The sequence below is a fragment of the Platalea leucorodia genome (genome assembly GCF_965183815.1).
Source record: "Platalea leucorodia genome assembly, chromosome: Z".
Lineage (NCBI taxonomy): Eukaryota > Metazoa > Chordata > Aves > Pelecaniformes > Threskiornithidae > Platalea > Platalea leucorodia.
The window spans coordinates 93378949-93514885 of NC_138858.1; the positions used below are offsets into that span (position 1 = coordinate 93378949).

Below are 135937 nucleotides of genomic sequence, written 5' to 3' on the forward strand. Positions count from 1 at the left end.
CTCATCCAAACCTCACTCGTGCAAAGGAGCGCACAGAGCCAAGGTCAGATAACGCCAAGGAGGACCGACGCGGAGGCTGAGCAGGGGTGCAAGCAGTTTGGGTAGGACTCTGCTCCTCCCAGCAACGATGCCCTTCTTGTCATCAGCAGAGGGAGTCTGCAGTGCTGCCCAGGTGAAATGCAGCCTGGCTCAAGGACTACCAAGTTTCAGCTGCCTTGCTGTGGACTAAGCAGCCACACGAGCCAAAAAAAAACCCAAAAAAAGGCATTATAATCACTGCTCAGTTCTTACCCCTCTGCCAGTGACCTGGCTCCCCAGTCCCCCCTTGCTCCCTGCTTGGGCCACGTTCCTTACGCTCAGACCCGCTTTCCAGGCCAGACTCCCGGGCACGAAAGGCACGTTTCACGCAGCGCTGGCATTTTCCACGCACATCAGAAAAGCGGTGCCTGAGGGCACGTTCCTTCCCGGCTGCACACCCCGCTCTGAGCGCACACCACCACGCAGCAGGAGGTAGCCCCTGGGCTTGTGGCTTTCCCAAAACATAAAGGATTTGGCAGGGGGGACCATCGTGCGACTCGCCGCTGCTGCAGCTCACCTGGCATCCCCCCGGCCCCGGGAACACCTCCGCCCCAGCAGCGGGGGAAAGGCTCGAGCAGGACGGATTGAGTCTTGGCTCCAGGATCCGACCGAGCTGCCAAAGCAAACAGCTTCCTCCCTGGGAGCCCTGGCCTTTCCACTCCCCCTGTGCCGCACCAAATCTGTCTCAGCGCCGAGCAGGAGAAAAGCCGAAATTGCCTCCGAGACCCCAGGATGCGCTTGCTCGCACAGACTAAATCTTCAGCCGTCGCTGCCAGGAGGGAGCTGACCCCAGGCAGGGGACCTGGAGGGTTTCTCATAGCGCGCGAGCGTGCGCAGCCCTCCCAGGCCAGCAGCTGCAGCCTGCCGGCACCATGGCCACAGGACTGCTCCTGCATCGGCTGCAGCATCACCCACACCAGCCCGCACGCTGCAGCAGCTCTGCGTCGCTGCAGAGGAAGCACGCCAGCCACAAGCCCGTCTTCCCCTTTGCTCTCGTGTGATACACGCACGTTGCAGCACAACCTCTTATCAAACCTGTGCTCCCTCACTAAACTGCAATCACATCTCCTCACCTAACACTCAACACCTTCCACTTTTACCCCAGCTCCTGTTAATCGAAGGGTCCAGCATGTTCCTGGAGATGCTGGCTGAGGCACTCACAGTGAAAGGCCCTCGCGCCCTCCACTGCGAGCACCCGTAGACAGATGGCAGCCTCGGAGGCTGCAGAGAGACCATGAACTTCCCTGGGAACGGGAGCACCGATGGGACCAGGAGCCGACTCTCGGCCACGCCGCGAGAGAGGTGATGGCAGAGGAGCCCCGCTCTCTGCCCTCCCGGCAGCGCTGGTGGCCGGCTGCAGCCAGGACCACCCATAAAACCAGGAAAGCCCTTTCCAGCCAGGCATTGTCTCAGCTCTGCTTGCGACATTGCCAGCGCTGCCAAGACGCAGTGCCAGATCCGGCACAGCACGGTGCCAGGACCGCAGCCCCTGGACGCCAGGGCGGGAGGTGAGCAGCATCCCCAGGGATGCTGCACACCCCTCTGGGACATCCATGCCCGCAGGGATGGGGACAGGGACGACCCTCTCCGCCATGCGGGACTGGTCAAGCGGGAGGTGCTCCCCTCCGGCAGCAAGCGCGCCCCGGGGCCGTGCAGCTGACGGCGTTCAGGGCAGAGGGGGACTCCTGCGCGGCACAGGGAGAGGTTTTACTTTCGTGCCATACGTGGTCCCAAAACATCCTCCCTGTGAGCGCTGCCGGTACGTCTGCTTGCGGGCGAGTCGTGGCAGGAGACCTCTAGCGCAAGCCAGCGTCCGGCCGCCCACTTCAAAGGCTCTTCCCAGAAAACAGAGAAGTGAAAGTATTACTCAGGCTGGGAGGGAAAAAACCAAAACACAACAAAGGCAGATTTCAGGATTTAATTTGGGACTCAACAGCTCTCAGCCACGTTGTGTTTACAACAGCAGAAATCCTCCCGGGGCGCTAAACCCACACTTGCCCTTGCTCAGCCCCAGTGTCAATAAGCTGATGTCAGCCCGGGCACGAGCCACTCACCAGCGCTGTGCCACGGCCAGGAGAGCCGGTGCCGAAAGCCCAGCACAGGCACGGAGCTCTCACCAGATCCTGCCCGCTGCCACAGCGAGCTGCCAGCACGAGCATTGGACGTAGCTGCACTGCCCTTGCAAAAGGCTCCTGCAAAGAGCCTGCACGCCAGCAGCTAGGACCAGCTTTCCCCCAGCATCCTTGCTCCCGATGCCACACCACGGCATCAGCCAGCCCTTCCTTCTCCCAAAGTGTCAGCCAGCAGGACCACGCCACCAGCGACCATCGGAGTCGGGAAGAGAAGGCCAGCACGGGCAGCCTCATCCCCTCCCAGTCCTCCTCTCCTGCAGCCCCAAGCCGCCTCATGCTTCCCTCTGGATTGCTCCGACTCCAGGATGCCCAGGGAGGGCACGCGAGAGGGACAGCAGTGGCTCTGGATGTGCAGCTGCCCCGTCACCAGCCACAGCTCCCAGTAGCAGAGGGTCAGACCCCGGCCCGGGACGATGCAGCCCCGTTAGACCAAGCCACGAATTTGGCCCCAACTATAAATGGCTCATATCAGATGGTAGCAGAGCTCTGCTGTCTGTAATGCAGAAAGAGTGCTGGAGATATTAAAATGTCATTTTTTATTTCTACTAATATGAAACGGGGTATATGAAAGTGTTTGCTCACTTGGAGTGAAATTACTCTTGGCAGCAGCAGCTCCAAGAGCAGCAAAGGCCCCGCAGAGCTGGTTGGGGTCCAGCCTGACAAAGCACAACTCGCGTTTCATCACCTGAAACAATTCTTATCGATGTCCCTACAGCTCCAGCTTCCCAGTCCCACCCCCAGCGCGGGGAAAGAGGAAACCCAGTCTCCCAGGCAAACTGGGAGCACCACATTAGTGCCGCCTGAGAGCAAAGCACCCTCCTGCCCTGACACCAGCACCAGGGCTCGGGCACCCTCTCCGAGGACTGCGCTTGTACCAGGGCAGCCACAGGCTGAGCCCCTGCACCCTGCTCACCGTCCACCACCACGCACCCACCGTGCCCGTGCCCCACAGGCACCTCCAACCCCTCTCTTTCAGCACGCAGGAGCCCGGGACCGGGACGCCGTCTCTGCTGTTCTCCCGCCTGCACGGGCAGGGGCCCCACTCCAGCACCTCAGAGGCAGGGAAGGGAACGTGAGAGAAAGGAAAGCTCTGCTGTTCCTTCAGCCTCATTGCTCCTTCTTTTAGAAATCACTCAGAAGGAGGAAACCTGCCAGAAGACACATTAGGACTGTAACAGGAGAAGGCTGCAGGCAAGGAGCTGTCAGTCACGGGAAAAAATAAACAGCATGTATTGATTGTACTGCAGTCTCCAGCGCAGTGAGAGCCCGTTCAGCAGGTCCCCCCAGACCCCAGAGAAAGGGCAGAAACAATAAATAAAATCACCAAGAGAAACAGAGAGAGGAATGAACTCCAGGGCCAGCCCAGCCTGCACGAGGAGGGAGAAACGAACCCTGGCTGAGCCCAGGGAGGCTGGGGGGTGGCTGCGGGGGCACAGGAGGGCAATCTCACACTTCTTCATGCAGCCATCGCTGCCCCCAGCCCACCGGAGCTGCACCAAAACCTAAACTGCCATTAGCCCCCCAACATACCTGGCCCGGCCCCTGGAGCTGCCTTGTGCCCCAGGGGAGGGTCCCTGCACCACTCGCTGACACCTCTGCGCTCCCGCAGCCCTGCTCCGAGCCACGGGCGATGTTTCTGCTGCCTGCTCCCAGCCTTGGCACCCAGGCAGGCAGATGTGGAACAGCACTCACACACAGCCAGAGATGCAACGGGACCTTGCTGATACCGCAGGGAGCGCGGACTGCTGCTACGGCAAGTGACTGGGCAGCAAACCAGGTGCAAGGCTGGGAGCTGCATGCAGAGACGCTGGGTCAAAAATGCTCCCCCTTTCCTGGAGGCACTTGGCTGGTGCTTCCAAGGAGAGAACTAGGGTGGAAAAGAGGAGGCAGCTCCTGCATGCTGCTGAAATAAAGAAAGGAGAAGCTAATCTCCAAGTGTCTCGGGCAGTGCTGGCCCAGGTCCCCTCCGCCTACAGGCAGGGCGGCCGCAGCAGCAGGCAGACAGCGCCGAGCGCTTTGCCGGGGGTACAGGAGCATGCACATCACTCCCACTGCGTGGCTATCGCCCCAGCCAGAGCTGCATGGACAGCGAGACACGCTGCCGCCCCAGAGCCACCCTGCTCTGGGAGGAGAGAGCTCAATTCACTGCTGCTCAAACGACTGCAAACCTGGAGTCCTGCTGGCCCACGAGGCTGGCGGTCTCCTGGCACCCCTCCAAGCCACAGCGGCTTGTCCAAGGCCCTCTCCTGGCCCAGGGGAGAAAGGTCCCTTTTCTTTACAGTCTTCCCGTGTTCACAGCTGGATGCAGCTCTCTTCCTTCTCCATCCTCCAGACCGACATCGCTCCCAGGGCTGTTACACAGCCACCCTGGCACGGCCGCACGTCAGTGGTGGGCAAAGTGCTCCTCGCGTCTCGTCCGTAATGAGCCGCTGGGGCGTAAGCGAAACCCGCAGTAACGTTACTGCGGGAATCCGTGCAGGACCCACCAACAGCTGCCCCATGCAGCGCACGTTAGTTTAAACATTTATTGTACGTGTCTGGCTTTGATGAGGATCTGTAACCTGTCAGCTGCCAGTGTTTACCTTGGCGGATGTGCATGAGAAATCTCACTCCGAAGGGCTGGGAGTTTATTTTAGTGCCAGACAAACAGCTCTCCTTGAGAAGTCGCCCCATGACAGTAACCCCCCAAGACTAAACAAAGATCCGAGGGCCACGCGCTGTGCTTTGAGAAAACTTCCTGAAGGCGATGCCTCCTCCGCGGCTCCTCTCCACGGCTGGCCACCCCCAGCAGCACCCTGCGCTGCCCTCCCTTGCAGGGCACGGCTAAGGCCTGCGTCCCAGCCCTTCCCTTGCTCCGGCTCCCCAGCTGGCTACCGGCCGGGCACACCTGGAGGCAGCGCTACGTGCACCCAGGGCCCTCCTGGATGGGGAGGAAAAACACAATCACAGAAGAAAACACCAAATGCAGCTGCATGAAACCTACACCACCGACAAGCCGTGCAAGGGAGCTTCCCACCACGACTGAGGCTGGTGACAGGGAGGAGCAGGGGAACAAAAGCATATCCGAGACACGAGCAGCTTTCCAGTGGGCAGACAGAGCGATGGTCCACACGCAGCAGACACCAGCTGCGTCACGCTCAGCTGCCTTTGGACTTCTCTACAGTAGGGAGGTCACCTCGTTTTCAAATGAACAACCTCCTTCTGAGACAAAAAGAGAAAGCAGGAGTGGGAGGGAGGAGGACTGGGAGCAACCTCGGCATCAGCAAGAGCTCTGACATATTTAAAAAATAAAGTTACACGTTGGAGCTGCGGTGATTCACAGAACAAAGAATGATCCCAAATTCCTTGCAATGGTCAGAAAAGCATCAGACTCTGTTTTGGCAGAGAAAACAAATGACTTTACACAAAGCTAGAGAAACACGGTGATCTGGGCGAGCCAGGTGGGTGCGCCGGCGCCGCTGTGATACCCGACGTTACGACTAACGCGACCCCGAGGGCTCACACCAGCCGGTTCAAATCTAGCCACGTTCGCCTGCCTGAGCTGCTGTCACCTGGACGTGGGCACAGGGCGCTCGGTGACACCAGCGAGCTCCCTGACACGGCAGAGCGCGGAGCTCCTCCCGGCGAGCCGAGCCTGCAGAGCTGGCTCCCGTTTCTCTCCCGCCGTGCTGGGACCCAGCTGGCCTGGGAACAGGGACCCATCCCCACCACCCCAAACCGCAGCAGGAGGAAGGCTTCTGTGGAAACCTTCACAGCCGTTTTGGACTGATTGCGGGTAGGCACGGGGGCTGAGGTCTCCTCTACTTGCTGCTCCTCCGCTGCTCGCAGCGCACGGTAACACTATATCTGGCCACTTGCCGCAGCCCTACCCGGGGAGCCGCCTGCCAAGAAATATTTCCATCCTCTGGACGCTGTCACCACAAAATTTCCCAATAACCAACTTACTCTGTGGGCAAGTCAATGTCTCAAGCCACTCCACCGAGGCCGTGAATACTTCTGGTTTGGCCTCTGCTCCCCGTTGTGTAACTGTCCCAGAGCACGGGGAGGATATTTAGCAGCAGAGGCTGCTGACAAGCATGCGGTTAAACTCGTATTTCCCTTCCCAGCACTTGCCCACCAGCGGGACGCCACCTCGGTTTGCTCCTCACGTGCCTCCGGGGAGGCGACAGCTATCGCAGCGACCCACCGACAACGGAGCCGCCGCTGCCACCCTGCCAGCACCCCTCCTCCGGGACAGAGGTCCCCAAGCCCAGAGCCCCCGGACCGGGGCGCTGCCTCTGCGTCACCGCAAACCCAGGCACGCAGCCCCGGCCCAAACCAGGTGCGCCGGTCCCAGAGGCCGCTTGCTCCCTCGCCGCCACTGGGAAGCTCCCTCCCGTCTCTCCCCACGGGTGCAGTGGGGCAGGGGCAGCTCCTATTCATCTCTCACTCGTGCCTGCCCAGGGCAGAGCTCAGCGTGCCGCGGCTCACCCACCTCCGAGCGCTCAGCCCAGCAGTCGGGCGAGCAGCACATCCCGCTCCCCAGCCAGGCTGCCGCGCCGAATTCGTGCGTCCGTTACCCGACCCAGCTCAAAGTACGCACATTCCCAGGAAACTCTTACATGGGTGTTCCCCTTGATGCTTTTCCCTGTTAGAAAAAGTCTGCGCTGAACTTAGGACTTTTGGCATACCAAATCTGCAGGAGTTGAGAATTCATTTCCAGCAGAAAGGGTAATACGCCAACACGCAGAGCAGGTTTGCGTTTGCATAGCGCGCTCTGGCACAGGGCACATTCAAGTGCTAATCCCCAAGGAATGCACACCTTGTTCAATATGCCTTTAATAACCTTCCGGGAAAGTTACATACACCAGCAAGGATGTCAAAACCAGTTAATTCTGGGTTTGATCTGAGAAAGCTAATATTTTTCCCTGCGATACTTTTTTTTAAAATGAAGTTCTGTTTACCTGTGATTGTCTGACTCACTTACTCAGTCATAATATATTTAGGACACAGCTTTCAAGTAGCTCTGCATTTTTTAAGCTCACTGCTTGGCCCTAGCTAGACAAGGGCTGGCTTTGGGTTTTTACACCTAGACTTGACACGAGCAGCATAACTCTGCTAAAAAGAAACGCAGTGGTACAAGCAGTCTGGGGGACGGAGGAAGCTGGTTTGCCCCTTCACGACTGCAAGCAGAATAAGGGTCCATCCTAGCCATCATTCCTGCAAGCACACAGGAGCACGGGAACACCAGGGTTAAGTTACGAACCCCACCGAGTTCACCAAAGAACAGGCACTGCCACTTCTGCCCCATCCCCAGGCTCCAGACCAACGCCACCTGGTTCTCTGCTCGCAGCTGGGGCTGACGGCAGCAGCGGGGCCTCGCAGCCTGCGGCATCGCTGCTTCAGCGGGTGATCCCGCGCTTGGGGGCCTCGTCCCGCAGGGCGTTTCGCCAGGCAGGGCAGGAGAGACGCTCAGCACCGCAGCTGGGGCGATGAAGGAGCACAGGCACTGTCGCCAGGACCCTGCTGTCCCAGACTCCGCTGTCCCGGACCCCGGGTGCACTCAGCTGCAGGATCTGGACATGTCCAGTCCCATCCAGTCCCCACGCCGGCCTCTGCACGCCGACACTGACATCTAGAGGCACGCTCGCCTTGCCTCAGGGAAGGACCGCGGCTGCCCGCAGGCGACACAGCCACACTGGCCACACCGCTCTCAGGGTGGGCAGGGAAACGCAGTGGTCCAGGATCTGGCCCACACAGGAGCCGCGCTGCCCTGTGCCTCCCAGGGAAGCCTCCCCGTGCCCCCAGCGCTCCTCCTTACCAAACTCGCTGGCACACAGGTGCTCCACGATGGCCTCTGACTTCATCTCGTTGTCGCAAGGGGGACACACAGTCGTTCCTGGCAAGAGGAGAGAAGAGGTGGTGAGGAGCCAGCTCAAGAAGCACCGCAGAGCCGGGCTGCCCGTGCCTCGAGGGGGGCACGCACCCTGCCATGGGGTCCCAGGTCCCAGCCCCACGGGATGACACCCTGCTGGGGGCCAGGAGCCATCCACCAGCTGACAGGGCAGCGCCGGCCGTGGGCAGCCTCCTGCCAGCCCTGCTCCAGCTCCACCAGCAGCCCCAAGGCCCGGCACGGGCAGGGGCAGGCAGCTGCCAAGAGCGGGAGGACAGTGCTGGCAAGGAGAGAGGTTTTCAGGGCCAGGCACTCAGCTGAGGGGAGCCACTCGCCGCAGGGCATGGCCCACAGCCCGCTGACGTTCCCGCCCCACGGCGTGCCAAGGCGGGCACGCAGTGCCCAAACCCAGCACGGCAGGAGGATGGTGCCTGGGGATGGCTCACGCACCGAGGGGCTGCCCTGGCCAGGAGCCACCCCGGAGCCAGGCAGGGGGGCTTCAGGACTGGCACGGCCCAGCTCAGCGCAGTTTCCCCCTCGGTGCCAGGGACCACCCCACAGGCTGCCCAGGCATCGCACAGCAAGCTCCTCGCCTCCCTCGCTGCCCCAGAGCGGCACTTGTTGGTGACGGACCCGCACACCTCTCACGTGCACCACCCTCCTCCCAAAGCCCCTCCAGCATGACCCCGAGAGCGGACGTCTCCTCTTTTTTGTTTTCGGCCCAGCTACCCCCTGCAGGCCTGCGGGGCAGCCTCGCGGCTCCAGCAAAGAGAGCCGGCTCTGCTCGCCAGCCGCTGGCGGCGGCCGACAGCCTCCCCTTGGGAAACGCCAGCTCAGGACATTTCATCAGGATCCATCCCGAGAGGAAAGCTCGCTTCACCCAGAGAATAAAAATCTGTTTCCAGGTTCCCGTCTCCAGCCGGAGCAGAGACCACCCAGCGGCACAGACGCAGATTTGTGCTACTGGCGGATGAATTTATGGAGCTGGGAGATGCTGCTTCTGTTCCTGGTCCAGCAGAACAGAGGGCTCTTTCCCACACAAGGGAGTTATTCTCAGGGACAGCGCTGCAGCGAAACATCTGCCGGTCCCTGCGTGCAGATGGAGCGCTCGCCCCCTTCCAGCTCTCACCCAGGCTGGCAAAACCTGCAGCATTGCTGGGCAGAAAAAACAGAGAGGTCTCCCAGCAAGAGGGGAGCAGAGCCAGAACGGCTGGCGAGGGAGGCAGGGCCACGACCCGTGCCGACCACAGTCGAGTCTCCTCAGTCACAGATGCCCCATGGGGTTTCAGGCGAGACATTTGTTTTCTGTGGCTTGTTCTTCCCCTCTCGCCCCCCCAAACGCGTTCTGTGCCAAATGCTAATTCCTGAGGTCATGCACCATGTCTTTATTAATCACACATGGAGAGCAACTGGCCTTCCAATTGCCCCAATGTGCAAGTCACAAGGCAACCCTCGCAGCACCCAACAGCGGACCTAGCAGTCCCACTCCTGGGACCTCGGACCTGGAGAGCCGCCCATTGCCTGGGGAAGTTACTCTTCCAAAATCCTCACATGCAATTGCCGCTTTTACCATCTTAACTTAGAGCGACGCAGGCAGAAGCCAGCCTTTGGGGACATGATGACGTCCCCAACACTTTATTTTTAAAATCAGCAGTCAGAATATTTCCATCCAGGCTGCACATCTAATGAGCTCAGGATGAGGGAAAGGGGATGCTGGCAGGAGGGTGACAGCCCCGGCGGTCCGTCTCTGCTGCAGGGCCAAGAGTTCGTTACTGCACCGGGGACCACCCCAGGAACAGGAGGGGGTACCCGCCGTGCGTTAGCCCATCTCCGCACAGTCCGGGGTGCAAAGCACTTGGATGCCTCAGCAGCCAAAGCGCATGCTAGGAGACCGGCCCAACCTACACGGACCAGACAAACAACGTGAAAGCCACCTCTGCATCCACCCTATGAGCTTTCCAGGCAACTGAAGGAAAAAAAAAAAAACAAAAAACACCAAACCCAAAATGGAAAATCAGACTCATTGTTCCCTGGTGAAAACACAGGCTTTGTTTTAGCTGTGCTACAGCAGCCCCTGGGAAGGCTCTGGCACACCCAGGATGGCAGGGACCCCTGCGCGGCAGGGACCCCCACCTCGCTACGGCAAGGGCCCGGAGCCAGCGGCCATCGCGCGCGGGCTGGAGCCGCTGCAGCCGCGCTGGGCAGTCCCTTCTGCGGGGCCGCGCATCCGCCCCGCTTCCCACCGGCGACACAGCGCACGTCTGCCAGCCGCGCCGCAGGCGCGTCCTGCCAACGCTCCTCTCGCCACAGAAGACGCTTCCCTGCGGCTCTGCTGACGCCCCGGGCAGGGCGAGCGCTGCCGGCCGTCCAACGCAGCGCGAGCAGCAGCCTCGCCCGCGCACGCATCCCGCTGCCATGCTGCCGCATCCCTGCGCCAGGGCCAAGCCTGTGGCATGTCACCCCGTGCCGGGAGGGTCCCCGTGGCCTGGCAAGTGGCAGCGGGCACCCGGTGCTCACCCCGGCTGTGCGCTGGGTGGCTCCACGTGCGGGGACCATCCTCCAGCCCTGCCTCCAACAGCCCCATCGCAGCATGGATGTGCCTGCAGGGCTGCCAGGGGACACCATCCCGTGCCGAGGGGAAGGGAAACACTCCTCTCCCCGCAGGACGTCCCATCACACCAAGGTCAGGAACACAAATGCCAAGGGCCTGACCAGCTCCCACACAGCTCTGCACCCCAGGAAAATTGCTGTTTCATGGAGCCACAGCTATCCTGAAACTGCCTGCCCTCACACCCCTCCCGGGGCACCATGCCCAACGTCTTCCAGCCCACAGCGCTGCCCAGGACCTCACCTTCCCCTTCCCACACAATCCCAGGCTGAAGGAGCCAACAAGAAGCTCAGCCACAGTTTGGGTCCTCCCGCCTCAGGCAGTCCCGGCCACAGCGGCCCAGAGGCAGCCGTGCCGGCATGCGTCCGGCCGGACTGCACCCCGCGGCACCGGGCACAGCCGCCTGCCTCCCAGCCTACTGCCGTTCGGCTAGGACCCGTCTTCTGCAGTTGACAGCTCTGCTCCAAACACAACCTTAACCTGCTTCCAGCTCGCTTTTTCCCTGCTGACCATTTTCTAATGCCTGGCTTTAGAGGCAGCTTACTCCAGGGGCAGGAGAAGGAATGTGTAATGCTATATTAATCTGCAACTCCCCTGATGCATTCTGTGGGCCTGCAGGCTTTACCGCCTCGTGCTTAAGGAGAAAGGAATTCAGCAGGTCAGCTCTTTGAGAGGCAGAAACAAATTCCAATTTCGAGGTGTTAATGGGGAAAAATACTGAAAGGGCTCGTTCTTATTAGTGCCCAGAGAAAAGGGGGGACGCTGCTGGGTTCTGACCCCCTTTGAATCAACAGGAAACACACCCCAGTGCCCGAGACCGACGGGCCTCCGGGAGCCGGCGCTCACGGGGGACGCACGCAAACCGCGGGCGGAGGGGAGGACCCGGCACACGCAGGGACGAGGGCTGAGCCGCAGCGGCACAAGCGCGCTCACCCGGAGGCAGCCCCCGTCTGCACGAGGTGGCAGCGGCAGCGGACACAGCGCTGGGCGCCTCGCCGGGCCCGGCCCCTGCCATCCCTGCAGGCCACGCGCGGGTCTTCTGCAGGGCGCGGGAGCACCAGTGCAGGAGACCCGGCTGCGTTGCGTTACATTACAGCAGCGGTCGCAATTACCTTTAAGTTCGCTCTGCTCGCTCTAAGCTTTTTGGAGCAAGAGCGTCCCAGCACACAGCGTATGCGGCACACGGAGCCTCACCAACCGAAGGTTACTCCTAGGAGGACACACGCCAGATCCCTCTGCTGCAAACCAGCATGAACGCCATGAAAGCTGGCACACCTAGGGGCAGCAGGTCCAACCCAGCAGATTACTGGGGGGCCTGGCTTTCTCACCTTGAAGAAGCGTTTTCTAGCAAAATTGCTCGTCCCCTCACAGAGCAGCGCCCCAGGCAGTGCAATGGGCACAGGGAGCTTGGCCTGACACCTCCGGAGATGCTGGGGCTCAGCAACAGCACGTGCAAGGGTTTCTCTTGAAACACTTTCAAGCAGCTAGCAGATGTGAAGATGCCTGCTTACACTTTTCCACTGCATGCTGACGAGAGTTCACGTTTGCACAACGTTAGACTCACTTTCTGTAAACATCCTTGTGAACAAATCACTCATTTAAAAGTGCTTGGGACACAAGTTTGGCGAAGCCATTTAGCAGGCAGTGGTTTATCTGAGCGGCTGCAATACCTCCTTGCAATACTCACCCAGCTCCGATTTACAGTTTGCTCAAAGAACAAGTTAATACAAGGTAAAGCTTGTGCAGAATGAGGCCTCTCTGGCAGGCCAAACAGGACCAGCAATAGATCCACAAAGGACTCAAACCTGAGCTGATGTAATTCCTTCTAATAAAGTCACTTTAGCGATGCCTGTGAATGACAGCATGGTGCCCAAACACTGTGCTGATGGGCACGTGAGCAGCACCAAAAGCAAGCAGTAGTGTCCCACGCCAATGCTGCTGTCAAGACAGGTCTGAAAGGGGATCAGAAAGTTAGTTGTTAAACCACACAAGGGAAAACTCAGCAGACGCTGCTCTCCTCGAAGACTGTTCCCAGGTCTTGGGTCACTAACGTCTCTTAAAATGAATGACCTGCAAACAGCTCAAACTCCATTTCAGACCTGGAAAGGGGCAGCTCTACAGCAAGCAGCTCAGACCCAGCTGCCCCAGGAGCACGCTTGGCTGCAAGTCCCTGGGGAATAAATGCAACCTTTGTACCCACGATACAGGACATGACTGCGGTCTTGACCAAGGGTCTAGGTTCACACAGGACAGATGATTTTAGAGCCCTCCTGGAAAACAAAGAGCTTCCTCCAGCAATCACATCAGTAAACGCAAGCCACAGCAAGGAAGCCAGCGCGGCTGTGCTGCCGTCGGCGCCGCACAGGGAGAGGCTGGGTCCCCGGGAGCGAGAGCAGCCAGACCTCACCCCCCGGCACGGGTACACGCTTCACACCGAGACGTGACAGGGTCTGCCCCTGCCAAGACACGACAGAGTTGCCCTGTGCAGCTCTGGCGGGTGTCGAGCTCGGGCGTCCCTCCCTGCCTGCCCCCGGGCAGGCTGCCTGCCTGCAGCGACTGCCCCGTCCCGCTCAAGCCATGGCGCCCCGCTCCCTTCTGTGTGCCCCCGCGCCGGCTCCTGGGGACACCCCCAGGGCATCACCCCTCTGCTGCAGGATGCAATCCCTTCCCGCCCCGTAACTGAAGGGGTCCCTGAAGTATGAGTCCCGCTGGGCTGAGCAGGATAACGCTGCAGAGTCCCCGGCAGGCTGGGAGAGGCACCCAGCCGAGCAGGACGTAAAAGCCTTTGTCTGTAAAGGTAACTGCATGCGAGCAGCCGCTGCAAAGGGCGACCTTCCCTCCAGATGAGCTCCAGACACAGCGCGGAAGCCACGGGAATCGCTCAGCCCCAGGCGCGGCTCCCCCGTCGCTGAGCTCCTCCCGAGCGCTGCACTATCCCCTCGTGAAGTCGGGAGCACCCATCCCTTCCAATGAAGCTCCGGACGCAGGAAAGCATTGCACTCTTTTATAGCCCTCTGCCTTCTCCCTCTACAAATATCCCTCCTGCCAGCCTCCCAAAGCGCTCCGATGCAGAATGCCGAAGCGACCCCAGGATATTTCTTTATTTCAAAAGTTTTCAGCACAAGCCAGACTCATTGCAACTCGCACAAACACGCCAGTCCGGCACCAAGCAGACCTGCCGCACGTAACGGAACCGAACAAGAACGACGTCCACTTTCCCCAGGCATTTCTTGATCCGTCTCTTGCCCCCTCGCCAGCACACAGCCCCGCCTGAGACGGCAGGGCTGGATTTCCACCGCACGCGTAGCCACCGGCTGCCCGGCCTCTCGCCCCAGGACTGCTCGGGCAGCGAGGTACCCCACCAGGACGGCTGTCACCATTTACTCCGGTCAGGCAGCGCTTTCTGCCGTGGGGGACCACTGCTGCCAAGAACGGCCCGCGGGGAGCTGGGCTGGGGAGAGAAACTGCTGCCAGGGCAGCGCAGCACCTGGAGGACGGAGGGTCGGAGTCCGGCCCCGGTGCCCGCGCGGGGATCAGAGCGGCCACGCGCCCGCCGTGCCCCGGCACCGTCTGCTCCTGGGCTCAGCTCCAGGACAGAGGCGAGGAACTGGCAGGGTGTCCTGCCTTCCCCAGGACAGGAGCGCTCGCAGAGCGCTCAGCGGCTGGAGGAGGACTGCTGCCGAGAAGCAGAGTTCAGGCGAACCTCCTCCTGCCGCAAGACCCCCTTGAGTCCCACACAGCCCCTCCTGGGCTAACGCCTGCCCCATCGGCTCAGAGAAAAGCGCCCGGAGCAGGGCCACGGCGCTGGTCACGCCTTACCTTTGGGCCTGGAGACCTCGGTGGCGTTGGGAGCCGTCATGGCAATGCAGACGTCGTCCTGGGGAAACTGGTCACACTTGAGCATCTCGGGCCAGAAGAAGCCAAAGAACTGCATGACGGGCTCGCAGGAGTCGCGCACGGCCTCGCAGAGCCAGCGGCAGGGGTAGACCGGCCGGTCCAGGCAGACGGGGGCAAAGAGGGAGCAGAGGAAGACCTGGGTGCCCATGTGGCAGTTCTTGTTGAGCAGCGGCACCCAGCTGCTCGCCTGGTGCTTCACCTCGGCCATGGTCTCGTGGTCCAGCAGGTTGGGCAGCACCATCTTGTCGTAGCCCACGCTGTGGCAGAGCCGCAGGTCGGCGGGGATGGCCACGCACTGGTGGGGCTTGGCGTAGAAGCGCCCGCCCGGGTAGGGGCCCAGGTCGGACTGGTAGCTCACGTAGTCGTACTCGCTGGCCCCGCCGCACGCCAGCAGCCCGGCGGCCACCGACACCAGCGCCCGCAGGGCGGCCCCGCGGGGCCCCCGCACGCTGCCCATCGCCCCGACGGCGCCGCCCGCTGCCGGCGGCCGCCCCCGGGGACCCTCCCCGCGCCCCCACCGACGGCGCCCGCTGCCGGTCCCCCCCCCCCCCCCTCCGGACGCCCGGTGCCGCCCCGAGCCGCCCGCTGCCGCCGCCGCTCCCGCCGCCGCCCCGGCCCCGGCCCCGGTCTGGCCCCGCCGCGCCGCGCCGCGGGTTTGTGAGCCCCCGGCAGCCAATCAGGGCGCCGCCGCCCGCCGCGCGCTCGCCCGCCGGTGTCAATCAGCTGCTCCGGGAGCCAATCCCGCTCCGCCCCGGCCCTCCCGCCCCGCCCCGCCCCGCCCGGGCGGGCCCCGACGGCGCCGCGCCCCCGCGGCCGGCTGCCGGCTCCGCGCCCCGGGGCGGCCCGCGGCGGCTCCGCGGGCTCCGGGACAGCGCCCGGCGCGGCCCCCGGGCCGCCGCATCGCCTGCAGCGCGGGCTGCGGGCGGGAGCGGGGCCGCGGAGCCCCGGCCCGACGGGGCGCCCCAAGCGGGGGCTCGGGGAGACCCCCGGGCTTGGGCGGGTGAGGGCGCCCCGAGGCCGGCGGGGCCGTGCCGGGGAGCCCGCCGCTGCCGGGCACGCCGGTCGCCGGAGCCAGGGCAGCTCTGGGAGGCCTTGGCGCTCCTGAGCGGCTGTTCCAAGGTTGCAGATGTTTCTGAGAACCTGGACTGGACCGTGCAGAGCTCATTTCCCTGTGGACAAATTCCAACAAAAACTATGGTATTTGCAAAAAAAAAAAAAACCACCACCACTAAACCAGGAGAGAGAAAGAGTCGGTCTGTTTCTTAAAGAGGTATCACGCCTGGGAAACCTGGCTGCGGTCCTGCCAGGGAAGCAGAAGCCGCGCAACAGCAGCAGCCCCTGTTCCCCAGCAGCAGTGCCAGTTCCTCGCCACCCCTTGCAAGAAAAGGGCACGGGTAAAGCAGACCAGCAGCGCTGCCTGCCGCGGGGCCGGAGCTCCCTGCAGGGCCTGCTCCCGGCAGCCTCTCGGAGCAGGAGCTAGGCCACCGCAAGCCCGACAGCTTGCAGCCGCAGCCACTCATCCCGCTCGGAGACAAGCGGGAGATGCTTGGCATGGCACGGCTCTGCTGGAGACCGGCACAGGCTGCTGCGCTCCCAAGGGCCTGCAAAGACTTGCTGCCCTCCAAAGCCAGGAGCTGGCCCTGTCGAGGACGGTGGCTGTGAACCTCCCCAGGCGCCGGGGCAGGCGTCCTACGGCCGCTCTGTGGGCAGAAGGAGCTGCCTCGGTCCCCATGTGCACAAGATCTGGCCATCGAGCAGCTCTGCCCCCCACGTGCCCACGCGGCCACATCCGAGGGACCTCTCCGGAGCTCCCTTCTCTGGACTTACACAAAGCTCCTGTTACTGGTGCTGCCTTTTGCTTAAACAGCTCGTGCTGTTTAATACAGGAACCACACCTCATTGAGAGGTAAATGGAAGAGGCTCTGCAGCCTGGAAGCGTGAAAGAGCCACTTTCACCTGAGGGCCGACAGAAGAGAGAAGCCAGTTAGCACCACTAATGAAGTGGAGAATTCAGCAGTAAACAAGAGAAATCTTTGCCGTACGGTGCCAGGAGCTGAATGAAAGAGGCAATTGGATGGAGCGGGCCCTCTCCTGCTGCCTGGGCTCAGGAAATGGGAGCAAAGCACCGAGCACCGTTTGCACCAAGAAACAGCTGCGAAATGGATTTCTCCTCCCTTGGGAAATTCTGACACCCTAGAATCTGCTTTTACCAAAATCAGTGTAGAAACACCGAAACACCTCGTTCTGAGAATGTAGGAAATGCCCCAGCGTGGTTCTGCGTGGCAGGCAGAACAGGGCACCGATCTGCTCGAGGGCTGTTGGGCTGAATTCCTCCCAGGAATCTTTATTTGCACCCAAGCGTTAGATCCTCAGGGACGAGTCTCTGGTCCGGAACATGACCCCTGCTCAGCTGGGGCACGCAGAACCAAATTGTGCAAGTGACCCTCTATTTTCGATGGCAAGATCATAAGAAAGTCTCAGAGCCTCTCCGTTTTCAGAGTGGCAACGGGCGTGATTTTTCTGTGCCAGGCTGCGCAGTGCGGTAGGAACATCACAGCTAGGCAGGCAAGACGGGGGCTTAGGAAACCCTTGTTCCAAAGTTGGGGAGCTCTCCAAAGGCAACAGCAGTAACACTGCGATAAAACGACAGTCAGGGTTCTGGTTATCCCCAGCTCGGCAAATAGCAGGTGGAGCGAGGCAAACGCCCTGTCGTGGTCACTCCAGTGTGCCACCAGGTACCTGGAGCATCCCACACTGGTTACTGGGCTGGCTGCAACCCTGACGCACCGTACAGTCGTCGCCGAGCTCGAAGGGCTGCCCGCTGCAGTTCAGCGCCCTTGATCCACGTGGGAAGGCTACAAGACGGCGTGCCTTGGCTGCTAAACCCATCCACGCTCAAAGCCCGGGCAGTTCTTGAACTCAGCCCAGGGAAGGTCTTTGCTGGCTCCCTTCTCTCCTCTGTATCTGATACCCACGTTCACAGCAGCAGCGCCTGTATGGCAATCTGAGAGTGAATTGTAAACTGAAATACAATTGCCCGGCAAACCATTTGGTCTTTAAAAAAAAAAAAAAAGGAGAAGGGAAAAAGAAAAAGGCCAACAGCTCTGGTCTAGACCACTAAATTGCTTAATACACAGTATAAGGCCTCTTAAATAGCAGCTGCCCAAGAAGAGCTGCTCTTCCAACAAACCCCTTCCAAATTGGGCATTAACTTCTCTGAGTGAAGCCTGTGCAGCCACTTCCATTCATAATTACGTAGCCCACTGCTTCTTAAATCTCTGCATAGTCTCTAATGTCATCATTTAACTTTGCTTTATAGCCATTTATTGCTGCCTCTCCCACAGGGGCTAACATATTCTTATTGAATAATGAGATGCTTTGCAACATGCACAATTTCGGCTGTCCCCAGTCCTCTCCTACCCTTTGAAAAGCCCAGCCCAATTAACCGTGCTTATTTCTGGCTCCATTGTTCGTCCCCGCAGCCTGCGGGACCACGCGCTCTGCCCCCCGCCGCAGCTTCCTCTGCTCGCCGCGGCTGCTCTCCTCCACGTCCACCCGCGGCGGGCACCCGGCGTCGACGGGATGGCTCCGGGCTGACACGCCGGTGACACCCGCCTCGCCTGGGCGCAGCAGTGCCCTCCCGCCCGCTCCTGGCCTCCCCGGCCGCCTCGCCCACCGGGCAGCGTCGTGGGGCCGGCAGGGCACGCTCTGCCCCGGCCGCCCGGCACTGGAATGCGCGTTTCCCTCCACGCCGCCCCGGGGAAACAGGCAGGCGTGGGATAATAGAATATATTAGCCCTGAGCCCATTCAGCCCTGGGCTCTTTACGAACAATGCCTGCTAACTGAGCTGATTTTTGCCAAATGACTGGCTTTCGTGCATGAGCAGCAAAGTGGAGCCCCCAAATAGTCCCGTGCAACAATCCGGCAAGCGCTGTTGCCCAGGGCCCATTGTTTTACTGCTGCGTTTGAGGGCATGGAGGAGTCATGGCCTTGCCTGCCCTGGCATTTCTTCCCCGGTTTCCCACCGCCTGCGCTCGCCCCGTCTCAGCCCCAACAGAGGCAGCAGTGATGGGGGAGCTGAGACCGGCCGGCCACAGGCATCCGCCGTCCCTGCCCCAAGCGGGGTGACACAAAAGCCACCGACAGCGGCTCCGCGCCAGGGCTTGCGCTGCCCCTCGGTGCCGCCGAGGAGGGGACGGACAGCGCTGGTGGCGGCAGCCCACCCCCACGTCCCCGCACGGGGAGCCCGCTCTGCCCCCCCTGCGGCAGGGCAGCTCCTGGACACCCCCCAGGGAATATTTGCTTTAAATTAGACACCCCCTCGGCCAGCTGCGAGCCGATAGCCCCTGCCGGGGCCGGCCTGCCAAGGAGGATGTTAGTTTTGCCGTGTTTGTTTCCTGGCTTTCCCAGTGGATAGCTCCGAGGTTCCAATAACACTGATGGAGCCGGGAACGCCTCCTCGCCCCATGACACGGGAATCTGCGTGGGGAGATTTTGCGGGACCCACTGCGCCGCCCCAGCCCGGTGCTCGGCACCGCCTGGGCTGTGGACGATGCTCACACCAAGAGCCAGCCCGCAGCAGGGCCGGGATCAAGGCACGCAAGCATTCCAGCCGATGTCTCCCGTTAGTGTGAAATTAGCACCATTAAACGCTATAACTAAACACAATCAACAAAGGGTTTACTAGCTGAGATAACATATAAAGAACTACAACAGCTAATGCCTTCAGCACTGCTGAAACTCTGACCGTCTGCCCCTAGTCCCAGGAGGGAACGGATGGCAAATATTTACAGGGGCTTATAAATATTTATCCTGTAATAACTTGCTGCATTACAGCACATTCTTCTCTATGAGGCTCAGCTTTGCCCTGGACCAGGTGCAGGCTGCTGAGAGGGTCTGTAGCATATATAAAGTTTGTCTGAATAACATACAGCGAGCGCTGGCGTTCAATAAAATAGCCAGCAGCTGAGCCGCTCGCGTGAAATGCGCTGCAAGTCATTGCTTACCCAACAAAAGAAAAATGTGGCTGGGGAGCACAGGTGTGCAGGCACCTCGGTGTGGGTGCAAACCCCTTCTGTGTTGCCAGAGTAACCTGGGGAAGTGCTGCAAGTCAGCGGGGAGCTATAAATCACGCTGCTGGGCCGACGAGATGGGGGCCTCAGCCCAGGAGCAGCCCCGTAGCGACTGAGCACACAGGGACCCTTGGCTGCTTTGGTGACCCCAAAGGAAAGGAGCCGGAGGCCTGCCCACCGCGAGGAAGCGTCTCCTCACGCTCCTCGCTCCGTGGCAATCCTCTCTCCAAGGAACCAACCTGCCGCACCCCGAAATCACCAGAGATCGCCGAGATTGGCTCTGCACGCGGCAGCTGGGCAGCAGCTCCCCGCAGTGCTGCGCATGGAGGGGTCTTCTCCAGCAGCTGAAACCTGCGACATCAGCAGGAATCGCAGAGCGACCAGCCCGTCACGGCTCTCCCTTTGGCCTGGCAGACCTGGCAGACCAAACCCCAAGGCTTGGGTGCTCCTGAACAGGCACCCGCATCCGTCACCGGGCGAGTACGTGAATTATCGGGGGGGTCTGAGAGCTCACCGGGTCTCTCGGCCTCGAAGGAAAGCTGGGCTATTGGCTGGGGTTTCTGGGAGCACTTCTTTGGACCCTCCATAACAAAAAAAAAAACAGAAAATAAATGGGTTTTTAATTCTTCCCTGACTTTCCCCAAATGAAAGCCCCTCTCTGCTTCTTCCCAGCCCTCCGCTGTGCTGCGTAACGAAGTGCAGATGACGCTGGTGCAGGTGTTCAGGGCGCAAGCGGGGAGCCGGCAGCAGCGGGGAGCTTGCAGCAGCACCCCAGGAGCGCCGGCCGCCCGTGCCAGGCGCTGCCTGACCGGCACCGCGCCGCCGGCACCGCGGGCCCTTCCCCAGCCTGCGGGGACCGTTTCTAGCCCTGCCCCGAGCAGTGCCCTCCCTTCCTCTGCTGCCCCGCGCAAGCTTGACTCGCTCAGCAGTGAAGAGAGCCTGGGACCAGCGTTTTGTTGTGGTGGTGTTTCATCTGTTTGGAGGCCAGATATTTATCTTCCCTCCAATAATTTTTTCAGCCACCCGTCCACTTATTTATTTATCTTTCTCGTGCTTAATGATTTGCAAGAGCATAAGCAGCCTGTGGTCTGGAAACCATGGGACAATCTCCGAGCAGCACCAGAGATGGAGTTCTGAGCTACTTTCTAACATGAATAAATAAACAGCGTGGAAAGGCTCCATTGTGTATATTCTAGGTTGCTATTTTCTTAACCCTGTCTCATTAAGATGGATGGAGTTTCTGCTTATTAGTAATTTGGCAAGTTCCTCTTTGTGTACACTCCGTACTTCTCGCTAATGACGCTTTGCTTCAGTGATTAACAAAAGAGACTTCCAACATCGTCAGTGAAAACACAGCCACGCACTTGGGGCACCGGGACGGAAACCCAATGTTCTGGAGATGCCGTTTGGGGAAGACAAGAAACTGCAGGGAACCCACAAAAGGAAAAGCTGCTGGTCATAAAACCTTTCCTGACATTCAAATAATTTTGACCTAAGGACATTCGTTCTTTGATTTACACGCAGAATTGCAGAGCTGACAGAGCCTATAACAAAGTGATTCAGGGCCCTTACACTGCTGGGCCTAAAACACGTCTGATGGAGATGAAGCTGGCACTGCTACCGCCTGGATTTACAGCTGGCCATTAAAGTATGTTTACAAGCCTTTAGTACAGTGTACACATCTGGTAAATCATTGATTGAGCAAACAGCTCCTGGTGTCATGCTCCCTCTGTCAACTTTTTCCACTACTATGTTACCCAGCGCAGAATCATCTGCTCCGGACCCGGTTTTCTGCGGCGGCTGCCAGCCCGCCGGCGGGCGCACGTGCCTGAGCGAGCAGCCGCGCGCGTACCCAGGTCGGCACGCGTGGCCTGGGTCGTCACTGCGCTCTAGATGCCGTCGGACATGCCCCCACACAAACCCCACACGGGTCTTTGGCACACCCAGCTGATCTATACCTTGCCTACGAGCAGGGGAAGCGGTACCAGCTGCACAGGACGGTGCCAGCTAGCTGTGCGAGGGGCAAGAAATGGGAGAGGAGGCTGTTGCTTCCTAGGGATGCGCATGAGAGAGGAGAAGGCAATGAGGAGGGCCTTCGCCAGCCTGTCGGCTGCCTTCCAGCAAGCTGGGCAGGCGTTTACCGGTGCCCGCACACAGGACGCACGCAGCTCCCCGGCACTGGCCAGCGCCCCGGCCGGCTTCAGGCTGGGCTGGCGGGCATAGCTCAGCGCGGCAAGGGGGACGTGGAAAGCATCAAGAGAGCAATCCTGCAACTGGAGACACTGCAGGCAGACCAAGACCCCGGAGCCTCACCAGCAGGCAAGACAAAGGTCCTAGATGAAGCCAGACCTAAGAGGGCAGCTCTTCTCTGCCTGCAGCCACACGTCAGCTGAGCGAGACAGACAAACGCCCCGTCAGAGCCAGGCTGCACCAGCAGCATAGGCACCGTCCCCCCCATGCCAGCTGAGAGCTGCCAGCTCCACCCCGGCACCGAGGGCTCACGCCAGCGAGCGACAGGCAGGGCTGGCAGGGCCTCGGGTTTGCCGCATCGGCACAGGCACAATGGAAGAAAAGCAGGATGGAGACGGGGCGCAGAGCCAAGAATGTGGGGGGAAGCAGCATCCACCTCCCCGGCACCGGGGAGGCATCGCACACAGCCCACGCACAGGACCCGCTTGGTGTTTCACCAAGCATGCCAGTGCCCGGGGCCGGGGAGCGGGAGGAGCTGCGAGCCCCCCCCATGGCTCATTGTGCTTCTGTGAGAGCATCTGGCCAGCTGTGCAGTGATCTGTGGCCAAACTCTCACTCCCCTGGCCACGGAGCTGGGCAAAGGCCAAAGGGTAAAGGGCAAACCACGGGAGCAGAAACAAAGCTAGATCAGCTCATTCATGCAAACCTTTTCACGAGCTTTTGGGTGGCTGGACAGACAGACATGGGAGAGCAGGACTTACCGCCCACGTGTGAATCGCCATAGGGACGCACAGGCTGCCGGGTCCTGCGCAGTCACTTTGCAGCAGGTGGAAAGGAGGTGCGGGATCCTGCACTCGCGGCGGGCTTTTAAGCAAAACGAGGGTGCAGGGACGGCTCCCAGCTAGAGACAGAGCTCAGAAAAGCAGGGCGACAGTAAAAAACGGGTTTTGCAGGGAAAGGCACTGCATCCTGTCCCGTTCCGCACACCTGCGGGGCAGCTCCCACCATCTGCTGCGAGGACGGCCCAGCCCTCCCCGCCGCAGCGCAGGTCGGTGTCTGCGGGGCCGGCGGGGCATCTGCCGGGGCTCGGGCAGCTACCGACGGTGGCAACCGCGTCAGGGAAGGGGGAATCGCCACAGAGCGAAGGCAGGAGGGGAGGGGAGTCCGTGAAGGCAGCCTGGAAAAGGCGACCCAGAAGGCAAGCAGGGGAGAGCTCCCCGCTGTTATCCCACCGCAGCGGTGACCCAGGGGAACGCAGCCTGGAGAAGCATTTAGCCAGCTTCCACCCTGCCCAGGTCGCTCCTGCAGGCCAAGGACTCATTCCCCATCCTGGTCCGTGCCCTCGGACACTGGGCGACGTGGGGACCGGGAAAAGCCAGCACAGAGAACTCAGGCAGATTCTCACCTGGGCTTGTTGAAATTATACACGGGACAAGCACAGCTGCTACAAACAATTTTAAAACAACAACAAAAAAATGCAGTCAGATTTAATTGTTAGCAATAACCTCTTAAAATAGCAGCTCATTAGCCCAAGTGCAAACAGCTTAAAAGTGTCAGCATGATTTGTGGGATCCTGTAGGGTCTTCTGGGATTTTCTGGGGTTCCTGTAAGACTAATGCAAAGAAGAAACACAGCCCCTACGTCCTGAAGAGTAAAAAAAGTACTTCACTTCCCATTAGCACATGAAAAAGCAGCTCTGATACAGGGTAGGCTGCCATTTTGTTGCAAACCCAGAATCTCAAGGGCTGCAGGGGTGGGAGTGCGGAAACAGCGGACGCCACACAACAGGGCAGATCCTTTGCGCCCTCCGAAGCTCGTAAGGAGGATGCTGCAGCAGGACGCACGACGCTTTCAGCGGCTCCCTGCAGCCGGGCGGGAGCGCGAGGACGAGGGACCACGCGGCTCAGCCCCCTGCACCCACGCTCGCCTCCCACCCTGCTGGCCCCAGAGCCACGGGACTTGCCCCGCTTCCCGCCGTGACCCCGCTCGCCCACCCGGGTGCACCTAAATCCCACCGCACCGGGGCACTTCGGGCCATCCTTGAAGTTAAGGTCTTGCTTAAGTGCTTTCCCGAATAAAAACTTTTAAATTCACCAGGAAAGTGCCTGCAGGGCACGAACAGCCCTGCTCCCGCGTCCTGGGAAAATGTGGTGCCTTTGCCCCGAGGCAGCTGTGCCTTGGGGTGGGAAGGGAAGAGGCTGGGCCCTCTCCCTCCATCCCTACTGCGTCCCTACTGGTGCTGGTGCCAGCTTCTGAGAGAGACTGGGAGATGTGGGCTTGAGGTTGATTTCCTGGGGCACAACAGCCCCTGAATTTCAGGTTTTTAATGGGCTGGCAGGGCATCCGGGAGGCAGGAGAGGGAAACAGACTTTTCCTTCCCCCATAAATAATTTTATGGAAGATTTTAAGAGAGATTTAAAGAAGAACCTCTTCCCGCCCTCCCCCCTTCTTGACCGTACTCTGCGTTTTAAACCGTTTGCGGAAGGGAATTAATTAACGCAGGCAGCAGAGCCCGAAGCTCTGCAGCAGCCCGTCCTCCGCACAATGGAGATCCGACTTTTTCTCCCCTGCCTGAGAAACACATGCCCAAAACCCAAGTACATAAATTTTTTCGAACCTAATTCATTTTGTAGATTGATGGAGAAAATCCATAACAAATATTTATGACTTTGCAATAAATAACCCTCACAGAAGTTACAAAGAGCTCTGGCGAGTCTCAAGGTAACTTTCAGCGAGTTCCAGGGGTCAGGGCAGACCGGGATACTAAGTCTACAGTGTTCGAGCCTTTGGCTCATCTGTTTTGAATTATTGGTATTAGTCAGTTGAGCAGCGCTCTCAATGGAGTAGCTGTGCTGTGATTCCATGCCATATTTTATTTCTATGGTGGGAGAGAGGCTTCAATAATTATTAGTTGTACTCTGTTGCAGCCAGCAAAAAAACAGGCCCCAGTGAGCAGGGGTTAGTCCTGCTGGTGCTTGCGGGCTGAGCTGTACGGGCTGGAGGAGGAAGGTGTCCGCGCCCGAGCGAGACCTGCTGGGACGGGATTCAGGGCTGGACATTGTGCATTTTGCTGCCAGTTCAAAACCTGGACCTGCTGAGATGCTCGCGGATTGTCCGGTGCTGCCTAAAAGGCGCTTGTGCGGCCACTGTGTTTGCACAGGCAGCGGCCAGTGCTACTGGCCAGGCCGGCACCAGGCAGAGCTGGGCAGCAGCGCGGGCAGACCTGCCCCGCACAGGCTGAGAGCCCTTAGCCCCTCTTTAAAGGGATGTTAACGGTGTTTCAGCCCCTGTTTAAAAGGATGTTAACGGCGTTTCAGCTGCAGCCTTTGCTGACTGCAGCGATGCCTGCCTATGGAGATGCTGCACTGCAAAATGCTAGAACCACTGGTCCAATGCAAAGGGGCCGAGGTGCAGCGGTGAGACCGCATAGCCAAGGACCACATTCCTCAGCCTGTTTTGGCCATTTACACTTTGCTTTCCCTTTTCCCATGGGATCCTCAGCTTTTCACCTGTGCTGACCCCAAAGCGTGCCCAGCGCTGTGCCGGGGACCACCGCCCACCTTCACCGTGGTCGGACGGAGCCGTCGCCGGGACCGCACCGCCGCAGCCGTGCACGCTCGGGCAGCGGCGGCCGTCTGCCCTGCCGAAGGCAGCTGGGCGATGCCTCGGGCGCCGCTGGAGCCGGCGAGGGGCAGCGGGCGCCGTGGGAGAGCTCGCCCTCGCGGCACCGCGTGCCAGCACACGGCACCGAGCCGCTGCCGAACCCCGGCACCCGATTCCCAGGAGCCAGGAGCGGGGCGAGCAGGGAGCAAGCCCGTCCCCGCTCCATCTTCGTTAGCTCTTAATCATCACAACGGAAAGAGAAACCGCCGGCAGCGTCACGCTGCTCTCCTGGGCGCGGGCTCCTTTCAGGGCTTTCAGAAAACAGGGTCAGACGTGTCTTCTGACCTGTGACCTGTCGCTTCCCTCCTCGCCATAATTATCTAATACAGCGCTCTCCCTGCCAAGTACAATGAAACAATTTGTCACTTCAATTGTCTGTCAGTCAACACTGGGGCCTTTTCAACAGGCCAACACATGTTTTTTGAGAGCTTGTCAGCAAGGGCTGTCTGGCCAGGCACATAACCATGGAAAATGGAACCTTTGTTAATTCTGGTTCTTAGAAAAGTAAATCCATTCACTTGCTTTTTTCAGGCCTTCAGTTTGGAATTTGCACAAGAAGCTGAATTGCCCCTGATCCCTAAATGATTGGTCAGAGGATTTGCATGAGGAAGCAGAAATTAATTATTCTTTTCTTTTCTTTTTATTTTCTGTAATTGTGTGTTTAGAAATGAGATTACATTCTACAGCAGCACGAGGGGCTGGGGGGGGAATTGCTTTGCATTTGTTTAGCTCCTTAGAGTTAAGATCACCTAATCGTTTCAAGCATTTCCTAAGATTCCCTCTCTCTTTTTCTGCTTTAATGACCAAACAAAGATTGTGCTACTTCCCGGGGAACTTTTCTAGCAGCTGAGCTCAGCGGTGGGAGCCAGGAGCTAATCCCTCGGCTGAAATGGTCTCCTTGCTGCTTTCGGCTTGCAGGGCACAAAACGCGTCCCAGAGCTCACAGGCTTGGGAGCCACGGTGGCTCCTCGCGTTGGAGAAAGGCTGAAACGGCTTCCCACCAGCCCAGGAGGAAGATGCTGGGCTGCCCAGGGCAGGGGTTGAGTCTCCATCCCTGGAGGTATTTAAAAGTCGGGTAGATGTGGTGCTCGAGGACATGGGTTAGTGGTGGGCTTGGCAGTGCTGGGTTAACGGTTGGACTTGATGATCTTAAGGGTCTTTTCCAACCTTAACGATTCTATGATTCTGTAATTCTATGATTCTGTGATTCTATGATTCGAGTCCCGCAGCCGAGCGGCATGAGATGGAGCGTGCAGGCGGTCCTGGCTCGGGGAAGGGCGCGGGCAGCATCTCAGTGGGTTCGCCTGAGCCAGGCCTGACGCTCTCAGGACACGGACCCGCCGGCTCCAAGCCCTGCGGCCAAGCCCATGTTCAGACCACCACCAAAACGCTGTGGCTGCTCACGAATGCTCCGGGGCTGTCCTTCCTCACAGGCGACAGGAGGAGGGAATGCTGCCGCGGCTCAGAGGGACTCGGGGGAGATGGTGGGAACCAAACGACCATGAGCCACCACCAGGTCTGCGTGCGGCTCGTGGGGACGGCTCGTGGGACGGAGCACGCTGGGGATCCACAGGCTGCACGGCCAGAGCAGCGGCCCCGTTCCCCGGGAGCAGTAAAGCGCCAGAACCACGATGGCAGCGGAGCTGGGAGAGTCACCCCAACATGTAAGGGAGGAGGGCCGAAAGTAAAAAGCCTGTGATACGTTGCGCTGCCGTGCCGTATTTTTGTGGTATGAACTGGTAGAGGGTCTGGTTCTCGGACAGTGGCTGCATTGCACAGAGACAGGAGCAGCCGAAACGTAGTTCCTGGGAAACTTCAGAGGGAAGCGGCTGCGCCCTCCCTCCGGCCGGGGGAGCCTCTCCCCGCCGGACCCTGCAGTCTGCCCCAGCCTGCCACAGCAGCTCCCCACAGCTTTTATGTTTTGCACAGTCACAGACAATAAAACTGATGATAACCTCGTTAATAGCACAGACACAAACTGGTAGAGAAAAAAAAAATTCATTTTTTGGTGCTACTTAGAACTTCCTTTTTTTCCTTTTTAAAGCAGCACCCTTTGAAATTCCCACTTTCTCTGTTGATACACGTGTGGAATCTTATTCCTAAATATTCAATACAACAAAGAGATCTCCATTTTCAGGTATTCATCATTTTCTTAACCATGCGGAAGCTTCATTTTCGGGCAGACCTGGAATGTTTTATTTGAAAGCATGGCAGAAATGCTAGATGGCCCCTACTCGATTACAAACACCCTGAGTGAAAACTTCTCCAGATCTAGCTTTCCAGAATACCGCTATCCAAACCTAATTCAAACCATACAGGGAGCCCTGACTTAGAATCTTTCAAGCCTATAAAATGAAACAAATTGGCTTTGCGAGCATATCTCCCAATCTAAGCTATGCCTGTAAATTCGATTTGTCCTCTTGGATCTATACTGCATTAGGTGGCCTGAAAGACTCTTTGTTTCCAAGTCCTTCTGTCTCCTCCACGAGCCCCGAGTTTCTGTATTTGGTCGCGTCAGGCTGGAAAACTCTGCTCATTAACAGCGAGGACTTGGTGACCCTCCGGCACTCAGCTTCGCCCACGGGTCTCGGCGGGAGAGGAGCGGGACCGCGCAGCCCCGCGGCACCCAGGACCTTCGCTGCCAGCACCCCACGGTGAGAGCGGCTGCAGAGGGTGCCCGGGAGCGCCCATGCACCCTTGGCCGGGGAGCCAGCACGTATCGCTGGCTTTTCCCGGAGAGATCCCTGCCGGAGCAGGGTTAGGGTCAGCGCCCGAGTCAGGCGGGCTTTTCTGAGCCCGGGGCTCTCGGGGTCCCAGCTCGTCGGCAAACAGGCCCTGGCAGCCTCTCCTTTCTCGGAGCCGCTCCCGGAGCAGGTACCTCCGGCTCCCCGCGCAGCGCTCCCGCCGGGGTCCGGTGAAACCCAGCAAACGGGCAGCCGGGGGTTAGAGCGAGGGAAGCCCAGCCTGCGGTGACGCAAGGAGAAAAGCGTCTGCAGGCAGCGGTGACGTTCGGTGTTTCTCAGAGGCAGGATCTGCAGCCTTCAGATCACAGCTGGTTTGACTTACAAATAACAAATACAATCCTGTTCTTTGTGCTTGCTTTTTCTTTGTAAACACTGAGCGAGATACCCACCAGCACAGGTTCAAATTACCTTCCCCAGGCAGCGCCGGGGCAGGAGCCTTGCTGCCCGTGCTGCCCGTCCCACGGGAACCTCCCGGAGCGGGGCCAGGGGCTCCTGCCAGCGGGGCTGGGGGGCTGCGTGGGCTTGCTTCGCTGACCCTGCACGCTCCCCCGAGGCGCTTTGCCTCCGCCAGCTCCCTGACCTCTCCCCAGCGCAGGGAATAAGCTGCCACCCTGTTTCGGTGGCCTGGAAGCCATCACCGCGGCACTGGGGGGCTGAGGGCGGGCAGTCCCTGAAAAACACCACCACAAGACAGAGGTACGGGCAGGTAGGCTCTCCCGACCCCCGGCTTTACGCATCGCCGTTTTCCTCGGAGGTGTGTGAGCTAACACGGCTGTTTAAGTTTCCCGTCTTGCAAATACACTGCTGCGTGACCCTCACGGGGCGGCCAGGCTGAAAGGCCTGGGTTCGGTAGGGTTGGGTACAAGCGCAAGACCGGGTTTCCCTTCCCTCTGCTTGCAGCAGCGGTGCAGGCGAGGATGGGTTCCCTAGGTGCAGCCCTCGAAAGCGCCACGGCCTTGTTGGAAGGGGCTGAGCCGCTTCGGGTCGGCTGACGGTGTGCAGCTTGGAGACAGAGCCCGGCTCTCTCTCTTTAACCGAGTAATTTACTACCTTTCTTTATGATTTCATGTACGCTTGCTATATAATTTTAACAGGCTTATTCTAATTCACCATCTTTGAATAGGAATAAGCCTGTTAAAATTATGAACTACTTAGCTTGGAATCATAAAACGCTGTAACGCAATACATGGCTCTTTCAGAAACCGGCAGATTACATGATCCGCATTTCCATGCTTCGCCTCCACGTTCACACGGCAAACCTAGAAGATTCCCAGGGATTACAGCGTTTGCCATCTTTTCTGTTCCAAAAGCACAACAGTAGATGTCTTTAAATGAACATCCACTAAATTCCATTTATCTCCTTTCTTGATTCAGGGTTTCAGTTAAGCCAGGGAAGAAGTATCTTCTCGCTTCCCATCTTCAGAAGCCTGCCCACGAGAGGCTGAAGTCACCAGGCAGGATAAGAGAGATCTGTTCTTACACTTGCTGGGAGATAAGCTGAGCAACTTAGTCCATGGAAGGGCTGCCCTGAGCTCTTGTGTTTTTCGTATCCGATTCAAATCCATCCCTGTCTGCAGAAGCCAAGCCTTCAGCCCCCGACAGAAAGCAAAAGGAGGTTTTGATGCAGAGACGGAATGTATTTATTATTAACTGTCCCTACGCTAACTGTTTTCAGAGGCGACCAGATACAGGACTGAAGAATTAGCACATTTACCCAGCCATAAAAACTCCAGAGACATCTCCCATGTAGGAGCAGTTATATTCCACTGCAAGGGCTTCAGAGTTTCCTACCAAGGCCAGCAGCATCTCAGACACCCTGAAAAAAACGTATTTTTATGTTTTTATAAACTCTCAGATACGCTGAAAAACCCCATATTTTTATGTTTGTATAAACTCTAGTAAAATTGTAATTGGATAAAACCTCGCATTCAAAAGCACATTCTTTGAGAATATTTTATATGCACATAAAACATCTGAGAAAATGTTAACATTATGATCTTAACTGTTTGCACATTGGAACCAGCTAAAGGTTAGGAAAACGCAGTCCATCTGGTACAGTATTTTAAGCGGAATATTTGTGAGTGCATTTCCTTCGGAGCTTGGGTTCACAACACCGGACAAAGCCAGCCACGACAGACGGCGGGTGCATTGCCGCGCAGAGGCCAAGGTGCTGACCACAGCGCCCACAGGAAGAAGGAGCCCAATTTGTTTTCACCACGCTTGCGACCCGGGTCCCCAACGAAGGGCCAACACCAGACGGCATCACGGGGTTTCTGCAGCTTGCGCTACGCTGTGCTCGCTGGAATACGCGGCCCTGCAGCCCGCCCAGAGCTTGTGCCCAGCGTCTCCTCGGCAGGGCAGAGCGGGGAAGGTCTGCACAGCGCGGCACCCCGCTCGTGCTAGGAGCAAAAGTCCTGCGGCAAGCACAGCGCCCTGCCAACAAAGCTGCGCGGCTGTCGGAGCAGAGCTGGCAGCGCCCTGCGGGGCGGAGGTCCCCGCGTCGCGAGGGGACCGAGCCCTGCGGCTGGCGGCGGTGAGCGCGGCGAGGAAGGACAAGGTCTGGAGACAGCCACAGGCACTAGGGAGGCAAGCAAGGGAAAGCCTGGCCAGGCAAGGCTGGCAAGAGGGGCGACCGCGGGTCCGGTAGCCCTCGACTGCCGGTTTGCGCAGCAGAAGCCCGGCCGGCGCCGGGAGCCAGGCTGCCGGCAGCCCGGGCGCAGCGGGACCGGGCTGGGGATCTCGGGCTCAGGCGTGCAGGAGGGGAGAGCCGGGGGCAGCCCCAGCCCCGCGCTCCCTGGTCTTCCCCCACGCCACCCCATGGGACTGGGGGTTTCCTATGGCCTGTGCGGAGGTTGTTTGTTCAAGCAAACCCATTAGGTGTTTATTAGCCTTCATTATGGAGTGCTAGCGGGTTAATTAGTTCAGGCTGTTCCTGTGGGAGGGGTGGGGGGCAGAAGGGTGAGGCAAGATCAGCAGCAGCCCATATCGAGGTTCCTACAGCAGCTCACCGCTTAGCCTGGTTTCTTTCTTTCCTTTTTTCCCCTCTTTCTCTCTTCCCTAAGCAAATCAGGACTGTCATTATCACGTCTGCAAACTGCTTAGCACAAGCAAGAGTGGCTGGGCAAGAGGAGGCTGGGGCGCCCGGCTCCTCTGCGAAGCCGGGGAGCAGGGGCCGGGGCGGCCGCCTGGCTCCATCTCCCACCGCGGTGCTCCGGGGGCCGGCAGGGCAGCCAGGCTCCACATCCAGGCTGGGGCTTGAGCCTGGCTCTGGCTGCCGAAAGCCTGGCGGGGCCCAGCTGGCCACGGCCGTGGCCAACCGGCTTCTGGCAACCTTTGAGGATGGCAAGTACCTCTCCTAGAGCAACCAGGGCATCCTTCCAAGGTGTCCCTTCCCCGGCTTGTGGCAAAGCCTGCTCTCCGCCAGCCTGGGCACAGGCCTGGGAGACCTTCCAGGGAGCCAGCCGCCGCAGATGTGTCCCTGGAGCGTGTGTTTGGGGACAGTGACAGCACTGTTTATCGTATTGTATTATATTATTGCAAAATTGCTGCTTTTGTCCAGAGCATGACATGGAGGCTGCTTATTATATTCTGTAAAAACTAAACAAAATAAATCATTCTCGTGTTTATTTCTTCCTTGTTGAATTGCAGTGTGGGGGACAACGAATGATTCATCGGTCTCAGCACCGGACGGGACGTAAGGATGTTGAACCCTTGCAGATCAGAGCCCACGCAGGGCTCCCGCGCCAACCCACCACTTACGGCCTCTCAGCCTGGAAACGCGTAGACAAGGGGTGATGGAGAATGCTCGCCAGCCACCCGCAAACTGTTTCGACAGTTAATCGCCCTTCCATTAAACTGTGAGTTCATCTGTACAGCTGAGCTCAGTATAGCAGATACATTTTTGTCTGGCTTTATCAGAAACCTGCTCCCTCTGTAAATACTTACAGACCACAGGAGAGGGGTGACTTGCAGCCTCACAAATCCAAATCAGCCATGCTATCCTGACACCTGCAAGCCCTTGTGCCAGCTCTTAGCCAAGCATAACAGAATCCAACCCTTCTCCCCGGGGAAGGCTGAAATCGATTTGCAACAGTGGCGAGAAATCCAAACCCAGAATTGCTTTGCTGGAAGGACAAGCCTGGGCTCTTCTTCCTTGCTTACAGTAGGGGGTAGTCCCTCACCAGCTGCGCCTTGCATCTCTCGGAGGCAGCTGGATCTGGCAAAAGCATCCCTGGGCCCGAGACCCCGCAGCCCGGGCTGCCCCAGCCCTCACCCAGCGACAGCCCAGGGGGACGCTGCGGAGCCCTCCCTGGCACCAGGGAGCCCTGCCACCCCGACCAGGCTCCTCGCACTGCTCGGTGGCTGCCCTAGCCGAGGATTAAGGGTTAATGTTTCTTGCTGCTCCACTGGCATGGAATTCATCTTGGCCATGAAAAGTCTTCTTGCAGAGGAAGGACAATGCTGCAGCAGGCTCCGGTGTGATGTGAATGAAGCAGCCCGGCTCGGCCAATGTGCAAAGGGAATTGCAAATGCTAAAAACGTAGGGTTCATGGAAGTCTTAGAAACTCCCAGGCTGAGCCCCCCAGCTCTCTCAAGCCGTGCTCAGCATATGACCGGAGAGGGATGGCGATACCCACCTTTGCTGGATACATCCCCTCCCGGTAGCTTTCCCAGCCTCCCAGATGAGTTAGAGCAGTTTCCACTTCAAGAGCAAAAAGACGAAGGTTAAATGCAAACAGAAAAAGGTGTCTTTCAAATGGTGTCGTGCTGCTTCCTTTCCACGGGCGCCCAGCCACCCACAGGCCCAGCCTGCCACCCCGCTGTATATTCTCCGTTGAGCCTTGCAGCCACTCCTGGGATTTATTGGCCCACAAACTCCACAGACCGCCTTGGGGTGCAAGAGCAGCTCTTCTGAAAACGGATTTCTAGATCCCTTGTGATGGGAGGAGCAAGCATTATCAGCTTTTTAGCAAAAGAAAATGAAAAACTAGCAGAAGAGCACAATGAAGTAATCCCTGCCAGACTCAACTCTGGCAATCAAGTACAAGATAACCATGGTTGTGGCCCTGCTTAATTATTTCTGCTCCACCTAATTGTGAAAAAAACAGTCATTTCCACTTAAAAGACACTCTGTGTGATCTTTAGGAGGGCGATTCCCCCGCAGAGCTGCAGCTTCCCCAGGGGAGTCAGTGCCGCAGCCCCACCAGGGCTTTGAAGAGGGATTCCCTGGAGGGTGGGCATTAGGTATTCGCATTTTCCAATTACTGTGCGGAGAAGTCCCTCTCGGTAGGAACTCTGCTCTGAAATCAAACCACGGCTGCCCAGTAGGGAGAGCTGCGGACACGCTGCCATCGGATCCGCACACCACCGGGTCTGGGCTCAACATGTCTCCCTTGGAGTGCCCCGGTGCAGGGTCTCGGGGTCCCAGGAAAACTCCCACGGGCCTCAGGAGTGCCGGTCTGGACCTTCCTAATTGTACAGCTATCGTGCAGCCAACGTGCAAGCACTCAGGCATCCAGCTCCCCTGATACCTCCAGCACAAAGTTAAGAAACAGCAGCTGCACGTTGGGGAGTTTAAAGGAACTGAAGCTCCCAAGGGGATGCCCACAGGCAGCCCGAATTGTCTGCCCCTCTCTCCAGTCCCCGGCACCGCAAACCCAGCTCCCAGCACACGGCCGAAGCACAGCCCCCTCCTGCTCCCTCCTCTCCTGGTGTTCGGAGGTTTATCCTCCTAGAAGGGATGCGGACGATGGCTCAAGGCCATTTACAGCCCTGCCTCCCCATGAATGTAAGAAAGCCCGGCACATATTCACCTTGGGTTGCAGCACACTTTCTCCCGCTGCTGTGCTGTGTTTTTAAACAATGAATACAAGCTGAGGTGCCGGGGTCCTGCGGGCAAAAGCTGAACTCGTGTAACCTGAGATTTACCGTTACTACGCGTCCAAATTTGTAACCAGTTTACATAAATCCTGCGGGAAGGCAAAGCGATTCTTGGCAGGCATGAAAAACCAGAAGACGGCCAGGGAAGCTGTCAGTTCCCTGCGCATCGTGGCACGGCTGCGGCCTCCGTTCAGGGGTGGCACTAGGGGACACACAGCAAGGACAAAATCCATCTGTGTTGACAGGACATGAAGTTAGTCCTGGTTAGCCCAGGTCTGATGTCTGGGGTCTCCGTAGCCTCCACACCCAGAGAGACCCATTATCTGTTGTTCCCCACATCATCAAAATGCTCTGAGCTGGCACTGCCGATGCTCCACGCTGGTCTTTTCTCGTCAGGCAGTCGCCTACAACAGCCACGGGCTGCACCCACCTGCACCACCGCACCTGCCTTCCCCTGTCCTTAGCAAACCCGCGCTCTCTGGGCTGCTCGCCCCTTACCCTGGGGATGATTTACAGCAGCTACAGCTAGAGATAAAGCCACAAACAAAAGTCGGGGCTGGGTGAACCTTTTCCAACCAGTTGCAGAGCTGAGAGGCCACCGTCACTGAAGGTAAATATGATCAAATGATTTTCTTGTCGCAGCCGTGTTGAGGTCTGCGACCCTGAACCAGGAAAGGCCATCTCACACCGTGGGGGGAGAGACGTTTCGGCTGGTCCGGGACTGAAAAGGCGTCAGCATCCCTCTGGGCTGCCAGAGCACCAGTGGTCGTACCAAACATGAAATGGCACCTCCAGAAAAAGGCTCGCTTGAGGCACACAAAGGAAACAGGCGGCGAATAGCGGGGGACAGAAGCGCCCTGAACATGCTGCCGTTATTCTTCTTCCGACACTGGCCACTGGCATCTGTGCAAGTGCCTGCACCCAAGGGCTCCCGAGCCCTTTGCTCCGCGGCGCACCCGGCTGCCCCGCTCCGCAAGCCGTTGGTTTATTACCTTCATAAAACAAGTACAACATTGATCTGATGTGCTTCCAATCTCGCTCTTAGCCATAAAAATGCACAAAAGTATGTTCAGCAAAGGGAGAAAGTTGAACCCTACAGTTAGATACTGCGGCTGCTCCTAAACACAGGCTGGCCTGTGGAAAAACACACGGCCGCACTAAGCAGGGCCAGGTTACCCAGCCAGGAGCATTTTCTGTCTCTAAGAGCATGAATTAGAGACCACATTTTACTACCAACATCTGGAATTTCAAATGCCCTTGCAACAGATAGCATCTGGATTGAATTCTCCTTCTATTTTTTACAGGGCCTTCTTATTTAATAAATAATAATAGTTTATTACTGCATTGTAAAATTTCATAATCCTTTTCTCAGCAAGAATGAAAAGGATTCAGAAAAAAAACAGAAAGTGCTTTAAACAGGATGATGCCAAGAACTCCCGAAGACAGCGCATTTCCTCAAGAGAGGTGGGTCAGCTCATTTTTGCATTTGTGGCACTTGGCTCCCTGCACATTTGCAGATGTGCCAACAAGTGCACCAGCAATTCCTGATAAAATCCGGACTCACCTCAGTCCAGGCTGGCAGAACGCGCTCCATGCCTGCCCCGCTGCGGGACCCGTGCAGGCTGGGTTGCCTCCGAATGCACCTCTCACGTACGCGTGCTCAGAGGGGCTCACAAGCAAGTTTTGAAACATAGGACGTGGTTTATTTATTTCCCGATTTGTAACAATTTCAGACCCACACTCTGTTAATATAACAGAGCTCCCATCAGCTGAGACAACAAGAGTTTTGGAGGTAAAACAGAAGACTGATTTAACCAGTAAAATGATGTCTTTTCTCCCAGGCCTTGCTCCCTGGCTTTGCCCAAAAGCTTCGCTCTGGAGGTGTGCCCCGTCCCTTACCAGGCACAGGCACGTCTCTCTCTTGCTCGGCAGCCGGTAGCACTGCTGTGAGAAGGAGCAGGCAGAGCAGTGCTGTGGCTTACGAGAGCCCTGGACATCAGAGAGACCTTGGCTCCCCTCTTCCTTACGTGCCAGCCCCAAGGCAGCCGGACACTGGGAGCACTGGGGCGAAGCTGTGTGAGGACTGAGACAGCCTGCGAGCCGAGAGATCCCCGGGGTTCGCAGCTTTCTCGCTTCGCTCAGGGTTACTGCTCCAGGGCTGGGAATTTTGTCGTCCTCCTGAAAGAGAAAAGACATTTAGGGAGAAGAAGTAACTTGTACAAACCGCCGGAAGGGCGTGAAGGGCGTGAAGGGCACAGACGGTGAGCCTGTGACCCACAGACTTCACCACAGAGTGACGGGCGAAAGCCGTGCTGCTCAGCGAGGGAGAACGTGGGCATCGGTTTCTTTTTGGCGCTTGGACAAAGGAAGACACCCACGCACATCCCTTTCTTCCCCTACAGCTTTGGCTCCAGAAAGGCAGGACTCCCACGCCCGCTAGCACTCTGCAAGTCCCACTGTGATCCGAAGCAAGACAATTTTCAGGTAACGCCTGCCGAGGCAGCAAGGGAGTTTGCCTCCATGGAGAGGTGGACAAACGCCGGCAGAGCAGTGTCTGAGCAGCCCGCTGGGGATGCTCCGCAGCCTGGCTCGGTCCTGCAGCCAGCGAGCCCCGCACCCCCCACCTCACCGCACAGCCTCCCGGCAGGTCCCGCACAGCGTCCCGGCAGGTCCCGCACAGCCGTGGCACACGGCCTGGCAGCGCGTCCTCGCTCCGTGAGCCTCGCTGAGGTCTGGGGACACCTCCCCATCCGGCACAGCAGCCTGGCTTCATGGGAAGCAGGTCAGGCCCTCCGGTCTGCTCCGAGACTGACCCGGTAGAGACGGAGCATGGCCCATGTCTGCACTTGCGGTCATTCCTCCTTGGGATGCCTGGGAACTCTTCCCCTGTGTATCATCTTCCAAGTGGAAGCTTCAGCGGACTGAGAAGGAGCAGCTGCAGTAAGCAAATAATGAGACTGAGTGTCCCAAATGCTTTGCTTCCCTTTGCTTTTTGTTCACCAAGTGATGGTTTCCAATAATTGTTTAAATAAACATGTCACTGATTAGCTAACTTCTGAACCTTGGAACAGTGTCTTCCAATCATCTATGATTTCCCAACTTCCAGAGAAGAAACAGACTCTCAGGAATGCTGAAAGCAAGAGATCAGCCTCATTTGCGCAAGTCACAGAATTAGGAACAAGGATGACACAGGGAGGATCCGACCAAGACATGTTTCCTCACTCTGGCTGATGGTGTGTTTGTAAGACTTTGCTGCCCCTGGACTTCAAGCTCCTGCAGTGCTTCTGTGAAGTACTTCATTAATTAACGCAGACATACACTAAACAACTCCTGACGGCTTTTGCAGAACGGCCTGCTCCTAGTACCTCTGTGTGACCTCAGAAAATACTCGCTGAGGGCTGTGCTGCAGCCCAGGCTCAGTAATTGTGCCCATAATTAGTGTCTGCTTTTTTCTTTTAATCCCGTCGGCACAGCTTGCCATAGAGACCTCAGAAATCTTCAATTAGTTGTATCATTCTCCAGTTCCCCTGGTTTCTGAATTAGCTGAAAGGGTGCTGTCATTTTTCAGGGGTTTTGCGGAGGCCATGGCACTTGTTATACGGGACAGAAGTAGTCCACCTCCTGAGGAGGTTCACCTTTGCCTTATGTTGTTGTGCATTTAAAATGTTTTTAAATAATGTCATTAGATCCAGAGGCTGTTTAGCTGCAACACGTGAATTTTCTCACTGTCTATAGAATTCCCAAACTAAACCATCTCTGCAAATTTAACGTCCTGCTGCCCACAACACACCCCGCTGGGCTCCCAAAGGCTCTGGAAAGCGTACGCTGCCCTTTCAAGCCCATCGCTGCGGCTCTGAAGCTGCTCAGCAATGCAATGCTCTACACGCAGAGGGAAAAGACCTCAGCAGAGGGGTGCTGCTCACGGAGTCCCCGTCTTGCTGCTCAGCACCTCGGATCCATGAGTCCAGCCCTGTCCCATGTAGTCCCCAGGCAGGACAAAGCAGCTTGCAGGGCTGGGTATGACACAGGCTTGGGGTGGCAGGCTGCTTCTGCGGGGTGCAAGGATCACCTCAATTACCTGGACTTTAGTAAGGCCTTTGACACCGTTTCCTACAGTTTGTCCTGGAGAAACTGGCTACTCATGGCTTGGACGGGCATATGCTTTGCTGGGTAAAAGCCTGGCTGGACGGCCGGGCCCAGAGAGTGGTGGTGACTGGAGTTAAATCCAGCTGGTGGCCAGTCACCAGTGGTGTTCCCCAGGGCTCAGTGTTGGGGCCAGTCCTGTTTAATGTCTTTATCAATGATCTGGGCTTGGGGATCGAGTGCACCCCCAGTCAGTTCGCAGAGGACACCAAGTCGGGGGGAGCGTTGATCTGCTGGAGGGCAGGAGGCTCTGCACTGGGTGAGGGTCAGCAAGGCTCAGGGCCGGGTCCTGCCCTTGGGGCACAACAACCCCAGGCACCGCTGCAGGCGTGGGGAGGAGCGGCTGGGAGCTGCCCGGCGGGAAAGGGCCTGGGGGTGCTGGTCGACAGCCGCTGAACACGAGCCAGCAGGGTGCCCAGGTGGCCAAGAGGGCCAGTGGCATCCTGGCTTGTATCAGGACTGGTGTGGCCAGCAGGAGCAGGGAGGTGATGGTGCCCCTGTGCTGGGCACTGGTGAGGCCGCCCCTCGAATGCTGTGCTCAGCGCTGGGCCCCGCACCCCAAGGCGGCCATGGAGGGGCTGGAGCGTGGCCAGAGCAGGGCAGCGAGGCTGGGGCAGGGGCTGGAGCACAAGGCTGGGGAGGAGCGGCTGGGGGAGCTGGGGGGGCTCAGCCTGGAGAAGAGGAGGCTGAGGGGAGCCCTCATCGCTCTCTGCAACGGCCTGAAAGGAGGCTGGAGCCGGGGGGGTCGGTCTCTGCTCCCCAGGAACAAGCGCTGGGACGAGAGGGAACGGCCTCAAGCTGCGCCAGGGCAGGGTTGGGTTGGGTATTGGGAAAAACTTCTTCACGGAAAGGGCTGTCAGGGCCTGGCCCAGGCTGCCCAGGGCAGGGGCTGAGTCCCCATCCCTGGGGGGATTTAAAAGCCGGGGAGATGTGGTGCTGAGGGACATGGTTTAGTGGTGGGCTTGGCAGTGCTGGGTTAACGGCTGGACTCGATGATCTTAAGGGTCTTTTCCAACCTTAACGATTCCATGATTCTGTGATCAGGAAGGGGGCCACCCAGCCCAGCCGCACACCGGGCTGTTTCCCCACCACCCCCATACCACGGGGCGCGCGGCCAAGGCTCAGAATTCTGGTTTGAAAGGTGTCAGGAACTTCCCTTGCCGCTCGCCTGGTTTGGGTAGAGAAAGGCTTTCAGTTTTTCCTTAAACTAAATGATCTTTGACCTTGCTTATGCCTTGCCGAAGCAGGACTCCCAAGGCCAAAGGTGAAGGCCTGGAAAGGTTTATCAGCAAAATCAGCTGGGAAGAAAGCTGCCGTGGGTGCCGCGCGGCTCCCCCCGGCTCCGATTCCTAAGGAAACACCGTGAAATCAACCCCCGGGGCGGCACAGGCGGAGGGAGCGGGCATTTTCGCCGTATTTTCACAGTATTTCACAGTATTTCGCACTATTTCGTAGCGTTCGGCCGCCGTGGGCGTGACGGGGAGGCCGCGGCCGGCGCCCCGCCCACTCCCGGAGGGGCGTCCAATGGGAGGCAGGCGGCTGCGCGCCTGCGCACTCGCACAGACGGCACTTCTGCCCTTTCCCTGCCCGGAGTTGTCCCGACGTTTTTGCGACAGCCGTAAGTGAGCGGTCGGCGGCCGGTGGAGCGGAGCGGAGCGGGCGGCGGCGGCGGCCGCGAGTGGCGGCGGCGGCGCGATGAGGCCGCAGCAGGCGCCCGTGTCGGGCAAGGTGTTCATCCAGCGCGACTACAGCGGCGGGACGCGGTGCCAGTTCCAGAGCAAGTTCCCGGCCGAGCTGGAGAACAGGGTAAGGCGGGGCGGGCCTGCTCCCAGCCCCGCCGGGCAGCCCGGGGCCGAGCCCCGCCGCCCGCCTCGCCGCTTTCGAGCCCGCTGCGCGGCGGGGAAGGGCCGGGCCCTGCCTGGGTGGCGGCCGGGTGGCGTTCACGGGTGGCCTGACAGACCGGCGCGGCCGTGAGCCTGCTCTGCGTCGTTCTGGAGCCTCTCTTGCCCAAACCTCCGCTCCGTCCACCAGAGGCGGCCTCCCGGGTGCGGGAGGGAGGCGGGGGTTCTCCCCGCGGCCCTCCCCTGGCACCCGTTCCCCCCCGCCGCACCCCGGGGGTGCTGTGCTAAGGTCTCATATCTGTCCTTAAGTTTAAGAACGCTAGCGCTGTCTAACCCTCTCTGTATTACGACCCTATGCATAGTGTGAGAGAGGCATGATTTCATAGTTTAAAGGCATATCCTCCTTTCGATATTGTTTATTTTTCACGTAAAAGCATTGTTTGTTGTCCAGATATCATTTCTGATCGATTGTGGTTAGAAAATACTTTCAATTTGCGGTGAAAAGCCACCTGAAAAACAGTTAAAAATGCTTCTCTTTGGTGTTTATGAAATGCTGGCGTTTTGTGCTTGCTTTAATCCTGAGGAAGGCAGCTGTCTTTTGCAGCAGTAAAACAGAATGTGTTCATTATGTCGGTGAGGATAAAGCGTGCGTTGTTGTGCTGTGCTGCGTCGAGGCTGTCCTCTCTTGTGGAGACCAGCCAGTTCTGCCGAGCCTGTCCAGTGGCCTCACAAGTGCTGTCTCAAGTACTTGCGTTTTGTTTGATGCTGTCAGATGTAATAGCTTCAACCGATAGCAAAACAAACACTCTTTGCTAACGCCTTTTCTTTTTCTCACTGCGCTTTTCTTCTCTTCCCCGTTTCTTTGTTTTGTTTTGTTTTATTGAGAGCTTGTTTGGCCAGCGCTGCAGCAGGAGCAAGGCATTCCTGATATTAAGAGTTAGCTCTGTCAGTACACTCCCTAACTGCTCTTTTTAATTTAGCAGATCTCTTTGTGTGTGAATTAACCTTCCCCCCCCCCCCCCCCCCCCCCAATTGAATTGCACACTGGTTTAGTTGGGTTACTTGTTTTGTGTTGACGCTGTGTTGGAATTCAGACTTGGTCTAATCTCTTGGCAGACGTTTAACAGAGAACTACAGGTCTGTAACTCAAAGTGTCCTTCAGACTTTGGCTCTAAACACAGTGGCTGCAAAGCGTGGAAGTGCAAATAAGCAATAAATGAAGGTAGATATCCGAAGATATCGTTGAGTTCTGAGATGTGCGGGGCGTGACGGCTAAACTTGACTTCTCTTGCAGATCGACAGGCAGCAGTTTGAAGAGACTGTCCGAACGCTGAATAACCTCTATGCAGAAGCTGAAAAGCTTGGGGGCCAGTCTTACCTTGAAGGGTGTCTCGCCTGTCTGACTGCCTATACCATCTTCTTGTGCATGGAAACGCATTATGAAAAGGTGCGCTTCTTTTGTTTACCTTGCCCCTTGGAAGGCAGTGTGTGCCACAGACTGCAGTCAAAGACATTTCTTGGTAGGGTTTCTGTGACTTGCACCGTTGTCCTACAACTTCCACATAGACTCTGGGTCTTCCTGCAGAGTGATTTCACGTATCCGTCAGACAGACTTGTCTCTGTTAGTCAATTTGAGTAACGTAATAACAGCTTGTATTTCACAGGGATCGTGCAAGTTCTGTCTCTAGTTTTGTGCTAGGCTCTCCTAACGTTGCTACATCTGTGATATTGCCGAGGCTCTGACTCTGATGTAGGGAAACCTGATTATGGGACTGTGACTTCTGTGCTGTTCTCTTACCAGGTTCTAAAGAAAATTGCCAAGTTCATTCAGGAACAGAATGAGAAGATCTATGCTCCTCAGGGCCTCCTTCTGACAGACCCCATTGAAAGAGGACTAAGAGTTGTATCCTTCTGTGGCTTCTTAGGTTGTCTCCCGGTTTGTCCATCGTGATGTGCTACCTCTTTATCTCAGTGCGGCACCCTCTGGTCGTGCTTGATCTGTGATATGGCAGAATACGTGATTAGTCTTGTTACCCTCCGTTGTGTACTGTTCCCTGGTCAGATTTTAGTACGTTAAGGTCTGTCACATCAAAAGACGAGGAAAACACAGTATTGGAATCCGTCCTTCGAGACTTCCTTGAAAACACAGTATGTATAAACAGAGTACTTCCAACACTTCAGATGCTTCCTCTATTTCAGTGGCCTCTCAAAACGCAATTTGTTGATTGGAAAAAAGTGACCAACTTGGTAGGATAGAAATTGATTACATGAAAGCAAGAGATGGCTGTGGTTTAATTTGCAACCCTCAGCTCAGACTCTGGTGAAGATCTCGCCATACGACATCCCTGTAAGTTGATTCCAGCCTAGCACTTGCTCTTGGTTCCAGCATGGCTTATTTTAACCTTTTTTCTTCAACTCTTGAACCACACTGTAGGCATTTTATCTGGTTATCACCTTGGTAGTTGTAAAGGCGCCACATAGCAAATCCAGGGGTAGAATGAGTAACACGTTTTATTTTTTGAGAATATTGAAACCGAAGCAACTTGAAACACAGAATGCCAATTAAATGCATGCTAAGGCTAATTCCTTGCAGTTGGGTTATCTGTGTATTTGTCTAAATAGCTTATAGCTGTCACCTACATGACGTTTTCCACATTTTTCTATGCATGCACCTCCTGGAAAAAAAAACGAAAAAAATAAAAATAAAAACAACCCAAAAAAACGCCAACATTCCACTTGAGTAAAAGCATTTTCAGTTTGGCTAGTGACTTAGTAGCTGAACTGTAGAAGTGTTAACTTTTGTCTAGTGCGTAGCCTTTCCTGAAATTTAACAGAAGGTGGGAGGGCTCCCAAACCTTCCACGCACAGCACCTTGCGTTCTCGTCAGGACAGTCCTGGGCTGGGTCGACCACTGATCTCCCCTGACAGGGCGTCTCTTATGTGGGCTGTTCCGTTTGCTTTGCAGCTGTGAAACTAGCCTGAAACAGCAGGAATGAAGCAGAAAGATCAAAGGTTCTGATATCTTCATGGTGTTCCGCTTTTTCTTTTGTCACTTTCAGAATCTTTTTATAGTATGTTTCCCTAACGGCTTTTCTGTGCAGATTGAAATTACCATTTATGAAGACAGAGGTATGACCAGCGGAAGATAAAACTGCGGAGTCTCAGGTACATGGTAACCTTATACTAGATCAATCTCAACCTGTTTTCTATGCTCAGAGGGGTAGATTCTGTTACACTGAGACAGAGTATTTATCCCACCACTGTGTGTAATCAAAGGCTGTTCACATATATCTTGTGTGGACTAGGCTTTCTGAATAAGTAGAAATATCAATACTTGGCATTATGCCGCTGAATGTTAAGACAGATCAGATGGTACCGGATTTACCTTTAGAGAATTTCAGGTCTTGATTGTGTAAACATGCGTTAAACCTGTATTAATTGTTCCCTGTTCTGTGGATAAAAATCTTTTTTCGTTCTCTTGAAGTTTTTCTGTCATAAGGTTCTGAGCAGACAAATTTAAGACTAATCCTTAAAGCTAGACTTTAAAATAGGTCCCTATGTAAATGCTTATTTTGCATCTCCAAATGTTTTTCAGACTAATAGTGTAAGAGAGAAGTGTTCAAGAGAAGTCGCTGATGGCGCTGTACTAGCGCCTGCCCCTCCCGTACTGCTGTGAACGATGTGGCTTTTCCTTTTGGGTGTTTTCCGTGGTACCTCAGAGCAGGGGCTGTTTGAAAAGCTTTCATGTTTCGAGCACTTGTGATATCGAGGTTATAAGCACAGCATGTTAAGGATCCCCTTGTATTTTGCCTAGAAGTCAATATTATTCGCCCCAGAATGTGAGCAATTGCATTTTACCTTCTTGGTTCTAAGTATGTAGAAGATTCACTTCTATACATGGCTGAAGGGCAGCTTTTCTGTTCCAGAAGGGACTGAACAGAGAACTGCTGTTGCCTGGGGTCCCACTCCGGTTTCATGTGCCGAGTGGTGGGATTCTTCCAAGCCTCTTCTGCTCAGAAACATTTGATAAGATGCTGTATAAATACAGTTATCTGCTGCTCGAGTCTTGGAATATGGCGTATTCTAAGAGTCAAATCTTACACAGCCTAAAGGGAAAATGCAAGTAACTTACTCGGTAGCATTACTAAATTATTTCAGTGCTTTTTCTAACCTGCTTCTGCTACGCACCTGTAGGATTTCTCTTTTGGTGGTCTGCTTATAATTGACCCATATTTCCAGTGCATATAAACCAGATTAATCTGCTGCAAGCTGGAGCAAACCATGACAAGAAGTTCTGGTAAAGCAAAACGGTGAAGGTGCTTGCTGACGCATACCTGTTTCTAAACAACTCTGGCTTGTCAACTTGGCATCGCTTGTAGATGCCGGTTCTGTCTCAAAATATCCGTCTTTATCTGGTTATTAGCACTTGGGGATCTGTTGTATTGCATAGCACTTGTGTTCTGCTGTTGGAATAAGTTTGTGTTTTATCAATCAGCTGCATCTGCATATATTTGGCACAAGCCATTTGTCGTGACTCATTTCACAGCAATTATTGCAGAATGTTTTCGGAGGTGATGTGGGTTTTGAGCAATTACATAAAAGCTAGTTCTGTCAGTGTTCAAACAACTGAAATTTCTAAAATGAAGAAGGACTTATATCGTGAAGTTCTGGATAGTCTGATGAATTGCAAATAACTGTGGTCGGTAAACATCTGTTTTGAAAGCAGAATGAGTACCCAAGTAAGCCTGGTCTGGAACCGGAGCTTTCTTAGGTATTCACCTCCTCAGCTGTAACCTGGTCGTTTGGAGCCCGCGCGCTGTCCTGGATGATGCGTTCATGAATTCGGCCTACGTGGGCTCTACAAAACGCGGACTGTCTTTCTATCCTGTAGAGTGGTAGAGGATATGACTCTGGCTAGGAATAGGTGGCGTATATTAGGACTTCTAATGGTCGCTGCAACATCTGTGTAAATTCAGAGGAACTCTGAGATCTGCTGCTGTATTTGAGGTCTTACCCTACCCAGTAGTTTTAAGTGGAAAAATCTTTGCACGACTCTGTCCCTGAGTGTATTCTAGCATACAGAAACTCTTTGTTGCAGTTTTTCAGCTGGACGCTGTCCCAGTTCTCACTTTGGTATCTTTACTCATGATGCTTTCAGTTAAGAGCGTCCAGCAACCTGTAGCTTTGGTAGCTTTAACTGGAAAAAGTTGCTGAAAGGCACTTAGCTTTCATGATATTGCGTGGCAGAGTCGCAAAGTGAAAAGAGTGCGCAGGGTACTTGAAAGAGAGAGGCTGAAATAAAGGATCATGCTAATTGCATGCAGTACAGAACTGCAAAATTACTGTCCCTGGGTTTTCAAAATACCTGTTGAACTTTCATTAAGCTTTGCTTTTGAAAAGCTCCGATTTGAACTGGCTCCCTTGTCTTAGGTACTCTGCAGATCCTGGGATGGTAGTCTAAGTCTAGGTTGATGGTAGTCTAAGTCTAGGTTGATGGTAGTCTAAGTCTAGGTTGATGGTAGTCTAAGTCTAGGTTGTTGGCAGTGTGTGCAGAAGAGAGATTGGAAATATTTGTGCCTGTCGTGCAGAAAGAAACAAAGTCGTCAAGCCTTTATTTCTTGTTAGATGAGTGGAATCCAGAGCGTTGGCTACTCACCACAGCACGTGGTAACCCTACCTTTCCTGCTACATCCCTCCTAAGAGAACAAAATATAGCTATGTAAATGTTTGTGTAAGGTTTTGTTGGTTTTATTTATAATAGTTTCTAATAATATGAAACTTTTTTCCTAGCAGATAGCTCAACAGTGGACTTGCTGTATCAAAGTTCCCCTACCTCCTACTTTAGAGCATCATTCCTTTCTCTGCTGCCAGATCCACAGTGCCATCTACTACAAGGACTAACTTCCTAAAACTGCTCCACGTGGGGTGACCTAGCTGGTCAGCATCCATTTTGTGGCAAACTTTTAAGCAATGAGATCACTTTTTAGTTGTGGTTTGTTTTTTTTTCCCAAGAAAAAGCAGAAGTGGTAAAGCTACGTACTCTTCTGAAAGAAATGGAGCACTTAGCCCAGCGGAAGTCTAGTTTTAGTCACGTAAGTGCAGTGCTGTTCCTCCCTAGTTCTTAAACCCTTCTGTACACCAGTCGGGCTTTGGAAAGCTACAAGTCGAGTTGGGAATTTTCCAGAAACGAGGCCTTCCCTCCAGTTCAGTATTGGAGCGAGGGGATACACAGTGCCTCTGCCTGGCGAGAAGGGACTCGAGGCAACGAGCATTTTGCGTTTCCTGTGCTGATTCTTGTGGAAAACCAGAAGGCAAAGTGTTGTTTGTTTTCATGTTTTGGTTGTTCCTAGAAGGGGGAGGAATAGCTGGACTTTAATACTGCTGTTTTTTCTACTACTGTATCTGTGCTGTTATTGCATCTGTCAATGTTCACCAGAAGAGGGGGGTCTATTCATTCATGAAACAGTAAGTACAATAAAATGGATGCTGAACCAATAAACTTAACAATTCCCACCCTACTCTGATTAATGTGAAGTGTAAAACTGTTTCTTTATGGATTTATTATATATAATTTATAGGAAAACATTGATTTGACAAACTGTTAGATGTTGTATAAGATGGTTTCTTAATTCTGTCTGCTGGCACACTATTGAAAAGTAGAACTGTGCATTATTTAGTATCCCCCACGCATCGACATTCCTCAGCAATACCTGCAAAAGTAAAGTTCCTACAAACCAAGCTGGCTTAATATTTTTCTCTTATATCCTTTTCCCTTATCGAAGCAAGGATGTCCTGGTTTATGTTCCGAGCGTCATTGTCCGATCGTAGAAGGAATTCAAGAATTTAGAAAAGAAGACTTTTATGCAGAACAGATCGAGCGTTTTGGCTTTGGTGGTACTGTAGGTGCTAATACTGGATCTGAAATTCCAGGCTTATTACTCAGCCACTTTTTTTTTTTTTGATGTTTGTTTAATACTTTTAATTGTATAAAACTTGTTTTTTCTAAACTGTAACGGTGTTTGCCTTTCACATCTGTTGCGATATTGGCAGAAGTACTAATGGATTAGTAAATTTTTTCTTAAACTGTGTCTGTGTCATATTTGATAGCGCTGCTTTTAAAGGAGCACTCTCGGCGAGATTTTTTGCTCCTGCAGTAGCAAGGTCTTGGTTGTGAACAAACAGAGCTAGCATCATTTCAAGATCAGTTCCTCAGCCGCAGCTGCTTTGTCCGCCGTTAGTGCAGGTTTGTTTTCAGCGGCCTTTCCCCGGCGGAGCTGTGCTGCTTCCCGACCGCCATTTTCTGAGGGCTGGGGCGCGTGCGCGCTGCGGGGGACGCGCGCGGCGGCGCCGGGCGCATGCGCGGTGCGGGGGGGGGGTGCGCGCATGCGCGGAGTGGCCGCGGCGGGAGGCGGCGGCGGGATGGCGGCGGCGAGCGGTGAGGGGACGGCGGCGGAGTCGGACGGGGACAGCGAGGAGCTGGTGCTCACCCCGGCGCAGCTCATCCGCAGCCTGGAGCAGGTAGCGTGGGCTGGGGAAGAGCGGCTGAGAGCCGGGACCCTGGGCTCTCTGGGGAGATCTGGCGGGGGGACTGAAAGCTGGGCCCAGGGCTCGCTCGGGGGAGATGTGGGGCGGCTGAGGGCCGGGACCCTGGGGTCTCTGGGGAGATCCGGCCGTGGGGGACTGAAAGCTGGGCCCTGGGCTCTGGGGGGGGGGGAAATGTGGGGCGGCTGAGGGCCGGGACCCTGGGGTCTCTGGGGAGATCTGGCGGGGGGACTGAAAGCTGAGCTCAGGGCTCGCTCGGGGGAGATGTGGGGCGGCTGAGGGCCGGGACCCTGGGCTCTGTGGGGGGAAATGTGGGGCGGCTGAGGGCCGGGACCCTGGGGTCTCTGGGGAGATCCGGCCGTGGGGGACTGAAAGCTGGGCCCTGGGCTCTGGGGGGGGGGGAAATGTGGGGCGGCTGAGGGCCGGGACCCTGGGGTCTCTGGGGAGATCTGGCCGCGGGGGACTGAAAGCAGGGCCCTGGGCTCTCTGGGGGGAGATGTGGGGCAGGAGGAGGTGGGAAGGGCTGAGTTTCTGGCCTCTCTGAGGGCTGGGGCATATAGCAGGTGTGTTCCTCGCTTCTACTTGTAGCGTACCTTCTTTCAGGCCTGGCTGAATGAGAAGTTTGCCCCGGAGCTGCTGGAGAGCAAACCTGAGATCATTGAGTGTGTTGTGGAGCAGCTGGACCATATGGTAGGTTCTGCTAGGCTAAGGTGGGGCTACAGGCAGGGCCTGTTTGCCTGGCCTGGCCTGCCTTGGGTCCCTCTGGGATTGCCGGGATTGTCTGCTCCTCTGTCACTGAGATACGGCTGTTCCGAGTACCTTCTTTGAGCTTGTCTTGGAGAGGGGACTGAGAGATACAAGGAAAGGGTGTGCTTTGTGTCACCAAAAGCAGCTGCAGTCTGGTTTTGTGGGCCCTATGCACAAAACCCGTCTCCCTCTCTGTTTCTTGTTGTTTGACGTTTCAACCATTTAATTTCTCTTTGCCTTTCCTTGCAGGAGGCAAACCTGAAACGGGCAAAGAGAGGAGACTTGAAGGTCAGCGTTCACCGCATGGAGATTGAAAGGATCCGTTACGTGCTCAGCAGCTACTTGCGATGTAGGCTTGTGAAGGTAATACTTGCTCGTGCTGCCCAGGGGATGAAAAAGGGTGACTTCAGGAGTGATTATTACCCACACGAGGCCTCCTGCTTCAGCAAGGCGCTTAGTTAAAGTGCACTTGCTCTCTCCATGTCCTCCGAAGTGCAACCCGAAGGAATTCCTTCCTTGGGCACGCTTTTCTGTTGTGATAAAGGAGGAGCACAGCATTGCTACGAGCGTTTTCTTACCTCATCAAAGCTCAGGGTGGCACAATTGAACGCTTGCATGTTTTGCCTGGGTCCTGCCGTGTACATCTGTGGTTGTGCAGCTTGGAGACCCCAGCTGACCATATCGCTGTTATTTCAGGGGCAGGTGTCTGGGCAGGCCTGCGGCTGCCGCCTACGCCTGTACAGCAGTGGCCTGCTGCTTGTAGGAGAAGCCTCTGGGGAGTGGGTGTTGTAGGCACTGCGCTACTGGGAGAGGTCTGTTACAGTCTTTGGGATTTTGTTCCCATATCAGATAGAGAAGTTTTTCCCCCATGTTCTGGAGAAGGAGAAGTCTCGAGCCGAAGGGGAGCCTTCCATTCTATCACCAGAGGAGTTTGCCTTTGCTAAAGAGTGAGTTGGTTTTGGATGCATCACCCTCCCTTTTTATAGGTTATAGAACTTGCCTGTGTGTTACGCTGAACAGTTCTGTTCAGCCTTAGACAGGTTTGCAGTAAGAATCACAGGCTTTACCAGGAGGTTTCCTTACAGACAAGGAAAGAGGTGAAATAAAATAACTCTGGTAACTGTGAGCCAGTTACTGGGGTGAGCCATTAGGTTTGTCTCTGGCCATGCCTCTGGGCCCAGGAGATGTCGCTTGCTGGCGTTTTGAGTCAGTGCTCTCCCTGCAAATTTGTATTTGATTAAATCAGTAAATGCTCCAATGATTTGTTTCAGGTACATGGCAAACACAGAGACTTATCTGAAGAACGTGGCCCTAAAACACATGCCGCCCAACCTGCAGAAAGTGTCTCTCCTAAAATCAGGTGAGTACATCCAGACTGCAGGGTAATCTGAAAATTATAGCAGCAGGGGTGTGGGGAAAGCTCTGGGGAGCATGAAACGTTAAGGGCTAGTCCTCCAGCTGGTGCTCAGTAGAAGCAAAGATGATGTGATGACAGTGTCGTAGCACACTGCTCTGCTGTGGTACGTGGCCTGATGTCCTTTGGCGCTGCTGTCAGAGGGTCATGCTGGCCCCTGCCATCGAGCCTTATCTTATGTTGAGGCAGTGCACGCTACATCTAACCAGAAGTGTCTAGCATTCCCTTTACTGGCCATGAGTTTGCTGTCCTTCCTACCCCTCTGTTAGCTCAGTGTCCTGCAGAGGAACGTAAGCAAGTGCTGAACTTACTCTCTGAATCCGTTTTCTGCAGTTCCGAAGCCCAACCTGGACTCCTTTGTGTTCCTGAGGGTGTTGGAGCGTCAGGAGAACATCCTGGTCGAGCCAGAGACGGATGAGCAGAGGTAGGTGGGCGCTTCCCCATGCGGTGCATGTAAATAAGTTGGTTTCACAAAAGTGGTGTGGGTTAAAGTGAAATAGGAGAGGCAGCTTCACGTCCCGCCTGTCTCTGACAGAGAGTACACCATCGACCTGGAGGAGGGCTCGCAGCATCTGATCCGGTACAAGACCATTGCCCCGCTGGTGGCCTCGGGAGCGGTGCAGCTCATCTGACGGGTGAGCGGTAAGTGCAGGGCCGAGCCCGCGGTGGTGGCGGGAAGGGGGGACAGTCGCTGCAGCCGCCGCAGCCCCCGGCGTGGGGCAGTGTGGTGGAGCTTGCCGTGGGGCCACCTGGGCCGTGTCCCCTTTGGACGTGGCGTGGCTGGGCAGGACAGCAGCGGTGTTGGAAGGGGTACCCTTGAAAGCATGCAAATAAACCCGCAGAACATCTTTCCCTCTGCTGGTGCAGAAGGGCTCGTTGCCCCCACAGCTCATCAAACTCCTAATTGCTTATGACATGCATGGAATACAGCCAGACTCCTTTCTCTGGTGCTCCTGAGTGAGGGCAGCCTGTGTCACAGCACTCCGTTCCACAAGGCTTTGCAGCAGCCTTGCCACAGTCCCCTTGGAGTCCCGAGGGAGGGACAAGTGTCGCTAGCACCTCTCCAGATCCCAGGCTGGTTTGACAGCAGACGTGGACAGAGCGCATCTATCCTCAAAGGTGGATACAGCCTTTGTAAATAGCAGGGTGCTCTCTTTCTAAACCTGCAGCTGGGTGTTTGTTCCTGTTCCAGTTAAGCACTCTTCTTTAAATTAGGCCATTGGTTGGAAGCTGCCTGACCAAATGGTGTGGCAACCAGCTCTGTAAACTCCACCTTCCCCATCGGCTTTGATCTCATCACAGGGTCTGTGCAACCCTGGATGTTGTGCAAGTGGCCAGTTGCTCTGAGGTGAACGGGGGGATGCTTCTGCACCAGCTTTGCCACATGATCCACTGAGCAAAAAACCACCACACGTAAAGGTATTTGCTGGCAGAGCAAATCTTGTTCTTGCAGAAGGAGCAGGAGGGATTGGGAATGCGTTAAGGATGGAAACCACGGCTCAGAGCAAAGGGAAGGTCGTGGGCGAGCAGGCGAGAGCCGTAGGGTCCTGTGTGGGGTGCTTAGCGCCAGCTCCTTACCTGCAGTGGGAAGGGAGGGTGAAGAGTTTACCGAGTTTGTTCCCTTTGTCTTTCTGACGATATCAGCTGGGAGATGGCCACAAGCTTGGGAATTCAGGGTTTCTACTTGCCTCGAGTTTCTCCCTTGAAGCATTGTTACGTGGGCCAAACAGCAAGCCTGTCCTTCCTTGGACAGGCCCTGCCTTTGGGGAAGGCAGGCTGCACAAGCTGTGTTCTGTCTGCGCCGCCTGTGTCCCCGTGCGGCTGCGGTTGTGTCAGTACGGCCCATTCTAATATGGCCAGAGAGGAGTTGTGCTGCTTTTTCCTGGAATTTTGGCAATAATAGCACTATCCTTGTAAAATATCCACCCTCACCATTACAGGTATCTGAGATTTGCCTGCAGAGCAGGCCTGGCTTTGGAATTGCTACCTGGACCTTGTGCCGATAATGGCATTTCTTGCCCTGGGCCAAGGAGTGAGTGCCTCCAGGAGCCACGGGCAGCTGTGTTTTCTCTGATCAGATTGTGAATGATGCAATCACGATCAAAGCTTTGGAAATGTCAGACAGCATTTGCAGGTTTGTGACAAACCTTTTCTTAACCAGAGCAACTGGTTTACGCTCAGGCTGTTTGTGCCAGAGCCACGGGGGCTTCATGCTGTTTTGATCTGTGGTTCTGCTGCGTGCACACGCTTTGTGTAAAGCCACCACCAGAGCAGATCCTGCAGAGAGGATTTAAGTGCTGCTATTTCACCTCTTGAAATTCTGCATGTCGATCAAGTCCGGCGAGGGGGGTGAGAGGTCTTGCTGCTTTTCCAGCCTTTTCCGACCTGCTGCCTTGGCCCTGCTGACTTCAGGGAGGTTGCACCACTCTTACAGCTAATCCTTGAGCTGAAGGCTGCCTTGGTCAGCGTACTCCGGAGCAAGCAGGGCCCTTGTACAGGGTGGTCTGTGTGATCAGCTCAGCACTGTGGAAGAGCTCTGAGGAATTTTGTAAGCTTGTAGGGGCTTGTGGTGCCTTCATGTTGTTTAGAAAGATAGTGGAGCGTGAGGCTGGCACAGCTTTCCCAGAATGGTCTCTGGCTGCAGGATGAGAATAGGAGTCTTGTTTTTGGCCTCACCTTCTATGCTTTGTGTGTTATTCGTGCTGCTTCCTATCAGGCCAGCGCTCTGTATTTGATTTCTGCAGCAGAGCATCCAGCTCCCTGTGGAGGGAGACTTGGGTCCATAGAACAAATCCAAAGTGACGAGTCAGAGGGCATTTTCTGGGAAGCTTCAGTGTGTAGCTGCTGGGACGCCTTATTGAAGGCCAGTGGCAGCCAGTTTCGCTAAAACGGAACAACTGTAATCATGGGCTCAGGAGAAAGCGGCTTTCTGCTACGCGTGATCTGAAGACCCTCCCTCCACAGAGTGAGGGGTTCTGGTACAGCTTCTGATTGCGGTTTTGAGAGAAGAAACCGTCAAACTCCCTTCTGCTGAAAGAGCTGCTGGGGCAAGGGGGACAAGCAATTCCTTTGTGCTGGTCGCGGAGAGGAAAAGCTCCTCTGGCCCTGTTGACCCGTGCGTGCCTCTTGTAGTCGGAGGAGAAGCCAGGGCGTCCCGCGCTACCTCAGCTCGGTGCCTGTCAGGTGTGTGGGCGGGCAGGGGCTTGTGTTCCTCCAGGGCAGGGGCTTCCCGGCGTGGTGGGCTGCAAGGAACAGCCCGCTGCTCCGCTGACACCCCCTGCCTCTGCCGGCCGGGGGTGACACCGTGCGCCTTGTAGTGTGAGTGGCTTTGCATGTGTGGTTTATAGTGTTCCTAATGAATCCATTTAGGTAAAGAAGATTCTTTTAAGTATAGATGTTAAGAGGAGGCTGGTGTTAATCCTTCGGAATCAGTAGCACACACCTCTGCACAGCCCCCCAGGACAGGCTGCGGATTGTGCCCTGCCCGTACCTCCAGCCCAGGCAGCCTCACAGAGGTGACTGAAGCTCCCAGCCAAAGTCCTTAATCCGCTGCTGCAGAAGCGTGCTGTAGAAGAGCTGCTTGGAGAGTGTCTAGGTGTCACGTCTGGCAGACTTTCTCCTTGGCCCTATTAAGTTTGACTGGACAACTGTCCAGACAGCTGGTACTTGCCTCACCGCTGCATCTCACGTGGCTGCAGCAATGTGAGCGTGAGGGGTGCCTGTCCTCTCCTAGCAGCTGAACCTCAACTCGAGCTGATTCTTTCCAGAGCGCCTTCAGTACAGCTCCCCTCTGGAGCCTGACGGCTGGCACAGGGCAACATCATCCCAGGCTGGGCAGGGCTTTTGAAGATGGCTGGTCGGCGGAAATCACTCAGGCTAACCGTGAGATTCAGTTCTGGCACACCTGAAAATGCTGCGGTCTGCTTTTTGTGTCCTTTGGATACTGCCTCGCTGCCAACACTGTGCCTCTGCTCTGTCTGTGCTGGGGGAAGGGGAAGCGTCCGCAGCTTCCTTGAGGAAGTGGTGGTTTTGGCTCGTACTTTTAGATGGAGGAGAAGACCCAGCAGCCCGTCCACCTTAATCCATGCCTCTGGAAGGGAACGTGCAGAGGGGGAGCAGCTTTTCCAGGTTGCAAGGGGTCTACTGTAAGGCTTGAGCTCAAATGCATCCCTCGTTCTCTGCTCCCTCCAAGGTGGAGGTAGCTTGGGTTTACTGAGTGATTAGCTCTGAACGCAAAGTAGGTGGATGGTGGAAGAGGTCGTGAGGAGGGCACTGATGGTGAGCGTGATTTCCCAGCCTGAGCCGGATCTGCTCTCCTCGGTGCCGGAGAAAGGTGGGGCAAGCGGTTTCATTGCCAAGAAGCCTCTTTCACACCCGTGTTGACTCCCCCGGGTCACCGAAGCGGGGGGGGGAAACGCACTGTCAGGCTGAGAGGGTGTGGGGAAAGGATGGTTCTTGGAAAGCAGCTGCTGAAAATTGGCTCATCGCCTGCGTTGCACGTGCTGGAGGGCGTCTGTGCGCGTAAGCGCATGGGGTCGCCTAGCGTGCCAGACATCCCCCCAGCGCGCAGGGGGACGGTCTTCCCTTGGGCTCCAGTCGCGTGTGACATGGAGTGTGGAAAACCTGTCCCCTGGGTATTTTTCCCTGGGCTTTCTCTTCCGCTGCCCTGGTTAACCCTGGCTGTAGGCTGCTCTGCTTCTGGGTGACAGCAGCTTTCCCAGAATTGAGAAATATCTGCCTTAGAGCTGGTAGCAAGGGAGTTGTTCTTCTGAAAGTTGCGTCTAGGAAACGTAATCCAAAGGTGGGTCTGTTTCTTTTTTCCTGGCTATCTATAGGAAAATGATCTCAAATAAATAACGTGATTCAGTGAGGATGATTATTCCTTAGTAGCAATAACTACCTACGCAAACTTTCTTACACGGTGGGGAAACAACGGGGAATTCTGCAGGAAAAAGTTTCGAGGATTCAAAGGTTGAAAAGCAGACGGCTCGTGAGACTGTGAGCAGGAGCCCTTGGTGCAGAGAAAGGGGGGCGATTTGCTGTCAGCACCTCGGCAGGCGTCGCTTGGGATGGTAACCTGGGCAGCTGCGGCCGCCGTTAAACCTCGCAGGGGAGCACGCCGCAGCTGACCTCTGCGGAAGGATGTGCGCCGCCGGCCTCCGAGGCCGGCGTCGGAAACGGGGAGCGCCGCTTCCAGCTCGGGCCTGAGCGCGGCCACCGGCTTCAGCTCGGGGCTTCTGAGGTCTGGCCCGGGCCTGGTGGACGGCTCTGCTCTGGTGCTGGCCAGGCTGCGGGGCTGGCACCCGGGCGCTGGGCGACAGCGGTCACCTCCAGCTCCTGCCGGCCCGGCCGGGCGAGCGCCTCCGGCTCCTGCTTGCCCACAGGGATGGCTGTCCTGCTCCTCCCCAGGCGGGAGCGTCTGGCCAGCCGCGCCGCGCGTATTTCTAGGGGATGGTGCTGCTTGGACTTTCGCTTCTTTTTCTGTGTTTTTGCTGACTGAAGCCAGCCGACCTGCAGATTTTTGCTGTTCAAGCGCTCGCTCCTCCTGGCCGTCCTGCGAGAGGTGTCTTGCGTTGCGCCGGAGACGCTCAGACGCGGCGGCGATGGAGAGCCGGGTGTAAATGCTGATAGGGAGGTTGTGTCATGAGCTGATGAAAATCTGTGCTGTCAGCAGGAACAATCAGGGCTGCTTAATATAAACGGCTAGGCGGCTCTGGAGAGATTAGCAGGTAGTACAGGGCAGGGGCGAGGGGATTTCGGCGATGGTCTTCTCTGTCAAGGAGTCACATGTGAGCTGAACAGTGAAGGTGATTTTAAATATACATGTCAGGGACGCGGCAGTGTCTCTCGCCTGCTCAGGTGTGAGCGAATTCCTTTCTCAGGGTGAGGAACCGGGGTAGGAAACTTTTTTGAGTTAGGTTCACTTTCGATAGAGGATGAGGCTAGAGCCTGGGCTTTTCTTTGTGCTTAGGCACCCTGGAAACAGCTGTTTTCGAACAAGCGCCTGAAAAGGGCCCTGTAAAACCAGTTCAAACCTCTAAAGGCAACGTGAGAGGAACACGCTCTTCTTCTCCCCGTAGCTTCCTGCGGGCGCTGACAGCTCAGCCAACGCTTACCTTCTAACAGATAAAAAACCTAAAAAACGCCTGGTTGCTGGCAGCGGCAGCTTTCCCGGCGCTGCTCCCCGTCAGCCCGCAGCTCGGCAGCAGGGAGCGGCGCTCCCGAGGAGGAGGCGGGCCGCAGCCGGCAGCGTTACCCGGCAGAGGGGGGCCGGGGCTCCGGGGGCCGGGGCTCCGGGGGCCGGGGGCGGGGCGGGGCCGGCGGGCAGAGCCCGGCTGCGGTGGGAGCCGACGGGGCGTGGCCGGGGCGAGGCGGCGGCGCGTGCTCAGCCCGTCGGGGCGGGGCCGCCCCCCGAGCCCCTCTATTGGTCGCTCGGGGGCGCGTCTCCGGCGCTGATTGGCCGCCGCCGCTGCCGCGGGGTGTCCCGGCTGCCGGCGCTTCCCACGGTCCCATTGAGGGCGCGGAGCCGGCGGGAGCGGAGCGGGCGGGAGGCGATGAGCTGCGGCGAGTGAGCGCGGGGCGGGGGCGGGCGGCGGGGAGGGGGGCGCCGGCGGGGACCCGGCGGCGGGGGGCACGCCGCCTGACCCCCCCTCTTCGCCTCTAGGCTTTTCCAGGTGTACAGCGCCGGGGCCATCGCCCCCCCAGCCATGCCCGTGGACCTGGCCGTGCGGCTCTGCCTCAGCCACTCGCCCCCCATCCGCAAGCTGCTGAACTCCTACGAGGAGCTGCGGGGCAACCGGGGGTGCAAACCCCTCCGGTCCTGTCTCAACCAGAAGCTAAGCGCAGAACCCGAGCCCGAGCGGCGAGACAGCACCAAGAGCTCCAAGGGCCAGAAGAAGAAGAGGGTCGTGTTTGCTGACATGAAGGGGCTCTCGCTGACGGCTGTCCGCTTCTTCTCAAAGATCGAGGAAGACCTCTGTGACTTGCAGCACGCCCTGTCTGACCTTGCCCGCTTCCGACCTCGGCTGCGGAACTCACGCCCAGAAGCGTGCAGGTATGTGCTGGACTTCCCACAGCCCTCTGCGGACTACATGACTTTCCGCAGCCGCCTACACAGCAACCACGTCTGCCTGGAGAACTGCCTGATCCAGGACCGTGCCCTGTCAGGGACGGTGAAGGTCAGAAACATCGAGTACGAGAAGAAAGTGATGGTCCGCATCACCTTCGATGGCTGGAAGAGCTTCCGGGACGTCTCCTGCCAGTACATGCACAGCACGTACGGCTCAGCCGACACAGACACCTTCTCCTTCGAGCTTGCCCTGCCCAAGCTGTCCGTCTCCTGCAGGGCCACAGAATTCTGCATCTCCTTCCAGTGCGGCCAGAAGACCCACTGGGACAACAACCAGGGGAGGAACTACAGGATCTGCCATGTGGGCGTCATCCGCCCTCCCTCCCATGCCGTGAAGAGTGCCAGCGGGGCCTGGGAGCACCTGGGCACCTCGAGGGCTGCCACCCTGGTCCTTTCCCACCTGCAGACCTGGCGGCGCTCAGAGGCCCAGGCTCCTTATTGGTAGGAAGGCGGGGTGGGGGGAGGCCTAGGTCCCGGCCACGTCCCGAGGGTGGTACAAGGGTCTCTGGGGAGGGGTCGGCCGCAGACGGTGCCGCTCGGTGGCGTTGGCTCCTCCCTGCGTCTGGCCCGGCCGCCGGTCTCCGTGGAAGCTTCTTCACTGCTGGCTGCCGCCGCAGGGGCTGGAAGCCGCTGCTCGGTGCAGCTCCTGCCCCCAGGTTCTCCGGGCGACGGGGGGGCGAGGACGGAAGGGCTGTGGCTGCGCGGTGCTGCTGCCGCCCAGGGGCCGTGTGCGGGGCGGGGGGGCGCCCCGCTCGCTGGTGCTGTAACGGGGAGTGAATAAAGTGGCGGCGCCTCGCGACTCCTGCCTGCGCCTCTGCCTGTACCTCTGCCTGCGCCGGGGGCGGGGCCGGGGCGGGGGGCGGGGCCGGGCGGGCGCGGGGCGGCGGCGGGCGCCCCCTGCCGGCGGTGCGCTCCTGCCGGCGGTGCGCTCCTGCGGGCGCGGCCCCGCGGGCGGCGCGGTGACGTCAGCGCCGGGCGGCGGCGCGCACGGCACGTGGCGGGGGGCGGAGCCGGGGCCCGGCGGCGGTGGCGGCAGGTGAGTGCGTGCGCGGCCCCGCTGGGCCCGGCCCGGCCCGGCGCCCTCCCCCTCCCGCCTTCCCCGCACCGGGGCTGCCCCCGCCGCTCCCCCCGCCCCGGTCCCGCTGCGCCCGGCGGGGTCGGGGCCGCCCGGGCAGAGCCCGGGCCCGGCCGCGGACCGTTACCCGGCGCCCGCCTCGGGGAGCGCGGCCTCCCCGCGCCGCAGCGCCCTCCCGCGCCCGGTCTGATGTGGCCCGGCCCGGTCCCCGCCGCTCGGCCCGGGGCGGAGCCAGCCGTCCCCGCCCGGCCCTCCGGGGCGCCCCTGCCGCCTCCCGGCACGGCGGGCGGCCGCTCCGCCCGCGGCCTGGCGCGCACACGCCGAGGCCGAAGGTCGCCGGGCCGAGCCGCGGCCCTGCCCTGGTTCGCCGGGCGGGCGGGCCGCGTCCCGCTGCATAAAGCCGAGAGCGACGCTGGCCGCTGCCGCCGGCCTGGGGGTGCCCGCCGTTCGGGGGGAGGGCTTCCCCCTCTGCCCGCCGGGCCGCGGTGCCGCAGCCGGGTTCTGCCCCTGCCCCGGGGCCTGCTAGCGGTGGGGCCGGACCGGCCTCCTGCCGGCCCGGCCGTCCCCAGCCTGGCGGCGTGGGCCCGGCGGGAGCCCCGGGGGCCGTAGCCTGCAGGCAGGGCTGCCTGCGCCTGCCCGGGCTTCCCACGCGTGGCTGCTGCCCGGTGCGTGGCCTGGCCTGCCCTGGCGGGCCGCCGCTGGGTGGCACGGCGGAGGAATGCCGTAACCGGGCCCCTCTCAGGGCAGCGGCTGCCAGCTCGGATGGCCGGTCTGACCAGTTCGCCAGCACCAGTCCTGCTTCCGATGGGTGACAGCTCTGGCATGACGGGCGGTTACGCGCGTGGCTGCAGAGCTGCCTATCCCGGGACGTGGCTTATGCAGGCACGCGTGTGCCTTTGAAGCACTAAGGATATTCGTAGCGTTACTGGTGCAGCAGCGCTGAGCCAGCAGCCGGAACATGCTGGGAGCAAGAGGATCTTCCCAGGCTCTCCTCTGCTCCCGTGTGCTTGGCGGCTGCCTGTTACATCCCACCCTCAGGCTGACGCTCCGTAGCCAGGTGAAGGGAAGTCTCCCCCGAGCAGACTCCTCTCTTTTGAGTAGCCCCAGTTGGCCTTGCGCGTTGGCCTCGCGCGTACCCGTGCTGCGGAGGGCGTCCTCCCCCGGCAGGGCTGTAGTGCCGGCTGTTTGACCTTTGACTGGCCCCCGTGGCCCGGCAAGTGCCACTTTGGCTAATCATCAGCAGTAATTGTCCCCTTGGGCTAACTGCCTGTCCTGTAAAGCTGCCCCGTGTGACGGAGGGGTGAGATGTGTGTACCGGAGTAGAGGAAGTGATTCCTTCCCAGGAATCCGGGTGCCTGGCTGGCTCAGTGCTCGCGGATGCCTCTGAAATGAGAGCGGCGATAAGATCTGTGTTGTGAGGAAGGGTTTTCTGTCGCTCCATTGGCTCCTTTCCTGTTCTTGGGACCTGATTGCGGCGTCCTGTGCTCTAGGCGTGGTTCTGGACCAGGCTGTTCAATCTGAGGTGTGAATGGTATGAAAATACAGGATGAGTGGCAGCAGGGGGTGATTCCCAAGTGTGTGACGGTGCCAGGCAGTAGCTGGAGTGCCAGTCCGAGTCTGCTGTGTCTCAGGAGCTGCTCTGGGTGATGTGACCTCAGCCCAAGCGCTGCCTTCCAGGTTTCAGAGCCCACTGTCCCTGGCCTCCTGCCACCCTCTCTGAGCTGACGTCTCTCCGAGCTGCGTGACTTGCTTGACTTCGGTTTCCTTTTCCTCCACTAGTGCTGGTGGCATGCGAGTGCCTCGTCTGCCAAGAAGCCAACTCGCTGTTTGAAGAGCTTTCCAGGGACACAGGCTTCGTTTGTGTCTGTAACGACCCTTCAGCGTGAGTGGGTGCCAGGGGCCTCCAGAATTAAACTTGTTCCAGGCGTCATGCAAGGATCTGCGCTAGTGCCTGTGTCCTCACGGAAAGAACAATAATAGCTCCACATACGGTAGGCTCCCGCAAGTGCCACCTCCCTCGATCTCCTCCAATGCAGGCTCAGGCATGGACTCCACCTTGTCCCCGTGAAGAGACCCTGCATGCTGTCAGCAGCCAGAAGGGGATTCTGCTGCCAGCTTCTCCGCAAGCTGCCCCACAGCAGGACTTGCTCAGCGGCGCCTTGGGAGGATATCCATTCATGCAGTTGTGTCGCTGCAGCGCCCGCTGCACGCCCATGGAGGAACCTATGCGCGTGTTCCGTCGTCTTTGAGCTCCTCAGCCCACGCGGTCTGAACTCACCTGGGCTCCTGGCAGACTGTTTGCTTGTTTTCCCAACTGCTCTCCCTGATCCTGTTGCATTCCCTCTCTCGCAGAGCCCAAAAAGGATGTGAACTTTGGAATGGGGTCTGTGAGCAGGCTGTGGACTCAGTGCATGTGTGAGACTGTTGCCGAATAACAGGAGGACTGGGCAATCGCTGCGGGCAGCCTTTCTGTCTGGCTGCAGGGCACCAGCCTTGCCTGGGCCCTTCACCATGTTCCTCCTGCTCCCCTTTGACAGCCTGGTGGTTAATCTCTTGGGGATTTCCATAACCGTCCTCTTCACTCTGCTTCTGGTTTTCATCATTGTGCCAGCAATTTTTGGAGTCTCCTTTGGCATCCGCAAGGTTTACATGAAAACATTATTAAAGATTTTTCAGGTAAGTCACATTTTCAGAATTTTCTGTGTGTTCCCAGGGGTCTTGTCAAGCGTGGTCGTGCTAGGGAGAGAGGCTTTTGCCCCTCAGCAGAGCCTTGCAGATGACTGGGGTGGGAGGTTGGTTTGTTGGTGACATGTGCTGGTGCCAGATGTCCCGTTTGGGTCCTCTCAGCCAAATGCAGTTTACTGGACCTCTGTTCATGGGCTGTCTTCTCCCTGTAATTAATCCAGTAAGTCTTCAAGTAAAGTAGTAGGACAGCGTGGCCCGTAAGTATGCAGTGGTACAGGCGGATCTGTAGATGTGCTGAGAGAAGCTGTGTGCTTGGATGGGTTAATGTCCCAGGCGAGACAGAGGACTGTTACAGTTTGACATGGAAAGAAGCCAAAAGGGGTGTAGGGTGTGACGGGGAGGGACAAGGCCGCGATCAGTGGGCTGCTCCTCTCCAGCACACGTTTGGATGAAGCAAAAGCAGGAGTTAAGGCAGGACTTTCTGTACTGCAAGCCCCGAGTGGTCTGTGGCCAGAACCCAGAGCTCTCAACACCCTTCTGTCCCCGAGTGCCGCCTGCTTATCTGCTGAGCCATGTCTGGACCTGCAGCCTCTGAGGACGACCGGCAGCCCTTACTGACTCTTTTGGCACAGAGATGCCAAGTGGAATTTTCCAACTTGGGGTCACGCTGTTCCCTTGCCTGCCTTTGGCAGACTCGTTTTATGGGCTGTCTCACAGCCAACACCTCTCCTTGAAGCAAGTCCCTGGTGAGACCAGAATTTTTGCCAAACTCCTAGTAGATAAAGCCTACGCCACCCTACCCTGGCAGCCCGAGCAAAAGGAGAAGGGGTGCCCTGTGCTTGATAGCGAGGTTTTAGGCTCTTAAATGTGGAGTTCAAGCTGCTAAAGGATGCATGGTACAGCAGCTGCTGTTTGAACAGGACTGGTCTTCCCCAGGAGTAGCTCTGTACTGGCTGGCTTGGGAGGGCAGCCCTGGAGCTTGCAACGTTCAGCTCAGCTAAACTCCTCCCAAAAGCCTGAGGTGTGAGTGGGAAGACCCTGGGCTTTGTGAGGTGGTGCTTCGTTAACACGGATGTCTGAAGACCTGACTTCAAATGTAGGGACTGGGAGAAAAAATTGATAAGAAGTTTGGTTTATCTGAAATAGAACTTTTCACCTTGTTTGTTTTTTTTTTTTCTTTCTTCAATTCAGGAGCGTTTAATCTCTACACCTATTTTGGTGTTTAAGTTTGAAAGTATTTTTCTGAAAAGACTTTGAAGTCTGTTTCAAAGGGGTGAGAGAAAGGAGCACTCTGGCAGAACTGCTCACAGATTTGGCGGAAAGTTCACTCGCTAGCTTTGGTCATTCAGAATTGTATTTTCGGGGAGCGTTCTTCACCCGCCAGGTTTTCCCAGCTCTAGAGGCCAGTGTTGCAAACCTAGCCCAGGGGCCTGGGGTGGCAGCTGCACACCTCTGCTGGTGCTGAGGGAGACCTGCCTGGTGCTTCCCAGGGGGGCCTGCGTTTTCTGCGACCGCAGTCGGGATAGAGACGTGCTGGGCTTGCAAGGAACGCCAGCTCCATAGGCTGCCCAGCTCCTGCTGGGTCAGAGCTCCTCTTCTGACTTCTCCTGGGATGGCAGTGTCTAGACAATCATCTGCAATCCTGCAGTTCCTTTTGCTGGCAGAGGAGGCTGCTGGATGACCCGGACACTCCACAAGCAATTAGCATTCCCACATTGCTGCCTCCTCATCTGATGCTGGCATGGGCTGAGACCGGGATGCCAGGAGTTCCCAGCAGCTTCCCCTTCTTCACAGATCTCTGCTGGAGCAGCTGGCCTGGAGCAATAAGTGTGCTGTAGACAAGTCCTCCTTTAGACGCTTGTTCTCCTAACAAGGATGTGAGGGGGAGAGGGTTACTTGGAGGGCCAGAAATCCAGCCTACAGTTTTTGCTGGTGCCCTTGAGAATTAGCTGAGAGAGATTTCTGTGGATAACAGGTAGTCTGGGCATGGGATTTGGCAGCCAGCTGCCAGATTGCTGTCTGAGGGTGCTTGCTGCTGCTGTTTTGGACTGACTGGTGAGCTGAGAAGCAGCAGCAGCTGTTAGCTGAGGTGGGGAGGGAAGGATCCCATCCCGGCATCAGCCTGATGTTTTTAGCAGCAGCCTGAAAACACAGTCTCTGCTTTGAGCTTGGAAGAAATGAGGGTTGAAAAATAGCACCAGTCCCGTGATCGGCTTTTTGTGCTGTGATGCGGACCACCCCAGCAGGATGCACGGTCCACCCAGAGGCTGTGCGGTGGCAACCACGTGCCAGTGCGACAGAGCCTACAGGGCACGGAGGCTGCAGAAAATCTTGCTGTGCCGTCTCACCACTGAGCACTCTTCTTCCCTCTGGCATTCCCTGCTTCCCGCTGGGGCTCTGCTGTGCAGAATGGCACACAAACGTGTGCACATCATGGCTGTCCTATGCCTGTGCTAGTCACCTCCCCGTCAGTCTTCTTGTCCTATGGCAAGCGGATCTCTGCTGTAAAAACGTTCCTCCCAGGCCAGTCTCTGCTTCCATCTCAGTTCAGTTGTGTTCATCGCTCTTTCAGTTCTGTGCAGAAGCCTCCTGCTTCAGCCCCGTCTTCTCCCCTTAGCCATGGTCTTCCCTGGAAGTCGACTGTAAAACAAGGGTGGTACGAAGTGGAGCTACAGGCCTTGCGAATCTTGCTTATCGTGTGTGTCTTTTGCAGTGGGCGACACTGAGAATAGAGCGTGGTGCCAAGGAGAAGAACCATCCCTTATACAAGCCCTATGTCAACGGTAAGATCCTGCCCTGCATGGGTACGTATGAAGTTCAAAATTCTTTATGGGAGATGGGGTAAACGTGGTGTCTCTGAGCAGCTGAGGTATGCTGGGAAGCCTTTTCCATGTGGGTGCGTTGGAGGGAGATACGGGGAGGTCCATTTTGTGAGGAACACACCCAGGGAGTGCTTCATTTCCAGCCTGTCTGGACTGGAGAAAGGAGGGGGGCCCTGTGGAGGGCAGGCGAGTAAGGGCCCTGGTTCTCAGCTCTCTTTGAGCCGGCAAGTCGTCCTTTGCTCAGAGCTGCCTGCTGCGTGTTGCAGGTATCATTGCAAAGGAGCCAACATCACTGGAAGAGGAGATCAAGGAGATCCGCCGGAGTGGCAGTGGCAAAGCCCTGGACACCCCTGAGTTTGAGCTCTCAGATATCTTCTATTTCTGCCGCAAAGGCATCGAGACCATCATGGATGATGAAGTGACCAAGAGGTTCTCAGCTGAAGAGCTGGAGTCCTGGAACCTGCTCAGCAGGACCAACTACAACTTCCAGTATATCAGCCTGCGCCTCACCGTACTCTGGGGACTGGGTGTGCTCATCCGCTACTGCTTCCTTCTGCCCCTCAGGTGAGTGCTGCTGCGGGAACCTGCCTGCCGAGATGGTGCTGGTGGCCTCTTCCCTCTGCAGCAGGTGCCACTGGTCTCCAAGCCCCCCGGACCCTGTCCAACATGACCCAACAAGACAGGCTACTTGATGAGTAGGGCCTGTGGCCTGGTTTTGCTAGCATGTAGCTTCCCTCTCTCTGCAGGATAGCCCTGGCGTTTACTGGCATCAGCTTGTTGGTGACTGGTACTACAGTGGTGGGATATTTGCCAAATGGAAGGTGAGTTCATCTTGGGGGGAAGAGGGGATGGGGAGCCCCCTGTGCAGTTTGAGACCTGATAATCCTGAAGTTTTCCTGCAAGGCCTATCTGTTCTGCCTGCTGCGGACAAGGCAGGTGGTCCTGGCATCGGTAGCCTCTCAGGAGCAGACACCCTGTAATTTTAAACAAAGGGCTTAGATGTGAGCACTAAGCCCGTGGCAGAGCGCTCAGCCCTGGGCTCTGAAAGGAATAAGGACAGAAAAGAGTAAAGGCCAAAGTTTGATTCTCCTGAGTTAAGAATCACTGGTCATAAGCTGACGGCAAAACCCAGAACAAGACGTGTTTCTGTGGGAGAGATGTGAAGTCTCAGTTGGGTCTCGTGGCCGGGGGCAGCTGGGCTGAGTGGCACCGTTACAGGGGAGATTGTGGAACTGGGGGGTGATGGTTTCTGTCCTGGGCTGCAGGTGTAAGGAGTTCCTGAGCAAGCACGTCCACCTGATGTGTTACCGGATCTGTGTGCGTGCCCTCACAGCCATCATCACCTACCACGACCGGTAAGGAGGCACTGTCTGCTGCAGGGTGTCCCTTCCCACCAGCTGCTCCGTGCCTGCCTCTTGCAGGCCTCACGCTTCGTTCCTCTGTCCTCATCTGTACCTTTGTTTTGCATTTAGAGAAAACAGACCCCGAAATGGAGGCATCTGTGTGGCCAATCACACGTCTCCCATTGACGTGATCATCCTGGCCAGTGACGGCTACTACGCGATGGTAAGGTCTGCACCTCGGCCCCAGCTCTGCCTGCCGGGGCCTGGCCGCGCGTGTGGTGGGAGCGGCAAGCACATTGCATGGGGCAAGGAGTAGGCAGCAAGAGGCTTTTGAGCGTGCAGAACTACTTTTCCCTGCATGACATCGCAGGGCACTCCCAGGCAGTGCCCAGATGCCCTCTTGTGCGTGGCTTTCCAGCGAGCTTGGCCTGGGACTCAGAGCACCAGGGGTCTCTGGGCACTGTTTTGCAAGCGGAGCTCTGGGCTTTGCTGTCCACGGCAGAGCAAAGCACTTCCCCAGCTGGACCTCCTGCAGTGTGGAAGGCACTTGGGGCTTGCTACCTCTGTCCTTCCAGTCAGAGCCTGGGACTTTTCCTCTCGGCCTTTCCAGGGCAGGGGTAGAAAGATGAACCTCAACTTGGCTGTGAAGCGAGGAGCTGCCTCGGCCTTCCGTCTGTCCCCAGGTCTTGTAACTTGTGTCTTCTTGTCCTCTTCAGGTGGGTCAGATCCACGGAGGGCTCATGGGTGTGATACAGAGAGCCATGGTGAAAGCTTGCCCCCACGTCTGGTTTGAACGCTCTGAGGTCAAAGATCGTCACCTCGTCGCCAAAAGGTGTGACAGTTACTAGCTGCAGGGGGAGGTCTGGAGGCTGGGAAGGGGTGGGGGTTGCCCACTTCCCTTGGGTGAGGACGCTGCCTTGCCTCCTGGGTGCTGGGAGACTGTGCCACCGTTGCCGGCGCCCAGCTAGTCCCCCGTGACTGCAGGATAGGGACTATGCTGTGTGGATTGCTAGTGATAGCTTCTGTGCCCTGTGCTAATTAGTGACGTTCTTCTGTTTAGGCTCACAGAGCATGTCCAGGACAAGAGCAAACTGCCTATTCTTATCTTTCCGGAAGGTGAGTTGTGGAGCAAGGCCAGACAAGCGCGTGGTGGAGAGGGCACGTTGGGACAGCGCCGCATCTCTGTTCCTTCCCTTCATACGCAGCCAAGGGCCTTGAAACCCTTCGCTGAGACAAAGGGGACATTGCATCTTTAGAGCTGACTGAACCCAGCATGTGGCAGTCAGATATACGATGTCCCGGTGACACGTCCTGTGCACACAGAGGACAGGGTTTGGAGCGAGTGCTAGGGGGCAGTTGCTGGGCGCCTACGGCCTAGCCATTAGAATCATAGAATCATTTAGGTTGGGAAAGACCCTTAAGATCATCAAGTCCAACCGCTAACCCAGCACTGCCAAGCCCACCACTAAACCATGTCCCTCAGCACCACGTCTCCCCGGCTTTTAAATCCCCCCAGGGATGGGGACTCAGCCCCTGCCCTGGGCAGCCTGGGCCAGGGCCTGACAGCCCTTTCGGGGAAGAAGTTTTTCCCCATACACAACCCAACCCTGCCCTGGCGCAGCTTGAGGCCGTTCCCTCTCGTCCCATCGCTTGTTCCTGGGGAGCAGAGACCGACCCCCCCGGCTCCAGCCTCCTTTCAGGCCGTTGCAGAGAGCGATGAGGGCTCCCCTCAGCCTCCTCTTCTCCAGGCTGAGCCCCCCCAGCTCCCCCAGCCGCCCCTCCCCAGCCTTGTGCTCCAGCCCCTGCCCCAGCCTCGCTGCCCTGCTCTGGCCACGCTCCAGCCCCTCCATGGCCGCCTTGGGGTGCGGGGCCCAGCGCTGAGCACAAGGTGTATAGCGTGAGGTGAATAGCTTAGAACGTGAGGTGTATAGCTTAGACTTCTGACCTGACTTGCAAAGGGAAGTTGAGAAGATTGTGCTTGCCTCTTGCAGGAACCTGCATCAACAACACGTCTGTGATGATGTTCAAAAAGGGGAGCTTTGAAATTGGAGCCACAGTTTACCCTGTAGCCATCAAGGTATGAGAAGGCAAACATTCTTACAGCACGAGTAGCTCTCGGTGTGAGAGCTCAGCCCTGGCAGCCCAGTCTCGGCACGGCTGGGTCGACAGCCTGGTCTGAGGGCGTGGGGAAGCTGAGGCCGCTCCGTGTTGCGCTCTGGGAGGGCTGGCCCGTAGCTGGGCTTGGGGTGGAACGTGGAGCCCAGGGAGGGTGCAACCGCTGCCTGACTTTAATAAGCTCTTCTGCCTCGGTAGTATGACCCGCAGTTTGGAGATGCCTTTTGGAACAGCAGCAAGTATGGCATGGTAACCTACCTCCTCAGGATGATGACTAGCTGGGCCATTGTCTGCAGCGTATGGTACTTGCCCCCAATGACCAGGAAGGTAAGTAAGCTGAACCTGGCCTAGCTGAGCTGCTGCCTCTTTGGCCCCTCGCTCCTGCTGAACAGTCTTATTTTGCCGCAGCCCGAAGAGGACGCTGTCCAGTTTGCCAATCGAGTGAAGTCAGCCATTGCCAGGCAGGGGGGCCTTGTGGATCTGCTCTGGTGAGTCCAGGCAGGCTTTTCTCTTCCTGGTGCCAGGTTTCCGTGTTCCTGGGTCCTGGTACATGCTTGTGGGCTGTAGAGCTAAGCTTGTGTCTTGCGTTGGGCAGCATAGGCCTATGGAGAAATGGAGATACATCTTGCTTGTGACCTCCAAAACTGCTCTTCTGTAGCAGGGACCAAAGTCTTTGCTTCTGTCTGTGTGTTGGGCACCAGGGCTTTATTCTGTGATTCCAGCTTGCACTGGGATGCCCTGGTTCTGACTTGATGCTACTCAGCAGAGTGGGTTGAGCCTGGGAACTTCCTTTTTCAGGCACTGAGATCTTCAGAGCCTGGGAGGCAGAGGGACTCTGCAGGCAGTCTACTGTAGTGGTATCGGAGCAGCTCACGCTCCTGACAGAGCTGCCATGTTGAGCACAGTGCGGGGCTGTGGGTGCAGCTTCTGGCAGAGCAGGGTGTGAAAGTAACTGCCCTTGGGGACAGTTGGTCTGCAGCGTGCCCGGGCAGCCTAAGGTACCAGTGTGGCTGTCCGGCTGCTGCGGGAGCTCTGGCCTGCTCTGAGCAGCCCCAGCTGAAGCTGCGGACAGTGCACGCCTGCAGCTCCTCTGATGATATGACTCTCTTCCCCAGGGATGGAGGACTGAAGAGGGAGAAGGTGAAGGACACATTCAAGGAGGAGCAACAGAAACTCTACAGCAAAATGATTGTAGGCAACCACGAAGACCGGAGCCGCTCCTGAGCCCTCTGCCTCCAGCACTGTTACTGGGCCCGGCCAGAGCCCTCGGCCTCCGGCACAAGCCAGGGCTTGTCTGAAGCAGCTCCAAATCTTTGGACTTTGGCTACTCCAGAGCTGCTTGGACTTGCTCCTTCATCCTCTGGCTGTTCTTTCCCGGAGGCACTATTACTGCCTAGAGCCTTTAGGCCCTGGGCAGCTCTTGGCAAAGATGCCTTCTTGTTACTGTTACAGTGAAGCCCCTTGCAGGGGCAGTATTAAATGAAACACTTATGGTGTCGTATGCTTCCATATGGTGTTTACAGACCCAGGGGGAGGACTGGTGTGTTGATGTGCATGTGTGTCAGTCACAAGTCTCCCACGGCACAGAAGCTGGTGAGCTGCACTGAAATTAGCTGCCTTGGCAACCAAGGGAGTCTTCATGAGCCGGTGCCTCTCACATCTGCGGCATAAGCCCCGTAGGAGCAGTATGTGGTCTCTCAGGCCATTTCCAGCTTGACTTCCAGAAGGACAAACCTTTCCTTTTGCCACCCTCCTGTCATAGCCTGACCCAGACCATTGCTTCTCCAGCACCTGAGTAACAGCCTCTTTGCTGGGCTTCCGCAAGCGGTGAGGATCATCCTCCGTGGAAGCCTCCCTCCGTCCCCTGGCACTGCAAGTTGCCAGGCAGGTGGCACTGGTGGAATCCGGTGACAACCCACTGGTCACTCGAGGAATCCCTGTGTGCTGTGGTGGGAGCCCGGGGTGGGTAGGAGAGTCTGAAACTCCGTGGCTGGGGCGAGAGATTCCCTTTCAAATGGCTCCTGAGGGAAACGGTGGGATCTGGTCTTTATGTGCACCAACATGCACATACATAATCTCAGCTTGTTGCGAGGAAGCTGAAATCTTGTGCCGGAGGTGGTACACCTTTCCCTTTCAGCTCTGCAAGTAAAACAGTAAAATTCAGTAAAACAGTAAAAAAGAGTAAAACCGTTTTAAAAAAACCTGTAAAACAGTGAAAAAAACCAGTAAAACAGTAAAATTCAGTAAAACAACTTGCATTTGAGCATTCATCCCATGTACTTTCCAATTTTCCGTATGTTCCCACAAACTTTAGCACTTTCCTTGGGTCCTCTGCCTGCTCTTACATGCCAGTGCTGTTTCACTGCTGCCCGCAGAAGCCTGCTTGCGGTTTCTGGAAGGCTAGGGAAGGCGATACGTAAGTGCCCCGAGCAGTGGGGGGGGGCATCTGCTGCCCCCAGGGCAGGACAGCTCCTCTGTGTAAGCATCCTTACCTTTGAGTTTCCCTGCAGTAGCTACCAACACGGGTTAAGGCTGTTTACTGCCTGCTTGGTTTTATTTGGGTAAAACACCTTTATATCAAGAGACAGAGAAAAGAAAGCAACAGAAAGAGTCCAGAAACTCCCCTAGCCTTTCCCAAGAGACGTAACGCGCGTACCCTCACTTAGATTACCCAGTGCAAGCAGGGCGAGCACAACTTGTCCTCGTAGTTGAGGAACCCCGTCTTCCACCGTGTGCCACTTTCCACCTACCCCAGGACCGGCGACTTCTGCACGAACAAACTGAACTGTTCCCAGTACAAAACCTGGGAGGGTTACAGGGATGTAAAGCTACACTTAACAGCAAATGCTCTGTTAATGTACAGTTATGGGAAATGTTTCTATACTGAATTGATTTACCTTTGCTTCTTGTAGTGCTCAGAATGTGATCCTTTATAAATATGCACGCACGGACGCATTACCTACACAAACATTGCATTCAATTCATAGCATCATAGAACGGCTTGGGCTGGGAGGGACCTTAAAGATCACCTAACTCCAACCCCGTGCCACGGGCAGGGCCGCCACCCACCAGCCCAGGGTGCTCAGGGCCCCGTCCAACCTGGCCTTGAACCCTGCCAGGGCCGGGGCGTCCACAGCCTCTTTGGGCAACCTGGGCCAGTGCCTCGCCACCCTCACAGTAAAGAATCGCTTCCTAACATCTCATCTAAATCTCCCCTCTTTCAGTTTGAAACCATTCCCCCTTCTCCTATCGCTATCTGCCCTTATAAAGAGTCTCCCCCTCTTTTATACAAGCCCCCTTTAAGTATTGGAAGGCCACTATGAGGTCTCCCCGCAGCCTTCTCCTCTCCAGGCTGAACACCCCCAGCTCTCAGCCTGTCCTCACAGCAGAGGTGCTCCAGCTTCTGAGCATCTTTGTGGCCTCCTCTGGATCCGTTCTAAAAGGTCCACATCTTCCTCGTGCTGAGGACCCCCGAGCTGGAGGCAGGGCTCCAGGGGGGTCTCCTCAGAGCAGAGGGGCAGAATCCCCCCCTCGCCCCGCTGCCCACGCTGCGGGGGATGCAGCCCAGGATGCGCTTGGCTTTCTGGGCTGCCAGCGCCCATTGCCGGCTCGTGGCCAGCTTTTCGTCCACCAGGACCCCCAAGTCCTTCTCCACGTGGCTGCTCTCAATGAGTTCTCCCAGTCTGTACTCATATCTGGGATTGCCTCAACCCAGGTGCAGGACCTTGCACTGGGACTTGTTGAACCTTCGGTTCATACGGGCCCACTTCTCCAGCGTGTCCAGGTCCCCCCAGATGGCACCCCGTCCTTCAGGTGTGTCACCTGCACCCCTCAGCTTGGTGTCATCCGCAAACCTGCTGAGGGTGCACTCGATCCCACTGGCTATGGCATTGATGAAGATATTGAACAGCACCGGTGCCAAGACAGAGCCCTGCGGGACACCACTCGTCACCGGTCTCCACCTGGACACAGAGCCACTGACCACAACTCTCTGCATGCGCCCATCCAGCCAATTTCTTATCCATCGAATAGTCCGCCCTTCAAATCCATATCACTCTAATTTAGAGATAAGGGTGTCGTGTGGGACCGTGTCCAAGGCTTTACAGAAGTCTAGGTAGATGACACCAATCGGTCTTCCCTTAGCGACTGTTGCAGTCACTCTATCATGGAAGGCCACCAGGTTGGTCAGGCAGGATTTGCCCTCGGTGAATCCGTGCTGGCTTACTCGGATCACCTCCTTGTCTTGCATGTGCCTTAACATTGCTTCCAGGAGGATCCGCTCCATGATCTGCCCAGGCACAGAGGTGACACTCACCGGTCTGTAACTCCCCAGGTCCTCTTTCCTACCCTTTTCAAAAGCAGGGGTGCTGTTACCCTTTCTCCAGTCACTGGGGACCTCACCTGACTGCCGTGACTTTTCAAATACGATGGAGAGTGGTCTTGCACCTCCATCAGCCGGTTCCCTGAGGACCCTGGGATGTACATCACCAGGTCCCATAGGCTTCTGTTTGTTTAGCTTTATCCGGTGGTCTCGGACTTGCTCTTCGCTGACAGGGGGCCCTCGCTCCCCCAGCCCTCTCCTAGAGGTTCTGGTACTTGGGGGGTGCAGGGAGCCTGGCTGCCAGGGAAGACTGGGAGGAAGAACTCACTGAGCAATTATCAGTGATCTGTTACACCTGATCACCGTTAACACCAGCCTCACCAAGAGAAACCAGGCTGTTCTTGTTTGGTGATGGAGACGCCCTTTCGGCCCCATGCTTTTCACTGTTACCCCAGTTTCTTGTTCTTCTGCCCAACTTCAGCTATGGCAATTGATCGGGGGGGAAGAAAAAGCAGCAAAGCCCGGTGTCTTGTCCTTTCCACCTAAGGTAACAAAGCAAAAGCAGATGAAGGCAAGCAGGGCAGGTTGCAGTGCATTGCTTACGCTCCTGTGCTACCAATAGAGGCCAAACCAACTGCTGGTCGCTACCAGATAGAGCTCAGGTACCCGGGCTGGGCCCCCGCCTTCGTGAGGAGTTCGTTATGGCATTAAGGGTCTATTCACCAGCATTTTGGTTTACTTGTTTTACTATCCAGCTTATTAGGTACAGCTCCTAACACCAGTTCACCAGTCCCCCATCTGTGCCTGTTACTGATGGGGCTGTTGCTTTGCTACTTAAAAAAAAAAAAAAAAGAAAAGAAAAGCACAGCCCTTGTCTCCTTGGTGGTTGTTACATTTATGCAGAGTTTTTGAGCATCATCTTTTAGTTGTATAAGAAATGCTGGGTATAGCACAGGCCTTATGGGAGTTAACCTGTAGTGTGGTTAAGCTTCAGTAACCAAGCAGGTGTGTGCTGCCCTGTGGTACCTGCCTAGATCATTTAATCACAACGTTTTACGAGCTGTATTTGCCCTGTTTCCTGCTTGAGTCACCTGCTTGCCCAAGAAGCTATTGCTGGCCGCCCTGGCCGCCCTGGCAGCCCCTGGCTGGGGGTGACGGCCTGATCCGGCCCCAGTTTTGCCTGCCTGAGCTTTGCTGCTCTGGCCCCAAGGCTTGCAAAGCTTTTCCCTTGCTTGGGGGGGGTCGTTTGGCTTAAGCCCCCCGCCGTGCCGTGGTCTGGCCGGCTCTGGAGGGTGCCCTGGCCCCAGAGAGCCGTGGGGTACCCAGGCAGAGCCGCGCTCGCTGGGTCCCGCGGGTGCCCCTTCCCCACGTGCTGAGCTGCAGCCGGAGCCATAGCACCGGGCTGGGGACGTGGGCATCGCTGCCAGCCTGTCCCCCCCGCCTGGGCAGGGTCCCCAGGCTCTCCTTCGCCTTTCCCCAGCCAGCAGCGCGCTCCTGAGCACGCACCCGCAGCCTGCCCGAACGCCAGGGCCCTGCACCCAGAGCTCCCATCTCGGGGCGGGTGCAGGCGTTGCCTTCAGGCTCCGCAGCCTCAGACCTGGCTGCCGGTGCCCACGAGTCTTCTGCCCACGCCTGGCTCCCCTGGCCCCTGTCACAGGTGCTGTGGTGATGTGCGGGAGCCCTCCCTGCCTCCCGCCCGCCTCCCCAGCCTTGCGGGACCTCCAGCCGCCCCGCCGAGCTCGGGGGGCAGCCCCGCTGCTGCCGGGATGCTCCGCAGCAGGCAGGGAGCTGGCCGGACAGGTTAGGAGGCACACATCCATCTTTCCTCAGCTCCCCCTCCTCATGCCCCCAGTCAATACGTCTCTCTCCGATGGGAAAGTTAATAAATTTAGCTCTAGATTAAAAGTATCGATCATTTCATTTGTAAGCGATAAATAACCGGGGGGAGCGCTGGGCGGCCCGCGGGGCAGGGGCTGCTGGCTCTGGCTGCAGCAGCCATGCAGCCCGCTGGGGCTGGGGGCCCTCATATGCATTCTGCCCGGATGCTGGCATTGATTTGCTATTAGTCTCCCCGCACCACCCAGTAGCACATCATTCCCGGAGCCGCTATTAATGGCCTTTTGATAAATAATCACTTGTAAGTCAATAAATTTTTATTAAACAGTGTGGCGCTTTGATTTATGAAAATCCGACGGGGTTTGTCTGGGAGAAAAGGGATGCAGAATTGAAGCGGAGCTGCTATCCATCTGCCTGCCAGGCCGCCCTGCCTGCGCTCGCACCCACACGCCCCCGGAGCAGCCGGCCCCAAGCTCTGCCGTGGGCTCGGCGGGAGCCCTGCCCGCACGCCCCGGCGCTGCCCAGCCCCAGGCCGGCCCCGGCCGCAGGGCGCGAGGTGGCTTTGGGGAGGGCAGAGCTGGTGCTCGCCCTTGGCCAGGCTCCGCGTGCCCTGTTGAGACCCCGGCGCTGGCCGGGGACCGCTCGGCTGCAGCAAGCCGCGGCAGCAAGCGGCCGTGCCGTCTGCGTGGCAAGCGGGACCGCAGGAGCAGCGGTCCTGAGGAGGGTGGTCCCGGCCACCGCCCCGGGGCCCTGCGCAGAGCAGCACCGCTCGGGGGACCCGTCCGGCCGCGGGGATGCACGGGGCAGCCAGGCTGCGGCTGCGATTTGTCACTCTCCCCGGCTGCAGCAGGCCCTTTGCCACCTGCTTTATTTGTCTCCCAGCCCTGACGTGGCATCAGACAGGTGTTAAACTACTTAATCACTTTAAAATTGTTTTAATTTTCTGTTTTGTATTGATCTCCACAGCACCAATTAATCAGCTCACTGGACCAGGCAGTTAGTACATTAAAAATTGTCAGCCACGCTGGGCAGCTTAGAAAATGTCAAAAAAATATCCCGACAGCAGTCCCGCACTTCTCCCACCGTACGGAGCCTGCTCCTGCCGAGCGCTGGCTCTGCCCACGGACGGTGACGTGGCTCTCCCAGCCCTGCCACGGGGCCGGGGCGCGTGGGGCACGCAGCCGCCGCCGCAGCACTGTGCACCGCGCTGCCCGTGGGGCCTGGCCTCCCACGTTCTTGCAAAGGGTCCGTCCGCTCTGCTACCCTCTGGCATTTCTCCCATCGAGGCAGCAGAGGGGCTGCGTGGCTGAGGGGAAAGAGTTACGAGCCCCACGCTCGCTGCGGGGCTGGACGGGGACCTGCGGGAGGAGATCAGCCTTCCCTAAGCCCTGGGAAAGGGCTGCTGAGCGGTCAGGGCTCCCTGCAAAGTCACCCCAGTCCAGCACGTGGCAGAAAGCGACAGTTTGGAGAGGACTTGAAGCCAAATGTGGGTCTTGGGGCCCGGGCAGACGGTGACGGTCTGCAGCCCCGCACCACGGCTCCCCGCCACAAGGCTCGTGCTCAGGGCCGCTGCAAAGCCCCAGTGCTTCAGGGGCTTTGGCCATCCCCAGGGGTGGACTTGGCCACCGGCCTGTCCTCAGATGCTGCCTGCAGCCGCAGGGGAGGGCAGCTTGGGTTGCAACCCCCAGCACCTCCTCCGTGCCTGTGCCACGCTGCTAATCAGTCTATGATGGGCCGGCAGCACCTTATCTCCTATCGATTTCCTCCCAGGACACGGCCGGTCTGTTTGCTCACACCTGGCTGGCACTTAGTTGGCTCTTGGCTGAACAACTGCCGAGCTTGCCGGGCCCCCAGCAGCGGGCCTGGGCCAGCAGGAGCCCCTTTGGCATCCCGAGCGGCTGGGGACAGACGGCACCCACCACTGGCGTGCAAGAGCTGAGCCGCGGGGAGCCAGAGCAGGGGGCACGCGAACATGTGTGCACACACGTGTGCATGTGCGCAGCCCCCGCTGCACAGGGTGCAGCACGGGGGGAGGTCCACGAGGTTGGCAGCAAACACACCGGGGCTATTGACGCCGCATCAATCCTGCGGCCCCGACAGGTGAATGGGCTCTCACTCACACCGTTAAGATAAATGATATTTATTTGCTGCTAATAGGTTCCAACAAGAGGCCCCAAGGAGTGACTTTTGAACCAGCACCTCTTGCTGCCGGTGCACGCCCAAAGCAGGGAAAACCCTGGGAAACATCCCCCGGGCTGCCCTGCTCCCGTGGGCTCCTCCTGCCCCCCACACAGCACCACAGCCACGGCCCCTTCCCCTGCCTGGCACGCAGACCCTGCCCCGTGCGTGCTATCCCAGCCCCTTCTCCGGCCCAGCCTCAGGAGGGCACCCTGGACCGCACGCCCGCGAAGCAAGCGCTGGGACTTGGCTGGGGCTGGGACCTTTATTTCGTCAATGCTGACAGCACGGCCGCGCCTGACGCTGCCCACGCGTGCTGCTGCCAGCCCTGCGAGCCGTGATCCCTGGGCGGGAGCCACCAGGAGCGGGGCGGCAGCCGCCCCATCCCCGCAGCCGGGCGTCTGCTGGGGGGTCACCCCCCTGGCAAGAAGCAGGTGGCCAGGCCGGGTGCCCCATGGCCCAGAGGGGCGGGCTGTGCCAGCGCTCAGCCGCTGTGCGTGCCCAAGCCCAGCACCGAGAAGGCAGCGCGGTGCTTCCTCAGCAGCAGCCGGATCTTCTCGTCATCCGAGTCGGGGTCCAGGGGCTTGTTGTACTCGTCGTCCTCGGTCTCAGAGGCTGCCCGCTCTCCGCCAGAGCCCCCCGCCCGCTGCGAGGACGAGGAGGGCTCCAGGGCGCTCTTCTTCCTCCATTTGGTCCGTCGGTTCTGGAACCAGACCTGCCGCCCCACAGGAGCGGCTCGGTTAGCAGCCACCACACCACACACCCCGTGCCACGCGGGGACCCACACTCACCTTCACCTGGGACTCAGTCATGCCAAGGGAATAGGCCAGCCGTGCTCTCTCCGGACCCGCCAGGTACTTGGTCTGCTCAAAAGTCTTCTCCAGAGCGAAGATCTGGTGCCCCGTGAAGGTTGGGCGCGTGTGCTTCTTCTTATGGATGCTGTCGGCCAGGTGAGCAGGGGCTGCGGGAGAGGAGGAGGAGGGAGGTGGGTGAGCACCTGGTCTCTCTGCCGTGCACGGCTCTGGGCAGCTCTCCCCTTCCCGAACACGGCACCAGCACACCCACCAGCCCTCAGCGCCCACAGGGTCCCTCCACGCTGGCTCCCCTCCAAATTAAAACTGTATTCCGGCTTCAAGGCTTCAGCCCTGTCCCAGGAGGGCCGAGTTGTGTGGGCGCCACAGAGCCAGAGCCGGGCCGTGCACCTCCTGCTCGCAGACAGAGCTAATTTGTGGTGCTGAGAGGGGAAGGTTCTCAGCAGCAGTGCCTGACCCCAGAGCCACGCAGCACCGGGAACACCGTGCCCCCATGCCCCACACCTTGCAGGATGCATGACGGGAAGGCAGGCAGAGCTGGTCCGTTCGTAGCTGTGCCGGGAGCGGAGGGCCAAACTGGATGACCCCTCTGCTCCAAGAGCATCACCTGGAGAAGCGGGAAGGGGACCACGGCTGCAGGTGCTGAGCGGCTGCACCCAGCCCCTGGCCCAGAGCCTCCCGGGACTCCCCACGGCACAGGGGGTGCACCCATCCTGCCCACCCTCTGCCACGGCAGCAGCATGCTCTGCAATCCCCCTGCCAGCTCTCCACCAGGCAGGCAGCGCTGCCAGCCCCGGGCCAGCCATCCTGCCTGTCTCTGCCCCGAGCTGGCCTGGGCGCTGACCCCAGCGAGGCTGCCAGAGGGACGGGGGATCTCCGGGACGGTGGGCTCTGCCTGCCCTTGCCAGCTGTGGCTTGCCTGGGGGCTCAGCAAAGAGTGGGGCTAAGCAAGGAGTTAGGCTAAGCAAAGAGTTAATCTCTGCCGTTGGAGCTGCCCCTGCTCTTGAGCCGAAACCTCTGCGGCAGGTCGAGGTCCGGCCGTTCCCACCGTCCCGGGGCAGCCTGCAGGGTGACCAGCCATGCCTCGTGCAGGGCGATGGAGAAGCTGCGGCCTGGGCAGCTGCCCCACATCCCTGCCCCGGTGCCGATGGGTCGGGGCTCCGCGGGGTGCCCGCCGTCTGTGGCGCCCACCCCCCCGCCGCCCACCCGCCCCGGCCCCGCTGTACTTACGGCCGCCGCACTGCCGGCCGCCCCGCCAGTCTGGGGCCACCTCTGCCCAGCAGCTCCGGCCCCGTGGCAGGTACTCGCCGCCGGCCTTGGGGAGGGCCCCCACCTGGGGCCCGTAATAGACGCCCGGGGAGCTCAGTCCGTTAAATCCGCCTGCGTGGGGGTAGCCGGGGAGGAGGCTGCTGTTCGGCGCTGCCGCGGGCCGGCTGAGGATGTCGGAGATGCCGTGGGGGGTGCCGGCGGCCAGCTGGGCGCCAAGCCCGGGGGGGCCCAGCTTGTAGAAGGAGCTCTGCACCGAGTACTGGCAGACGGGCGCCTTGGCCTCGGGGAAGGGGCCCAGCGAGGGGCCGTTGAGCAGGAAGGTGCCCGGCAGGTTGGCGTCCATGGCTCTGGCACCGAGGCCGCCCTCAGAGCCCGGGGTGCAACGGCCGGCCCATCCCCACCGGCCCGGGGGCTACTGGGCCCCGGGGTCCGCCCTGGCCGGCGGGCACCCGGGTGGCCCTGGGACCCTGGCGGGCTGGCCGGGGGGCCACGTCCCGGGCGGGCAGGCGGCCACGGGCAGGGCCAGGGCGAGCGGCCCCGGCTGACCCCGCCGAGGCGGCACCGGCACCGGACACTCAACTTGGCTTGGGGAGAGCCAACATTTCTCTGATAAAGCTGAGGCCCATTAGAATACGGGGCGCCCATTGGCCGGGCGGCTGCAGGCGGCGCCTCCCATTGGCCGGCTCTCCGCGGCCGCGGCTGCCATTGGCTGCGGCGCGGGGCCAGCCCGGGATTGGCCCGGCCCAGACAAATTGCGCTTTGAAAGGCGGCGGCGGGGGGACGCGGCGGGCGCTGGACAGCGCCGGCGGGATCGGGGCGGGGCGGGGCGGGATAGGGTATGGGCTATGGGATAGGATAGGATATGGGATGTGGGATATGGGATGCGGGATGCGGGGCCGGGATGCGGGATGTGGGGCCGGGATGCGACAGGGCAGGGCGGGACGCGTGGCGGCGGGGCCGCTGGACAGCGCAGCCGGGATGCGGTGGGATGCGGAGCCGGGATGCAGCGGGATGCGGAGCCGGGATGCAGCGGGATGCGGGGCCGGGCCGGGCGAGGCTCCGGCGGGGCCCCGCGGCTGGGAGCCCCGCGCTGACGCCCTCCGCAGCAGCACGGGGCGCCGGTGGCAGCGGCCGGGCTGCTGTGGGATCAGCCCCCGGAGCTGCTCGGGGGCGCGGGCACGTTTCTGCAGCCTCCCCCAGGAATGGCGGGGCACAAGGAGCTGCCAGCCCCCGCCACTGCCCCTGCCCTCCTGGTGACGGGGTACGGGCAGAGGGGAACCCCTCCCGGCCACGCACCCCGCAGCCTCAGCCCCCCCCACACCCTCGGAAAAGCAGAGACGAGACACGGTCTGTGTTGGTTTCTTTATTAATTCATAGTCTGATAGCTGGTGTACAGGGAAATGATCTATACATCAGGGGCTAAGACAGGGAGATCCAAAAGGCTTGTTTCCATAACAATTAAAAAAAGGAAATAAAAGTAATTTTTAAAACTTCTAAAAAGCTTCTAGTGTGCAGACTGCAGCATTCTCTAGGCTCAATGTCGGGTGCAGCCTCCCCCTACCAGCCCTACGAGCAATCTGAGCGCAAAGCAATGTCACCGCAGGTGCCTGGCACGGCCGCAGCACAGCACATTCCCTAAGGCGTATACAAGGCCAAAGCACAGGACCCACACACAACTCTACAGTGATGCTACGGAGTCAGCTGTCGCAGTGGGTCTAGGGAGGTTATCGTACACAGCAAGGGTGATGGATGGAGAGTCCGTGCCTATATGGCTCAGCTTTGGGGTGGGGAAGGGGTTGCTCTGCTCTCCAAGGCTAAGCTGGGTCGTTTGCTTCGCTGCAGCCAGGCTTCTTCCTGACTGCAGGGGAGCCAGGGGCTTTCCCGGCAGATGCACACCCAATGCGAGACAGGGCTGCCCTGCCAGGGCCACCGGCCCGAAGCTGGAGGTGGGCTCGCTCGGCACGTGGCCGCAGGGAGCAAACCCGGGCCCTGCGAAACAGGTCCGTGGCCACCTCCAGGGGAAAGAGCAGGGGGTCCCCACACCACTGTGCTACAAAGACCAGGCCCCCACCTTGGTTAGGTAAAGGACAGAGTCGGGGACATGGGATTTACTGCCACTGCCTGCATCTGGCCCTCCTGGGGTCAAGTATCGTAGCAGATTCAACCTCCTGCCCCCCGCAGAGGTGCTGGGCAGCTCTGCCCGTCAGGGCTCTCCTGCTGGGGCGGCTGGCCCCGGGGCTGCCCTCGCTCCCGGGGTGGCCGCTTGGGCCAGGCCGCTGCAGCGGGGCCTTTCGCCTGGCCGAAGCGCAGCCACCAGGGGAGCAGCCCCCCGTGTCTCCGGGGTTGGTCCTGGGAGGGTCAGCATCCACGGGGTCGAGGGGCTATGCTCATTTGTGCCCTCGCAGGGGAGCCAGGGGACCCTGCAAAGCCCTTGCACGGGGTGCGTAGCGCAGGGCTGCTGGCTGCTGCCAGCTCCCGGCTCATCTCCTGAGCAGATATTGTGCTGAGTAGAGCTAGGCACGACCCCGCGTGTGGCACAAGCGTCCCCTGCTCTGTCTCACTACCCGCTCTCCCTGGGCCCCAAGCACCCCAGCGCAGGCCTACAGCTTCACGCCAGCTGGAGCCAGCACAAACTGGGGTTTGCACCATGGACAGGCCCGTGGGACTGCGCCTGTGGGCCCCTCTCTTCAGGCCAGGAAGGGACCAGGCTCGGGCGCAGGGGCACCGGGCAGGGGCAGTCTGCTGCCCTTCTCCTCCTACAGCCTCCCAGCTCCGTTCACCAGAGCTGCTCACGTACTCCAAAGGTTTTTGCCCGTCCTGCAGCCTGAAGAGGTATTTGGGAGCGGAGCTGTTAGTGCTTTGTACATACTGCTAGAGTGTCCCTAGGGGTTTGCATAGTATTTATTGGTTCATATACACAAGGCTGATTGCTGTACAGTTTACACTTTCAACACAAGCAACGAGCTCAGTGCTCAGCCCAGAGCCCTGCCCTGGAGGAAGACGTTGCACGTGCTGGGGAGAGGAAGGGCAGCCCTGCACCGGCCCCCCTGCCCAGGGCAGTTGTGCTCCCTGCAACCCGCCTCTCGCACACCTCCTGGCAACTGCTGCCCTCCCCGTAACCCAGCACTCACTGAGAGGGATGAGAAGCGAGTCCAGCAGAGGCAGCAGGGGCGATGGGGGGTCGAGCCCCTCTCCTTCCACGGCGAGCAGCGCCGTGCTGCCCCAGCTTCCCTCTTGCAGCTGGAGCACGGGCGTGGGGATGCATTTACACACGCAAATGCGCAAGGATGGAGTCTCCTTCCCTCTCGTTCTCTGCCAGTCCGGCTCTTGCCTCCCAGAGGAGCTGAGAGGATGCCCCGGTGCGTGCTGCTGTCTCTGGGCTCCTGGCAGCAGCGGGGCAGGGACGGAGGCCCCTCCGTCAGTTTTAAGTACTGTAGCTCATGCGTCTTGCAGTCAGTCAGTCATGCGGATAGGACGGTAAGTATGTCTCATACAGAAATCATGCCATTAGCCTATAGAAACATGTACAGCCAGCCCTGCTCCCCTCCACTCTCTGCTTTCCTCTCCTCTCTTCTCAGGTATGTGTCAGAACGTGTGTGGAGTTCAGTGGTTTGGTGTTGAGGTGAGATCCTGGAGAAACACAGAGAGAGGCAGAGAGGGGGTTACCAGGCATCATGGTGGCACAGCCAGGAGAAAGGGGGGGGGCAGCCAGGTACGTGGCAGTCCCGGCCCCTTCTGCACCCCGTGTTTGTCCCACACGCACCCATCCTGCCCAGCTACCGCAAGCCAAGTTTTGGGGGGTGCCAGGGGGGAAGACCCCACACGTTCCTAATGCACACCCTGGGCCGCTTTTGCACGCTACGGAAAACAGCGAGAGCAAAGCAGCAGGAGCACTGCCCCAGAGAGACGCAGACCCAGGGACTGTCTGGGGCAACACAGTGGAGACAGGAGGGAAAGGAAGGACAGACAGACATAGCCTTGCATGTGCAGCAGAGACCAGAGGACCGACCGCCCCTGCCTGGCAGCTCCTCCCCGGCGCAGGCAGCGCCTGGCAGCTGGGCAGCGTGCACGCAGCACCTTCCCCCAAGGGCTGCGCTGCCGGCCCAGCATCGAGCGGGCAGAGAACAACGATGCAGCTGGGCCCAAGTGTGCTGTGCCGAGCACCCTGCCTTCAGCCTGGTCTCGTCCCACCCAACAGGGAAGGCAGGGGGCAGGGGATGCACAAGACTCAAGGGATGATCCAGTGCTCACGCTGAGGATCAATGGAAGGAATGTCCTGGGCCAAAGACAGGTCCCCTGCCCTCAACCCCCACAAGCAGCATGTTCCTGCACCCCGCCACTCCTGCTGCCCTGACGGCCACCAGCAGCGTCCTGCCACGGCCTGCACCCCCTTTCCTGGCCACAGGAGCTTCAGCAGACCTCACTGCCGCGCTCTCGTGCCACGGTGCGCGGCCGGCCGTGGCAGCCGCTCGCACCTCCCAGCAGGAACGCCGAGAGCAGAGGCAGCAGGCCGTGGCCCAGGAGCACTGCGACACCCCTCATCTGGCTCGGGGCGCTGCCGGTGCCCGGCTGCACCCCGTGGCAAGGGGAGGCAGGGGCACCAGGCTCCAAGGGCTGGTCTCGTCTGCCACGAGGCTGCATAATTAGTGCTGATGGATGAAGGGGACAGCTCTGCTCGGACCCCATGCAAATGCTATCCACTCCCTGAAGCAGTTTTGGACAAAAAATACCCCTCTGCTGCAGCCCAGCATAACCAGGAGTAACAGCCCCGTGGCCCTGTCACCGGGGACCGTTACCCTGAGCACCCAGGGTGCTGTGACCGCAGTAGCAGCCCCTGTGCTGGGCCAGCCTCTGCGCCAGCAGCTGGCAGAGCGGGGCACCCCGTGCCCATTGCAGCCAGGCCCTGGGCCCAGGAGCGTCTTAGCAGCAGGGGCACGCCGCTGCCCACCCTCAGAACTTTGCTGCAGCGCAGCAACCCCTCTCTGCAGGCCAAGGGCTGGGCACAGCCCTGTTACACTTTCCCCAGGAGGATGTGCATGACCAGCAGCTCGGTGCAGGCAGCGGCATGGGGAACTGGGATAGAAGGAAGAGCAAAGGTGGGGTTACCTCAAAAGAGGCCATTTGAGGGGTCACTGCTTCCCCCTTTTCAGGCTGGCTCGTTTCACTATCTGAGCCCCCATCCTGCCCCCGGAGACCTCCGGTTTCGGGACACGCACTCGCACCTCCTCCTGAGGAAGCCGCAGGGGCAGGAAGCAGGACATCACCCCGGCGAACAGACAGACATAGAGAAGAGGACAGGAGAGGGAAAGGCAGAGTCAGTTGGCAGAAGACACTGAGCAAGACGACTGGTGCAGTGGGCAAGAGCTGCCCCTGGAAGCCTTAGAGGGGAAACAGGAGAGGAAAGCAGGGCAGAGGAAAGGATAGAGGGTGGCAGAGTCCCAGAGCTCACGAGTCCTGCAGAGACGGTGCTGGCCCCAGGCAGGGTGCCTGCAAGGCAGGGCTATAAGCCACACTGTACCTTGGCCCCCAGGCTGTCCCGGTGCAGGATGGAGTATTTCATTAAGTGATTGTCCTCAGCCTCCAGGTCTTGGGGCTCCTGCAGGGAGCCCTCCAGGATCAGCTCCTCCTGCTCCTGCCTGTGATCCGTGTCACCGGGGCCCAGCTGACGCACCACCTTCCGGATGACCTGCGGAGACCCGCAGAGCTGGGCATCACAGCTAGCCCCCAGGCACCATGCCTCCCTCCTCGCCCAGCCTGGCCCTGAACCACATGTGGCGTGCAGCCTCTGTCCCCTGCGCAGGGTCTGGCCGGAGAAGTGCCGTGACCGTAACCGAAGACGGTGGGACGCGGGTGCCCTGCACGGGCCCCTGGGCTGCAGGGAGAAGCAGGGCAGCCAGGCAGAGGGGACAGGAGAAAGGCTGCGGCGCACCCTTGCCCACACCATGCCCTTGATCGCTCACCTTCTTGGTGATGATATTGCCTTGATCATCTGTGAACTGCTCCTCAGTCACCTGCTCTCCAGGGAGATGAAAGCCTTCGTTTCCCTGCAGCAACAGGAGGGACATCAGGGCATTTCAGGGGGGTGAGGGGAGCCCCTTTGCAGGCAGAACAGTACACCTGCCATGCACCCCACAGCCTCCGTCTCCCACCCTGCCCCGTCCCTTCACTGCTCTCCTCTGCGTCTGCCCCGGGGCTGGTCTCAGCTCCCTGCTCATTACCTTCACAAGGACACGCCGGCGGACGACCCTGGTGGAGAGAGCCTCCTCGTCGTCCGCCAGCCCCAGGCTCTCCCCGAGCTCCTTGTCCAGCTCGCGGTGGGCGTGTTTGAGCAGAAAGCGGACAGAGCCCCTGACGATGTGCATGACGTTCTGGCAGCTGACCAGGAAGAAGGCCAGCAGCACCAGGGCGATCAGCAACTGGGCCAGGAAAGCCCACATTCTGCCTCGGCGCGTGCAGCCGCACGCGTGCCCCGCGGGTCTGAGCCCGCCGCTCAGAGCCCGGCCATGCTATTCGGCTGGGACGGGCAAAGCCCCCGGGGCAGGAGCAGCCCTGCGGGTCTGCAGCCTGGCCGGCGCGGTGCCCTGGCTCTGCGGGAGGACTGCTGTAACCCTAGCTGCCGCAGCTCAGCTGGCCGTGGGCGGTGAGAAGGGAGCGGGCAGGTGGGGCGTCCTTTGCGCTCACAGCTTCTGTCAAAGTCATGGGGCCAGGACTGCGACAGCACCACCCGTCCCCAGCCAGGCAGTAACCGGGACAGCCCTGTCCCCCTTCTCCGTCGGCTCGCCAACAACCTGTCTTCCTGGCTTTGGTGGGAGGGCAGCGTGCAGTCCCCCGTCACGGGACAAATGAAGCCCCGGGCAGGAGCCACGGGTTCAAGGCGTCACTGGAATTGCGTGTGACTCGGGAGACACGCGCTGCAGAGCTGCGCAACCACCTGCGAGCACGGCCGTGCTGCCGGGATGGCTGTGCGTGCCCTGGCCAGGGAAAGGTGCTTGCCCTCACCTTGTACCTGCCGGCTCCGTGTGGCCGTGGCAGGATGCCCACCACCCAGCCTGGCCCCCAGACCAGCTCTATTTCTGGCTTCAGCAGGCTGTTGGGCCAGCAGCCAGGGCAGATACTCAATAAGGAAGCAGGCAGGGAGGCTGGCTGGGTTATAAATGGAGGGCAAGAGCTCAGGTATCAAGCACAGCAGGCTATTCTGGGCCCAGAGGCACCCCCAGGGGCAGGGGCCAGGAAGCGTGCCAGGAGACTTGTGCCTCTGCTAGCACCCGGTCTGCCCGGCTGGCCGTGTGGCAGGCTCAGGAAAGGGCTGTCCATAGGGTCTCCACCTCCTGCGGGGCTGGGCACCCCTGCTCTTACCCTCACCTGCCCAAAGAAGCGGCTGTCTGCCTCCTCCTGCCAGCCGCCCGTGGGGTGCTGGGGCTGCCAGTCGCTGTCCTCTGCGGAGCTGACCCGCATCAGCTCCACGGCTGGCACCAGGACCTGCTCTTGCTCCTGGCCCTGTGCCCCGGAGGCCGTGGTGTGCATCGGGAGCAGCCTTCGGGTGACCCCCTCCTGCCAGGAGCCCGCTGTCAGGTCCTGTAGGCAGGAGATAAAGGAGCCTTCTGCATTCCAGTCCCTCAGCCTGGGCACCGGAGAGGGACAGGGACAGGGAGAGAGAGACAGAGAGAGAGAGGCAGTCAGCTTTGCCGTGGAGTGCTGCACCCTAAGCACCAGCCTACCTCCGGCGGGCACGCCGGCGCAGCCTGCACCCCGCCAGGCGCTGGGCTCCCCGGCTCATGGCACTGCCGGGCGCCCGGCACAAGCAGCACAAAACGCAGATGCACAAAGGGCACAGGCCTCCTCCCTGCCACGCTCCCTGCCCACCCCACAGCCTCGCGGCCCGGCTGTGAGGGTCTAAGGCAACACTGTGGAGCATTGCTGGGCTCTGCCAGGGACACCTCACGGGACCAGCGCCACTGGGAACGCAGGAGGACGCAGCCCAGGCTGAGATGGCTGCGGTAAGCACAACCTACATGCAGGGCCTGGCTGTCTGCCTGGGGTCCCTCCCAGGTGCTCTGCAAGGAGCCCCCCAGAGCATCTCCAGAGAGGTGCAAGGCACCGGGACCAAGCCACTGCTCTGTCTGCCAGGGATGCCCGGGCTCCAGAGCCGGAGACCAGCAGAGAAGCAAGCAAAGCTGGGAGATTATAGCAGCCGGCTCAGCACAGGGCAATAGCTGGCGAAGCAGTTCTGCTCCCCTCCCACGGCCACCCCGGCGCCCCAGGCTGCAGTACCTGTCTGCGCTCTTCTCCATGACGTGGCTAACGGTAGGTGACGCCGTGATCCTGGCTTGCACCTTCTGCTGAACTGAAACAAAAGAGACTTCACTCTCCGGGTCCTGCTCCCCGGTCCCTGGCTGGCGATCACCGGCTGGCATCTTCCCCTCTGGCCTCTGCCCCTCCTCCTGCTCTAGAAGGTCAATCAGGCCATTCATGGCATCTGAGTCCACTGTGTCATCCTCAACCAGGTCCATAGAGCCCATGGGGTCTGGGCCATGCACGTCTGCTAGAAGCTGCCCCGGGAACCGGCCTTCGCTTGTGGCGTCCGAGTCCTCGGCCTTGCTGCACTCCAGAGAGGAGTCCTCAGCAGTCACCAGCGAGGGGGTGAGCCCCGAGGACCACACCTGCATGTCGGACATCTCCATCAGGGCGTCCTGCTCGGTGGCAGCCATGGGGATAGCATCCATGATGGCCACCTCATTCCAGTACTGGTCGGCACGCAGCGGGGATGGCAGCGTGTAATGCAGGGAGGCGGGGGACAGCAGCTCGTCCTGCAGCGAAGCGTAACCTATATGGGCAGACAGAGGCGACATCTCCAGCAGCCGTCTCACGCACACACAAGCACAGTGGGGCGAGAAGGGAAACAGCCTCTGGGAGGGTGCCTGCCCCAAGGACAGCAATGGCCATGCCACAGACCCCAGTGGCTGGGCTGAGCAGGGCTGCGCTCACAGCAGCGGCTGCCTTTGCACGGTCCCTGCAAGTGCTGCCGTGCTGCCCTTCGAGTCCTGGGGCTGGTTCGGGCAGGCCCTGGGGCTGCCCGCTCCCCGCGGGGATGACTAGCCTGGGGTCCACACGATGCCCCATCCACACTGCAGGACACAGTGCCCTCCTTGCTACCCTGCTCCATCAGCCCCCGGATCCCTGCCCACAGCCCCCATCCAGCATCAGCTGGCTGACGGTCAGCCTGGAGTTCGGGTGGCCAAGTCTGGCAGGCACTGACTCCCAAAGTCCACCCCTCTCCACAGCACAGAGAAGCAGGCTGGAAGTAGTTCCATGAGCAGGGAAGCATGGCCCTGGTACATGTCATGCAACCCCAAGGCCCTGCGGGATGCAGCCAGGGCCCTACAACCCTGTTGGTCTCGCCGGGGCTACAAGCAATTGTCACGTCCTCATCAGCCAGGGCCACGTGCACAGCCCAGGCACACCGATACGGACTACAGCCAAGCCAGGCACTCCCACCCATGCAGGTGGCTTTACTCAGCCTTTTTCAGCTCTGAGCCACTAGCCCTCCTTTTCCACCCCCAGAGATCAGCAGAGAACCTGTTCTGCTCCCCAGGCAGCCAGGGGTTGCTAGCCACAGCTGAGGCATGGGGGACAGCTGGGACCCCCGGCAGAGAAAGGGCACCTCTCCCCTGTGCAGGTGCCTGGCCAGGGGCAAGCAGTGCAGGGCCAGCGAGGGAAGGAGCGCGGGGCAGTGCAGGAGGAGAAGGCCTGGGGTGGCCGCCTGCAAGCACGACAGCCATGAGAGGGGCAGTCCCCGGTGAACATGCAGTCGCTGGAGCAGGACGCGGCTCCCGGCGGCCTCAGCTGAGGTGGAGACAGTGGAGACAGGCAGTGGAGGAAGATGAGAGAAGGAGAGGCCAGGAGGAGCTCAGAGGCAAGAGGTGACAAGAAGTGACCCACAGGAGTGCCCGCACCTGACGGTGCTAGGTGGCATGTTTGAGAAAGCAGAACAAGGGGAGAGACAGAGAGGGAGAGAGCGATGAGCCAGTGCTGCACGGGCAGTGCCCCGGTGCAGGGCTGCAGCAGCACCAAGCCCTGTCCCTGCCCGGCGCGCCAGCTCCCCAGCAGCACACGCTGCGGCTGGCTCTGTCCCCAGGCCCAGGGACGCTCTGCCTGGGAGCCAGCCCGAGCGCACCGCCGCAGCCGGACAGCCAGGACGCTGTGAGCCCCCCGGCCACGGCTCAGCTGGCACAGCCAGAGGCACCTCTCACTGGCATGTCGGGATAAGGAACGTGTGTCCACCCCACCTGGGGAGCTTCTGAGAAAGCAGTATGGCAGGGCCAAGCTTCCTGCAGCACAAGCCCAGGTGAAGAGGCCACGTGTGTGTCGGCAACACCTTGTGCCCACTGAGCTCCCAGCGGGCCACTGGCGCACCCTGGTCAGGCCAGATACCAGCCCCGATCTGTCTGCATGGACTCTGTCCCCGGGGCCCTCCTGCAGCCCCTGCCAGAAGCCGGGACTCACCATTCATCTGGGACGGCGAGAGGGAGTAGTCTCTGTCCATGTAGCGCCAGCTGCCCTTCAGGCTGCGGCTCTGCCGGCCGGAGCCCTCCAGCGTGTTGACAATCTCACTGCGGTCAATGTTTCTCAGCGCCGTGTACAGACTCTCGACTGCAGGGGGAAGCCAGTGTCAGCAAACTGGTCACTGGGGGAACACAGCCATGCCCCAGCACCCTCCGGGTGGGCAAATGCGCATGAACCAGTGACGTAAAGCCAGCCAGCGACCCCCGAGCATGCACACGCTGCTCTGCACAGCCAGCCCTGCCACCTCCGCGCCTGTAACAGGGCACTGCAGATACTCACTCTTGACACTCTTGCCCTCGCGGCTGACCCAGAGGTTGAGTAAGGCTAGGCTCTGCTCCAGCAGGGAGTTGGGGTTCTCCCCACGTATCCTGTTGATGTCATCCACCCCAAACTGCAGCTCACGTGCCAGCTCTGCGGGAGACACCACATCTCAGCATCACACCCTCCGGCGCCCACCACCAGCCCCCGAGCCAGAAAGACTAGGGATGTTGTGAAGGGCTCAGCCAGAGCCAGCACAGAATCCCCCACCTCAGGTACAACTGAACACGGCAGAACATGCAGGAGCAGGAGCTGGGACAGGCAGAGGTTGAAGCCCCTCTGCCCAGGCTGGCTGTGACCAGCGTAGCAGTGTCTCATGCTAAGGAGAAGCACGGATACTGCCGTTGGGTGTGTGGCTGCAACGACAGCAGCGATACGTACAAGACGGAACAAAACCCTAGCCTGGTATCTGTGCAAGTGAATGCATGCACAGCTGCAAGAAGGTTCACTTCAGTGCCACGGTATGCTCACAGTTTAGCACAAGAGCTGGGAGGCAAGGCCAGCCTGCCAGAGGAGCTAGTGCGGACTGCATGCATACCAACTGCATCAGGACCCAGCTCCCTGGACAGTGTAAAGCACATGCACTCCGCCCTGCAGCACGTTTCCAGCCTTCCTAAGTGCCAGCTTTCCGAGGAGTGGTGTGCATCCTCAGGTGTGGACTCACCGGCCCAGCTGAGGCCCAGCTGTTCTGCTATGTCGACCATCTTCTGGTCTGCCTTGTCCGTGCTGCTCAGAGAGCCTGGAGGAGAAGAGGGAGTCACAGCTTCAGCTGCGCAGGGCCCTGCACCAGGGTGGAGAGGGGAAAGGGGTGCTGGCTGGGGGGGTCCCGCAGCCCCGTAGGCACGGCACTGCCCTGCAGGCAGGACCAAGGAAACCCTCAGGGACAGGGAAGCTGCCACGAGCACGAGTACGACAGGGTCAGCCCAGCCTTTCCACCGGGCTTGGGCACCCCAAGCACAGGTGGTGAGCAGGCTTGAACAGTCCCAGCAGGCTGCGTACCAAAACTGGTCTCGCTTAGGATGCTGTATCGCTCCCGCAGAGACAATGGCGTCAGTGTCCTCCTCCGCTCCTCACTGCCGCTTCCCTGTGAGAGTGGGGACAAATCAAGGGGTCGCCAGCTTGAAAAGAGGGCAGCAGCTCTGCCCTGGCACCGCTGCTTTTCCCGCAGCCCCAGGGCGGCACGGCGTGGCCACGTGGAGCAGCTGAGGAAGAAAAGCTGACAGCAAGGGCTGTCTCCTGCACCTGGGAAAGGGATGGGTCCCCACCACCCCCTCCCAGAGGTGCCAGAGACCCAGCACTGACCTTGGTGCAGGGTGGGATGCTGATGTTCAGGTGGCAGAGCACATGCTGGAGGTCCTCATATTTCATGGCCTTGCGCAAGAAAGACAGGGAGCCGCTGGCTTCCCGGCTGCTGTCCCGAACCTGAGCACCGAGAGCCCGGTTAGGTGGCCTGGCACAGGGCCGGCACAGGGGCCTCAACACAGCCCAGCCCCGCACCCTGCCGTTACCTTGATGGGGATGGCGAGACGATTCTCCCGGAAGGACTGGAAGAGGAAGGTGCGGGGCTGAGTGGCCTTCTTGACAGGCACCAGGTTCCCTGAGAGCTCCACGTGCAAAGGCATCCCCTCCACCACCTGGCAGAGAGCAGAAAACAGGCTCAGTCCCTGTGCAGAGCTGCTTCTCCTGCCCCTGGACTCTCCTCCCTGGGCCAGGGCCAGGCATCAGTCTCCTCTGGCTTGGGCAGCCTTCTCCCTGCTGCCCCCCACGCATGCTGCTGGGGACAAACCTCAATGTCCCTGCTGCGGGCCACCTCGGTGAAGTTTTCATGCTGCTCTAAAGTCTTGTCAACCTTGTCGTCAGTCATACAGTAGCAGCGCAGCCGGCCTTCCCGTGCATCATTCATCTTGGCAAACACCACGAATTTGGCCATGTAGGGCACGGCCGTCAGCTCCTGGTACAGCATTGTGGCAAAGTGCACGGCCTCGGCTGTGCGCGGGCAGTCGGCCAGCCAGAACCTGCGGGAGGGCTGGGTCGGGGTGCTGCCGGGCACATTCCCCAGGGGCACCAGGAGAGCTGCCCCCCCCAACAGCAAACTGCACCACAGAGGGTGCCCCAGGAGCTCTGGGTACAGGAGCAGCCCCATCCGTGATGGGGACCCACCCAAGCACAAGGAACGGCCCCTTCCCTCTGCACCCCCAGTGTTTCTGACACGTGCCGAGGCAGCGTGGGGGTCTCAAGGCTGGAGGCAACTGCCCTGCACGTGGGAATGGGGCAGCACCACAACGAGCACAGGGGCAGGAGGCTCCTCCTGGTCCAGGCTGCACCCCAAGACAGCCCGAGGAGCAGCAGATGTCCCCAGATGAGCACACGCTTGCCCAGGACTCACCTGGCAGACACATTGGTGGTAAAGTTAGCACACTCATTTTCATAGGACAGCTTCGTGGTGCCTGTTATGTCTTCCCACTGGGCTTGGGCTGTCCCTCCTGCAGCAGAAAGCAAGGGTGAGCACCCTGCCTTTCCATAAGCCTGGGGTCTGCATCCCCCAGGCATCGCTCTCTCCACTGCCGTGCCCTGTCCTTAGCTGCCAGGAGCTGCATCCCGCTGAGGTGGCCCAGCCCGTCCCCACCAGAGAGCACGCTCGCCTGCGCAGCAGGGGTTGGCAGCCTCACCGATCACACTGCAGAGCAGGCGCAGGCTGGTGGTGTCACCCTCGCCGCTGTCTCGGGGATTGTCCTTCCAGGACGGTGGCAGTGGAATACGGAGGCCAATGGGGCGGTGGAATTTCCTCCGGCGCGGCTCCACCGTGACGATGGGGCTGAAGGTTGCCTGGTTCCCCAGCAGCTTAGTCACCAGCTCATCGGGCACGGGCTGCGCCTGCGGGCAGCACAACCATGGGCATCAGGGCTGGTTTCCCCTGAGCTGGGGCACAGCCTGGGTCTGCTGCCCACCCCTGGGCCAGGCTCTCCGGGGCTCACCTGCAGGGCCAGCCTCACTCTCTTGGTGACAGCAGTGTCTGGGAAAGTGGCCCGTACCATGGGCACCAGTGTGCTTTTCAAATACCCTCCCTCAGGGCCGATCAGATCGAAGTCTTGGCAAATCCGGGACATGACCACGAAGTAGAGAGGGAAGTCGGTGGTGATGATGCGGCAGACCCTCTTCTTCTCCAGCTCCTCCAGGCTCTCCAGCTCTGCAAGGGCAGCACAGCCATCAGTGCTCACACACCAAGCCTGCGGCTGTCACCCACCACCCGCTCCGAGCTGCACCGACCATACCATGCTCAGCCCCATCCCACCACCCAGGCCAGCCGCAGCCCTGCCTGTGGGGAGCTGCATGGTGCCGAGGCCCCGCCTGCCTGCCACGCTCACCCTCATCCATGCCGTTGAGCAGCTGGTCCATGTAGCTCTCCTCATAGCGGTTGCGGTGCTCCTTCCAGACAGAGCCATTCTCGCTGCGCAACACCACCAGCTCGCGGTCTCCGCGCCCATACGAGGCAAAGTGTGGGATCTCCACAATGACGGGGCTGCAGACAGCAGAAGAAGGGTGCTTGCACCTACATGCTGCTGCCAGGACACGCAGGCAGCAAGGTGGCCCTGGGCAGAGCACCTGCCCATGCTGTACAGCCGCCAGAGGAGGAAGGCAGGACTGCTCCCACCCCTCTCTCTGGGAAACAGGGCTCTGCGCCCAGCAGGACCGCGCTGGTCAGGGCTTTTCCTACGACAGCACAGCTGCTGCTCCTTTATGCCAGAATGACCCACCCCAAAAACATGCTGCGCCTGGCCAGAGGTGGGATCTCTCCTGCACCAGACCCCCAGAAGCAGAGATGGGCAGAGGTCTTGCCCCAGCTGGCAGAGACTCCAGAGGAGCCCAGATTTGTCCCCAGGCCTGAGGGACGGCCCCGGTGTGGGCAGCTCCATCCGCTCTGTTTCCAGCTGTGCTCACCTGAGGAACTGGGCGCCGGCGGGCCCCAGGGCGATGATCCGGCTGGCCAGACCCTCCTCCTCAGCCAGCTGCAGGGTTGAAGGCAGCTTTTGGGGCTTCACCAGGCGGCAGGTGATGCGGGTCGGCGCGGCGCAGGCGCGGGGCGGGATGACCACGCGCAGTCCGTGGTGCCGGCTGCCCCGCATGGAGCCGCCGCGGGCGTCCACCATGAAGCTCACCAGGAACCTGGAGCGGGCAGAGGCATGGGCAGGTGGGCACCTTGCAGCCGGCTCAGGCGCAGAGCGTGCATGTGCCGCGCGGGTGGGCACTCACCCTGTGTGCACTGGGCTGGCCACCGGGCTGATGTTATCCGAGGTCTCGGTGGCGGGGCTGCTGGGGATCAGGGAGTCCTCGTCGAACTCCTTGGAGGGCTGTGTAAGGCAGGGAAGAGCCCCCATGGGCACAGGGTCCTATCTGGGGATGCTGAGCCTGGCACTCCTCCACAGTCTCACAACCCTCCCTGGGCAGTCCCGTACCACCGGGTCCATCCCCACCACCCACCCCACATTTTGGCTCTGTGGTGATGGGGGGCTCCCCCCAGCAGGGAATGCCTGGGGTCCGTGGCAGGCTGTGTCTCATGCTCACCTCCTGTGGGGACACCGAGGGCGCATGCAGCAGGCTGACTTGCTCAGCTTCTGTCTCCACAGGTCCTACCTGCTCAGTCTCCTCCGCTCTGGTCACCACAGTCTCAGGTGGGATGCAGGGGACCTGCAGGACAGCTGGAGACTCCACCCTGGCAGGAGAAGGTAGTGACAGCCACAGAAGTGGCAGGCCTGGGCCCCTCAGCCCCTGGCCATCCCCAGGGATGGACATCCCCGAGCCACTGGACAAAGGCAAACTCGGCAGCAGACCCATGTCCTGGTGCAGGAACAACACCGACTAGCTTTGCCTGCTGTGCTAGCCAGTGGGGGCTCAGTGATCCGTTCCCTGCCCAGAGCCGTCCCTGCCCTGCTGGCATCCCAGGCTGGCCCCGCGCCCTGTACCTGCTCCCTCCCCACCATCCAGTGCCTCTTACGTTTGCTCCAGTGTCGTCGTGGTCACAAACTCCAGCATCTCCCTCTTGCTCTCCTGGTCCCTGGGATCGAGTGTCCTGGGCTTTGGTGCGATCAGCTCCTCCTCTGAAACAGAGAGCTGGCTCAGCATGCAGAGAGGCAGAAGGACAAGGGAGCACAGCCATCCAGCCCTTGCTCCCATCCCTCCTCAGGGCTGGAGCCAGGCCCATCTCTGCTCCCACTGCTGGTCACACACACTCGTCCCTTGGCTCTCAGGCAGCCACGGGGCGGCTTCGCCCTTGGCCATTTGGGGTCTGCTGGCAGGGGCAAGGCCCGTCCTGCGGGTCCGTGGGACAGGAGCTGTGGTAGCTGCCAGGAGCCTCGGCTGCTAGCCAACCCCTTTCCCACAGCACCGAGCACAGAGCCTGCCGGGGACACCCTGCCGTTGGATGCTGGGGACAGGAGTGTAGGCAGGGCTGGGGACACAGAAAGGATGTCCTAACACTGCCGAGTGCATCCGCACGTACCCTTTGGAGGCACGAGCCCAGCCAGCGCTGCCTGCTGGCCCAATTAATGTCTGCTAAGGAGTTCACCAGGGTTCAGCTCTCACCAGTGTCTCACGGGAGGGAGTCCAGCACCTCCCAAAGCAGGGAGAGAGCCCCAGTGATGGGGAGGGGTCCGCAGCAGCACGGAGACCCTTAAGCACTCAGGTTCATCCCTGCCCTGGCCAGGATGGCACGGGGCGGTTGCGGAGGGGCACCGGAGTTTGTCACAGAACCAGGCTCTTCTGCCTACCGGGGACAGGGCCTGGGGCCCACAGGGAGCCAGGCCCCCCCCAGCGGGGGACGGCCCCATTCATGCAGTCACACCACAGCAAGCAGCACGGACACAGATGGGCAGGGCGGGATGGCACTGGAGAGCACCAGCCCAGCAGCAAGGCTCAGCAGATGGATGTGGCGTGCGGATGGTTAGTGGCCATGGGGTGAAATGGGCCATTGAGCTGGGGCAAGGGGACACATTTCATACCCATTACTGTGACATGAGCAGTGCCTGCAAAGTAAGAAGAGGGAAAGGTGAGGTCTTGGTGGGAGGGAGCAGGAGCGGACCAGCTGCAGCCGGGGTGGGAGCTGGTGGCAGCCCGCGGAGCAGGGCACGGTGAGGGGCTCTGCACGCCCACGGGCTCGCTGCGCGCTGTCCGGGGGGCAGGGACCATGGACAGCTCCGGGCACAGCCCTCCTGCCTCCGCCCCAGCCCGGAGCTGCCGCCCCAGAGGCTGTGGGCTCCCCTTGTCCTCTCCGCAAGACCACTGCGGGGCCACGCAGCTCCCCCACCCCGGCCGGCAGGAATGCCGGTGCCCGTCCCGGGGGCTGGGGCCTGTCACGCTGGCCCAGCTGGCGGATCTCTGGGAGGGTGCGACCCAGCTCCGGCCCCTCACCTTCATCCTCCGACACGTCCAGAATCTCGTCTACAGTCTCCGGGAAGCTCATGCGGTGCTTGTCACCGACTGACTGCGGGAGCAGAGTGGAGTCAGGGGAGTCAGCCCTTCGCTGCGCAGCCACCTGCAGCCCCCTCCTCACGCCCGGGCTAGGCACCCAGCTGTCAGCGCTGGCCCTGCCCGGCTGCGCTCAGCGGACCTCTGCTTGGCTGTTCCCAGCCCCAGCCCTCCTCCACAGGGTCCTGGTCCCAGTCCCCAGGGGCTCACCGGGATGTCCGTTTCCTCTGTGACAATCTTGAGCACGTCTGTGACGGAAATGTAGCCAAGCCTCTTTGCGATGGCCAGGGGAGTGGTGCCGTTCTGGGCAAGGAGGAAGGACTGGGTCAGCAGCAGCCACAGGGAAGCCCAGGCAGGCGCCCGAGCTTGCCACGGGGCGAGGAGGTGTGGGCGAGCGCCGTACTTACTGTGCTGATCTCATTGGGAGAGGCACCGTGCTTCAGCAGCAGTGTCACAACGTCCGTGTGGCCCTGCTGCGCTGCTTGGTGCAGAGGGGTGTAGCCCAGCTGCAGGGGAGGACAGAAGGTGCTGCCATCGGTTCTGGGAGTCTGCTGCCCCAGAAATGCCCCCGGGCCTCACGCCGTGCTTCATGCCTGGAGCACGAGGGCAGCCCCCTCCTCTCCGGGGTAAGCAAAGGGCTCTGCAGAACCCAGCACTTGCCCAGGGCTGTAGCTAGACTACAGCAGCTTCCAGCCATGGAGACAGGAGGGCTTGGAGCAATGTAGGGGGAGAAGTGGAAGCAGGGAGGGAGGCTAAGCCTTCCGCATCGACCTGCGTGCTGGTGCCCGGGGCAGAAGGGTCCTTGGAGCACAGGACATCTCTGTACCTTAGTCTTGGCATTGACATCAGCCTGGTGCTGCAGCAAAAACTTCACCAGCTTGATGTTCCCATAGTGGCTGGCCACATGCAGTGGGGTATAGCCCATCTGAAAGACAAGATCAGGTCTCAGCTTGCCCTCAATGGTGCCTCCTGCCCTTCTGGCTTGGGTGTGCTCATCCCATGGGCAAGCCCCCGTGGATGAAGGATGGGGCATGCGTGCGGGTGCTGCCTGAGAGCCCAGGACCAGGGCAGAGGGCACGCTGCAGACCACACCACGTTGTGCCTGGGGGTACAGGGGTGAGCTGTGGGAGCAGGCAAGAATCATCCCTCCAGGGAGGTGGGGGGGAAGAGGAGGAAGAGTCCCCAAGAGACAGACAAGATGGTAAGGACGCCTGCGAGAGGGGAGACTCTTGCACAAAGAAAAAGAAAAGCAGTGCTCCTCCTGGAGCAGGCCTAGAGGTAGTACCCCCACACGTTTTTCACCACAGCCATGGTCAATGCACTACTTTACCCTCGTCGTTGCATCCACTGTGACTCCGTGTTTCACCAGAACATCAGCAACCAGCACATGCCCCTCTTGGGCCACGAGATGGAGAGGAGTCAGGCCACTCTGCAAACAGAGGAGGTCTCAGCACAGTGGCAATGCCATCACTGCAGCTCTACCAGCAGAGACTCTAAGTCAGGCCTCCAACCTGGCAAACTGACCGACGCTGTGCTGTCGGCACACTGCTGCCCGAATGCAGGGAGGCACTGGGGCCTGGACTACCACCCTGTCTGCTACTCCCTGCCGGGGTGTTCGCCTCCAGCCTGGCAGGACGTGCCCGGACAACTTACCTTGTTGCCTAGGTCGCCGTTGGCTTGTTTGGAGAAAAGCAGTGCCACCATGTCCGCATGCCCCTCCTGGGAAGCCAGGTGTAGGGGGGTGACTCCCTGCACAGACTCCGCATTTGCAGAAGCCCCGTACTGCAGCAAGCTGCTGGCCACCTCCATCTGGTTCTGCCTGGCGGCAATGTGGAGGGGGGTGTACCCGTTCTGCAGGGAGAGAGGCTCGTTGCAGTGCTCAGCCCCTGCCGAGCAGACCAGCGGGGACAGGAGGTGCCACCTTGCCTCTCCAGGCGAGGCCTGCCCTCCCTATTCGCCTCCAGAGCTCAGGGATGCAGGCTCACACCCGAACCAGCCCCCTGACAGCAACTAGCCCTGACGCTGAGGCCAAATGCCATTCTCCCAGCCAAGTCAGCACAGGGGTTTCAAAGACCACCTGCTCCAGGTTCGACTGGTATCGGTGGAGTTTTCCACACATGAATTTCTACAGCAGTATTCAGCCACCTGGAGCCGCAAGAGGCCAGGGCAGACAGACACCTCCTAGAACGTGGCTGGCTGAGGTGCGGAGCAAAACTGGCAATATGCAGGATTAGTATTCAAGCAGAGACTGCAGGGCCTTGAGCGCTGCCTTTGCTGCCACGCTGCAGGAACAAAGCAGCTGGCAGACACCCTCTGCCCGCGGTGACGCGCAGGCTGTCAGTGACGCAGACCACGGGGGATTGGCGCCGGTACCGGCTGCTCCCGATGCCTGCCCAGCAAGTCTGCCGGCAGCCTGCGCAGGAGGAGAGGGGAGTGCCAGATGGGGAGGACCGGCACCAGCAGCCACTTGTCTGTTCTGAGGATGCAGCTTCTGCAAACAGTGTGGAAACCAAGGCTGCTGGTCTGCTCTTTGGGGAGATGCTCCCCATGCTCTGGCAGAGCGCGGCGACTCTCACAAGCTCGTGGGTTTTCTGACTCACTGCTTCATAGCTGCGTGCAAACATTCGTGTGTGGTTTCCCAAACTGCGCTGCTCTGCAGGGCTTGCCATGGAAACACGTCCCCAGGCAACAGCCACAACGCTGCCGGCAGGGATTATCCCTGACATAGCCTGTCTGCCAGAACAGGGCGACCGCCCGGCACCCCTGCCTGCCCCACGTGCTGGTGCAAGGGCCGGGCAGGCGTGAGCAGCAGGCGCGGAGAGTGGCTGGTGGCGATCGGTCCCTTGTACGCTCCTCGAGCGTCAGGATTGAGGGGCAATGCTGGCCCCAGGCTGGGATGCCCTGGACACACGACACATCCCCAGGGACACCCAGCCCAGCCTCACCCAGGCCGAGCTGTGCGGGGAGCTCCCCTTGGGAAGCAGCAGCTTGACGATCTCCAGGTTGTTGTGGTGCACAGCCACGTGCAGCGCGGTCAGGCCGTTCTGGGGAGGGGAGAGGGCACAGACAGGTGAGACAGAGCCTCTCCCCATACCACACCGCTCCTCCCACGGCCACAGGAGCAGCGCTCACCTTCCCTGCTGCATTGGGGTGAGCGTCATGTGCCAGCAGCAGCTCGGCCACATCCACCTTCCCGTACTTGGCTGCAACGTGGAGAGGGGTAAATCCTTTCTGAGGAGAAAGGCAGCCCGTCACAGGGTGTACAGGGATGAGGAGGAGAGCACTGGCGCATGCTGCGGCACAGGAGGAGGCTGCCCCTCCTGTGACAGGGACGCTGTGCCACCCGCCTGCCCAGCCTTGGCCCAGCCGGGTCACGCCTTCAGCGGCAGTGGCCACAGCAGCCTACCTTGGTCATGCAGGTCTGTGAGGCCCCCTTCTCCAGCAGGACCAGGGCCGTGTCCACATGCCCCTCTCTGGCGGTCATGTGCAGGGGCATGTGCCCCGCTGTTGTGGCCAGGTTGGGGTTGGCATTGTTCTCCAGCAGCAGTTTGACCATGCCGGTGTGGCCGATGCGTGCAGCACAGTGCAGAGGAGTCTGGTCATCCTGTGAGGGAGGCAGAGAAGCTGTTTTGGCAGACCTGGACCAGTCCCTTGCTTGCCATGCCGAAGGGGCGCTGGCCCTGCTCCCGCTGTTGCACAGCCCCTGGCAGGGCATGCTCTGGGTAGGTGAGAGCGAAGAAACCAGCACCAGCTGTTCCCAGAGCTGGACTATCACACAGGTCCTCTCTACCTACCTTGGCCTTGGCGTTGGCTTTGGCTTTGTTCTGCAGCAGGTACTTTGCCACATCTGTGTGCCCAGCTCTGGCCGCCATGTGTAGGGGCGTCTCCACTTTCTGCACCAAGGACAGGATAAAGCGGTGAGGCCGTAGGAGGGGCTATGCCTTCCTGCAGTCGTTCCCCTGGTCTGAGCACAGGAGAGCAGTGCCCACAACCTTTTCTGGCCCCTACCGGTTCCTCCTGCCAGCACAAAGTGGCAGGGGGCACCAGGGATTGCTCAGGAGAGCAATCCTGAGAGAGCAGGACTCGGGCAATCCCCACCTCCTGCTGGACCCCACCATGCTGAGTTCCCACAGCCCCAGCCAGGGTGGGACTCACCACATTGGACACGTTAGGAGAGGCTCCACGCTGCAGCAGGGTCTTGACGATGGGGAGGTGCCCCATGAAGGCAGCCACATGCAGGGGGGTCAGGCCAGACTGTGGAGAGAAAGGGGCCAGGAGCCAAGATGGGGGCTGATGGCCTTGCCAACATCTCTTCCCACCCCCTTCTCCCCCTCCCCAGGGCATGCTCCAGCACAGAGGCAAACTCGGGGTCCCCAGCCTGGCTGAGGGGAACACGGAGAGCTGCTGCCTCCCTGCAGTCCCCCGGCCCTGTAGGGAGCAGGGTGTCGGGAGATGGTGCCAAGCTCAACAGGTCCTGAGCTGCAAAGAGCTCTAAGCCACAATGAAGAAGGTGCCTGGGGACCAGCAGAGGCAACAGGGCCATCATCCCCTGCAGCGCTGCCTGCTCTGCACAGGCAGCAGCAGGAGAGCTGGGGCTGGGCTGCAGCCCACCTACCTCGGTGACGGCGTCGATGGCGGCACCCGTCTTCAGCAGCAGCTCCATCACCCGGATGTGGTTCTTCTTGCAGGCGATATGGAGGGGTGTGAAGCCATTCTGCAGACGGACAGATGGACAGTCATTTGCGAGGGCAATCTCCCTCTCCCCCACCCCAGCCCTGCCTGCCCCTCCTCACTCACCAGGGCTCGGGAGTTGGGCTTGGCCCCCTTCTCCACCAGCAGCTTGGCCACCCGGTGGTGCCCGCAGTGCGCGGCCACGTGCAGCGGCGTTAGGTGGTCCAGGGTGATGTCGTCGATCTCGGCGCTGTACTGCAGGAGCAGGCGCACGCAGTCCAGGTGGTCGCCCTGCGCTGCCATGTGGATCGGCGACAAGCCGTTCTGCGACCGCGGAGCGGGGCCTCAGGGCTGGGCCAGGAGGGGAACCAGGCATCCCACCCAGCCCCTGCCTCGCTCCCCTGGCCACAGCTCTGGGGCAGAAGAGATGGCACGTTCCCCAGGCTGCTACCAGAGAGGAGCCCCGAAACCCCTCACTGAGACTTACAGGGGAGCAATGCCGAGCAGAGGGCTGCTGCCACGGGGCAGGCTGTCCCCAGGCCATCCCCTTCCCAGGGCTGGTCCCTTTGAAGCATGCAGCCCTCAGGCAAAGGGCTCCAGCTAGGGCCAAGGAGAAGGTCAGGAAGCTCCTTGCCCGTTGGCAGGCCAAAAACTCAGCCCCAGCCCAGCCATGCATGGCATCCAGCAACTGCGCACAGCTTGGTACCCCCTTGTGCTGCCCTGGGACCTGGCACCAAGCACAGCCCCCCAGAGTCCCATGGGTACCTTGGTTTTGGCTTGAATGGGAGCCCCGTGGTCCAGCAGGATCTCTGCAATTCGCACATGTCCATTGCGAGCTGCACAGTGGAGAGGGGTCAGCTCATCCTGGGGAGAGAGAAGGGTTCAAGGGCTCAGCACGGGCAAGGAAGGGCAGGGCTCCCCTCAGGCAGGAGAGTAACAGGGACTTTGGGCTTGTTTGCAAAATAAGGCAAAACTGAGCCTGCCCTCAGCCCCCAGGGCCCACCCGCTGCAGCAATGCAGCCTCCTCTCACCTCTACATGCACCAGCAAAAAACCAGATCTGTCCCCTTAGTGCACCAGGGACCTTCCCTCCCACACCCAGCAAGAGGTTCACAGGGTACGCGCTGGGCCGTGCAGCACGGCAGTGCTCCCTGGACGCAAGGAGCTTGGGGAGGCAGATGGCCCGTGTACTTGCTGGTGTTTCAGAAGCCGTCTCACCTTGGTCCTTGTCTCTATCTGGGCCCCGCGGTCCAGCAGCAGCCGTACCATGATGATGTTGCCCCGGCGGGAGGCTATGTGCAGGGGAGTGATCCCATTCTGACAGAGGGAACGGCAGTCTGTTAGAGGGAGCAACCCCTTCTCTTCCCCCCGCGGGGCTGCAAGGAGGCACGGGGCGAACAAAAGACTGAAGGCAGGGGAGAGCTAAATCCCTGCCCAGGGCCGGCACAGGGGTACAGGTTGTTTCACAGGGTTGGGAGAGAGGGTGAGCAGCTGCTCCTGCCGGCAGGTAAAGGCTGAGGACAGAAGCTGCGCAGAGCTCCCAGGAAAGCGCCAGCTCACGGATTTGGCTGCACCCATGGGACTGGAAGAGGCACGCCAACTGCAGGGGCTGCAAGCTCTGCCCTGCAGCGACGGCACCAGCTTTCCCTCAGCCTGGACACAAGGTCCCAAGAGCTTCCAGGGATGCATGGCTGCATCCAACAGAGGGGAGACATACTAGAAAAGGCCCACGCTGGTTATTAATGGCAGCTCCCCAGACACGCATCGGCGTGCTACCTTCTGCATGGTCCCACCTCACCAGCGTACCCTGGCAGCTGCTGCTGCACCCACAGGGAAAGGAGGCACAGCATCCTCCTTTGGTGCTGGAGCAGGACCAGTCCCAGCAGTCTTCCCAGTTTGCACTCACCTGGGGTGTGAAGTTGACACTGGCTCCACGGTTCAGCAGTAACTGGGCCACGCTGAGATTCTCGTAGTGGGCTGCAATGTGCAAGGGGGTAAATCCAGTCTAGGGGAAAGAAGGAGGGATCAGCCCAGCCAGACACATGCTCCCTGCTGAAAGGATGGATAAATACAGCATACCAAGCTGCTGTTCTCCCTGGGGATGTGGGAAAGCTCCCGGAGACAGGATGGGAAAGCCACACACCTTGGAGAGGACGTCAGCATTGGGGTCGTTCTGCAGCAGCACGGCAGCTGTGCGAGTGTCATCGTTGCGGGCCGCAATGTGCAGGGCGGGCAGGCGGACCTTACCCTTTGTCCCATAGTTGATAAGGTGAGCAACCACGTTCTCATGCCCTTGCTGCAGAGCCACAGCTAGTGGCGTGAAGCCGTCCTGCCAAGGAGAGGCAAGTGAGAGGGGGAGAGCTGAGGAGCCATGGCAGCACCTGGCTCATCCAGCAGCAGCCCCAACAAGCAGGGCCCTAGGGCCCTCCCCAAGGATCTCACCTCTGTGGCTACGTTCTGGTTGGCTCCATTTTCCAGCAAGAACTTGACAACTTCCAGGTGGTTTTCCTGCGCTGCCATGTAGAGGGGTGTGAAGCCTTTCTGCAAACACAGGGACACACACATCAACACAACTCTTCCTCGAGTTTCTCAAGCTCCTTGCAGACCTACCCCCCATCAACACCCACATCCCCAGCTCACCGAACTGGGGCAAAAGCATACACACTGTGGGTGGGAAAAAGGAAAAAACAGTGGAGCAATCGTAGAGAGCTGGAGTCCAAAGCTCCCCACATCCAGAAAGAACCAGGGGATGATTCACAGCAACAGTCAGCCTAGGAGACACTGCCCCCCACTCACTGCCACTGCTCTCCCTTGCTTCGGGGACGTTTCTCCCATCAGGCAAAAGCTGAAGAGCTTGCAGCCCCACCAGGCCCAAGAAAGAGAGAACGAAGGAGGCACAGTGTGCAGAGCTGCAGGGGTTGCTGGAGACCTCATGGCTGTGCCAGGGAGGCATCGGCCGCGAGTCCTCCCGGGATGAGCTCAGCGTGCTTGTGCGTGCTGCCGTGGACTCCCTCAGCAGAGAGACCATGCTGGTCTCCCCATATCCCTCAAGTCCCCCCATATCCCCACCACCACTCGCACGCTCATCTTCTTTCAGGAGTCTGGCAGAGCAGCCCTTGGCCCTGCCCCTGAACAGGACTAGAGAGAAACTGTAAAGGGCTGCTGAAGTGCCCATGCTGGGCACAGTTCCCACCAGGAGGACACCACCATCACGCATCCTGGGGGCTTTTCCCGCTCCAGCCCAGGTCACTCTACCTGTGACTGCGCATTGACGTTGGCCCCGTAGTTCACCAGTTCCCGGACCACGTCCTGTTGTCCAGCCAGGGCAGCAATGTGCAGGGCTGTGTTTCCCTTCTGAAAGACACCACAGGGCAGCGCTCAGGGGCTGGAGCAGCCCAAGATGCCAGGGAAAGATGGGCCTGAGATGTGCTAACACACATGCAAACGGCGCAGCCGGCCGGGGGAAGCTGTGGGGCCACGCAGCCCTTGCTCCGTGCCCCATCTCTGCTACAGACCAGGCAGCTAACCCTTCACGTTTGCTGGCCAGCGAAGAGAGTGATTTCATCTTTCCCATGAAGTTACTGGCAGCAAAAGCTGTATGCACTGTCAGGCTCTGTGCATCTCCAGCACCGAGAGATGAGGAGGGGAGGGAGGATGGGGGAGCTGAGCTGGCAGTCTTCAGGCAAAACTGCAGTGTGCGCCCTGGTAGCCAAGGCATCCCAGCAGAGCTAAGGGATGATAAGCAGGCTGGAAAATGCAGACACAGGCTCTTCCGACTTGTGCCTTTGGGTGGCGTGGCAGAATGCCAGACTCCGCTCCGCGCCCCGAGCCCTGCCAGAGCACTGGGGAGGTGGCAAGCCAGGCTCCCTCCTGCTCTCGCAGCCCTTCAGACTGTGCTGGAGGCTGCTTATTTGTCTGTTTGCTTGTGCCATGGTCTCGCTTGTCACCGCGCAAGAACCACACCCCACCGTGGTGATGCAGGGAGAGACCTGTATCTTATTTACTGAGCACCAATGCTCTCCAGGCTTGCGACAGTGGTACCAAGGCCATCCCAGTGTTGCAGCACGCAGGGGCTGCCCTGGGGCTGCGAGGGCTGACTTGAGCCGGCAGCCAGTTCCAGGAGACGTGAGTAAAGACAGCACTAGCACATGTTGTGGCTTCTGTTACTCCCCTCTTGAGCTCACAGTGGCCCCCATGGGGGAGAGGCAAGGGTGGAGGGGAACCCCCCACCCACCTGGAGGTGCCCAGCACGGCTTTGACTGCGCTGGGATCAGAGCCTGGTCCCCAGGCACCAGCCCAGCAGCATTACCACCAGCCCAGCAGCACTGTCACCAGCCCAGCCTTTCCAAGGGCTGAAAGCAGTGTGATTCACTGCTCAGCTACTGCTGGTGTGCCTGGCAGCAATGCCAGGGCACAGAGTTGTGACTAATGTGACCAGACTCCTTTGTCCTCACCTTGGTCGTTGTCTCCAAAACGATCTCCTTGTGCAGCAGCTCCACCACCATTTTCACGTGGCCCTCCTTGGAGGCCAGGTGCAAGGCGTTCAGCCCATTCTGGAGGGAGCAAAGGTGGGAGAGAGGCATTAGTCACCTGCTGGGGCTGGGGCTCTCCGGGGAACCCCCTGCTCTGAGCTCCCGTGCAGACATGACTGCGGGCACTTGGCCCATGCTGGCGAAAGTCCAGGCTGGTGGGAGCAGGAGCTGCCGCTTTGCCCTCGAGCCCTGCGCTGGCATCCAGCACAACAGCCGTGGTTAGGCTCCATGCTGCCAGGGCAACGGCATGCAGCTGAAGGCTGAGCCGCTGATTAAGGCTGGAGGTTTCTCCATGCAACCCCCGTAGATGATTTCCTACGGACGGGTGGCACCACAGCTCAGCGTCTGCGTGTTTGGCACCACAGGCACTGCTTTAGTCCTCCCTGCTCATGGCACATCCCTGATGGCAACTCCTGTCTTTGCTCAAGTGACTTTCTTTGGGGTGCCCCTCCCTGCGATCGCCTGCCCGCAGTCAGGCTTCTCAAACCTAAAGCACAGAGCTGAGCTTTGTGTATGGCCCGGAGTGAGGATGCACCAGAGCTGCTGGGTAAGTGTGCGTACAGACCTGAAACTTGAACATTTACACGGACAGAACTGCAGCGAGAAGCTCTGCCTGGGACAATGATTTTATCAAGCAGCAGCTAAATTTAATTCACAACAGTTCAGGAGCAACAGCCCCATCCTGCAGCCCATGCCCAGCAGAGGGTCGGCTTTGCTCCCTCGGAGTTTGGCTGCAGCAATGGGTGCCGAGAAAGCGTTGGCTGTGCCACTGCTCAGCTCTACCGGGTCCAGAAAGCTCCCAGACAACTGAAGTGACTTCTCAGGAACACCTCTGTGCGTGCCCCAGCTTAGCTCACCTTTTTGCTACACGTGGAGCCTGAGCACTAGGAGCAAAGGGCTGGCCAGCACCCTTTTAGCATCCCTGGGCTGTCGGAGGGGTCAGGCCGGTCAGCGCCCTAGAGGCTGCTGAGACAGCTTCTGCTCCGTTATTTCTGACATCCTCTTCTGCTTCCCCATGTGAGCAAAAGGGCTGGGATATTTGCTGACAGAGAGGTTAAACACTTGCAGGCAATTTCAGATGTCACTCTTCCCCCATAAGGCGAACTTCCCTTGTCCCTCTCTTCTCCCAGGTGGATGCACTATGTTTACTCACCCCTACGCAATGCTGTCACGTGGCAGAGAGATGCCAGCTCCCTGGGAGCACACAGTCCTGCCCAAGTACTCCACCTCCCAACCATCTGTTTCGGCTCCTGTAGATTACTGGAAGGTCACTGCACAGAATTACTTCATCCCCACCTGAATATAGGTAGGGGAGCAGAAAATGCCCGGGGAGGCTCCAGTTCCAGCCCTCAACACTCCAGTTAAACTTAGAACAGCTTCAAGAGTGTTACCATACTGGAAAAAGGTTTTCCACCCTCTGTCACTCCAAGCACCAGCTATCCAGGATCATAGTCAGAGTCACAGATTCTTTTACTCAACTCTGATTTCAGCACAAAGGGCAAAAACCTAAAAATCCAGAGGCTTCCTCAGCACACCACCTCCGAAGTCCCCTAGAGCCTCAAGCCCAAAAGGCCTGCTTCCAAGGGAAAATGAAGCGGGAATGCTGCAACACCCACAGAACAGAGCCACCAAAAGGAACCGCTCCCCAACCAGGCCTGGCTACACCGAGCCCATCACCTCCTCTGACCAAGGCACACCTACCCAGCCCCATACAGATGGCCACGGACACCCTTACCCTCGTGAGCTCACAAGTTGGCTATGTGGCCACAGGCACACACGCTTTTTCTCGGTTACACTCACGCAACAAACACCTGGAGCGCAAGACCACAGATGCTCGGTTGCTCCCCTCGGCACATACGCCTTTTTACGCAGGAGATTCATAAATAACCTTTTAAATGCTGAAAACCTGTGAGGAATCATTATTCTCTGGCCTTACAGCAATAAGCGCAATGTTTGCAGAAGATCGTTTCCCAGCGGCCCATCGATATTTCTGCTCCAGGAACAATACAGGCTGTTTTGCACATTTGCTTTGGCTTGATAGCCCATCTGACCCAAAACCGCCACAGGATGTGCTTAATTTGAAAGGTGCTGTATTCCCCTCACTAAGTGCCGCAAATGCTTCCCAGAAATCCCAGTCGCTGGCTGTCAATGCGACAAACGCAGCCCTACAGAAAAACACAAAAGGCGGGACTTTGCACTTAGCCTGTACCAAAGCAGGTCCCTGCCCTGGACTGCCCACCAGAGACTATCTCAGCTCCTGGCACCCGTGAGCTAGCACAGCGCTGTTCCCTGCCGGTGAGGGTCCTGGCAGCAAGGGGTGTGCATCCGCAGGCCTCCAGCTCCTCACGGATGAGATGGGAGCATGCGGGAATTCGAAACGCGAAAGAGGTGGATGATGAAGACACCGATGCAGATGGCAGCAATGAAGGGGATGGAATCGGCGGGATGAAGATCAGATGGCATGTCAAGGTCTCTGCACTTGAGTAAGAATACAGGGCCTGTGGGATAGGTCTGACCACATATATCCCTCTTTATTCTATACAGGACATGTGAGGTTGGACCTTTCCCACAGGTCTGATATTCCTCAGAAGGAAACCCCAAAGTGCCATCTAACCTCAGGGAGATGGCAGGAACCAGTGCAAAGACGTCACTGAAAGAAGTGCCTCATACTGTTGTAGCCACATGCTCCCGTCAAGGTGATAAATCCCCTCACCAGCACCAGAAATCTGGCTGGAAACAGGACTCGCAGCCAGTCAGTGGAGACATCTGATGACTGACCGTCTCGCTGGTTGAGGAAGGAGTTCAAAGCCATCGTCTTTAGCGTGTGGCTGGGTCTCCCTGTTTTAATTCTTTGCAGAGCCCTCTCCAGAACCACATATTCCTCTGCACTAGAGTGGTACAGGAGCGGTGGACGTAGAAATCCTCCCTCTGCTTTTAGGCTCGTCATCGGAAATGCGTGAACATCCGTGGCGCGCTCTGCTTGCGGAGCCTCCCATCTCGGAAGGCACGGGCCAGCGTGGCCAAACACAGCCCCCACCTCCTCTTGCCCCTCTCCTCCAGACACCCACAGAAACTGTCAGGAGGGAATTCTCCGCTTGTGAACAGGCAAAGTACGGTGATTTTCCCCGCCAGGCTCTGCTCCAGCCTCATACACAGGGCACACACGACTGTGCCGCACGTGGCAGCATCCCCAGTCCTTCCTGGAGAGGAGGGTGGCACAGACGTGGGAGCAGGATCTCCCTGCTCCTTGTGACTCGCTTTCCCAGAGGTCTGCAAGCGAGCAGCGGGTGCATTAAACACCTCTCTGGCTCTGCTCATTTGTAGCTAAGCGTTTGGAAGCAGGAGCAGCGTGACTGCTTCCAGCGACTAGCCCGCTGCTGTGCCTCAATTACAGGGGCTTCTGCTCCCCCAAGAGAGATTAAGGGAGCAGTAGCTGGGTTTAATGACTGGGCCAAATTCTGAAATGAAGCACAGCAACTTGGAAGATCCTGCCAGGTGCAAGCACACGATCTGCTCAGCGCCAAGTGCAAGCCAAGTCCTGCAGCCCAGTGCTAAGAGCGTGCCACATGGCCTCTCCTCTTTCCAAACCCTGTACATCTCCAAAATGGTTACGGGGTCAGAGCCCCTAAGCCACCAACAGGGCCCCATGGAAAAGCTCATCTTCAAAGGACTCTGAAAGTGAAAATTTTCTACCTCTTCTCCCTACAAGACCCCTCTGATCTAAATCCCATATGTCCCCACACAGCCCCAGGACAGAAGTCTTTCAGAGTATCTGGATGCTGATTATGAACTAATAATCCAGATAATACAGTGGTGAACAAAATGAGCATCTCCTGAGCTTTCCCCAAGCCTCATCTGGTGTCCCAGAGAGGAGAATGCAAGCTGCAGCGTGCCCCAGGGGCCTGCAGAAGCCCCGCATCCCTGCACGGTACCGTCAGTCAGAAAAGGAGACGGTGACATTTCCTGGGGGAACCCGTCTGCAGCGACTGCGCTGGCCACCGCAGTGCACACAGCAGGAGCTCTGAACTACGCTTGGTTCGGGGACTTGATACTGAACCAGGTGAAGGTACATTTGTGCTACCTGCTGAGTCAGCCTCCCCAGCGTCACTGCTGCTCTGGAAAGCAGCTGACAGCGCAGCCTGTCTGTCCCCCCTGCTCAGCCCAGGCCCCCTGAGTCTCTCCCTACAGCACCTACCCTGATTCAGGCTGAGCCGCTCGCATTTGGCAGCTACACAGATACAAAATGTTCTGTCGGTTCTGCGCAAACCATTCCTCCGTGCCTGCAGTTCTCCTTTCCTGGGGCAGACCTGTCTCCGCTCTGCGCGAGGAGGGGCTCCACCTGCCCAACATCTCCCAAGCCACCAGGACTGGCATTTTGCGAACATCCCCTGCTTGCGTTAAGCTGCAGCTTCTGGGAATCTGAAAGCTTGAGCATTGCAGGCAAGGGAAATATCCCCAAGAGCGATTCCTGCAACGTCCCAGCCACTGGGCCACACTCTTCACAGCTACCTGCTCTGCCCTCTGATAACCAGCTGAGTCCCTTCCAGCTGTCCCAGTTGCTTGTTGTCACCCTAAAGGAGCATCAGATCTCCCTCTCTGCTTACCCGCTAATGTCCTTTGCTACGCTCCAGGCTCCCCAGATCTTTATAGCTATTGCTGCCCTCCCTGCCCCAAAGACAACTGGTCCAGGTCTGCCTTCTGGTTAGCCCTTTTCCTCCCCAGCATAGGACCTTTTTCCACCCAGCTCAGCTGTGGAAGCCTCCCCAGCAAGGGACTGCTCTCACGCTGCAGTCTGCCCTGCGTGGCCTCTCCCCTGAGCTTAATTCTGGCTAGGAGCTCCTGTGCCAGCTGCCTGGCACAGGCAGCGACAAGGGGCTGCGGGTTGCCTGCAGCCTGGCAGGGGGTGGTGCAGGTGAGAGGAGGATGGGGTCTGCCGGGACACTCAACTCTGTACCCCAGGGATCCCCCCACCGCGCTGGCAATCATGGCTCTGTGTTCTGCCAGGGCGGTGCACACCTACCCCGCAGCCGGGCATGCCACAGCTCTGGAGACACATGCCTGGAGACTGCACGATGCCTTGGCAGAGCAGACCATCCCCAGGAAATCACCACCGCGCAGCAAAGTTGCCGTTGCACTCCACCTAACACAGCACCTCTTATGTCTCACCCCCAGACGCTTTATCAGGAGCCAGGCACATGGGGCGCAGGAGGGGAGTGGGGTCAGGACAGGCAGCCTCTCCCACAAAGTTTTTAAGCTTCCTCTGCCAGGGAACTTACTACCAGCCAACTTACACTCTGCTCCGTGGCAGGTAGGGCTGTGGGATCAGGGCCGGTGCTCCCAATCGGCTACGCAGAGCAGAGCAAGCGAGCAGCCGTGGGGAACCTCCCTGCCTCCATCCTACGGGAGCAGCGTAAGGCAGGGGTGCAGTGACTGGCACCGGGCCTGGGGGAGCCGCCGCCTGGCACGTTTTCATATGCACTAGAGATGGAACCAGAAGCCCTGTGGGTTTCACCTACCTGGTTACAGGTGTTAATATCTACCCCATTCCTGAGGTGATCCAAGGCTTTGTCCAGGTTCCCGGATCTTGCAGCTCTCAAGAAACTGGTTGCAGCATCGGCCTTGGGGAAAAAAGAAAAAGCATGAGACTCAGAGTCCCCCTGTTCTCCCCCGTCACCAGCACAGGGCCAGCTCTTCACTCGGTTGCAGAGAACATGACTGCAGAGAAAATGACTACAGAGACCAGGCAGAAAAGGCAGAGGCCGGGCAGGTCAAGGTGGGAGCTGCTGGGACAGAGTGAGGTGCCCCAAATCAGACAGGAGGAAGCAGGGCTGGGACCTGGACTTGGAGTGAAGAGCATCCAGATGATGGGGCAGGAGAGCCACGCCAGGTCTGCAGCTCCTCCCGGCACCGCGGGCGGGGTAGGGAGGAAGCTCTAAGGGGTCTCCTGCAACCATGGCAGCCTCCCCTGGCCCAGAAAACGCCTCTGTGTCCTGGCTGAGAGACTGCAGCGATGGACGAAGCCCAGAGTACCGCTGTGGTGAGCCCACCCCTTCTGTCCTCCAGAAACCTCTGGGTAGCCGTGACGGTGGGTTCGGTGAGCTCGAGTACCGGCACCAGGGACAGTGACCCCGGCTGAGCGCCCCGCAGCCAGGAAAGTCACAACTCAGACAGAAAACAAGGCAGTGCCTCCCTGCACCGCTAAAACACAGCCACCCCAGGCAAGGCACAGCAATACTTCGAGCAACACTATTTAGCAGTGTAAGGCAGCAAATGAAGACCATGGGCTGGCTCACCAGAAGCTGGAGAACAACAGGGTGGAAATGGAGTGATATGGCTCTGCGAGGCTGGGACCTTGGACCAGTAGCTACGAGCTGGTGCCTGCCTGCTAGGTCCAGCCCAAAGGGCTCTCTGCAGCAAAGAGCCATGAGACATCCATGGCAAGGGTGCAGGACACCCTCCTCTGCCTCCAGCTCCGATAGAAAATCAGAACCACTTGTACCACTCACGCTGGGACTGACCCAGGGTCACCCTGTGCCACGAGAGCCTGCATCCTGCCATCCCGGGCCATCCTGTGCTGCTACGGCCTGGCTGCGGAGGAGCACCCAGGATTAGGAAGCTCCTGGACAGGAGCTGGAAGCAGCATGGCCGCAGAGGACAGCACTGGAGGCAGACCTAGGCAGGATGATGCACCACATGGGTTCAGGGCTCCTCTCTTTGCAGCCTCAGCCATTTGAATTTGGACTTTGGAGCAGCACAACTCAGCTGCCTTCTGCTGTGCTCCATCTGCCTCCCCTAGCCCATCCTTTCTGCCTGACCCTCCTACCCCAGAGAAACATAGCCACGTCCTGGGCCCACCGCCCTGCGACCCCCTGCAGAAGGAAGGCCCACAGACAGGGTGTCCTGGCCCCCGCTGTGCCGGGCGCACCCCGCAGAACTCAGCCCCGGGCTCCCGCAGCAGCGGCCGGGTGCAACGGCCCCTCCTGGGGCAGCCCACGGGGTCGGAGGGACAGGCAGTGGAAGGCAGCACCACCGTGCCCTGTCCCGGCGCGCAGCCTCCGCGTGCGGGGGGAACACGTGCTGATTGCCTGACCTCCTGTGCCAGCTGGCTCCGCTTGTTACCACCTCAGAGGAGAGCCCTGTTCATCTGGGAAGAGCCCCCAGATTCACAGCAGAGCTGCCGGCTTTGTGGAGGGCTGCGAGCACGGAGGAGGCAGGATGATCTGCTGTAAGAGGCAGAAGGCAGCACCAGCGCAGGGCTTAGAAGCGCCCATTTGTGCTCGGAGCCCTGCGTGCTGTCTGGGGTCTAGCAAGGAAACACCGACAGCTTCAAGCAACAGGTTGAATGCAAAGAGCTTTTCCAACTCCAGACCCTGCTAGAAGCCTCTGCATCTCCGATCAGGATCAATGACAGGGCAGCGCCTGAGCTATGCTGCCGGCATGCCAGCCACAGCACAGACCTTCGACAGCAAACCCCTTGGAAAGTCAAAGCACAGCTCAGCCAGGCTCTCCCACCCATGGGACGCATGTGAAGATTAAAATGGTAAAACTCTACAGGCTCCAGCAGCAAAGGGGCTCCCGAAGCCCCAGCACACCCAGCAGCAGAGACTACAGGCAGAAAGCAAGCAGAAAAGCAAAGCGGAGGTCTCTGCGGGCACGAAGGAGAAGTGCATTGTATACTCACAGCCACGTCTGGACCGGACCTGCCCTTTCGTGCTGCCATAGCCCGGCACTTCAGCTGAAACCTGAGCCTGGTGTCCCCTCTCTCCCTCCTTGGTTATCTACTCCCCAGCTTTCAGAGAGCCAGTAAGTTACATTGCATTCTATCTAAAAATACAGGCTCCCTCCTCGCTCCAACGCAGACCCTGCAGGGATCGCCAGCCGCTAATGGAATTTGTTCATTTTCTCTCCATTACTGTGTCAGACAGGATATTTAATACCAAGCCGCCTCCGGAAAGCAGATGACTGCTGCCAAGTGCAGGGAGCGGGTCAGAGCTGCAGGTACCACCTCGGCAACAGCAGAGAAAGAGCAGCCCCACAGCCATGCCCAGGAGCCCGGCATTTCACAGGTAACCCCTGCGACCGAGGAGAGGGGTCGCGGTTCCCTCCCGACCCTCTGGATGCTGGGGGCCAGGGCCTCGGAGAGTGTGCCGAGGCTTGAGTAATTCAGCCCTTCTGCTCCCCATGCTCAGCCTGCACCTTTCAGAGATGCAGAGAGAGATGCAGGACATCAGCCGCCAGCAGTCAGACAAGACGTGCAGCCAGCGAGGAAGGGATCGTTCGGCTCAAATGGTAAAAGCAGAGGCAATAGATCTGCAGTCATATCGCCCTTCTGATGTCGGTGTGCACGTTGGGACTGCCTGCCTGTCACTGCAGGGGCACTCGCTCACAACAGCTCACTTTACTTTGGGGTGTCACAGAGATCAAGACAACACTAGATTAGCCAGGGGACTGAAGTATGGATGGGGTCACTGCTGAATTTCAGCAAAAGGGGGCAGTGACAGCAAGAAATGCAGAGACCCTATGGACACAGGCAGATGTGCATATCAAAAAGATACACACATCCCGGTCAGCACAACACCAAGGTGCCGGAACACAGCCACACACATTGCACAGTCACCATCCTCTGCTAAGCACAAAGCGTAGCCTGGGCATGCTGCATGCACCCCGGTATTTGTACCCACAGGCGCAGGCACAGGCACTCGCTATCCCTATACAGCAACTGCTTCCAGCTGCCCAGACTGCCTCTGCTGGTTTTCCTTTCTTTGGAGTTTGTGGTGTTGCTTTCCCTTCTCCTTTGCCTTCCTAGCAAGTTTCCAGGAAGGAGCTATTCCAGGGGAGAAAATAACCTGCCTCACTCGCCATTGTGCACCTCTTGCACTCTTACACGGCCGTTAAATCCTACACACAGGTGTCGTGCTCCACGGACTTGCGGGCATTCAAGCTGTGAAGCGTCAGGAGGCTGCTGCCAGCAATTCCCGGAGGGAGATGCCTCAGATCTGGACTTTGCAAAGGGCTCCAAGACCTTCTAAAGTAAAAAACATAGCACAGCACATCGGACTGCGCTTCTATTCTCCATCCCTCTCTTTTCTTTCAGGAAGAAGCTCCCTTTGTCTGCTGACAATCTAACTTTTTCCCCTTTCCCTCTCCCGGCCCTGAGGAGTGGATCCCTCTGTTCCTATTCACAGGCGGCGTCCCGCTCTCACGGCCTCGCCCTGCCCAGCATTGCTGCCGCCGGGTGAATGTCCCGGCCCCGTCACCCCAACGCGAGAAGCCTGGACCTGACCGAGCCCGTGGCACTGTAGCCGTGGCTAAGGCCATAAGCAAAGGAGACGTTCTGCCAAACCAGAGGCTCAGGATGGATTTCAAGGGCTGCACTCAGAGGTTCAGTAATCCGGCTCTGTCTTCTGGCTGCGGTCTAATCGCTTCTGGCAGTGCCTCGCTCTCACTCCCACCCAGGGAGGAGCTCCACCAGCTCCCTCTGCACGTCGCTGATAAAGAAGGGAGGGTCTCAACATCACCTCCTTCTGCGAAAGGTGGCCGCATTTGCCAGGAGCCCACTCTCTACAAGCTGCTAAATGCCGCGAGTAGATGACGCCCAAGTGCAAATGAGTTCAGGGACTTGTGCTGATCTCACAGTGTTTTCTGGGACACAAAGACAGGCAAGAAGCAAGTCGCCACACTGTTCCCGACTGGCAAAAGGCACACGCGCATCCTGCTACATTGCCCTCTTTACCCTGTCTGCCCACTTGTCTCTTCTATCTGCAGGTCTTCTGCTGGAGCGACGAGGCAGCCTGAGCAGGGACCGCAACTCCTTCGCTGTGCAGACAGCAGCCGGCACGAGGAAGGGCTGAGCCGGCTTCTTGCTGAGGTGCTCCAGGGGAGCTGGGACCCTTCGCTGCAAGGGTGCGCACACAGGTCTCTGGGACTGCCTGGGACCGTGTCCTGCTATGGACAGGGCCAAAGATGCCAAAAGACAGGGACTGGGTGCCCTTTCCAACACGTCTCTGACTCTAGCAGCCCCCGGAGAGCAGCCCTGCCCGTGCCGCACAGGCGAGGGGCAGCACACCCCGTCGGAGGCTGCTAGCGCCCGCTGAGACCTTCTCACTGCCGGCAGAAACAAAATGCTTTGACGCTGAAACCAGCTGTTTTCCTGCTCCGTTGGAGGAGCTGCAGGGACGGGTTACAGAGAGGGAAGAGTGGGGCAGCTTGCGGTCACTGTGAGGTTTTTTTGAAACGGGCTGTGTTTTCTTCACTCTCTGCCCAGAGGAATGGCACGGCCAGAGCTGCCCTGCAACTGAAACGTGCAGTGCTGCAGGGGATTCCCAGTCCCGATTCTCAGTCACATCATTCAGCCCCTGCCTTTCCCCTTCCCTGGTCTCTGCCACATATCTTCAGAGTCTCTGGTCTCACTGAAGGACAGTGCTGCTCTTACACCAGAGAAGAGGAATCACAAAGCAGACTTTCAAATAACAAATTACTTCCCATGCCCTGGGGAGCAAAACGCTGTCTGCCGAACAGCAGTCAGCCCCGGTGGCCGGGAAGTTTGGGGCTGCTCTGCAGCTGAGCCACCCTGCTGATGCTGCCCGGCGAGAGAGGGAAGCTGCCTGCGGGGCGGTTTCGCCTTAGCCCCTGCATGCCAGAGGCAGAAGGATGCAGACCAGGCCCATGTACACCGTCCTCGGGGCAGGCACCCTCCTGCCAGCCCTGGCACTCGTTCCGTTTTGTTTCTTCCAGGCCTAGCTACTGGAAAGCATTGCCAGTGAGGAGCAGCAGGCTTTGCTGCATGAAAGCTTCCTATGGCTGCTCTATAGCAAAGATCTTGAAAGCAATTCCACCCAATTACACCACTACAGCGGTTTCTTGCTCTCTCATGAGTTTTGCCACTAATGATAACTCTGCATCTTCAAACTCTTTTGTCCCTTTTGTATTCTTTGGAAGCCATGCGCTCCTTCCAGCAAGGAGCTTAGCGGCTCCTGCTCTGCGCACTGCAGGCATCCGTTTGCAGCTCCATTGTTCTAACAGTCTCTCAAAAGCCCTTACCAGGAGCAACATGTCCCCCCCTTTCTCTGGGATACACTAAGAGCAAAGCCAGCTGAGGCATCTTGCAAACCGGGATGTGCAAACTGTGCCAACAGCAGAGAAACAGCAACAGGAGGGCCACAGTCCCTTCCGAGAGTCGTGTGCTGCTGCTAAGGGCAAGGCGCAGTTTTACCCTTGGCCCTACCTGGGGGAGGCAGCAGCGGCTTTTGGCTCCGCCAAGCAGACACGCTTCCTCCTGTACGTGGCCAGTGAACAGGGGGAAACAGAGCCAGACTGACATGGGCTCATGGAGCGGAGGGCAGAGGAGATCCAGCAAGGACCAGCACCCAATCACCCCAACAACCAAAGCCCCAGGACCGGCAGTGAGATGCAAACCTCAATCCTGGCACCAAAGCCGTGTATTGCTATGGGTATCCTACCTAGATGGTGTGGAAAGGTCCAGCTCACATCTAGGAGGTCATCCAGTCACTTCCAGTTGCTAGTGCCGGGGTGCTGGAACCTCAGGTCGGCGCTGCCAGCCGGGGAGGGAGTGCAATAAACCTTGCAACAGCCCTTGACGTTTGCTTTAATATTTCTTTGCTCATGCGGGCTTGTGTCTTTGAGGCATTATTTCCAGCAGAGACAGCAAAACCTCACATCAGTGTAGTGGTTTACTTTTAAGCAATTGCGCAAGCTAGGGATTTCTCTGGAGGCAGAGCTCATTTGGACCTCCCTGCCTTGCAGACATCAAGGGCCCAGGTCTGCAGGTGATAACCTGGATCCTTTCTCATCAGATGAGAAGAATACGTCAGTCCTGGGAACACACTAAAACAGCTGCTAAGATTAAGAGCAGTCAAAGATGGCACCTAGGGTCTCTCTAAGATGATCAGGGAAGATCAGGAAGATTGAACTGGAGATTCAACTCAAAATGCCTAGAAACAGAAATCCCACTGCCCGCCTTACAGGAACCTATCTGTATTCACAGAAACTTGACAGTGGTCCCCGCAGTGGGGACAAAACCTACGGGCAGGTTTCTGCCTTCCGAGCAGAAGACGGCATTCAGCAGAGCACAGCGTCTCCAGAGAGGCCATAGGAGCAAAGCCTCAGGCAGGCAGCCAGCGGAGCAGGGAGAACATGCTACCGGGCACATACCGCAAACCCAGATGAAAGAGCAAAGCAAAAGCATTGGGAAAATTCCTCAGATAAAAGGATAAATCCATATGCCCAGATTCAATGCTCTCACCATCCTTATCCCTGCCCATTTAAGACAGGTTTAAGACAGGTTTAAGACAGATTTAAGACAGGTAAATCCATATGCCCAAGTTCTGTTCTCTCACCAGCCTCATCCCTGCCCGCATGATTTAGGACAGGTCCGCAGATCTTAATAGGACTGATGACAGTCAAGGCACAAGAGGTCACCTCTGGAAAGCATCTGCCAAGCCAGTTTGTTCTCATTTCATGCACCGGACTGAGTAAACCCTTTCTCCATGCTCCTTTCTGCCGAGTGGAGATTTCGCAAGAGCCCCAGGCCTCCCCAAGGCACGTACCCCAGAGGCCGAGGCCTTATATGCCCAGCAGAGATCCCCGGGCCAGAGTGCAAGGGGGAGCCTGAGCATCTCGCAGCAGGTGAATGGGAGCATGCAGGCAATGCCAGATCTGCTCACCTTGCTGCGGCAAGGGGCCGTTAGAGCTGGAAGAGAGCTCAGCACAACTGGCAGAGGAGAAATCCCAAAGCAAGAGAAGGAGGGTCCCTGGCAGGTGTGTGGGAAGGGAAGCAACTTGCCAATTAGCGTTTTGAAAGCACTGAGGAGGGGCAAGCTCTCAGGCGCAGGCTCCAGACTGGCCCCTCCATCACGTGCGATCCCCCACCGTCACATAATCCTGAGTAACCAGCTTTCGGAAAGCCCATTTCTATGCACTCTTAACAGGAGAGGTAGTTCTGGACTGTCACTGGTGGTGCGGTTCAGGGCCAAGGTTAACTCGGTCCCTGCTGAGCGTATTCAGGTACAGACAGCATCTGCGTTGCCCTTTGGCTCCTCCCTTCCCCTCTCGCAGGTCCCCTTTGCTAGCTGGAACAGGTTCAGGACTGTGGGGAGGGTGGATATCAGAAACAGCTTAATCTGCCTCCAGCAAGGGCTTGGGAGCTGCCCCTACACAGCAGACCGATCCTTCTGATAAGGGTCCCCTGCTGCTACAGCCTACGGCTCTAGGAAAGCTTGCCTCGGTCAGCTCCCAATGGATTTTCTAAGTAGTAGCGTCAAGATCTTGTTCTGTCCTTTGCAAACCATCGCTTCCCCAATGAAGTACAGTGCTGGGTCCAGCAGCAATGGACGGAGAGAGGAACAGGGGCTGGTCCAGAGGTCTGAACAGGGAGCTGGAGACCAGGGCATTGCTCCTTTCACACAGAGCCAAAGCAAGGCAAGAACTAACACAGCTACTGCTCCTGCCAGCTGAGGCCACGCACACCCAGGGGAAAGCTGTCACTCTCCTTTGATGTTAGCAGGAGCCTCTGCTCTCTGCATATCCTGAAAAAGAAAAGCTATTTTTACCTCACCAGAAAATACATAGACTGTGACTGAAGACAATACACGAGAGCTTTTTGCTGTGGCACTACACCTCTTCTAACGACGTAACAGGGTTTACAGCTGCTGAGAGAGATGCAGCAGCACAGTAACTGCTTTTTGTCTCCTACCTTCCTAATGCACTTCCTTCCTTGGACCATGACACGGCTGAGGCAGGTGTCTGCAGCGAACGCTGGGGAGCCGAGAGGGCTCTAGCAGGCTGCCAGTGCAAGGGGGAAAGCAGAGACGCGCTCTGAGCCCGCCTGATGCAAGCCAGGGCTAAGGCACACCTTGCACAGCAGCCTCCAGCCTGCCCTGGGCTCTGGGCAGTGCCCTTGCGCTCGGGAGATGCGCTGGAGCCCAGGCCGTGCCATCAGGGGCCCGTGCCATCAGGGTCCTGTGCCATCAGGGTCCTGTGCCATCAGGGGCCCGTGCCATCAGGGCCTGCCCCGGTGCCTTGCGGAGAAACTTCCTTCTCTTTTCTAGTGGTGCTTATAAACCGCTCCTGATTTCTGCAGTCTGCTCTGACTCATTCTCTACCTCTGCTTCAGCAGGGCTAGTCCGCACCCGCTCTGCCTGCCCGCACGAGCAGAAGCGCCGAGAAGGGGGCTTTCTGCTCGGCTCTGCACGCTGTGCGGAATCGCAGTACAGTCCCTGCGCCACGGCTGCCATCGATTTACTGCTAGCAGCGTTCAGCCAGGCTGGTCTGGCCAGCGCTCGGGGTGCAGCCTCCGGGAGCCATGCAGGGAAGCAAGCAGTGACAGGAAAGCACCTGAAGCACAGGCCTGGCAACGTATCTCTGCCAGCTGATCCCCGGTGAGGACGTGCGAGCAAAGCCATGGCGGCACAGCCACCTGCGCCGCAGCAGAGCTAGTGCAGCGCTGTGCCTAGAAAGAAACGTCATCCCGCGCACCTGTCCCACGGCTTCGGGTGGGTAAAATAGGAAAGATGAGAACGCAGAAATCAACATTTACCATTACAATAGCGCAAAAAAAGCCAACACTTGGGGGCACCTCCCTTCAGCCGACAAAGCAGTGGTGAGAAGGACGAGGCGAGTTCAGCACCGGGGGGACCTAGCCATTCTGGATTCAGGGCCAGGCTCTGCCACTGGCTCCCAGCATGACCTTAGGCGAGTTCCCAGTGACCTAAGAAGGGCAGCAAACCCTTCCTGCCATTCTATGGCCCATTTAGCTGCAATCTTCTGGGGACAAGGGCCGTTTTCTCTGGACCAGACTTAAGTCCATGTCACTGGCCAGGATAACCTCCCACGTGCAAACCAAGACCCTGAGAACTGACCTGATTCCTCTCCCCACAGTGCTGCCCAGCGAGCCCCTTACCATGCCCTCAAGTACTCACCCTCAAGGAAGGCATGCATGGCATCGCTGCAGCAGAAAGCCAGCTCACCCTGGCCAGGCAGGGTCTGCAGCTCTGGTCAGCCCACTTCCACTGAACGCTGCAGCCAAGCCAAGTGCGAGCAGCCAGTCTGGAAGAGGTTTATTATCAGCAGAACTGCACCCTATCACCATTCGCACTCGCCTGCTTGCACGATGGCATAACAGGGAGGATCGTGCCTGGAGCCTGGAGATTACAGGCTGTCCCACGTCAGGGGCCTGGGGAGAGCTGTCAGGCTGGACACGAAGCGTTTAGTGAGCGTCGTGCCTCAGGCACACCTCGTAAACATATCTGTGAGCCGTAAACAGGGAGGAGCCCAGGCGCGTGAACCCTGCTCTTCAAACAGCACAAGGGAAGAGGAAACTTCAGAAATACAAAGGAAAATGAAACAGCTCTGTGGCCAGAACGACACCGTCTCTTGGGCACAAAGCAGGCTGGGCCAGAGGCAGTTAGCAGAAGACCCCAGATCGTTCGCTGGTCTCTGCAGACCTTGGCTGGGCACAGTCCCAAATGAAGGACACCGAGATGGAACTGAAGTGGCAAATGAAGTCTAGCGACAGCAGCTCCAGGCCCTTTGTAGGGCCTGGAGCCCACTGCAATACAATGAACGCGCCCCTTCCCCCCTTCTACCTGCACAGCAGACTCCTGCTCCAGCATCCCTTCAGGAGATCCTTGCTTGCAGCAAGAAGGCAAGGGGTCCACAGTGGTTGGTGCATGCCCTCTCTGAAAGACACGCAAGGGAGTCACACCAATTGTTCAAAGGAACAGACCTCCTGGAGACCGCTCCCGTCCCACCCGCTCCTCCTGCTCCGGCGCAGAGCGATGCTCACCGGGCACTCCTGCCTGGCAGGAGGCATCCTTCTGCTCGTGCTTTGCTAACCCCATCTGGGATCCAGACGCTGAAGCGGGGCCTGCTTGGCAAAGCGCTGGGGGACGGCAGGGGAGCCGCACGGCTCGGTTTCTGTCTCTAGCTACCATTCACCCGGCCCTTTTTGCCAATTACAGGTTCGAGAAGGCCAAGGCGCTTCTTCCCAGGCACTGGGGCCAAACCAGTGAATGCGAGGCCATGAGGTGATCACACCCGGACAGCCTGGGCAGCATACAGATAAACATGGCTTGTGACACTTGCAGCTTCAGAGAGAAAATACAACAGCTCTGCCAGCTGTCTCTCCCTAGGGAATTCCTATAAAACAGCCCAACCCACCACTGGGAAAGCTTATATCAGCTGAGAGGCAGGAAAAGTAGATCAAGAGAACCTGTTAGGATGGAAAAATGCTTTGCATTACATAGAAATTGAGATTTTTATACTGAGCAAAGGCCACATGGAAGCATTAGAGCAAAGCAGAGTCCTTACCTCAGTCTAAGGAAAACACCTTCCCCTTGTCCAGTGCAATTCAGCCCTTCCCTGGAAGTCTGGGATCCCTCGGGTACTTGAGCTATGATAGACTCCACCTCCACTTCAGGTAGAGCTCAAATGTTAATTGCCAAAAGGATGGGCACTGCCACTGCTGGCTGGCACACTGCATTTGCTCTAAAAAGTGTTGCTGCTCTGAACCTACAAAGCAACATCATCAATGTCTCAGATCCTGCTATTATTTTTTTTTTCCCCCTGCATAACTGCATGTCATGAATGCAAATACGAGTCCTCTGCACCCTGAAGATGGGACCTTACCAGCCAGAGCTTACGAGCCTATTCAAAGTTGCTGCCTCAGCATGATGCAAACTTTCTCCAGGTCCTGCGAGCCACCAGGGTAACAGACACACTTGACAAAGCCCTAGAAACAAGACCTGTGCCCCCGATCCATTTGGGGTTACCTCTTACCGCACCTCAGTGAAAAGCAGTGTAAAAGTGCCCGTGAGGTTGCTCCACCGGTTTGCTGAATGGGTGCCCCCCCGCTTCGATTGCAAGAGCTCTCTCCGGCAGGGCTTAGGATTTAGCTTCGATTTGCGCAGCCTCTGGCACCAGCGAGCGCCAGCAGCGGTGACTTTCACAAACCCATTACAGGCAAACGCAGGGATGGGATAACCTCTGGGGTGGCAAACCCTTTGGCTGCAAGGGATGAGTAGTCTCAGACGGGTTCAGTCCTCCAGATTTCCAGCTGTCCAGTGATGCCACGTCCTCCCCACGGGGGTGGAGAGGTGAGCCCGGCGCAGTGCAGGAGGGGACATGGTGCTCACCTTTTGGCTCCATCCCAGGATTCCCCCACGCACATCATACGCCCACAGCCACAGCGCGGCTGAGGGAGGGAAACCCTGCGCCTGTGTGCACAGTGGGAACAGCTGTGGTTACTGCGGCGTCCGGCGAAGGTAGTAGCCACAGGGCGCTTCGGCACATGCCTACAGGCCACGGGGTGGGCTGGGCGGGACGAAGGAATTGCCCCAGGTCCCCACCACTGAGGCAGAGCCTTTCTGCAGCTATGAGAAATGAGAAAAGTGCCCAAATTCAAGAGCCCCTGACAGGGACGTTTGCAGGTCAGAGCTCCTCTGAGGGACAGAGAAACATTACCACCAGGCATGGTCCTGGCAAGCCTGGCCAAACCACGAAGCCTTTGCTCCCCCCGAGAGCTGGAGCTTTGCCTGCAAACAGCCCTCCGTCGACTTCTCCATCCCTCAGAGGCGGCGCTTGGAGGCAGCAAGAGCTCCGGGCACTGAGGCACCCCAGGCTCTCGGTGACATCCTCCTGGGCTGGAGCAGACCCACGGAGCAGCCGCTGAGGCAGGTGGGCATATCACAGGGCACTAGATGCCTGTCTTGAGGCAGCTGGATGGAGCTCGCAGGGTTAACTCTACTATCAGTCACATTTCTACAGCTGTAGAAGGGAAGGCGATTGCAGGAGCACGAGTGAACGGGGTCCTGTGAGGCGGCAGGTACGCGCCTGCGTCCTCCCGTTCCTGAAGAAAGGGGAGAACAAAGCGCTTTGCCTCGAAGTACGTAAGACACTAGTAACCATTTCTTTCCTTGGCTGTTTGTGGGGCTGGTGCAGGCTCCATCTCTAAGGGAACTGGTCTCTCTGCTACATTAATTGCTGCCCCTTGTTAATCATATTTTTCTGAACACTTCCCACCGACCCCCCTACTAGGTCTCATTCAGTCATTACCGCCTCACCCGAGGCATCTCTGCAGTTCCCGCTGTCTCACTGCAGACAGGCGAGTTGCATGTATACCGGTGCTGAAAAGCGATACCCTAGAGCAAGGTGCTTTACTAGCAGTTGGTCACTGTTACCTTGCCTGTTACACCTAACGGGAACATCCTCGACACAGCTTGCAGTTCTGGAGCAACCAACAGTATGGGCACAATCCTCTCTGAGAAATCAGAGCCTGGGAGAGCTTGAAAAATAACAAATACAGCTCTAATAAATGATCAGCTCTTAATCCCAAGAGCTCTTTGCATTTCCACGAAAACACCTCAAAGACTAAGGTCTCGGGCAGTTCCTTAACACTTACGTGTTTGCAGACCCTGACCTGAGATTGGCTGGGTTGCTCATTCCCTAAGATTTTATACTGTGTCCTCTCCGTAGTGACATCTGAGCATATGAATGTCCCCTTACAGGCCCCTGAGATCGTACATGTCAGCGTCGTGTTGCACCCACAAAAGCTAACACAGAGTTAAATCGGAGCTCTGCAAGGGGAAATGATTTACAGTGGACACAACAGGAATACTCTCTAAGAAAGAGCAAACTCACGTTGAGAAAAAGTGGCCACGAGTTACAGTGAATAAAAGCTGTCGACTCCCACCTAGCCCACCGTGCACCCCCATGGGCTTCGGGGGGTTTTGCAAGCCAGGGTTCCAGTATTAAGTGCTGTTCCCTGGATGCTATAATATCTCTGATACCCACAGGGAAAATAATTTCTCCCCCTGCTGTCCTGCGATGGCTGCTGGGATGAGACTCAGCAGCCCCGGTGCCTCAGTGCCACTGCATTCCGGGTTTACACCGAGGTAAACACACTGAATTCCAGCAGCAACTGCAGACAGCGTTGGTGGGGGGGAGAGAAGCGCTCTGTCAGAAATTCAGAAAGAAGAGGAGGTCTCTAAAGAAAACTACTCCTTCGGCTACAAATTGTTTTGTTTTTTCAAGATACCAAGTTCTGCCTCTGACCTTTGGAGAAACTCTTCAACTGCACTATGATGTAGCTGTGAAGGCACGCAAGGCTCCTTCCTCTGCCTTGTTATCTTCCATGTAACCAGAGAAGCCATCTCCCAGCACCAGGCACTTCGCTGGCTGCTGCTAGCCTGTCCTCAGCTGTTCTTTTCCTTTCATTTAAGGGAATGGAGAGCGCAGTGTGCGCAGCAGAGAACCTTAAACACATTACCTTGGAGAAGAGTAACTTTAACAGCGGGCTGCAATATTTTGAGGAAACCGCACGTGCTTTTGCTCAGGGAATGAAGCACAGCCCTTCCTGCGTTCAGCAGTTTGAGAAATGATGCCAGGACGGGTCCAGGGCTGAAGTCACCGAAGGAGAGCTGCTCTCCCGGTACAAGGACAAGGCTACGCTAGGGGTTCACCTTACTCCAGCATGTCCCCTTTCTGCTCACAGGGGAAAACGCTCCCCGTGCTCCCGTCACCTGCTGAGGCTCCAGGGAGCAGCCAGGCTCCCTGCTTCTGGTCAACAAGCCGTTCTCTTAGGAAACGTGCATGCAGTTTTAAGGCTGAGTCAGCAAGAGAAGCTGAATAATTTAAATCCTTAGCAATTCTGCTGCTGCTGCCCAGCCGTGGATAACAGAAGGTACTCAGATTAACGCAAGGAAAGAGCTGGGATGAAAAACAGTGCCGCTGTCAGGCTGCTTCCTCCTGTTAGGAAAGAACAGCAGTGATGGAGGCATAAATAAGCAGGTAACAATGCTCTGCAGTGCTGAACTAGACACTCTGCTGCTCAGAGCGGGCAGTCCTCTGAGCACAGCGAGGCTGAGGCTTGCTCTCCTGTGGCATTTGTGGTTTCTGGCACGGTGATCCATAATTTCACGGGAAGTCCCTAGGAGCTGCTGGTGCCTCACCTCTCAGATGGCTAATCCCTCAGCTTCCAAAGTGCTGGAATCATCAGCCATGAGCAACAGGGGAAGCATGTGAAATGTCCACACTGACACCTGCTCTTCGGCTTGCTGTCAGAGGAGGAGCCATGCAATGTCACTTCGTGGGAGGGGGACAAAGATTTGCTACGCACAGATCTTCCAACCCATGCTCTCTCCCTCGTTGCCTCTCCAGCTCCTTTATTGTGGTGGTGGGGGAGCCAATTTACAAGTACTTCTCCCCAAATCAGTCTAAAAACCAGCACCCAGAAGCACGGGACAAATGAAAAGTTGCAAGAAATCCAGTGGACTGGGTTTGCAAAGCTCAGCAGCTAATAGACATAAGAAATCTCTCCCCATCATACCCCTGATTTAAGAAACCGTTTCATGGTCATCCATCGGTTCAGAACTATTTGAGCTGTGAGATTCCCAAAAGAAATCCAGAAATACAAATTGAATAGATGGTCTTCAGGTTGTGTTTCCTGAACTGTGCGCTGTGGCCTCCCAAGGCATGATTTTGGAGATGAAGCAGCCTGCTCTCTTACTCCAAGAGACAGCTGCCTTGTGCCAGCACCACCGCAGCTGAGCTCCTGGAGAGGAAGCAGTCTGTGCCCAAAATCGGGATGTTTAGGCAGCCCTTTGCCCTTCCCTGCACGCACACGGAGCAGACAGACAGCTCCATAGCATGTGCCTCCCTGGCATCTTATGACAGGAGTCATAAGGTGCTCTTGTTGCTCATCGTTTGGATGAGCCAGGCAACGCAACTGAAAATTTCATCACACTGATTTATCTTACTTCTACGCATTCGGGCACAAAACCTCAGGAAGTCACATTCGGAGAGGGAAGACATGAAAGAGTTGCAGAGCTCCCGAAGGAAAGGAATATTCATGGCCCGTTGTTTATGCTATGGCTTAGCTCTGTGCTATCCTGGCTGCAAAGAAGATTTCTGCACATACAGAAAGTGTTCAGCAACCTCTGCATCGAGCTCTCCTATCTTCTCCTAGAAGACATCTTGCCCGCAGGATTAACATCCACTGTTTGTCCCCCGTTAGAGACCAGGCAGTTCTGAGAGCAAAAAGCATCACCTAACTCAGCCTGAACCTGAAAAATCCCAGTCTGGGAGCTCAGTTTGGCATTATGCCCACAATATGGGCCAAGGGCAAATCACTTCTTAATTACTGCTTATGGTGCAGATTTCTGCTTTCACTCAGGCAGGTACCAATCTGAAAGATGTAACAAGACCTTTACTGGGCTGCAGTTAATTCCCCCCAGCTATTGATATTATTGGATCCACTGGTTCTGCTGTAACTGCAAGATTACGGCTCCGCTGAGATGCCTAAATGTTATGCCTATTTGGGGATCTCAGGATGGAGAGACATCCAGCACTTGGCTGCAGTGCATGCCTGCAGGCATTGCAGACTGACCTCCTGCGAGAGCAGATGAATGCACGCTCCCCGCCTGGCGGGCTGCACTCTCTCCTCTTGGACAGAAATCTTCTGCCCTGCTGCTGAGCCTCGAGCAGGAGAAACTCAGATCTCCCCCCCCACTTGCAGTGTACCTTCAGCCTCAGCAGTGACCTGCTCTCTGAGGTCCGCAACGCACCTAGATGCCATGGTCTGCACCAAGATCATCTTGCTCGGTCATGTTGGTTCAGGCAGTTTGACAAGAACTTAGAAATCATTTCTGTAAACCTCTTCTCTTCAGATTTGTCAAAATATTTTCTTCTGGGCTTGGACCAGCCAGAAAAGCCTTCAACCTCCAGGCACTCTGTGAGGTATGCAATCCTGTCACCTGCTTCTGCAGCGGACCTGCCACATTTCCAGGCTTCTGCACGGAGCTCACAGAGGGGAGGAGGACGTCTCTGTTTTAATATTCACAGCAAGAAACAAAACTAGCTGTGCACCTGTGATTGGACACCGACATTCTCCGGAGTTTGGGCTCAGACATCAATAAGAAGGCAGGAAGGTTTGCACCAAAAATGAAATGAATTCCAATCAATGCTCACACCACAGTTGGCTGCGAGTCGTCCAGCTTTTTCCTCTGGACAGACCTGGCACGCAGCGGGGCAGAATTAGCAAAATGGGGAGGATGGGCAAGAAGCTTGGTGGAATTACAAGTGCAGCCCAGCCATTTGTAGGCAACATCTGTGACAGTGGCAGGGTTGTGCTGCAGGTTACCATGAATTTGTGGTCACAGAGTCAAGGTACAATCAAAGGAACACAAGTCATGGGAAGCCTCCATTCTCTGCGGATCTCTGATCGATCTGGGGCCTTAGACACCCCCCTCCTGGGAGCTGGATAAGCAACGACAACTGGGTTATGCCATCAACAGCGAAGTCCGTAATAGGCATTGCAAAGAATATGTGTGAAAGCTATGAAGTGCTAGCAAAACCCATTTGTCACTAATATTTGCTCCTGGGGATTGTTCAGAGAGAGTCACTGAGATGATGATGAAATGTTTATACTGCAGCAGCTCACAGAGCAGGACTCCTCCCTGCTCTTCTGGCTCCCATGCAGAAAAAAACACCAAAAAACAAACACCCCCCCCCCCCAACAGGGAAAAACAAACAAACAAACCAAAAAACCGCAAACAAAGCACTGACGCTTCTCCCAGGAGCTCAGAGCTCCAGGTTCCACCAAAAGCAAACTCCGCACTCACAAGGTCACTCCTCTCTCTCTTCTAGAGGTGATGTCTAAAGGGATCGTGAGAAGGTTGGGACACTCAGACCGGCACGGAGCTGCCCTGCAGAAGCCATCCCCTGCCCCAGTAACGGGCTTGCAGGGTGTACAGAGCTGCCCCTCTGCATCAGGGCCTCCTTATCGAAACCCCCTTGAGAAGAGACTTCCAAGAGAGACCACTCTTGTCTGGGCTGGGGTGGTGCCAGGGAAAAGAGTCTCAAGGAGTGGAAATTGGGCCCTGAGCAGTCATCAGAGCTGAATACGGCCCATGCTTACGGAAGAGACAGAGTGCCAAGGACAGAAAATAAAGGCTGCAGATTTTGTCTTGGCCCCTACGAGACACAAGTCTGGGACGGGGTCCCCGTTTCCCAATACCTTCTTTCCAGTGCTATTTTAATGCTTTACTATTTAGCAGAAGCACGTGCCGTGTGTGTGGTTGTTTCTACCCAGAGGCAATTAATACTTGAACAGAATGAAGTCCAACTTAATGAAACTTTTAGGGGGGGTGAAGGTGGAAAAACATCAGGAATTTACTGTTTCCCAGACTATAACTGAAGCACTTCCACGTAACTGTCTGAGCTCAAGGCCGTGTTTTAAACCACCACAGGCGCAAATGAAGGAAGCAGTCAGAGACATTTTCATGCTCGGCCCCATATGCCCGCTGCTTGCACACCTTGCAATGGGCAGGAGTAGGTGTCAGCTGGGGCTCAGTGGGCACGGCACACGTACGGCTTCTCTGCCTGCAGTGCTTGGCTTGGAGAAAGGCAGTTTCTGCAAGGGTGGAGCAGCTGACTCTAAGCAGCAGCTTCTTTCCACCAATAAATCCACTCAGAGCAGTAATGCAACTCCCAAGGGACCGTGCGTGACATGACAGCAAGGCACGCTGACCAGCACAACAAATGTCGCAATATTAACAGGCCCAAAAGATGCAATTGTTTGCAGAGAGCAGCTCTGCAACACCTTTCCAGCCTCTCAATCCTGCTGTCCTTGCTCTTCCCGAAGGCTTAATCCAAGCCTTCTGAACTGAAAAGTTAATGCCCTGAGGTCTGGACCGCAACTGCACATTCCTACTCCTGCCCCAAGTCCAATCCTTTACAGACACCTAAGAGTTCGGAGGCCTGTGCCTTTGTTCATCACCTTGCTGAGCAAGCAAAGGAGCCAAATGCTTTCTTGGATGCATATCCATCCATGTTCTGATGACTACATGCAACTTTTTATCATGATTAGCTCTCCCGGATACCATTGATTCATTTATTTCTTGAGCACCTTTGGCTTGCCTGGACAACCTGATACAAACATCACAGCAAGAGCAGCCCACACCACGGCATCCTGCTCAGGGTACGACAGCCTGCACCTTTCTCCAGTTACTGCAAGGCTCTGAAGAATAGTTTGGCAGATCCGCAGAAAATCCACTTGAAATCTTGAAACCCATGCGTTCCATTTAAGGGTAATTAATGAATGATTCAGAAGAGATGTGCACATTTCTGTTGTATGCCCATAGCCCTGCTCTCGCTGATCAGCATTTAGGATGATTTCATCGCAGAGTAGCTTATCCTAAGGTCTAATTCAATTACAGAAGATGCCTCTGGATGAGAGAAGCAGAGTCCCAGAGTCCCAGAAATACTCATTCATACACTACTTTGGGAAGTGAGCAATTCTGCAGAACGGGAGTGAGGACAGAGCTCCACTGACCTAGCAGAGCTAATGGGAGCCTCACTATTGTTCTAAAATTGAAGGAGATCAACTATTTTATTTCTCCCAGTGGACCTTTTTCAGTGAATGTCTGCTGTATCAGCACTTTTCCCTGGCCTCAGCAGTAAAAAATTTGGGAACAAAGCCTCTCTGGAACCTGCCCCTCGAAGCACTGTCAGCTACCACACAGGAGATGTGGGGGTGCTCGCTGCTGGAAGTGAACTTGCCTTGCCACCTGCAAAACACCGCTGCAACTGCTCCTCTTGACAGCCGAGATGAATCCTTCTCTGGAGAATGGGATCTGAACAAATCGTGCTCTCTCCAGCTCTGCTCTTAAAGGTGCCCACCACGCACCTGCAACTTGAAATCTCCCAGCAGGACAAAGCCTCTAACAGCCATCATCTCTACAGCGCAGGTACAGCCCAAACTGTCCTATCGCTGGACACATCAACGGTGCACTCTGCAACACAGCGCCCATGAAGCAGCCCTGGTATATTTGGGACAGCTTCACAACGGCTCGTTCACCTACTTCTTCAGATAACATAAGACGCCCCACCGGGAAGGCCGGACCTCTGTGCTGCAGCACTTAGGTACCCGCACCAGTGCCAACCCCCCCGCCACAGAGGGCTTTCCAAAATCTCTCCCGCAGACCTACCCTATAAGGTCACTTAGGCAGCTCTTGTTCAGAAGTCACAGAGCTCCCACACCTACGTTTCTCTTACTGTTGTTTCCCTAACGCAGCCCCCCCCGCTCCTCCCCCAACACGTACTGTGAAAATGCAGCTCCACAGTGCGGGGCGCTTAGGCCACCGCACGAAGGCCAAAGAAAATAGGGGAGACTCTTCCCATAACTCACTTTGCAAATGATTTACTGTTCTCTTCTTCAACTGTCATCCAAATGCTGGAAAACAAGCTCTGGGCTCCTGGAACAGCAGCCTTTTTTCCTGCGACATCAGGCAAATGCTTTTGAACTCACCAGCAGGACAGTGGGGCCATTTGCAGGCTCAGCCCAGACAGCAGCATGAAACAGAGAAGAAATGCCACGTTTTACTTCAGAGGAAAAGATCAGGGATCACCATTGTCAGGAAAGGACTCTCTGAACAGCCTCAAGAGACGGATGCTCTGAGCCCGATGGGGCGAGGACCTTGCAGTGCAGGGACTGCATATCTGACCTCCAAAAGAGGCCAGGCATCAAGTTCAGAGAAAGGCACGACGACGATGAGAAAAAGTGGAGGAATCCCAAGGACATGCGTACTTACGCACCACGCACAAACTCACGTAACCCTTCTTAACCAGGGAGTCAAACAGGCCGCTGCAAAGCTAGCCCCTTTGTGGCCTTTCCCAAGGCAACCTGCTTGGTGTTCACACTTGCCCTGCAGCCTAATGTACCTATAAAGTATACATCCAGAGATGGGAACAAGCTTTCAGATTTCTGGGCACGCTGCCTTTGCCCGCATCCCCCCTTGCTACCCCAGGCAGGATTCAGAGCTTTTGCAGTTTATTGCAGAGAGATCACGCATCAGACAGAGCAGGACATGTCCTGAAGTCCCCTTGCTGTGGGGCGTTCAGGACAGCAGGCTTGGCTCTCAGAGTCATGCTTGCTTGAAATTTCCTCCAGCTGAGACATTCAGTGAGTCTAATTCAGCATCTACAGAGGCTTAGCCAGCTTCCCGGAGCATCAGCGCTGCTGTACTGGGGCCCTTCCAGCTGCCCCAGCAAGCGCGTCAGGCTTGCCTACCCAGGAGGTTGCAGGGGAGCAGCAAGGACACAGCAGCAAGATGGGAGGCAGCCTGAAGACATCTGTTCAGTCCCCTTCCCTGCTCTCCCAGCTGCGAGACGTTGTCGGCCCAGCACCGGGGAGCAGGCTGCTCTCAGGACTGGCAGGAGCCGGTCCCCGTGCTTTGCCCATCGTTCCAGAACGTGCTGAAACCCACTGGCCCGGCGTCAGCTTGTAGCCCTCGCCGAGAGCCATCCCAGCACTGCCTGTAAACGAAGGAAGCCTCAATGGCGGGTGGTGAGGAAGGGCATCGCACGCTCTCTCACCTTTTAATCTGCTCCTGAGCCAGCAGAGTAGTACAGACTGAACATACTCCCTCGGCTACCCCCGTTTTGCCCGGAGAAGTTGTGGATGTCCCATCATTGGAAGTGTTCAGGGTCAGGCTGGACATGGCTTTGAGCAACCCGATCTAGTGAAAGATGTTCCTGCCCACGGCAGGGACGTTGGACTAGATGATCTTTAAAGGCTCCTTCCAACCCAAACCATCCTGTGATTCCATGATTCTATGATTTGAGAGACAGGGAACTAAAGCACAGGTAGAAGTGAAAGGGAGCAAGAATGGGACCAGAGAATAGTGGCTCCTGGATCAGCTTACCCTGATCTAAACTCTGGAAAACTTGTGCACGTCAGCAGCAGATGACGGCTCTTGCTCTCAGTCCAGCATCCAATTCTGCATTGCAGAGCAGGACCAGGCAGAGTTCAGGGAATAGGCAGCAGCAAGTCACCGCCCAGGCAGCAGTGCAGAACCCCAAAGTGCTCCTATGACTCCATGCTACAGAACAAATCAGGTTTTGTTCTCCCATGGGTCTTCTGCAGCCTGGCAGCAAAAATCAGCTCAGAGTTACTTCAGGGTAAATGCACAAAGAGAAAATTGAATTTATTATAATGACTTCCACGGTCTTTGCTCCGCTCCTGTCAACAACATCCTTTTGCCTGCCTTCCTGCTGCTCCGAGGTGCACCCCAGCGCCTCTCTCTTGCACCTGCAGGCCCAGGTCAGACCTGCGGCGGTGTAAATGCAGCCTGGGAAAGCACTGCGACGGGCTGCAAGAAGGCGCTCCTGAGAGCGGACCCCCACGCACACAGAGCAGACACCCCAGATCCTCAGTGAGACCTTCTGCAGGACATCGCTATTGAAAAAGTCCAATTATGCCCTAAGACACGCCTGTTTTGTAGGCCCCAGCTAGTGCTACGGAAGCCCTCTGGAGCCAGGAACTTTACCTGGTTCTCAGAGATGGGAACAGAACCGCGCTTTTTTTGCACTTATCATAGAATCATAGAACGGTTGGGGTTGGGAGGGACCTTAAAGATCACCTGGTTCCAGCCCTCCTGCCATGGGCTGGGACACCTTCCACTTCAAGAGCATAATTTCGGAGATATTACATAGAAAATAGCTACAGCTGTTGGAACGCCCCGCCTGCAGAAGCACCGGGTCCCCAGCCCATGAGGGACTCTAGCCTAGCCTTGGGGACGCAGAGAAGTTAATGCTGCGTGCACGGAGGCAATGAAAACAGAAAGCACCTTATGTGGCAGATGAGTTTGTAAGTAATTCAGGTGACTGCACAGAAACCTGACAGCTTGCCACACTCACCGCAAACCATGGTACAGCATATTGCTACCACCTCATCCTCTCCTTTCGTCTGCAGTGGCCAACAGCACCCAGGCCACAGGACTGGCAGTTGGATGCCTGTGCTGTGGCAGCGCAAGGAGCAGGCAGGGTGCTCCAAATTACCTGCTTTCCTTCATCAAACCACCCAGCTCTTCCCGAGTGCCCACCACCACACCCCCAAAGGACATTTGCTACGTGCATGTCCGAATAAGCCACACATGTGCCGGTCCCCTCAGCAGACGTTGGCTGGAGATGCCAGGATCACCCAGCAGAGAAATGCTCGCAAACCAGCCCCGAATTCCCAGGGGCAATTTCACAGCACCCAACAAGGAGGATGGGGCACTTTGCCGAGGAAACACAGCTTGACAGACTAATGGCGAGGCCCAGCAGCGGACCCCCGGCCATGCTGCTGTAGCGTGCTGCCCAGCCAGACCAATGTCGTGTTTTCAGAGTGTTTAAAGCTCAGCTTTATGTTCGCTTCTGGAAACGCACCGTATCCAGCACGGGGGGAGCTGCAGGGGACAGAAGAGGCACCTGGGGCAGACACCCCAAGGGCAGGCTCACCGTGACAGTGTTAGGCACCTACAGAGTCAACGCTCGAGGCAGGGCTTGCGGTCTCGGCTCCCTTGAGAGCCAGCGGAGAGAAACAAGCATTTCTAAGGGTATAATTCAGCTGACCTACTTCCACGTGCGGTGCAGCATGGGAAGGACTCCCTCCTTCCCTCCCAGACGAGAGGGGGCTGAGGTGAGCCGTCCGCACGCAGAGGTCTGCATCACAGCACCCCTCAACTGGGGCAGGTCGTCCCGTTACGCAGCGAGGGAGCCACCCGCCGCTGGCAGCGGCGGGCGCGCTCAGGCCGGTGCCGACGCCGGCGTGCGGGGAGCAGCCCTGCTCTGCCCCAGCACGCCCAGCAACACAATCCCATCCCAGAAACATCCCAATCCTCTCAGCTGCTGCTGCCATGGCAACGCCAGAGCGAGGATCCGCCAGCCTTTGATGTGCTGATCTGTTTAAAGCATGCAAAATGCCATTCAGAAGCTGGGGAGCTGCGTGGAGGAGCACCTGACCGCCCTGAAGATGGAAGACTCTCCAAGGAGCAAGGATTAATGCACGCTGGCAGGCACCGCTGCCGTCTCCTGCCACAGCCAGTCATTAGCAGCGTGCCGTTGTTTCTGTGCTCCGGCTCACCCACTTAGCGGAGTTTAATATTTAACATCAGACAAGCTGCTGTTTCACGGGGTAATTTGGGTTATTAATAAAAAAATCCCCCTTCCCCCGTCGCGATGATTCAAAAATAAGATGCTGTTACTCCAGGTTATCAGTGCCGGCAGCAAGCGCGGGGAGCCGAGCACCACAGGAGTGCTGGCCACAGAGCAGTGATGGGGAGCCAGGAGGGGCTGCCACTGGCCACAGAAAAGCCAGCAGAGCCAAGTGACATGTGGCGTAACACTGTCCCCATCTCCCATCAGAGGCGGAGGAGGAGGAGGTAGTTGCAAAGGACAGACAGGCTGTGCAGGGCACGGGAGGAGCAGGCGGGCTGATCCCCCCTCCAGCAGCTCACGGAGATCCCCTGCATCGCAAGGACACCTCCAAGCTCAGAAGGACTGCGCAGTTGCTTACCTTCAAAGATGAATACTCTTGTAGCATTTAGCACCAGGATTCCCTGCGGCTTTGCAAAAAACCAATGCTGTCAGTGCCTAGAAATGCTAGACACCGACCCCTGCCTACCACGTGCCCTGACCGAGCTACCAGCTTAGGGTGGTTCAGTACAATCCGAGAAGTCCTGAAATGTGAGGGCATAGAGGAAGGTTTGAAACATTTGAGGAGGGTTTATGCTAGACTTCTGACAGAATTTGCTTTACAATACGAAACACAGAAACCTGAAGTAGTCTCCTACAGAGAGAACGTCTATGTCCTGCGCTCCGCCATTTCCACCGCTTTCATTTCAAGACTCAGCCTACTCCACAATCGCAAAGTTTCCCCTATATTCATTTGCCCTCTCGCTAAACTAGTGTTCCCACACCCAGTGCAAGAGGAGGCAGCCTTCAGCAGACCACAGAAATGCTACAGAGAACTCAAGGACCTGGAGAAACAAGGGACTTGCAGGAGCAGAGTGCAATTACCCGAGAAAGATTTTGGCTGAACAGAGGAGTCAATCCACGCATGTGCGCACGCACGCATACACACACACTTTTTCTTGGGAAAAGCATCACAGGATCTTTGACAGCAACTATAGAGGATGCTGGATACCAGGCTCACAAAGGCAGTTCAACCTAAAACCTTTAGATTGCCTCCTTTTAACTTCTTGGAGTATAGGGGGAGTCTGAGTACCTGCTTTACAGTGAATACTCTGGCTGTGCATGCCTGTGAATGGAATTAAACAGTAAAGAAAATCCTACTAATTATTTCCTCTTTTGGCTTCCTCAAGTTCTTTTCAAAAGAAAAGAGGGCCTGTTTTCACCTGCCAGCAGGCAGAGGTTGAGAACCACGCTTTGGCCAGGCTGCCCGCTGCGGCAGAGAGAGGAGAGCACGCTGGTCGCCTTACAGCTGCTCTGCTGCATTACCTGCTGCCCGCCTTTTGCAGCGTGGGCCCGCTGGAAGCCCCCAGCACCGCGGTCTGTTCTCCTACCTCTTTGCAACCCTTCGCGCCTCTTCAGAGGCACAACGTCCTCCAAACAACACGTTTGTATGCATGTTTGTTCATGCTGGTCTTCGAAAACATAGCCAAAATTAGGTCCTTGTGTTCATGGTTGGGGTCCCAAAGAGATTCCTTGAATTTCTGTTGTTTCCTGGCAGCTCCCAATCACATCACTGGCATGTCATGTACCTCTTTGAATTTAAACACAAAAATGATATATCTATGCATATTTTCTGGGCACTTTCCATCATTAAACGCACCTAACATTATCCCAGTAACCTGCTGGCAAAGCTCAGCAGTAAACAGCAGACAGCTTGAGGGTGGGGAGGTAACTGCAGTGGCTGCAGCTCCAGAAAGAGGACAAAAAGCGTGTTACTTGCTTTGTTTGGTTGTTTTTTTGTTGTTGCTGTCATTTTTTTCCCTCCAGAAATCTCACAAGAACAATAAAGGAAACTCTGAAGCTTCCTCCTCGGCTGAGCTCTTTTTTTTTTTTCTCCCACTATGTTCCAATAGATTCTTTCTGTCAAGAACAAAGTACAGGTTCTTGCGTTATTACTGGGCACCCTCCGTTCTGCTCCTGGGTGCAACACTACATTTATTTCCAGCAAAATGGACAAAACGCACCACCTCTGCAGAGACCAAGTCTGTTCAGACTAAAACTCCCAATACGCAACGCCCTTCCCGGCGAACAGACCTTATCCCCACGCTGCATGAAGAAGTTGCTTCGCTATTGCAGCTGTGAGCAGAGCCTCTGGATCAGCTTGCTCCGAGTGTCCTCACAGTACTCGCAGCTCTAAAGCATGACTTGAAAGCAAAGTGAATCAGTGAAAGACGCCGGCTCCTCTGCCCAAATATCTGCAATTTACCCACGGTGTCTGTGGCAGTGCAAGAAAGGCAGAACGAACGGCCCTGACGCGGCCCCTCCGCTCCTGCTGATGGTGGCCACGCAGCCTGTTGAGAGGCCCCGCGGGGAGGTGCTGCCGATCCCTGCCGAAAGGCTGCCAGGAGACAGCGCATTTTGGATGGAGAGAGGGCGATCTCGTCTGTGCCTTATTGAGCTGCTGCTGGCCTTGGAGGACTCCTCTGGCGGGAATGAGAGGCATACCTCACCATCGGCGGGGACGACTTCACAAGCTTTGAGAAGAAGTTTTGCTGATACAGTACTGACGGGCAAGGAGATATTTTATACTTCTGTCCTGTGATACTGCAGCTCCTCTTACTGCAATCTCAGCTCCGCAGCCATTTGACAGCAGGCTTGACAAGAAGCATTTTTCCCAGCACTCACAGAAAGGGGGTCAGCCTGCTGACCATCATCTTGCTCTTTAACAGGAGCACGTTGCTGTGCATCAGTGCGGTGGCACGTCCAAGCTGTGTGTAAAGAGAGCTGCCATGCCATGCTCCACTGAGCAATTCTTGCTTGGACCAAATCTACTGTCACTGTGAGCAGAGATGATTCTGCCAGGAAAAGAGCTGAAGAATGAAAAAGCTTAGAAAATTATAGCCTGCAGGCCAAATACAGACCCCACGCAGGCATCTCCTAGAGCTGAAATACCCCCATGCCAAAGACAGTGGCCCACAGCTACAACTTCTGTTTCAGCATTAAGGATGGGAAGCA

General features: G+C 57.9%; 8 protein-coding genes across 16 annotated transcripts in view; 4 read left to right on the top strand and 4 right to left on the bottom strand.

Annotated features, from left to right (window-relative positions):
- LOC309602944 (secreted frizzled-related protein 1) overlaps positions 1–15044 on the bottom strand; it is a gene marked incomplete at both ends in the record, with an annotated part of 17285 nt that extends 2241 nt beyond the window's left edge. Inside the window, 2 exons of the mRNA XM_082337117.1 lie at positions 8011–8088; positions 14510–15044. Coding sequence (XP_082193243.1) covers positions 8011–8088; positions 14510–15044 — 613 coding nt within the window. The remainder of the gene's footprint in view (positions 1–8010; positions 8089–14509) is intronic.
- A 24864-nt stretch (positions 15045–39908) lies between these two features.
- LOC309602714 (golgin subfamily A member 7) lies at positions 39909–47313 on the top strand. Of its 2 annotated transcripts, none has more exons than XM_082336559.1 (5): positions 39909–40086; positions 41416–41568; positions 41923–42024; positions 43223–43286; positions 45912–47313. In XM_082336559.1, exons 1-4 carry the CDS (start codon positions 39976–39978, stop codon positions 43268–43270), a joined length of 414 nt encoding a protein of 137 aa, XP_082192685.1. In that variant the 5' UTR covers positions 39909–39975; the 3' UTR covers positions 43271–43286; positions 45912–47313. The 2 variants fall into 2 exon arrangements, with proteins under 2 accessions (XP_082192685.1, XP_082192684.1); XM_082336558.1 differs by having other exon boundaries at positions 45915–47306.
- Positions 47314–47528: 215 nt separating this feature from the next.
- On the top strand, positions 47529–50463 carry LOC309602175 (DNA replication complex GINS protein SLD5-like). The gene is made up of 7 exons (XM_082335562.1): positions 47529–47639; positions 48267–48353; positions 48660–48773; positions 49260–49357; positions 49682–49770; positions 50158–50248; positions 50360–50463. Exons 1-7 carry the CDS (start codon positions 47541–47543, stop codon positions 50454–50456), a joined length of 675 nt encoding a protein of 224 aa, XP_082191688.1. The 5' UTR covers positions 47529–47540; the 3' UTR covers positions 50457–50463.
- A 5844-nt stretch (positions 50464–56307) lies between these two features.
- LOC309602174 (protein phosphatase 1 regulatory subunit 3C-B-like) lies at positions 56308–57750 on the top strand. The gene is made up of 2 exons (XM_082335561.1): positions 56308–56392; positions 56489–57750. The coding sequence occupies exons 1-2, from the start codon at positions 56379–56381 to the stop codon at positions 57396–57398; spliced, it is 924 nt and encodes a 307-aa protein (XP_082191687.1). The 5' UTR covers positions 56308–56378; the 3' UTR covers positions 57399–57750.
- An 862-nt stretch (positions 57751–58612) lies between these two features.
- Positions 58613–69132, top strand: LOC309602645 (glycerol-3-phosphate acyltransferase 4). Of its 2 annotated transcripts, none has more exons than XM_082336393.1 (12): positions 58613–60704; positions 63427–63517; positions 63802–64099; positions 64282–64356; positions 64801–64890; positions 65008–65101; positions 65595–65710; positions 65939–65994; positions 66870–66955; positions 67192–67320; positions 67402–67481; positions 68109–69132. In XM_082336393.1, exons 1-12 carry the CDS (start codon positions 60540–60542, stop codon positions 68215–68217), a joined length of 1389 nt encoding a protein of 462 aa, XP_082192519.1. In that variant the 5' UTR covers positions 58613–60539; the 3' UTR covers positions 68218–69132. The 2 variants fall into 2 exon arrangements, with proteins under 2 accessions (XP_082192519.1, XP_082192520.1); XM_082336394.1 differs by having other exon boundaries at positions 58614–60704; positions 63427–63496; positions 68109–69131.
- A 6680-nt stretch (positions 69133–75812) lies between these two features.
- Positions 75813–77800, bottom strand: LOC309602260 (homeobox protein Nkx-6.3-like; the record flags this gene model as incomplete). Its single annotated transcript, XM_082335661.1, has 3 exons — positions 77371–77800; positions 76120–76289; positions 75813–76043 (listed from the first exon to the last, which is right to left on the bottom strand). The coding sequence occupies exons 1-3, from the start codon at positions 77750–77752 to the stop codon at positions 75813–75815; spliced, it is 783 nt and encodes a 260-aa protein (XP_082191787.1). The 5' UTR covers positions 77753–77800.
- A 957-nt stretch (positions 77801–78757) lies between these two features.
- LOC309603003 (ankyrin-1-like) lies at positions 78758–119798 on the bottom strand. Of its 7 annotated transcripts, XM_082337258.1 has the most exons (45): positions 119757–119798; positions 119557–119649; positions 109471–109572; positions 103877–103975; positions 102678–102776; positions 101865–101963; positions 101566–101751; positions 101329–101427; positions 100641–100739; positions 100189–100287; positions 99550–99747; positions 99368–99466; positions 98908–99006; positions 98547–98645; positions 98159–98356; positions 97885–97983; positions 97698–97796; positions 96406–96603; positions 96083–96181; positions 95579–95677; positions 95160–95258; positions 94963–95055; positions 94696–94768; positions 94287–94310; positions 93284–93386; positions 92854–93001; positions 92542–92639; positions 92230–92454; positions 91656–91810; positions 91266–91477; positions 90960–91164; positions 90677–90773; positions 90077–90305; positions 89799–89924; positions 89593–89712; positions 89290–89374; positions 88955–89029; positions 88252–88383; positions 87913–88059; positions 85681–86233; positions 84772–85030; positions 83370–83453; positions 82928–83095; positions 82516–82637; positions 78758–81039 (listed from the first exon to the last, which is right to left on the bottom strand). In XM_082337258.1, the coding sequence occupies exons 1-44, from the start codon at positions 119781–119783 to the stop codon at positions 82539–82541; spliced, it is 5898 nt and encodes a 1965-aa protein (XP_082193384.1). In that variant the 5' UTR covers positions 119784–119798; the 3' UTR covers positions 78758–81039; positions 82516–82538. The 7 variants fall into 7 exon arrangements, with proteins under 7 accessions (XP_082193384.1, XP_082193378.1, XP_082193382.1 ...); XM_082337252.1 differs by lacking the exon at positions 82516–82637; XM_082337256.1 differs by lacking the exons at positions 82516–82637; positions 119557–119649; positions 119757–119798 and adding exons at positions 117194–117498; positions 118891–119148.
- Positions 83460–84579, bottom strand: LOC309603005 (uncharacterized protein). The gene has a single exon (XM_082337261.1). The coding sequence runs from the start codon at positions 83844–83846 to the stop codon at positions 83484–83486; it is 363 nt and encodes a 120-aa protein (XP_082193387.1). The 5' UTR covers positions 83847–84579; the 3' UTR covers positions 83460–83483.
- Positions 119799–135937: the final 16139 nt, after the last annotated feature.

Bases quoted from the DNA above. Each gene is read 5' to 3' on its own strand.
- LOC309602714 (XM_082336559.1), top strand. From the start codon at position 39,976: ATGAGGCCGCAGCAGGCGCCCGTGTCGGGCAAGGTGTTCATCCAGCGC. The intron at 41,569-41,922 runs GTGCGCTTCTTT...TTCTCTTACCAG, and splicing joins TGGAAACGCATTATGAAAAG to GTTCTAAAGAAAATTGCCAA. The intron at 42,025-43,222 runs GTATCCTTCTGT...TTTTCTGTGCAG, and splicing joins TTGAAAGAGGACTAAGAGTT to ATTGAAATTACCATTTATGA.
- LOC309602175 (XM_082335562.1), top strand. From the start codon at position 47,541: ATGGCGGCGGCGAGCGGTGAGGGGACGGCGGCGGAGTCGGACGGGGAC. The intron at 49,771-50,157 runs GTGAGTACATCC...CGTTTTCTGCAG, and splicing joins AGTGTCTCTCCTAAAATCAG to TTCCGAAGCCCAACCTGGAC. The intron at 50,249-50,359 runs GTAGGTGGGCGC...TGTCTCTGACAG, and splicing joins CCAGAGACGGATGAGCAGAG to AGAGTACACCATCGACCTGG.
- LOC309602645 (XM_082336393.1), top strand. From the start codon at position 60,540: ATGTTCCTCCTGCTCCCCTTTGACAGCCTGGTGGTTAATCTCTTGGGG. The intron at 60,705-63,426 runs GTAAGTCACATT...TGTCTTTTGCAG, and splicing joins CATTATTAAAGATTTTTCAG to TGGGCGACACTGAGAATAGA. The intron at 67,482-68,108 runs GTGAGTCCAGGC...TCTCTTCCCCAG, and splicing joins GGCCTTGTGGATCTGCTCTG to GGATGGAGGACTGAAGAGGG.
- LOC309603005 (XM_082337261.1), bottom strand. From the start codon at position 83,846: ATGTGGGCTTTCCTGGCCCAGTTGCTGATCGCCCTGGTGCTGCTGGCC.
- LOC309603003 (XM_082337258.1), bottom strand. From the start codon at position 119,783: ATGCCTCCTGCCAGGCAGGAGTGCCCG. The intron at 101,428-101,565 runs GTGTGTGGCTTT...TCTTTCCCCTAG, and splicing joins ATGCTGACGTCCTCTCCAAG to ACTGGATTTACCCCCTTGCA. The intron at 93,387-94,286 runs GTATGAAATGTG...TCTCTGTTTCAG, and splicing joins TGCTCATGTCACAGTAATGG to AGGAGGAGCTGATCGCACCA.